The sequence below is a fragment of the Pipistrellus kuhlii genome, unplaced genomic scaffold (genome assembly GCF_014108245.1).
Source record: "Pipistrellus kuhlii isolate mPipKuh1 unplaced genomic scaffold, mPipKuh1.p scaffold_m20_p_1, whole genome shotgun sequence".
Lineage (NCBI taxonomy): Eukaryota > Metazoa > Chordata > Mammalia > Chiroptera > Vespertilionidae > Pipistrellus > Pipistrellus kuhlii.
Window position 1 is genome coordinate 159,228,275 of NW_023425404.1, and position 144,179 is coordinate 159,372,453.

At 34.5% G+C, this 144,179-nt stretch overlaps 3 protein-coding genes and 4 long non-coding RNA genes across 8 annotated transcripts in view; 3 read left to right on the plus strand and 4 right to left on the minus strand.

Moving 5' to 3' along the window:
- The window catches only part of LOC118709544, a 4,235-nt gene extending 2,443 nt beyond the window's left edge, over positions 1-1,792 (minus strand). Inside the window, exons 1-2 of the long non-coding RNA XR_006741460.1 lie at positions 1,753-1,792; positions 1,231-1,293 (exon numbers count right to left, since the gene is read on the minus strand). This is a non-coding gene — a long non-coding RNA (uncharacterized LOC118709544). The remainder of the gene's footprint in view (positions 1-1,230; positions 1,294-1,752) is intronic.
- A 17,774-nt stretch (positions 1,793-19,566) lies between these two features.
- Positions 19,567-22,540, minus strand: LOC118712934. The gene is made up of 3 exons (XR_004986188.2): positions 22,447-22,540; positions 20,239-20,302; positions 19,567-19,607 (listed from the first exon to the last, which is right to left on the minus strand). It is a non-coding gene; the product is annotated as an uncharacterized LOC118712934 (long non-coding RNA).
- Positions 22,541-34,483: 11,943 nt separating this feature from the next.
- LOC123651023 lies at positions 34,484-35,876 on the plus strand. The gene is made up of 3 exons (XR_006741481.1): positions 34,484-34,512; positions 34,779-34,802; positions 35,853-35,876. It is a non-coding gene; the product is annotated as an uncharacterized LOC123651023 (long non-coding RNA).
- A 1,806-nt stretch (positions 35,877-37,682) lies between these two features.
- On the plus strand, positions 37,683-38,434 carry LOC123651043 (beta-casein-like). The gene has a single exon (XM_045580986.1). It carries the CDS (start codon positions 37,751-37,753, stop codon positions 38,348-38,350), a length of 600 nt encoding a protein of 199 aa, XP_045436942.1. The 5' UTR covers positions 37,683-37,750; the 3' UTR covers positions 38,351-38,434.
- A 4,318-nt stretch (positions 38,435-42,752) lies between these two features.
- LOC123652250 lies at positions 42,753-45,483 on the minus strand. Its single transcript, XR_006741491.1, has 2 exons — positions 45,419-45,483; positions 42,753-42,950 (listed from the first exon to the last, which is right to left on the minus strand). It is a non-coding gene; the product is annotated as an uncharacterized LOC123652250 (long non-coding RNA).
- Positions 45,484-59,376: 13,893 nt separating this feature from the next.
- CSN2 (casein beta) lies at positions 59,377-97,461 on the plus strand. Of its 2 annotated transcripts, XM_036421938.2 has the most exons (9): positions 59,377-59,422; positions 61,255-61,317; positions 61,992-62,018; positions 62,330-62,356; positions 63,614-63,637; positions 65,743-65,784; positions 67,101-67,628; positions 68,281-68,322; positions 69,040-70,101. In XM_036421938.2, the coding sequence occupies exons 2-8, from the start codon at positions 61,267-61,269 to the stop codon at positions 68,284-68,286; spliced, it is 705 nt and encodes a 234-aa protein (XP_036277831.1). In that variant the 5' UTR covers positions 59,377-59,422; positions 61,255-61,266; the 3' UTR covers positions 68,287-68,322; positions 69,040-70,101. The 2 variants fall into 2 exon arrangements, with proteins under 2 accessions (XP_036277831.1, XP_036277761.1); XM_036421868.1 differs by lacking the exons at positions 67,101-67,628; positions 68,281-68,322; positions 69,040-70,101 and adding an exon at positions 96,642-97,461.
- A 38,507-nt stretch (positions 97,462-135,968) lies between these two features.
- LOC123651144 (regenerating islet-derived protein 4-like) lies at positions 135,969-137,687 on the minus strand. The gene is made up of 3 exons (XM_045571123.1): positions 137,538-137,687; positions 137,253-137,384; positions 135,969-136,091 (listed from the first exon to the last, which is right to left on the minus strand). The coding sequence occupies exons 1-3, from the start codon at positions 137,685-137,687 to the stop codon at positions 135,969-135,971; spliced, it is 405 nt and encodes a 134-aa protein (XP_045427079.1).
- Positions 137,688-144,179: the final 6,492 nt, after the last annotated feature.

The following is a 144,179-nucleotide window of genomic DNA, read 5'->3' on the forward strand; positions in this document are numbered from 1 at the left end:
TTTTGCTCTTTCAAAGATATTCTAGTTATGTCTTATATAATGCTATATATGGTTTATAATGTGTTATATATAGTTATATATTTCACCCTTTTAGGAAGTAATTATTGGAGTGAAAATAGTACCCTAGTAAATTTAAACAGACATGGAAGGAACTGTATGCCTTTTAACTTACAACTAAAATCTCCTCAAACTTACAAAGAAAATACTTTGTAATAAGAAGTCTTTCCACCAAAACCGGTTTGGCTCAGTGGTAGAGCATTGGTCTGCGGACTGAAAGGTCCCAGGTTAGATTCCGGTCAAGGGCATGTGCCTTGGTTGCGGGCACATCCCCGGTAGGGGCTGTGCAAGAGGCAGCTGGTTGATGTTTCTCTCTCATCAACGTTTCTAGCTCTCTATCCCTCTTTCCTCCTCTCTGTAAAAAATCAATAAAATATATTAAAAAAAAAGAAGTCTTTCCATGTGATATCTTACATAAGGCAGGGCCAATGCTACATTTAATTACAGTTTTTAAAGACCTACACACTTAGTGTCTATTCCTTGCTGCCTATTCATCTGCATAAAAGAATCACTCTTCTTATTCATCTAATAAAAGAGAAACATGCAAATTGACCATACCTCCACTATGCCCAGAAGCCATGCCTACAAGCCAATCAGGAGCAAGTTTGCAAATTAACCCAACAAATATGGTAGCAATCACAGAGCTGGAGCAAGCAGGAAGCTTGGATTGGCCCCAGCAATGGAAGAAGCTAAGCTTCCTGTCTGCCTCCACTCAAGGCTACAAAGTTTCAATTATAGAAGATAAATAAATCCCAATAAAAATGGCTGTGGCCATGGAGCTGGAGAGAGTAGGAGGCTTTGGTTGCCCCTGGCAATGGAGAAAGTCAAGCTTCCCGCCTGCCCTGGCCTGCCCTGGTCTCCACTGAAGGCTACAAAGTTTCAATTATGGAAGATAAATAAATCCCAGATACCAGGGCCTCCGCTTGGGTCACCGAGTGTGTGTGTGGTCTGCAAACCACCACAGGCCCCTCACCCAGGCTGCCCCACACCCTAAGGCAGGGAGGCAGAGGGGTTAGGGGCGATCAGGCAGGCAGAGTGTTTAGGGGCAATCAGGCAGGCAGGCAGAGGGATTAGGGGTATCACACAGGGAGCCTCCCCAGGCAAGACTTTCATGCATTGGGCCTCTAGAACTTAAATAAAAATAGACACTTATAAAGGTCTCCTTCTACTTACATGCTTTGCAAGAGCAACAGCCAAAAGGCAAGTAAAAATGAAGAACTTCATGTTTACTTTGTCCTGTAAAACAGATAAATAGCAAATCAGTACTGGTTTTACTCTCCTCAAAATTACATATTTAGTCATTACTTATGTATTAATTTAACTTTGCTTTGGATACTTGGGGAAGGGAAATGAAGACCGATAATATCAGATTCATTGATAAGTATATGGATATGGCTATTCAAGTTTATGTGGAGAAATTTTATTAATAGACCATAATGTAAATTCTGTAAATCTAATTAAAAAATAAAATAAAAAGAAAAGAACATAATGTAAGTTCTTAGTTTCTAAAATGTAGAAGTTTCTTCTGTCATAGAAAGTTATGATTATTGGTCTTATGTATAAGTAATTTAGCTATTGGTTATAAGAAAACTTCTCAAATGTCTTATGGTACACAGATACTAGTTTCTTTTAAAAATATTTTAGAGCAATGTTATAAGGCATCTAGAACAACAAAAGGATAAATAAAAGCATTACCTTGTTTCCTAGGTGGAAGACAAGAAGGCCAGGCAGTGGGAGATCTGTGACAGGTGATCGATCACAGCACTATTTAAACCCTGCACCTCCATGATATGGTAATTCTGTGGTTTAAAATACCTAAAATAAATTTTAATTCTAAGAAGTCCTGATGATTAGAAATTGATTTTCCATCTAAAGTTTGTACCATGTATGCCAAGGAATGCTTTCCCTCAGGTTGATTTAGAACATAACAGGAAATGAGAATCTTATAATGTGCAGTGACTATCTATATTCCACATCTGTATAGCTTGCTTCTGCCAAATACTCACTGTGTGGTTCAGGATAAGTTTTGATATTTCTCCTAGAGGTACCTTAATGTAATTTCTAGTCCAAAAATCTTGAATAAATATTAATATTTAAAATGACATTTTGGATATGTTAATTGCAGTGTCATTAATGTATTAAAAATATCCTCACCATATTCAGTACTCACAATTTGCCAACACTTAAAAATATGGTTATCATATGCAAGTTTCCGTGATTATAATGGGAAACCCAGCCCTCTTATTAATGAGCACTAACTTTCATAAGCATATACTTTCTTAACTTCTCTCAGTAATTTCTGAAACTGTAAAGTAATAATAGTGATATTTAATCTCATTTATAAGACTGTAAAGAGAATTAGTATCTATGCTTTACAGAAGTCACAAAATAAAATGGCTATAGTGACCAGGCAGGTAAATTAGTGCCTAATATAGATCCAGATTTAAGAAAATAAGATATGGGGTCTGTAGGTCTTCTGAGAATTCAAGCCTGGTATGAAGGGAAAGGTTAATATTCAGCTCCAGTTAATTTTGACATGTAATATACAGGCCCCATTGTTGTCACATTTTCCAATATTTTAGGATAAGCTGTTTTATTATATATTCATAATGTGTTTGAATATTGATTGTCAATTAATTAAAACTACTAGTATTTTAAAATGTTGTTTTTGCTGACAGAACTCAAGCACAAAAATTTTTGCCCAAATGCTGCCAATTTGAGACTTCTGAAGAAAATGCTAATTTCTAGGTGCATGCAAGTATTAGAAAATGAACCATTTTGAAAAAACAAACAAACAAAAAAAGTCCTCTGTTTAGTTGAAGCATTAATGTTTAAACATCAAGATGTTAAAATTCCTAATAATTTTGATAGTAAAATTTACCACACATGTGACTACATTCTTAACACTAAAGAAGACCAATTATAATGCACAAGGTATTTAACAGTTTAAAGCTGCTTCTCCCATGGGATTATGTGTCATGGAACTGCTATTTTTTAATGTTTCTAATTTTTATCTCCTTTGCTGCTGCCTCACAGCCATCTGTCTTTTTAAATATATTTTATTAATTTTTTTACAGAGAGAAAGGGAAAGGGATAGAGAGAAACATTGATGAGAGAGAAACATTGATCAGCTGCTCCCTGCACACATCCTACTGGAGATGTGCCTGCAACCGAGGTACATCCCCTTGACTGTAATCGAACTTGGGACCCTTGAGTCCACAGACCAATGCTCTATCCACTGAGCCAAACCAGTTAGGGCAAGAAAGTAAAACTTGAATATAGTTCAAGAACTAATCTGCAAAGGTCCTGGTATATGAGTGTGCTTGGCAAGTCTGAGAAATATTGACTGGATTAGTGTGGTTGGAAAATACTGAATTTAGTGGAACTGAGTTCACACAGGCAAACGTGGCCACTGCTGCAGGGTGTTATTGGGCATTGAAAGGACATCAAGAAAACAATTATGCCGACTGTTATTGTAATATATAACTTCAGGTTATCTGTTAAAAAGAAAACTGAAGCGATGGAGAGAAAAAATATGTTCCATTTGGAAGCATCTGTGGTGAGAATGATAAGTTGCCATATTACAGATATATTCTGAAAGTTAAAAACATATATATTAATAATTAAATAGATTATAAATGAAGTGGGAGAAAAAGATAAAGGTCACTAATTACTCCATATTTTTTGCATAATCACCTGCAATAACATAGCTACCATTTACTGAGATGGAAAAGATTGAGAAAAGAGTTGGTTTTGGGGGAAAAAAACCTTAGAAATTTAATTTTTTTAAAGTTAAGTTTTAAGTGGCAATTAGAAATCTAAGTTGGAATAGAGTAAACAGTGTGCAGTTAACTACCTAATGGGATTGATGAAAATATTAAAGGATAGACTAAAGATAAAGCCCTTATCAGTGTTTACTGCCATCATGATTTTAGTCTTTCCTGATACTATTGATGTACAGCCAAAATGAGAATAGAAAGAAAATGAATCTTTTACCCTCAGTTAGATTTAAAAGGCCTAGAATAGAGAAACTCAGAATACAAATAGAAAGTCCTATAACATAGGAAGTCCTGTATTATTTCAATGGTGTATGCAAATGCTTGTTGTAATATACATATTTAATTCCTTGCAATGATTATAGTTAATCAAGACACTTAGTTATATACAGAAATGTCCTTATATTTAAGAAGCAGGTAGTGCAGAAAGAAAATAACATATGGGGGAGTTGTGCACAGTTGGGGGAATTGAGAGATATGTTCTAAGGAACCAAATAAAAAGTCAAAGGTCCTCTAAGAATGGAAACAAAATGTGAACATGGGCTCATAAGACCTAGAAATAATTCAAGAAATGTCAAGTACCATTAAGAATATTAGTAATTAAATTAGTGAATATTGATTCATTGGAAATAATTTGGAATCTTTCATTAATTTCTGAGTCTGAGGGGAAGTGATCTATAGTAGAAAAACATTAAATTAATATGAAGAATTATTTATGAGAAATATGTGTATTTTTCTTTCTATAATGAAAATTTAATTCAATACACATTTTTATATGCTTTAAAAATATGTGAATGAAATCTTACACAAAATCAAGACATGCAGTTACTCCGAATTTTAAAATCATGTTACTTTAATATACAGAAAAAATATTTTTAAGCTAGAGAGATATTGTCCCTCGTAATAGCTATGTGCATGTGTAGTACAAATACTGTGTAATATCTTGAAGGCATACACACTAATTTCAGAATCATGACTACTCCTGAGGAGCTATGGTTGGGAATGAAGCTGAGTAGGAAGAACAAAGTTTCAATTGATTTGTAAATACTTTTTATTTTCATGAAGGGCTTTAAAAATAATTAAGATATTATTTATGTGTGGTGAAATCAACATATTTTAAATGTGTAAGTTGATCAGTTAATAGGGTCAAGGTATGTAACATTTTCATCACTCTAGAAAGTTCCTTCCTATCCTTTTCCATTGATACCCCTCTCAGAAATAATCACTCATCTGAATCAATCAATAATTAGATTTTCCCTTGTTAGAAAATTATTTGCATGTGATCACAGAGCATATAGTCTGGGGTGTTCAGCCTTTTTCATAAGGCAAAATGTTTTTGAGATTTATCTGCATTGTTGTAACTATGGTGAATAATGTATTGTAAAAATCTCCACATTTTTTAATCCATCTTCTATTGAAGGATATCTTGGCTATTTCTAGTTTGAGATTATCATGAATTAACATGCTGTATTATTTGTACAAGGATTTTAAAATCATAAAACATATGTATTTATCTCTCCTGGGTAAGACAGGAATGATATTGCTGGATAATATGATAGATGCATAGTTAATATTTTCATAAACAGTTTTCTAGGGTAGCATTTTGGGATCAGTCAGCATCACCTCTAACAATAGGTGAGATTTCCTATTGTTCTATTTCTTAATGACTAAAGACTTTGAGAGCAATAACTGCTACATCTTCTAGAATTAATTTCTTAAAATTCTCTGATGCTTTAATTATACTATTATTGGAAAAATTGTTTAGTGTACTTATTATTCATTTTTTTATCAATTAATAAGAAGAAATTTTTGAAGTCCTGGTATATTTCTACTTCATACTAAAGTGTTATAGTATATCTATTATAAATCACATGTCCTTGGAAAAAAGTTATAATAAATGAAATTTAGAAATAATTTATTGCATTATGCTATGTCATTTATTAGTCAATTTAAATTATTACCATTTAAAAATACATGCTATAATATAGTATCACAAATGTCATTAGAATCCTGACTACTAATTAGAATCCTAAATTAAGCATGTACCATATTTAATAATATAAGAAGCTGAGAGTTTCTTCAGATTAACCCATTTATTTTCCAGATGAAACTGGCAAATGAGGATAAATGGTACTCAAAGATGGAATTTTGATGCATGTTGATTTTGAAAATAAAATAAATGCTAAGAGAAAAATATCTTTAGGCAATACAAGCTTATATATTCCATTTTTCTCAGAGAAGGGTAATAGGTTCCACTATAATAGGTTCCGCAATACTGTTGAAACAAAGTAGGAACATTTGAAAAATAGAGTATGAATAGTTCATGTAGATAAATATGTCTCATCTTTCTAGATGAATCATTACTTTACAGGAGAGAGAGAAAGAAAAAAAATATATATATATATATATATATATATATATATAGAGAGAGAGAGAGAGAGAGAGAGACTATATTAATTTTATAACATGATTGAAAGTAAAATTACAACCGATCCTGTGCCACTATTATGATTAAAGAATTGCTGCAGATCATTGGGTAATTTTTATACCAACCTACCCATTTCTATTTAAAGATGTAATGTAAAACTAGTAGTGAACATAGATTAAAAATAAAGTTGTTTCCACACCTTATAAGGTGGCAAACTATCGTTTATAATACCTTATTGTTTTAAATTCATATGTAATTTGAAGCTTGGAGTAGGGCATATGCTAGTATTTGGAGTATTGCCACTAATTATGCATAACTTTCTTAGTTGCTAGGTAGAAGGAATACCCAAGGCAGCAATTATGCATAACTTTCCTAGTAACTAGATACAAGGAATATCTAAAGTGGAAGTTCCTCTAAAGTTACCAGAAAAGGAAAAGAGGTCCAAGGATGTCTTGTGATGGGTCTAGGATGTATCAATTGACCTTTCATACTACCATTGTATCAGGAAAGAGTGACTTTCAGTCCAGTGATTTTTCCATCTAACAGCACTCTGTCACCTTATTTCTTTAGTAGGTAATCTTTCACAATTTTTATTTTGAGTCAAGTACATCTCAGTGTGTGTGTGAAAGTATATTTTATTATTTCAAGGAAATTTTGTAAGCTAATTTTAGAAAAATTCTGCATAAAATTATAATTTAATAAACAATATATAGTATAGGTAAATAGAAACATAATTTAGAACACACATATATTAGATACTATTAATGTAACTAATGAGAATTTATCCTCTAAAATTTTTTTATGTACTTATAAACATGCAATCACCAGAACAAGAATAAAGTTAATGAATATAATTTGATTTTGAGTTCTGATAAAGTATTATAGTAACTTGTTAAATACTTTGTCAAATATGTACCAGTCACCCTCATCAGGGCACATACCCAGGTTTTGGGTTTGAACTCCAGTGGGGGCACATGCAGGAGGCAACTGATCTCTCTCTCTCTCTCTCTCTCTCTCTTTCTCTCTCTCTCTCTCTCTCTCTCTCTCTCTCTCTCTCTCTCTCTCTCTCTCTCTCTCTCACCAATTTAAAAGAAAAAAAAATTTTTTTAAAGTTCTGATCATTGTATGTTTTATAGCATTGTGGCACCTAGAAAAATATTAAGATTAATGTCCCTGATTCAAGGAGCTTACTTTCTGATAATATCCCTACAAACCCCCTTGCACATGTCTCTAGGTGGCCTAATCACTTATTTCTGTTGTATGTCTCAACTAGCAAGATCAACCCTACCCATGGAATTTAATCCAGTCTTGGATCATGTCCTTCTGACATTTCTTGCTTTGTCTATTTCTGAGTTTCCTACATATCATAGTTAGGCCTTAATCTGATGTATCAATTGACCTTTCATACTACCACTGTATCATACTCATTAATTCTAAACCAGTGCTGAGGAAATATCTTTATAAATTTGTTTATCCTTTTAAAAATAAAGCTAAGGACATTTGAGTCAGTATCTATTTTTCAGTTTTCAAGTCTCTCATTTAGTGGGACTCATGAGAAGCAATATGGTAATATGGTTGTTGTCCCTTCAACTGTCTGACCACAGGAGCTGCTGTGATGTGCACTGGCCATTTACAAAGAAATGACATGGTGGAACTGATGCCCACAAAGCAACACTCAGCTTCCCCCAGTGGGACACAGGTCCCTCCATCATCCTGGAGTGACAGCACACCAAATTGCAGCCAACACTGCCAAGATCCTATGGCGCAAAATTCAGTCCACAGCCCAGCCCAGCCCAGAAATGCTGGCTATGGGCACTGGGTAATGATGTAATGTAGCAACAACCAGCTTCCTCTGCCTAGTGCCTAGCCTCCTTGCAGTTTCTTCAGCTCAGGAACACGACTTGCTTTATAGCCAAGTGCAAACATTTTACACTTTAATCAAATATTTGTGAAGCATTTTTACTGCCTCATCTCATTTGATACTCACAGAAGTCCTGGAGTAGGCAGATAGGAGACTCAGTAGAATCCTTTTTTTTTTTTTTTTTTTTTTTTGTCATTAGTCTGACACCAGAGATTTAGAAAGCTTAGAAACTTGACTCAATTGAAAAGAAATGGTGGACCTTGAAAACTACTTCAGGTTTTCTCACTGCACAGAATATAGTCAAACACTGTTGCAGTTAAATATTTTACACTTTGTTCTCCCTGTGTGATCGAAATAATAATCTGCTTTATGTTGATATTTACTACTATGTTGCCAACAATTACCTGAAAGAGAAGTTGGGGCATTTCACCGGGCTGGAAAACGTTTATCTAAATCAGAAATCAGGTCTAATTAAGAAAGTTTATCTATCTATCTATCTATCTATCTATCTATCTATCTATATAAAGCTCTCACTGGCGCCAATCACACGTGTGTGTTTTCATCTGTTGTTGTCTACCATGAATTTGGTTGACACTTCTATTATAGAGAAAGTGCAATGGGCCACTAGTATAAAATAAATGAGTACCAGAAAATTCCTATTCAGAAAATATAACTGCAACCCAGATCTTATTTATATAAATCATATTATTATTTTTCTCATATAAGGTTGTCTAGCAAAGTTGCCTGATCCCTCTCCATTATCAGGAAAACCAAACTAAAGACAAGAATGAAGCTGTCCTGTCTAATCAGTTTCCAACTCACATATATGTGCAGTGTAGCCTCAGTAGTGGTGTGTCAGAGGAAGGGCTGGACATCTGGGTCTGGGCTGGAATCATGGAAATTTATTTAAACTCTCTGTGCATTGCTTGTACCATCTATACATTAATAATGTTAACCACACAGATTTATGTAAGGATGAAACTAGGCAATATAAAAAAGAGTGGATAACTGTGGTTGAGAGATTTAAAGCACTCAGTAGATATCAGCTATTAGTATTGGATTTGCCATTGTATATTTTGTCATGGTGGCCTTTTATGCTTATATTTTACTCATACATAAGGTTTGGACCAACAATTTAAATTAGGAGAAATAGGCTGAGAATAGATTCTCCCACAATTTCTCCTTAGAGAAACAAAACATTCTTATGATGATTCTGAACTTCCTACACAACTGATCAGTATGGCTATCTGTACTTGTGCAGATTTCTGCTCAGTGATCTATATTTCTGATTGCATATATCCTCATACACAGTGGATATTTTCTATAGTTTATTTTATAAGTATTTACAAAAACCATACACACGCTAATTATACAGATAACTGACTTGTGAATCAACATTCATGTAGCAACATTTTAAATATTTATAATCCAAACTATAATTAACATATAATTTAACTAGATTATTTAAATATGGTTTTTGTTGTATTCTTAACTGAAGTTTCCATTTAAATTATTTCTTAATGTCCAGGCTTTTAGGCATTTACTGAAGTTTAAGTAGCAGCAGTTAATTAAAGAATTTAAAGATATCAATAAAAGAAATGTTGATGTATTTTAATTAATAGACAAAGAATTCTGGTAATCTACAGAGGGTTTCCCTTAATTTTCCTCTGAGGTTTGACTTACAAATAATGTGAGGGGATCCAATGAGATCAAAGACAGAACATTAAAAAGGAGCAGATTGTATGATCCCTGAATCTCAAACAGAGTTGAGAATAAATCATGTTACCACAGCCAGAGTGGAAAAAGCTTGTCATCCACATGGTTTGTTAGACTGCATTACCAGTTGGTTAAATTTCACTTTAAATAAAATGGTAGTCTGCCCTGGACTGCATGTCTATAATGTGCAAAATTGCTTACAAGTAACTTCAGTTTGAGCAGAAAATAAGTCAATAATACATCAAAAATTTGTAAAAAGGCCTATCATTCTAGAAAGAGTGAAATCAAAATGTATGCCATCTAATAAAAAGTATCAGGCATGGAAGGAAAGAAAACAGAAGGAAAGAAGGAAAACAGAACTTACACTGGAGAGAATTATAAATCAATATAAACAGATTCAGAAGTGACAGAAATGATAGAATTAGCAAATAAGGATATTAAAATGCTTACTGTAAATATATTTTATATGTTTAATTAAAGAAGAACATGAATATGTTTGCAAAATAGAGTGACTGGGATAAACACACAAAATGTAATCTTATCTAATAAAAGAGTAATATGCAAATTGATCATCACTCCAACACACAAGATGGCTGCTCCCATGTGGTCAAAGATGGCCATCAGGGGAGGACAGTTGGGAGAAATCAGACTTGCAAAGGAGGGCAGTTGGAGGCAATCAGGTTGGCTGAAGAGAGCAATTGGGGGCAACCAGGCCTTCAGGAGAGGGTGACCGGGCCAGCAGGGGAGGGCAGTGGGAGTGACCAGGCCTGCAGGGGAGGACAGTTAAAGGTGGCCAGGCCTTCAGGGGAGGGAAGTTAGAAGTGACCAGCTGGCATGGGAGGACAGTTAGGCAGTGATCAGGCTGGCAGGCAGGCAGGCAAGCAGATGAGAGCCAGAAGTCCTGGATTATGTGAGGGATCCCAGATTGAAGAGGTTGCAGGCTAGGCTGAGGGACATCCTCCTTCACCCCAGTGCATGAATTTTGTGCACCAGGCAACTAGTTAATAGTATATTTAGAAAAATGGATCAAGAAAATGTGACCCATACATAAAATAAGATATTCACCTGCAAACAGAAGGAAATCTGCTCTTTGGAACAACATGGATGGTGTGAGAATAAACAAGTCATCTTTTCTGCCAAAGAACAGTTTAGACAGCTGCCATTTTGGACTATGTGACTTGGCAGCTGCCATGTTGGCCACATGGCTTGCAGCTTCCCTGGGGGCTGCCACCTTTGAAATAGGAAAGGCCATCCTTTTCCTTTGAATTAGCCAATCATGAAAGACTATACACCTGAGCTCCAATCAAGAGCAAAGGACAGGTTATGTGCGTAAGAGATTATAAACCTGAGCACCCAGATGCTTGGTGCATGCTCTTCCAGACCATGTGTGCACACCCTTCTACATTGAAGTAAAGAGGTCGATCTTGCTCCTATCTCCTGAGTATATTTTGTATTCTACAAGGACCCCTTGGGGGGGCTCGCCTTATTTCTAACTGATGGACATGAGAATATTATGCTAATTGAAATAAGCCAAACATAGAAAGCAAAATGTAATACTCATTGTGGTCACAAATAGTGACATAAGGTGCTAATCTATAAGATTAAAGCATAATATGCTAATTAGATCAGATGACCTTCCAGATGACTTTCCAGACAATGGGAGTGCGAGGGAAGCCCAGGTCCTGGGTGCCAGAGGGAAGCTGGTGCTAGCAGCCAGGGGAAGGAAGGCCTAGTCCCACACAAATTTTGAACATTGGGCCTCTAGTCAAATAAATATTTATATCAACTACGGTGTTTCCCCGAAAATAAGACATCCTCTGAAAATAAGACCTAAGCGCATGGAAAGATAAGACATCCCCTGAAAATAAAACCTAGCGCAACTTTGGGAGAAAAAATTAATATAAGACACTGTCTTATTTTGGGGGAAACAGGGTACATCCATATATTAATATTAGAAGCAGAGGCTATTGAGGGCAGAGGGGAAAACTACACACATGATTATTGTGTGAAATGCAGGGCAAAATTAACTGAGACTGGAAGAAGTCACAACACAGTTCCATTTGGGATTTGTTAAATTTTAGCTGCCCTTAAATGTCACAATGTGTGTACTGGAGAGTCAGAAGGCAGCTCAGGAGAGAGCACACAAAATATGTAACTTGACACTCTACCAACTTTTCTTACTCTCACATTCTTATCTCAGCATCAGACTCTTGGGAATCTGCACTGTTCCTTGCCATATCTGTTGTTCCACAATTGCTCTCTCTGCTCTGTGAACCCGCTGTGGAATGGAGATTGGCCTTTAGTTTTGACTGATTTTCTCAGGGAGAGAAGCCCTGTTTTCATGACTTTTGTTGACTAAAACTTTCAATCTCATAAAAGTTGTAATACACTGTAATGTGTAGATTTTAGCTGCAAATATTTACAACCATTGCATAGCTGAGATTTTTCTTTCCAGCCACCTGCTAAAAGTGAAATAGCTTTCCTTACAAATATGATTAAGGACAATATTTTGCTTAGTATTCTAGTGATTTTATGTAAACTGCATACTCTAGACTTCCTTTTAATACAGATTATTTCACAATTACAATGGGATTGTCTAGATGATTTCCTTGTTATTTGAAAAGCTATTTGGCTCTATATCATCTGCTTTCTTCCATAATCATTATCCCAGAAGATTATAAATAAACACTGTATTTTTTATGTAAAAATATTGAGAGACTAAAAAATATTGTGTGTTGGCATATAATAGTTGCAAAAACTGTTAATGAGAATCCAAAATATTCTGGGTGCTATGTGTTCAGTTGCATCCTTCCCCAAAGATACATTGAAGTTTTAACTCCCTATATTTCAGAAATTGAACTTCCTTGTATATATGAGTAATTGTAGATGTAATTAGTTAAGACAAGGTTATCCAGGAACAAGATGTGTGTCCTTAGTTTCATATGACTGTCTTTATAAGAAGAGACAAAGAAGGAGAGAGTTTTGTGACAACAGAGGCAAAGATTGCTGTGATGTGTTTACAAACCAGGGAATGTCAGGATTGCCAATAAATGCCAGAAACTAGGAAGAGGCAAAGATGAATGATATGCTAGAGCTGTCACAAAAAGCAAGGCTCTGCTGTTGCTTCTTAGCGACCAGTTATGGCAGAGCTAGGAAATAAATACAATGGGATATCCAACATATGCTTCATAGATCAATTTATTGTGCATGGAGGGTGTTTTTTTTTTTTAATTTTATGAAACTTCAGCATACAGAACAAAACAGGAAACAATCAAATAGTCCAGAGAATATCATTACTACTGTGTTACAACTATTGATCATCGATCTCAAGTGTGTGTTGTTCATGTAATACTATTTGACTTTTTTTTAGGCTGAAATTTGTACAAACATTATTTACGGGCTTGTTTGTATTTAAATTCCAATCTAATGCATGAGAGAATACAATTACTTTCTACTTTTTAAATTGTTTGATAAAATATTCTTTCTGGAGCACTTTGTATGTTATTTATTATAAGCAGGTTAATATGTTGCTAGCTGTGTCAAAGGATTTTTGTGTAAGAAAAATTATCATGAGAAGAGAGCAGAGAAGACTTCTCATCAAGCCTGTAGATAAAAGAGAAAACATTCCTGTCATTAAACAACAAAGTCATTGCAAATATCATTATGCTTTTCTGATTTGGAATTATATCCATATCTATTGCTTTATGTTTCATCAAGTGTTGTCAATTGCCCCTTTGTTATCCCCTACTTGGACTCTACCAAATGATAGCCAGGCTACTCTGAGCCCTGAATTCTGCTGTCCTCAAAAGTGGAAACTGGCCATGACCGGTTTGGCTCAGTGGATAGAGTGTTAGCCTGCGGACTGAAAGGTTCCAGGTTCAATTCCAGCCAAGGGTATGTACCTTGGTTGAGGGCACATCCCCATTAGGATGTTTGCAGGAGGCAGCTATTCAATGTTTTTCTCTCATCGATGTTTCTAACTCTCTGTCTCTCTCTGTAAAAAAAAATTAAAAAAAATATATATATATATTTTCAAAAGTGGAAACCCTGAGAATAGGCTGACCAGTGTGGATACTTTTTCCTCCTGGTCATTTCCTCATGCTGGCTCACCTTCCCCTTAAAGGTTAACATCTTGCTGAAACCGGTTTGGCTCACTGGATAGAGTATCCACCTGTAGACTGATAGGTCTTGGGTTCGATTCTGGTCAAGGGCACGTACCTTGGTTGCGGGCACATCCCCAGTGGGAGGTGTGCAAGAGGCAGCTGGTCAATGTTTCTCTCTCATCGACGTTTCTAACTCTCTATCCCTCTCAATTCCTCTCTGTGTAAAATCAATAAAAATATTTAAAATATTTTTTAAAAAAACATCTTAACTTACCTATTTCTTAAGTTAACATCTTAACTTACCTATCTCTACCCTGTATGAAGAAAAAAAAAAACCTTTTCTGTTCAAAATTGTGACACTTGCATATTTCTGAGAGTTGAGCATTCTCCCCAGGCCTTGTCTAAAATTTGATAAGTTTTTACCTGACATGACAAATGTTCCTTAACCCAAAACAATGCCTTGGTTAAAATTACTCACATAAAAAGCTTTATTAAAATTATTCCAAAGTAATTATATCGTCTGATTCCAATTTGGAGTAAATTACTGCTATCTCTACTATGTCTTTCTTAGTTCTAGCTCTTGGTCCCCATCTTAAATTACTGTGCTAGTTCCCCTGTGAACTTGTGTATGGTCTGTCAATACTCTCCTCATCCTACAGGCCATACTGCAGCTTGAGCAATAGACCTCAGTAATACATCCAGTCACATCACTACTTTGTCAAAAGCTATTCTGGCTGGCTGTATATCAATCTTCATGACTAGATAATAAGCTGTTTACTGCAGAGTCTCTGCTTAAAGATAGTTGTATCCTAATGCTATCTCACTGCATGCTCACCATGTGGTCCACACATATCTGATGACTAAATGAATGCAAATTTCAGCTACATTCCTGTTTCCTAAAATAGTATCACAAGGAACAGCATTTATTTCCAATTGTTCCTTTCAAGTCTTCCAAATGATTCCTTTTTTCCATGTCTTTAAATCTCCTGGCCAAACTAATTTTATATGAACTTATGCCTTTTTCATGTGTTTCAGGGTCTTACAAAACATTGAACAAGAATTGAAAAATCTATTGAATAAATTTATATGGTCCTTTTCCCCATTTGTCACTTCTCACCTAAAGTTTATTCTGCATGTTAACCACTCGACCTTGAATTTCAGTGCTATTCACTTTCAAAATTAAAATAACCAAATGATCTTCTTTAACCTTGTCTACATAAACCAAGCAAAACAGAGGCACAAAACAAAGTTCCTTGAAACAAGCAAAACAAAACAAAACAAAACAAAACAACTTTCTCACCCCAGACAACAGAGACAATACCAGAGAATTATTTTTTTACTGAAAGGCTTATTTGTTAAGCACTTTTATGTGCTAACTCAGGGCTGAGAACTTGCATCCATTTCTTTTTCATCCCCTTCTCTAGTTTCATTTTGCATTCAATCTATTGAGGTTTCTTCCTTAGGCTTCCTTCTCCTATTTTTTTTTTTTTTTAAGTTTTTCTATCACCAGCATCTCAGTTTGCCTGCCCCTTCTCTTAAATAAAGTGAACTCATTTCATCCATAGTTGTCTCTCTCAAATAGTATTTTTAATATACCTGTACTTGATCAATTATATTCAACCATTAGTAATGCCTATGGATAAGTTCAAACTCCTAGCTGCATCAATAATTGGAATTCAATTTGAACAAATTATCACTCTGCATTTAATGATAACTGATATCTGTGGTAATTATTTTAACTCTGAGTTGCAGAACTCCTTTATTTTTCAGTGTAATATTCAATATTTCATGAAATTTGTAACAATCGTATTAGATATAAAATTGACTTTTAAAAAATAAGTTGGGCTGAAACCGGTTTGGCTCAATGGGTAGAAAGTCGGCTTGGGGACTGAAGGGTCCCGGGTTCGATTCTGGTCAAGGGCATGTACCTTGGTTGCGAGCATATTCCCATTAGGGGGTGTGCAAGAGGCAGCTGATCGATGACTCTCTCTCATCGATGTTTCTAATTCTCTATCTCTCTCCCTTCCTCCTGTACAAAATCAATAAAATATATTTAAAAAAAAATAAGTTGGTAATATTCTCTCATCTTCTTGTTAAAATTATCCAACCATGGGTCCTTATCCTAATTGCTCATCAGAGTCCCAAGGCAAAGTTTCTCAAAGTTTATTATGTTATGAATCAAATAGGGATCCTATTAAAATCCAAATTCTGATTGAATAAGTCATGGTGGGGCTTCAGAGTCTAAGTTTAAAAAAAGTTCCCAAATAAAGAATGTGTGCCTCCTTCAAATATTACATTTTAAAAGGACATGTTTTAAATAATATGCAGGACAGATTTAATGCTGGGCATGGTATAGTCATAATCATATACAATTTTAATCATGGGCATTGTTGGAATGTGTCTTTCAATAGTCTCACCAATTCTATGAATTAGGTACATCCTATATAATAAAAGAGTAATATGCAAATTAACCATCACTCTGCTACACCTACAAGCCATGCCCACCAGCCACGCCTACCAGCCAATCAGAGTGAGTATGCAAATTAACCCCAACCAAGATGGCTGTGGCCATGGAGTGAGTAGGAGGGAGGCATGGATTTTCCTGGCAAGGGAGAAAGCTATATTTTCCTGTGTATAAGATGACTTTTGAAAAGAAAAAAAGTCAACCGAAAATCGAGGGCAAAAAACCAAAACTGAACAAAAATTACCTGCAGATCTTGACTGCAAAGTAAGTCTTTTCTTTGAAGTGGAGGGTAGTCTTATACAGGGAATATAGGCCTAAACTTATGTTTTAACTGCAAAATTAGGGGGTCGTCTTATACGCAGGAAAATACGGTAAGCTTTTCACACACCCTAGCGGGCCCAGGCCTCCTCTCAAGGGTACAAAGTTTCAATTATAGAAGGTAAATAAATTCCAACAGAAATGGTGGCAGCCACGGAGCTGCAGAGAGTAGGAGGCTAGGGTTGCCCCTGCAATGGAGGAAGCCAAGTTTCTGTAGCCCTGGCCATCCCAGGCCTCCACTCAAGGCTACAAAGTTTCAATTATAGAAAATAAATAAACCCCAGATACCAGGGTCTCTGCTTGGGTAGCCCAGGGCATAGCTAGCCTGAAAAACACCACAGGCCCCTCACCCCATGTCCCAAGGGAACCCCCACCCTGATCTGGGACACCCTTCAGGGCAAACCAACTGGCCCCCACCCATGCACCAGGCCTCTATACTATCTAATAGAAGAGTAATGCAGATTGACCATCACTCCAACACAGATGATGGCTGCCCCCATGTGGTCAAAGATCCTGCCCTCATGTGGATACAAGATGGCCACCACAATATGGCCAGCAGGAGAGGAAAGTTGAGAGTGACCAGGCTTTCAAGGGAGGACAGATGTGAGTGATCAGGCCTGTAGGGGAGAGCAGTTGGAGGGACCTGGCCTGCAGGGGAGGGCGGTTAGGGCAAACAAGCTGGCAGAGGAGCAGTTAGGCATCAATCAGGCTGGCAGGGTAGTGGTTAGGGGGTGATCAGGCTGGCAGGCAGAAGTGGTTAGGGGCACTCAGGAAGGCAAGCAGGCGAGCAGTTGGGAGCCAGCAGTCCTGGATTGTGAGAGGGATGTTCAACTGGTGGGTTCAGGCCTAAATAGGCAGTTGACCATCTCCCGAAAGGGTCCCAGATTGGAGAGGGTGCAGGCTGGACTGAGGGACATGTTTCTCCCCCACTCTCCCATACACAAATTTTGTGCACAGGGTCTCTATTATAAAACCTGTTTGTCCATGGGAAAATTGAAGTTTAAAAATATTAGCAATTGTTCAAGTTCATGAACCTAGTAGTTGTCAAACCAGGTTCCCCATAAAAATAAAGCCTGCCTCTAATCACACCAGCACAGAATTTTAATTTAAGAAATATTTAGATAAATAAATGCACTTTAGGAAAACTCCACCCAGCTATATTACTTATACTCATCTGGTTTGGTTTGATGGATTCATTTTATTTATTCCTGTTTTAATTCTCACAGCTGAAATCTCTAGAGAACAAAAAATGTAACTGGATGCAGCTTACCTCTGTCATCTGTTCTGTGCTTATTACTTTCCTGCATATGGATATGGATATGGCTGTGGATATGGCTGTGGATATACTTGTGGGTAACTGGGTGGATACTGTTGATATGGATAATATCCTCCCTGAAAAGATAAAATTGCAGAAAATTGAGATAATGACAGTATAGATATTTCATAATACTTTCCATTAAAAACTTTGTTAAAATTGGTAGGAAGGTAGAGCTGATTATAGCCATCCCCTCACAGAAGTTTTAATATTCCTTAAAATATTACCAAGCTCCTTATTTGTCCATCCTTGAATTTTCCAAGGAGAAGGAATTAGCTAATTCCAGGTTAGGTAGAATTTTTCTGTCTCAATCTCTACTTATAATGAACTTACTATCTCTTCAAACTTCTACTTTCTTTAATATTCAATCCCATTAAATTCAATATCTTTCATCCCTCCTTCTTTATATTTTAATTTGATGTTAAAATTCATCTATTCAATATACTAATATTAGAAAGAATTTTGAGACCTTATCATGTTGAGATGGGAAATAAAAAAATACATTTCATTAAAAAAGAATACACTTCACTACAGAATGTCAAATTAATGAAATTTTCTCTTATTTAATAAGATCAATTTAACTTAATCTAGTGACTTTATCATCTTCCACAAGAATCAAAAGGTGAAAACTTACCACATTACCTGTGTCATTAGCAGCCTCTATGTTCTATTATGCATACATTATCCTTAAATAGCTATAGAATTTCAACTATTCTTTAGACAACTAGTTAACAAACAAAGATACTTGCCTTCTGTAAAAAATAAATTGGCTTTTTCAGGATAGTGTTATGAGTTTCTACCAAAATGCTACCAGTATATAACCTTTATGTCCTTTTCCACTAACTATATATATAAAAGCTTAAGCGACCATCACAACCAAATGGACAACAGAGCAGGCTGTGTTGGGGCAACTAGGCCAACAGGGGGGTTAGAGAGGGGCGACTAAATGACTGAACAGCAGGCTGCATGGGGCCACCAGGCCTGAAAGGGGGGCAGTAAAAGGCAAGTAGGCCAATGGGGGGGGGGCAGTTGGGGGCTACCAGGCCAGCATGGGGGCAGTAAGGGGAAACTAGACCAATGGGGGGGCAGTTGGGGGTGACAAGGCCTGCAGGGGGGTCAATTAGGGGCAATCAAGCAGGCAGGAAGGTGAGGCAGTTAGGAGCCAGTGGTCCTGGATTGTGAGAGAGGTGTCCAACCCTGAGGGGTGCCGGATAGGAAAGGGTGCAAGCTGGGCTGAAGGGATCCCCCCACCCAACTCCCTGTACATGAATTTCATGCACTGGGCCTCTAGTATCATAATAAATAAACTCAATGTCTCCATTAGCTATTTACTATATGGACATGTTTCAGAGATAAGGAGTGATTCTTCTAATAGAATAATTACTTAGACAGGAGAATTAATTTTATTATACCATGTTATCTGGGCAATACTTACAGGATATCTGTTTCTATAGTAACGATGTTTCTGTTAAAATAAAGAACAAATTAAAATTATTATCCATGTTTACCTATCAAGTTTCTAAGTATGTGATAATGTCTTACCTCTTCAGATGAAGAAGAATCAGCACTCTTGAAAAAAAAAAAAAAGAGAAAAGAATGAACATCTCAATTGTATAATTCTAGATTGAGTGTCAAATGCGCTTGGCTTCCACAGTTATGATTAAACAAAATGGAGGCAAAGCCTTAAGTAACTGATGCACAAAGTTGGCTGCTTCATGTTAGTGACAAAATGAAGACTAGGCTTAGGCTATAATTAATTCATTACATTCCAATATCAACTCACTTGGATCCAAATTTATTTTTTCTGATAAGGAAGAAAATCTACCACTCTGACCAGGAGAGTGAAAATTAAAAATTAAAATGTGGATTAGCTTAAGACCATGTATGTTCTCAGTTGCTGAAAAACTATGTACATTTACATATTGATTGTACAGGTACAGACTGGTGTTATGCTTATGGTTTTCTGTTCTTCCTTGGATTTTTATTTTGTTTGCACTTGCACTTCTGTGTGTGCTTAGTGTCTGTCTGTGTGTACTCAAGCTTTATTCTAAATCCTTAATGTACTGATGTAGGTTTCCTCAAGAAAAATGTGAACACAAAATCATGTTTGTGTGATAAAACTGGCCCACAACACAAGAAATGAGACAATCTCTGAATAACTCCTAAGAACATATTCTTCAAAATGTTCTGATATACTTACAATCATGGCAACCAGGAGAGCCATGATGAAGGTGAAGACAAAGATCTTCATGTTTGGCTGAGTCCTGTGAAAACATACATGACAGATCAATAACACACTCATTCCTGCACTTGAAAATCATTTGTAGAATCCACAGCTTTGGGAAACACTAGAAGTACAGAGAGAGAATTAAAGCACATCACCTGATGTCATAAAACTCAGTCACTAGTAGGGGACATTGATAAGTAAAGATAAGTGCTGTAGTTTAGAAATAATATAAGCAGGCAAAATAGATATCTTAGAAGAAGAAAAGGAGGGTGGGAAAAAATAAAGCAAAGGTAAACTTGTATTAGATAATATATTATACACAAAGAGATGTTTGGAAGAACAAAAACGAGAGAAAGGATAGGATATAGGAAATGAAATAGTTCACCAGATAAGAACAAAAATGTAGACTGGCTGACCATTTAGAATTTTGTGACATTATAGGGGCCCCACATGTTGACATATTGGGTAATAAGTAAGATATGGTTTAAAGAAATGTTTAGAAGTCAGAATTCAAGCAACAGAGACAGGTTTTATAATAGAGGTAGATAAAATCAGTTAGGTCTTATGCTTGAGGATAGTAGAGGTGGTGTAACCCTAGTGATAAAAATTTAATGATAATATAAAAAAGTCAAACTAAAGAGGTTTCAGGGGAAATAATTATAGATACATTGAGCAATTGGGTTGGTAAAAGTTATTTAATTTCCAAGTAGTGTTATTCAATGAAATTACCCTAATCTGGGAATTTTATATATGATTTTATAATTCAATATATACAAGTAGATTCAGTTCTGTTGCTGTTGTATAGGAAATAAGTCAGGTTATTTATTTCTTAGTTACAGACCTCTACATAAAAACATATTGTAAACTTTAAGGTAAATAGTGAGTATAAGTTTTTCCCCCTGATCAATTTTGGTCCTCAGTTTTGATAGAATAATAGAGTAATATTTTTCCCCCTGATTATAAAAGAAACTATTCTTCGGCCTAATAATTCTAAATCTCTAATATATGAAGCACAAATTGTGATTGATGCTATTTCCCTTGTTCCTTATCTGCTGGTTTTGTTCATTATTTTAAACTCAGGACTGTGTCATTGGAAAAACAAAAAATTATACATTTCTTGATGAAGTTTTTAAAATCATCTATTACTTATCAAATATTTAGTCATGTGATGATACAAATAAGGATGCAACTTCTAGTGTTGTTCATATTTCAAACTTTATTAAAAGTAGAGGATTAAAGAAAATTTAAAGAAACTGGTCTTCTATAGATAGATAGATAGATAGATAGATAACCAGATAGGTAACTAAGATATTTGAAAGAATATTATCTAAAGAACACAGTGATAAATGTTTGACATAGCATAAAAGTTTTTTCAACCAAATCACTAATGAATTAGTATGTTACATAAAATTAATAAAACAAAAAATCCATTATTCAGTGGTAATTATTCAGAAAATTATAAACTTTTTTATGATTAAAAAAACAAAAATGTAATGGAAATGAACTTGTGATAGTCATACAGTAACTATGGTAAAATTTGAAATAATACACATGCATGCAGAAATAGAGCTTATACTAATCAAGAGGTAATTTTCTTATAAAAGATGACCTTGACTTTTCAGTTAAAGGTAAAACCAAACATTAACAAAGTGGATATTATGTATTGAGTTAAGAAAATAAAAAAGATCCCTGACTAGTTTGGATCAGTGGATACAGCGTTGGTCTGCAGACTGAAAGGTCTCAGGTTCAATTCTGGCTAAGGGTTTGTACATTGGTTGCAGGCACATCCCAAGTAGGGAGTGTGCAGGAGGCAGCTGATAGATGTTTCTCTCTCATCGATGTTTCTAACTCTCTATCTCTCTCCCTTCATCTCTGAAAAAATATGTATATATATTTAAAAAAATAGAAAAAAAAAATAAAAAGACATCTAGGATATCCCCTCTACATAAGCACATCTCCTTCTTGTTCCACATTTCTTTGGTACAATGCTTGTTGTAAATGTAAATACATTGCGATTCTTTCCTCAACTTCAAATCCTGACATAAAGTATCACTTCTATAAATTGTTTCTTTATGTGAAATTACCAATAAATAGAGTACATTTTACAAATGGTGTACAACTTACTCTAATAAACAAAAATCAAAATAAGACATTATATCAGATTTCCCATGAATATATTACCTTTTACCCACGATGAGAGTTCAAGAAGCTGAAATTGCAAGTCCTGAAAGATAGTGTGCCTTTCTAGAGAACTGATGTATTTATATACCCTTATGAGATCATAATATTGAACTAAAAATAATGCCCCAAATCTGTCCCCACAGATACTAAGAATAGACTTAAATTTTACAATAAAAGACTGTGTAGCGGAGTAACCAGGAAACAACTGTGCCCATCACTTGTTAATCTCAGTATTTGTCTAGATATGCATGAATAAGCCTCAGAGATATGTAAGCTACAGAAAGGAAGTGTGGAAATGAATTGAAATGGTAAAAGTATTTCTGCAGAACATCATCTGTTCTATTTGCACAAACATGTCCAAGATGGACAAACTCCCTTCCAAAACGACACTACCTTGCCAAAATTTTTTTAAATATATATTTTATTGATTTTTTACAGAGAGGAAGGGAGAGAAAGAGGGACAGAGACCTACCCTGTTTCCCTGAAAATAAGACAGTGTCTTATATTAATTTTTGCTCCCAAAGATGCACTAGGTCTTATTTTCAGGGATGTCTTATTTTTTCCATGAAGAAGAATATGGTACACATTTATTGTTAAATGAAAATAAAGGAAATTTATTACCTGTATACGGTACGGTAGTACGGTAGTTGTCAACACAAACCAGACAAACTGTGAATCCTATAGTATAAAGAATTTACTCATTTATTCAATGACAATCATGTCATCATCTTCTAGAACATCATCATAACAATCCAATTCCTGAATTTCCTGGTGAATTTCTTGTGACTCCATTTCTTTCAGAATCAGTGGACCAAATCTCTCATGTTTAGCCTAGGGGGGGCCTTATTTTCGGGGGGATGCCTTATATTTCACTCAGAAGAAAACCTGTAAATAGGTCTTATTTTCGGAGGATGTCTTATTTTTGGGGAAATATGGTAGAAACATCGACCAGCTGCCTTCTGCACAACCCTACCGGGGATGTGCCCGCAACCAATGTATGTGCCCTTGACCAGAATCGAACCCAGGACCTTTCAGTCCTCAGACCGATGCTCTATCCACTGAGCCAAACCGGTTTCAGCCCTTGCCAAAATTTTGCTGGTTTTCTAATATATGGTGGCAACTTATAATACAATTAGAATCATTATTTATTCAAATATATCTCCTACAAGTTGTTATAATGTTCCTTTATTTCTATGGACTTTGAAGTATTTTAAATCTTATGGTATATTCAACAGTGTGTCAAAATGCACTAAACCAATAAAGTATTAGATAATAAAGACAATTCTTAGTATTAAAGTCCAATGACCACAGAAGCTCAGTTCTCTTATGTCTCACATAGTAACTGGATACTTGTTTGTGTATTGAATTTCTTTTTTTCAGTCCTTAGGGGCTCATGACCCTCCCTGGGAACCATGTTTAACATAATTCCACTAAATAGAAGGGAAAATTAGTTTTCACTAAGTCCCCAGGCAAATTTGTATAAAAATTCAGCTTGTTGCCATTGTTTGAATAATTAAATGTACTCAGAATTAAATACACAAAAAGTCATTTTTAAGTTTTAGGTATATTTGGTGTCTAGTCCACTATTACTCAAAATGTTGTTAATGTGACCACCAGTCAGCATCACCTGGGAGCTTGATGTGATAGAAAAGCAAATTCATAGGTCCTCTTCCCAGGCATGTTGAATCAGAATCTAGGAGTAACAATCTCACATTCTTAGTTTCTCCAGGTGATTCTTTGTTGAACATAAATTTTAAGAAACCACATAATTGACTCATTATGTGTCTATAAACCGGACCCTATAAATAGAATTTAAAGTTTCATTTTTTATCAGGTGGTTTAAGGAAATATTTGCTAGGTGAATCTTCTCTGCTATATTTGAACAACCACATTAGATGTTGTTATTTTCTAGGAGGTAAACAAAATATTATTAGTGATTTATTAAGGCAAATAAAATCCAACTCAATTAAAATAATAATAATTTTTTATTGATATCTACAACTTGTAGATAGTCAATTTTCAATGCAAAACGAATTCAAGGTCTAGTGTATTCTCAATAGATAAAAGTTATACAAGGTTTGAGAGTATAAAAATCAATATGATTTAAAAAATATATCCTGCTTTATTTAAGGAATATCAAATGATTTTCTTTCTTTCTTTCTTTCTTTCTTTCTTTCTTTCTTTCTTTCTTTCTTTCTTTCTTTCTTTCTTTCTTTCTTTCTTTCTTTCTTCCTTCCTTCCTTCCTTCCTTCCTTCCTTCCTTCCTTCCTTCCTTCCTTCCTTCCTTCCTTTTTTTTTCTTTTTCTTTTTTCTTTTCTTTTTTTTATTTTTTTTATCTCTCTCTTACTTATCTCACCTCCTTTCTTCCCTGATCTATTTCTGCAGTGATTTTTCTTGGGTCATGTTACTAGGCACTATTCTAGTAGATTTTTTGATATTCACTACTTCTGAAGAACGTGTAAAACAGTGATCCAAAGGCACTATTGGATCCAAATTGCAACAGTAGTTAAAGAAATAAACATCATGGAAAAAATGCCAGGAAATAAAAATTGACAGATGCTAATACACAAAATTAAAACCTACAATTAACTTTCCTATACTTTAGGTAGGTAAACCAAAATATGGGCATTGTTTCACACCTCATTTTCTGTTTCAAACAATAGGAAGTGTGGGGATTATGTGTGATAGGAGGAAACAAAGACAGTGGACTTTACACATAGGAACTGCCTTGTGTGCTACTTATGGGTTCATTCTCCCTGAACAGTAGATCATTTTAGAATATCGATGGACCAGAACTTATTCTGTTTTTTTAAATAATGAAGTAAAACTGGTATTATATAAACTACAACTAAACACAATACAGTTTGAAAATGTCAATGTCTTTCATACAAGGGAAAAAGCAATAAAGAGTGACTGCTATGTCACAAGTGTGGCATTTAATTAATGGCATAAAGATGCAATCTCTAAATGGGTATTTGTGATGATATTTATGCTGGATTTCCCTTCTTCTCTTCCTTTCCTTTTTTTTTTTCTTCTTCTTTCTCCTCTATCCCTCCTCCTTTTTCTCCTCTCCCTCTTTTTATTTCTTTTACAATGAACATATGCTATACAGTCTATGACAAAATCCATGATGTTTATTTACGTAGCTAGAAAAACAGTTTGTGTTATATTTGTGGCAATGACAACTGAGAATAACCACAGTCCTTTCTAATTGGGACTATAAATTGGCATTATTTCATTTTTTGTCTTCATGGCTTCTGCCTTGCTCAATATGAACATGGTTCAAGAGTAAATATTAGCTGAATAGTTGAAATGGGCTATAGACATTGGTTTTCTAAGCAATAAAACACTAGAGGCCCGGTGCATGAAATTTGTGCATGGAGGGGGTGTGTGTCCCTCAGCCCAGCCTGCACCCTCTCCAATCTGGGACCCCTGGAGGGATGTCTGATTGCCCGATGGGATCAGGCCTAACTGGGCAGTTGGACTTCCCTATCAAAATCCAGGACTGCTGACTCCTAACTGCTCGCCTGCCTGCCTTCCTGATTGCCCCCAACTGCTTCTGCCTGCCAGCCTGATCACTCCCTAACTACTCCCCTGCCAGCCTGATTGATGTCTAACTGCTCCCGGCCAGCCTGCTTGCTCCCAACATCCTTCTTCTGTTAGCCTAGTCACCCCTAACTGCCCTCCCTTGCAAACCTGGTCCCTCTCAACTGACCTTCCTTGCAGGCCTGGTCCCTCCCAACTGCTTTTCCCTGCTGACCATCTTGTGGTGGCCATTTTGTGTTCACATGGGGGCAAGATCTTTGACCACATGGGGGCAGCCATCTTGTGTGTTGGAGTAAAAATCAATCTGCATATTATTCTTTTATTAGATAGAATAGAAGCCTGGTGCATGGGTGGGGGCCAACTGGTTTGTTCTAAAGGGTGTCCCAGATCAGGGTGGGGGTTCCCTTGAGGCATGAGGTGGCCTGGGGGAGGGGCCTGTGGTGGTTTTCAGGTTGGCCACCCTCCCCAGCAATCCAAGCAGAGGCCCTGGTATTTGGAATTTATTTTATCTTCTACAATTGAAACGTTGTAGCCTGGAGTGAAGGCCTGAGCCAGCCAGGGCTGCAGAAGCTTGGCTTCCTCTATCGCAGGGGCAACTCTAGCCTCCTGCTCTTCCAGCTTCATGGCTGCCACCATTTCTGTTAGAATTTATTTACCTTCTATAATTGAAATTTTGTATCCTTGAGTTGAGGCTCTGGCTGGCCAGGGTGTGCTGAAAGCTTGGGCTTCCTCCATTGCCAGGAAAACCCAAGTTTCCCTCCTGCTTTGTATGGCTACAGCCATCTTGGTTGGGGTTAATTTGCATACTTGCTCTGATTGGCTGGTGGCCATTCAATATTCATGTTTACTTATCTTCTGCATACTGCATGTATGACTACTCTTTGGATTGTAACTTCATCTAGAAAGTCTCCTTTTTCTGATGTTGAAATTCCATCTGGAAAAAAACTCTAATCTGTACTTCCCGACATTGCTTACTCCCATTAGGCCTGGTTCCTTCTGTTGGGTGTAGCAAAGTTCTTGGCTGTTGGGTGTAGCAAAGTGATGGTTAAATTGCATATTACTCTTTTATTAGATAGGATAGGATAATTAACAATTAGAAGTGTTCCCTTCCCTCAAACAAATAGCATGATATAAATGCAAGTGATATTATGAAGGAAAATGATTATGCAAATACTTTAATTAAACTGGCATTTACCCATGATTAAGTCCTGAATGTATCTATTATGAACAGTGAATTGAAAAAAAGAAAATTGTAAAATTGAGCAGTGTCAAACACAACCAACCAGTTACATTTGTGAACATCAGTCATTAGAAAACCAAAAATATTTGAAGATTACTTTTGTAAATAGGCACATACTAAGTACTTTGGATGCCTGCTTCAGATATAATTGTGGGCTTTGGGCAAGATCCTGTTCCACTCTGGGCTTTAGATTCCTTTATGCTTACTAATTTCCTGTCCTTCCATGAACATTTGCTAATAAAAATTCATTCACTGGCCGAAACCGGTTTGGCTCAGTGGTAGAGCATTGGTCTGCGGACTGAAAGGTCCTGGGTTCGATTCCGGTCAAGGGCATGTACCTTGGTTGTGGGCACATCCCCGGTGGGGGGGTGTGCAAGAGGCAGCTGGTCGATGTTTCTCTCTCATCGACATTTCTGGCTCTCTGTCTCTCTACTTTCCTCTCTGAAAAAATCAATAAAATATATATATTTTTTAAAAATTCACTCACTGCAAAAAATATGAGCTCAAACCTGAGAAATCTCATTTTAATACAACCCACCCCCCCCACCCACCATCTACAGAATAAAATTCATGTTCCTAAGGAGCTCAGCATGCTTTGCTCATCACTATTGGGCTACTTCCTCTCTCTCTGTTAACATCTCCATCTACTCCCTTCATTATATTTGATGACTTTAATTCACTACTTGATTTAACTGTGGTTACTGGTTTCTAATATCCAAGACTCTATTCTTTTTTTTCCTTCTTTTTCTTTTTAGCTTAAATTCTCTCACCTCCTGAGGTCAAACCTTTCATCTGGCTTCAAGATCCTACTCAGGACTCATGACTTCATGAAGATCCCCTTTGCCTCTCATATCCATTTGCTAAAATAAACCAGGCATTTCCTTGTGCTATTGCAACTTATTACAGCTTTCTTAAAATGTTTGTTACATTTCATAACAAGTAGGCTTCACGTTAGCTTACTCTAAAGGCTTTAATGTTCTTGAGGACAAGAATTTTGTCTTTTTTATTACTGCATTCTTGGCAACTTGCAAAATCCTGGTAAACAAAGACATTTAATATAGAATGTATTTCACTATAAACCTTCAATATTCATGTTTACTTATCTTCTGCATACTGCATGTATGACTACTCTTTGGATCGTAACTTCATCTAGAAAGTCTCCTTTTTCTGATGTTGAAATTCCATCTGGAAAAAAACTCTAATCTGTACTTCCCGACATTGCTTACTCCCATTAGGCCTGGTTCCTTCCTCCCTTCCTCCCTCCCTCCTTTCCTTTCTTCTTTCCTTTCTTCCTTTATCTCTCTCTTCTGCTTTACACTCTATTTTTTCCTACTTCCCTTTGCTGTACCAGCCTCAGAATAATAACTCAATAATATTGAATTCTATTCTTAGAAAACTTCTCTTTTTCCTTGCCACTTTTTCTGTAGGGAAGTTTATGTATTCCTTTGTAAGAAAAAAATCATTTCTACAGATGTACATATGACTCCTTTGAGCATCATATTTAATTCACAGTACATCTTAGACACCTTCAATCATCTTATGTATAAGTCTTAACTGAGTGCCCTCTTTCTGATTTCAGGTTGGTTTCTATTTCAGGTTATAAAATGGATAAATTTCAATTACCCTGGCATATTCTGTTCATTCATTTATCTGACTTCTCATATTTCTCTTATTTTAATGAGAAGTTTGCTTCCCATTGCCTATGATACTCAGCACCATTTCCATGAGGCCATCATAATGTTTACCCTCAACTACTATAATAACATGTTATAACAATCCCTCTTACTATATAGATTGCCTGAAATATTGTCATAAAGGCCTATATTCCAAGAAATTTTGCAATCCTTATTTCTTTCCATTTTTTAATATATTTCTTATTTTTAGTGAATTATGTATACATATTTGAAATTCAAAAATACATATCTGAAATTCAGAAGCATTCTTGATTTTACTCTATCCCCTCTAACATTCACTTATGTTCTATATCCTGTTTCCTGAACTACAGAATCCATCAAATGTGGTTTATTACTGTTCAACCACTTATACTTTTTTCAGCAAAAATTATTTATTCCCCTCGCTGGTTTGGCTCAGTGGATAGAGGGTCAGCCTGTGGACCAAAGCGTCCTGGGTTCATTTCCTGTCAAGGCTTTGTACCTCCCCAGCCTGAGCCCTGGTCGGGGCTCATGCAGGAGGCAAGCAATCGATGTGTTTCTCTCACATGGATATTTCTCTCTGTCTTTCCTTCTCTTTCCCTTCCTCTAAAAATCCTCAGGTGAGGATTAAAAATAAATAAATAAATAAAAATAATTTATTGCTATGTAATTATGACTCAAAATTGCACTTATTTGCCCAGCTGGTGTGGCTCAGGGCTTGAGCATCAACCTATACAATGGGCGGTTTGATTCCTGGTCAGGACACATGGCCAGGTTTTGGGCCTGATCCCCAGTAGGGGATATGCAGAAGGTAGCCAATCAATGGTTCTCTTTCATCATTGATGTTTTTATCTTTTTCTCCCTCTTCCTTCCTCTCAGAACTCACTAAAAATATTAAAAATAATTGTTCTCAAAGATTCTTTAAGTTCCAACTGTAATAACAACTCTTTAAAAACCTGTTTCTCATGCACACACTCAGAAAAAATGCCCATACTTCCAATCCAGGCATAACAAATAATGAACATATAAGCCAAAATGCTACAATGATAACTAAATCTTATTTAAAAATCTCAGGGGGTTAATGCATGGACTTTGCATATCATCAAATAGAAACACAAGTACTCATACAGATCTGATTTTAAATGTTATCTTTGGAATGATCAAATAGTATGGATTTTAAAAATTACTTAATCTTTTGGTGTCTCAATTTCTTCATCCAAAATATGGATGGGAAAACTATCTCATGATGTTTTTGTTACCATCATATAAAGTAAGTATGTAAATGGAATAATACCTAGGATAGAGTTGATACTAAGTAAAAATAATAATAATAATAAAGCTTCTATAGTTCTTATGCTTGAATAGAGAGAGATAGCCAATACTCGTCAGGTAAATAAGTCTCTATGACATTTTATAGAACATTTACCAAACATTTTTGCCTATGCAAGCCATTCAAATTCCTTTTCTTGGATGTTCCTTTACAGAGATGAAGCTACCATCATGGATTTGTTATCTTGTCATTTTTCTCCATTGTGGCATAAAGCACTAACAACTGCTCCAGGTAGCATGACAATGTGGCCTTCTCAAGGATTCTGAGTATCTCTGGTACTCATATAACATTCCCCTACAGCTGAGATCTTAAGGACTCAGCAGGTGCTAAAGGCTTAATTGTGTCCTCAATAACTTGGGCCCTGAGCCAGAAGGTCACTGTCTTCTAAGAATTGTCTTTAGTTATTAGATACTAGTAATTGCATTTCCTGGACTGATTTCCTTTACAGATGTGAATTGCTCCCTTGTTAAATTGCTCCTGGGCATTTCTGGGGACAGATGTTAGGCAGAAATTATTTTCTAATCATGTCAATTTCTTAGAATTGAAACTCACTATTGATTTTTTTTTCGAACCACAAAATTAGCATGCCATTACATACACTGTATAAATAGCCATGAAAACAGGCAGAACAGCATTCACTTGCCCCTTTCTTCACTTCTTGACCTCCACTTCGGAGAAAAGGTAAGAATTTAAGATATAAATTTTATTTACACCCTTTTTGTTTTATTTAAAATATATAAAGAAAAAAATTTAAATATAGTGTTTGAAATGAAAGTATTTAAATAGTGCTGACATTATTTTCAAAATTTATGTTAAAAAATAAAAGTGCCTATAAAGATTTGGTAAAAATTATAATGACCACATAAACTTTAAGAGTTCAAGAAAATGTAGTAATGATGATTAATATTATTTTAGAACAAAGCTAGTTAAGAGGCCATATTAAAATATCTATTTTCAGACCTTGGCTGGGAGCTCAGTTGGTTAGAGTGTGGTCATGAGACTCCAAGGCTGAGGGTTCTATCTTAGGTCAAGGGCACCTACAAAAATCAAATCAATAAATGTATAAATTAATGGAACAACAAACTGATGTTTCTCTCTACATCTCTTTCTTTCTCTCAATTTAATCAATAAAAAATTGAAAAGAAAATTTTAAAAGATGTTTTCTGAATTAAATGTTGCTGATTTTATTAAGCATTATTACAGTTATAAAATAAAATATATTTAAATTATTGTAAGGAAATAGGAATAACTGTAGGACAAGCTTTATTCACCAGGTAGGTATAGAGGTGGCATTTGAATTAAGATATTATGGGAGCTCTTTGGGAACATGCACTACTTGAGTGCTTATGAATAATTTTTTTTAGATGAGTGTATGCATCAAACTTGTTTACAACATACAACACCCCACTTAATTATTCAATTTATAATATTTCAAAATACTAAAATAGACACATGAAACAGAATTTAGTTAAAAAGAAATAAAAATTTAACTTTGTAAGAAAATTCTGAAAGATGTAGAAATGTCTTGAAAACAAAAACAAAAGAAAGAGATTTGGAAGAAAGAGTACCTTAGAATATATTAGTCAATAATGAAATTCTGCCTGAAAATTGTATATAAAGTATTATTTATAAAATTTGGAAAATGTAATAAGGTCTTTCCTAAATTACCAAATCATCTCTAATAATATTTTTTGAAATTTGAAAATAAAAAAATTTGGAAACTTATGTAGGTCTTAAGCAAAGTAAAATTAATATTGCTATTTGTGAGAATATGGATAGATCCTGAAAATATTAAGTAACATCAGTCAGACAGAAAAATTCAAGAACCATGTAATTTCACTCATATGTGGGATATAAAACTGAAAGTACTAGAGAAAATAAGCGGGATAATCCAACAAAAATTCATAAGCACAGACAATAGTATGCTGGTCACCATAGGGAAAGGGGTATGGGAGGGAAATAAAGGGTAAAAGGGATAAAAAATATTATATGGTATTTGAAGAAATTTGACATTGGCTGGTAAATGAACAATGCAATATGCAGATGATGCATTTTAGAATTGTGCACTTGAAACATAATTTTCTTAACAAGTATTACCCCAATCAATTTAATTAAAATAATTATGTATCACCCAGGGTGTATTGGTAGCACAAACATTATGTTTTACAAGAAATAATAGAGATGGAACAAGATCAAATGTTTAGTACATTTCAGTTAAAAATGTTAACAAATAGTATATGTTATGCTACAAAAGGGAGTGGATTGCAGTAGGGACTGGACAATTGAATCCAATCCTTTGGCAAATCATTAAGAGATCAGAATAATAAGAGAATACATAGTGTGCAATCTCTAAAGTTATATGTCACAAAGGAGAAGAGACATCAGTACATGTGTGAGGATGAAGACTGAGTAGTGGGTACACATGGAGGAAAAAACAAACTATTCAGTCCAGGAAAACATCTGGATAAGTGGAAATAATAATGATATGCTCAAACGAAGATCTCAGCCTTGTTAGAAATAAGGACATATAATTAAGCAAAATATTCATGGAAACTGTTTAGTTTAGGAAAGGTAAAAACAAAATATAAATTTCTAAGTATATATTTTCTTTGATCAGTCTGTTCCCAATAGATATGAGGACTCATCAGGGCTGAGACCTTAATATTTTGTTTTTTACTTTAAATCAAGACCCTAGACAAGCCGAAACTGGTTTGGCTCAGTGGATAGAGCGTCAGCCTGAGAAATGAAGGTTCCCAGGTTCGATTCTGGTCAAGGGCATATACCTTGATTACGGGCACATCCCCAGTGGAGGGTGTGCAGGAGGCAGCTGATAGATGATTCTCTCACATCGATGTTTCTGACTCTCTATCCCTCTCTCTTCCTCTCTGTAAAAAAATCAATAAAATATATTTAAAAAAAGAAGACTCTAGACTGCATCAGGCAATTAAGGATGTGAAATAAATATTACTCATTTTGAATAAATAAAGCAATTGATAAAGCTTTATATAAACATGTAAATCTTTTTTTTCTGTCATAAAAAAAACACACTGTACTGTAAATAAGATTTAAAAGAGTGAAGTAGGTTATAGCTGATAACTGAAAAAATGTGAATGGCTGGTATTGAACTATAAAATTGATATGTAAGACCGAGTTGTCATTGTAGATTTTGTCTTTGGTGTATGATAAAATTTCCATTAGTAATGTTTTCTAAAATGCAGACATTTTACTTTTACATTGTTTTGGTTTCTTTAAAAAAAATAATTCTACCTAAATAAGAGATTAGATTGACAACTATACTACCATTTCCTATTTTCCCTTTCACAGAACTTGAGCCATGAAGGTCCTCATCCTTGCCTGCCTCGTGGCTCTTGCTCTTGCATGGGAGGTAAGAAAAGCTCTAAATGATTAACGTGCAGTGAAATATTATCCCATGTGTAGAGAACAACATTAGCAACATTTTAAATGCACATAGAAAGCTGAATTTCAACAGACTTTTTGTTTACTTCTAAGAAAATCACTTATATTCACCGATTATTTCAGTAGAGTTCTGTAGGACCATAAATCTTGGTTAAATGTTTTCTACACTACTGGGAAACCAGTCCCTTAAAACACACACACACACACACACACACACACACACACACACATAAAACAAACAAAAACAAAAAGAAGACAAATAAGCATCAGGTAAAAGAAGGAGAAACACATAGACAAATCACACACACACACAAAAAAGAATAATATTGCACAAATACAATTGCATGCATGTCCAACCTAGATAAATGTATCAGTGATGAAACTGATGTACCTCTTGCCCTGGGGCATTGGACCAAATCCTACCTGGGTCTACTCAAAGAAATCCAGAGGGTGGAGCATAAGGCAATAGGCATAATCATAAGCACATTTGTAACCATAATGGAAATTGTTTGATACAAATTCAAATAACACCCCTTTTTTTGTTACCCATCAAAAGTTGTCCTTCGTTTATTTTAGTGAACATAATACAACAAGCAGAATTTACTAGATCCTAATTTTCCCTCTAATTATATTCTCTTCCTAAGACAAATAGGAAAATAAAATAGGTAAAATAAAATTATACCATTAGAGTTATCAAATATACAAGACATAAAACACAAATGCTTTTCAAGGATCTCAAAAGATATATAACATTTTTTATTTCTAAATTTTGTGAAGGAGATAGCTCTGCATAAAGAAAGAAAAATGAGTTAGCTATGGAAATTTAATGGTGTCTTTTTTTTTTCTCCTTACAGAAGAAAGAAGTCAGTGTATCCAGTGAGGTAAGATATTTTATTCAGAGAATATTTTTCCAACCATGCATAGTAACATTCTGCCCTGGCTGGTTTTCTTGATGTGGTTGGAGGCTCACCCATGCAGCACAAAGTTCTGGGTTTGATCCCTGGTCATGATAAATGGGAGGCAACTTCTACATGTTTCCCCCCCACATCAATGTTTCTCTCAATCTCAAATCAATAATAAAAAAAATCCAAAAAAGTAACAGTCTTTGATGATCCAGTAGTTGATTTTGCATTTTTTTTCTTTACAGACTGTAGAAAGCATTTCTAGTGAGGTAAGACAATGTTCATTCTGATGCAATGTTCCATTTGGATTGTAGAATGCTAAAAACTCTTTATATTGTGTTACTTTAGGGCACTTAAGTCAATGCAGCTAGTTCTGACCTAAGTTCTGATGTAAATTTCCATTACATGCTTAAGGACAAAATAAATGGCTGCAGAATTCCCTATTCTCTATGCTACTTTTAACGCTAGCTGCTAACTGGACCTTTGCCACTTGCCCCACCCCCTTCTTTAACTCAATGCTATGCTCCTTTTGTATGACTGGAGCTCTCTCCACACTGACCCCATTCACTTTTTCACATTCATTGAGCACCTTCTGTGGATCAGTCATCGACTAGGAGCTATGGTACAAACTGAAAAGCAGATGCCCATAGGAAAGAATGGCAATATAGGGGGTGGGCAGGCATGCAAATGGCCATATTTTGTCATTACAGGAGTCACTTTAGTAAATAATATGCAGTAAGACTTAGTTTTAGTCTTAAGTCTGTCTGGGAAGTTCAGGTAGATATTTACACTTGCACCACTTTTGGGGGTTTGTCACCTACTAAATGGTACTTAACTTATTTTATCTCTTCATAAAGGTTATCAGATCTTAGGGAAAGTATTTTACTTCTTTTAATTGATTTTAAGCCTAAACACAACAAATGAACTAAGGATAATGAACAGAATGTATTAATAATTGTTATAATTTTTTATTAATGAATTTTGTTATTTAGAATCCGATGGCATCTTAGAGATCACTTGTTGTCATAGGAAGGGAACATAGTGAGAAGGAAAATTAGTGTCTGTTAAATGCTTCTTGTTGTACTATGTTCACTAACTTTCTGTTCTTTCTTGACTGTATTCATTTACCTTGTTTATAGATCAGACTTGTGCAGAACAGTGTAGCATATGTTTCAGTGATTATGCTTTTATTTAAAAAAAATATATTATCCAGCAAGGTGTCAACCTATTAAATTCCTTTATATTCTGATACATATTGGCAAATTAAAATTTTCCATGAAAACTTAACCTATTATACTTTTATTTTTATTTTTCTGAAGGAATCCATTACCCACATCAATAAGGTAAAGCTATTTATTTAATTATTTATTATTTATTTATTTGGTTAATAAGATCATATAGACATCAAATTCCTATGATCTGTTTATAGCATTGTGTGCCATCACCCGAAGTCCAATAATTTTCTATCATTATATATTTAAGCCCATTATCCTTTACTACCCTCCAACCCTCTTCTCTCTGGTAACCACCTTACTATTGTGTGTGTGTGTCTGTATGAATTTCAGTTGTATATCACACATAAAGGGGGAGACACAATTAAATATACATATTTTTAAAAATTTCTACATTTAATTTTCACAGATTATTCCATTTCTATTTGTGTTATTTTTTTTAGCAGAAACCGAAACTGTTTGAAAATGAGAAACAGCAACAGAAAGAGGTAATTTGTTCATAATGAGTATATTTTTAAAAATTGTTATAAAATATAATCCATACAAAAGATGAGCATATTCAGTCTAAAGAATTGTAATAAAATACTGCCATTATAGGAAATATAATGTTATCAATATATTTTAAAGATATAAATGCATTTTTAATCTCATAATCCACTTGCAGAATATAGACTAAATACTTTAGAATAAGTATTGATTTGCTCAATTTATGTTTTCCATAATGAACACAAGTAGATAGATTTTCAGATTAGAAACAGGTTTCTTATTCTCAAGATAGGTGACAAAAGAAATGGGAAGAAAATATGTCATAAATCTGAATCTGATAATTGACTAGCTATTTAACCTTGACCCCAAGTTTCTTTGTACTTCCATTTCTTCAACTGTGAATGGAGGCTACTAATTACCCCCTATAGTTGGTGAATATTTTATTATATTATTTAATATTAATTACCCAGGGTTAATATTCAGTGATTTACATGAAATTTTTATGTTTTATATTAACATTGATAAATATGTGTATTTCATAAAAGGCTGCATTACAAGAGAGACATGAGACACAGAACAACCGAGTACACAGTTGTGCAACACAGTTATTAAGTAGCAGAGTTTACTTAAAAAATATAGGTCTTAGGGGTGTCGAACTCAATCAGAGAAGGGGCCAAAATCTAAAATCCAGCCTAAATCTCGGGCCGAATGGTTTACTGAATAGTCATAAACTGTCATTGTGATGGAAACGCAGCGGAGTGCAGTGATGACAGCGCGGTGCGGGCCACATTGCAAGGCCTGGCGGGACGGATTTGGCCCGCGGGCCTTGTGTTTGACACATGTGTCTTAGACAATAAAGAATTATTTAATTGAATTACAAGTGTTGTAATATCTACTTGGAACATTTCAGCTTCTTGTTTTGTCAATGGCTTGGGTTTTGAATATTACAAGAAATATTTTTCTAAATAAAAACAAATTTACATAATGATGCTTTAAAGACTTACAATAATGATTATCTATCGATACTAAAGAATCTAGTGCTCGAAGTTAGCTAGTGTTGAGTAACTCCTTCAATTAAATCACAAATTAAGATTCGCTCTTCATTAAAACATACAGAAGCAAATCTTGGAAATAATCCTCTAAATCTTTTTAAAATTAACCTTCATTATATGAAAAAATCTGGTTTACTTTTACAACACCATGTTGAGAAATTCATGCCCTCTGAGTACCAAACCCTCCAGCCAACCACAGTATTCAAGGCAATTCAGAAAGGAGAAACAAGCTTGAAATCTGGAAACATTTAACTTCAGTTTGATCTGAGTCCGCCTAAGAAAGGAGTGGGTTAATGAGAAATAATTCAATGAGTATTTAAGCATCTTCACATGACCCCAAATAATTGATTAACTAGCATAGGTAAATAGTTTTCCTTCTCTCTTTCACTCAGGATTCCTCAATCGAGAGGAGGTTCATTCATCATGAATGACAATGATAGCTGAATCATGGACTCAAAGATTCTTTTTCTTTTTTTCCAGGATGAACGCCAGGACAAAATGAACCCTCTTGTCCAGCCACAGCCTTTTTTCTATCCTAATGCTGAGCCCATCCCTTACACTGTTCTCCCACAAAACATCCTGCCCCTTGCTCAGCCCGCTATGATGCTGCCTCTCCTTCAGCCTGAAGTGATGGAAGTCCCCAATACTAAGGAGACCATCATTCCTAAGCCCAATGTGATGCAGTTGCCTAAATCTCTAGTAATGCCATTTCTTCAGCGCCAGATCCCAAACCTCAATGATTTCAAAGCACAGCTCCCTCTGCCTCTGCTCCAGCCCTGGATGCCCCAGATCCCCCAGCCTGTTTTTCAGACTCCCATGCTTCCCACTCAGCCCCTGGTCACCCTTCCTCAGACCAAAGTCCTGCCTCTTCCCCAGCAAGTGCTGGCCCACCCCCAGAAAGCTATGCCTGCCCAAGCCCTTATGCTGAACCAAGAGCTTCTGGTTGACCCTACCCAGGCATTCTATCCCATGACTCAACCTATTGTCCCAGCTTACAACTTCCAACAAGTAAGTCCTACTTTATTAACTCTGTTGTTTCATTCATGATGTGTATATGATAGTAGAAGATGTGAGAGATCCAGAATAAAAGAATAAATGAATATTTAATGGACATCCTAATGCACATAGTTGACCTCAAGTATTATCAACACTAGCTATGAAATAAAATAACTTAGAAAACTTGTTTTCCCCCAAATCCCAAGCTTAGGTCTACTCACTGAGGTTTAGAAACAAATCTTCTGATTTTCTATGTAAATACTGAGTATTTAGAAGAAATTATTTCAAAGATTCTGATTTATTCAATGTCTAGAGAATAAAGATAAAGAGGATTAAAACATACCAAATACAGAAGTAAATTTGAAAATCTGAATGTCAAAATGAGGTTAATTATTTTCTTGTGTACACCTATTCTCTACATGCTTTAATGCACATCCTGTTTGTGATATTTGTACATGTGAAGGCAAATAATTGAGATGCTAATTTTATTACTCACTAAATTTGTATTTATTGGTTAAGTTTAAAATCTAATTTAATTAAAATTTTCATCAGCATTTATCCCCCTTTACCCTCTTTCAATTCCACCCACTCTACAACCATTGAATTTTTAGAAGTATTCTTGGCAAAATTTAATTATATATTTATTTATTTCTCTCTCTTTTTTTTTTAAGGTTTAAGAGAATTGCAATGTCAATGTTTGCATCTCACTTTTGGTAAGCTTGGGGAGATGGTGATTAGATTGTTAATACATTCTTACATTACATTGTTGTGAATAAGACCAAGATAGTGACAAACTCCATCAATATACAAAATTATTTATTAATTATCAGTGTGTCATGGACATCAACATAGTTGACTACTATGTACTCTTCTGGAGTTGTGTATCTTTTATTTCATCAATGATAGTTGTGTTATGACAGATTTGAATGGTTTATCTTTAAGTGCCTATGTCCTTATGCTTGATTATCATAATTTTAGAGAAAACTAAAAACAGCTTTTTCTACTTTTATGTAAATATTTATGAGCTTTTAAAAAAAATCAACTTGCATTCTCATTTCTATCTTAGGCTTCTTAAAATGTAATAATTTTTGAAAAAACCACTTTTAAAATTTACATATTATCTTCTAATTCATGGGTCAAAATAAACTTAGTCCCAGTCTGAGGTTTAAAAAGAGGAGCGAATATAACTTTGAGATTCTTAAGATACCAATTTTTAACCTATTATGTTAAAGTAGACATTTCACTAAAACATTTCTAAGTGAGATGCTAGTTGTTCTTAGGAGATTTTTATTTGCAAGATAGGGCACAAAATGCTACATTGGTAATAAAGTTCCCCTAATGAATTAGTCATCCCAAAATTGTAAATGGAGAAAGATGTATGGTTATATCATAAAACATAACTAATTCTTTTTAATGTTTGTTTTCTATTCTATAGAATTGACTGCAACTGGAAATGTGGCATCTTTTCAAACTTTGCATCATGCAATCAAAATAATTAATAATGTATAAATTATTCTACATGGAAAAAATGTATTTCTTTTTTATTTTATGTATTATATATCATTTATCTTAATTTGAATTGGACTCATAACTTCTATTTTCACTATTTTAATTTTTAAAAAGTACCAACAATTTCAATTTTGTGTTGGAAGTACCATAGCACTATCAATAATATGTATCCAAATCATTTCTGAAATTATGCTTATTGATACTATTTCCTAAACAGTCATTTCAATAAACTTATCCTTTATGCATATTTATTTTTCCTGTATTTATTATAATCTTAAACTTAATTGGCCTCTTTAATATTAACTGTAGATTATTACTGTTATTAAAAATAGTCATGAAAGATTAAAATTAAATGGAATGCTTTGAATATTAAAAGATATCAAAAAGTAGAGGAAAAGATAATCATATGCTGTTTGATCTAAAAATACTTCATTTACATCTAAAATCCCAGTTAAAGCATTATACCTGTGCTTTATACCTTCCAAGTACCTAGCATCAGATGTCAGATTCTATGGTCACCCTTGAAAAAAAAAGATTCAAATGTAAAATCAGATTCACAACTCCGCAACATAGCAGCTAAGTTGTGCTTTGAAAGTTATCTAATTTTTTCTGGAGCTTCAATTTCCACATCTATAGGAACCAATTCAAAGGGTTTTATTGAAGTCTGAATGTGATCAGTGGACTGCACAGTATATGATTAGTGTTCCTCGTTACTTCATATTGCTGACTTGACATATATCAGAGCAGCAAGAACCAATACCACAAGCAGTAAGATCTGGATTATTGTTATTTTTGCCAGTAATGCCCAAGAATCAAAAACTTATAGAAAGCTCTGATATTCATTGTCACTGTCTGTGGAGTAATTGTTTCATTGTGTACCAACGCATGCACTGCACATTCAAGTCCATCCATTTGAGTTTACACAAACATTCATCTCTAGTAATTATTCCCTCTTTGCTGGGTTCTAAACATTTTCCTAACCTTTACAATCAAAAGTACAAATGAAACATATGTTATTTTGTCATCAACCTGTTCCCATAAAATTTTATCCTTACTGAAACCACTTGTTTTTCCAAGGTCACCAACAACATTCATCTTGCTAAACTGTGCTCATTTTACCCATCCTCTCAGTGCTATTTGGTAGACTTGATCATCCCTTCTTTTTTGAAATATCATACTTCTTTCTTAACTTGAAATCCGAAAGCTGTCAAATCCTTGGATTCTCTCTTAACTCTCCAGCCATTTATTTGCAATATCCCTTCTGAATAGCTGATATTTTCTTTCTAGCTACCTGCTATCAGTGAAATAGTTTCCCATACAAATATGACTAAAGGCAATTTTTGCTTAGTATTCTAGTCATTTTTAGGTAAACTGCATGGATTAGACTTTCTTCTAGTAAAGAACATTTTACAATTAAAATGAGATTGCCACCTGATCGGCATGGTTCAGTGGTTGAGTGTTGATGTATGAACCAGGAGGTCATGGTTCAATTCCTGGTCAGGACATAGGCTCTGGTTGCAGAGTAGACCTCCAGAGTGGGTCATGCAGGAGGCAGTTGATCAATGATTCTCTCTCATCATTGATGTTTCTCTCTCTCCCTCTCTAAAATAAATAAAAATATATTTAAAATACATAAAATGAGATTGCCTAGATGATTTTCTTGCCCTTTGAATAGCCATCCAGTTATGTCATGACCTACTTTCTTCCATAATCATTGTCCCAGAAGATTATAAAATAATACTGAATGGCTTTAGTTAAAAATATTGACAGTGAAAAATTAAATGGTTGTTGCCATATGATAGTTGTATAAAATGAGAATAAAAATAGATATGGGTGCTATGTGTCCCTCCCCAAAGATATGCTGACATCCTAACTCAACATTTTTCAATTTTTTCCCCAATTTTAATACAAACCATTTCTTAAAAATTAAATATATATGAAAATAAAACTGTAATGAATTCTTTTTTTTTACTTTTTTAATTTTTAAAATATATATTTTTTATTGAAAGTGCTATATATAATATGTTCTCTTTCCCCCCTCACTGACCTCTTCTAACCCACCCTCAATCCTTATCTCATCCCAACCCTTATCCCTAGCAGGTTTGGCTCAATGAATAAAGCCCTGGCCAGTGGCTGAAGAGTCCTGGGTTTAATTCCTGTAAAACACACATTCCTTGTTTGCAGACTTAATTCCAGGACATGTTTGGGGCGCATGTGGGAGGCAACCAATTGATCAATTGATGTATGTCTCTCTCACATTGATGTTTCTCTCCCTATGTCTCTGTTTCTCCCTTCCACTCTCTAAAAATCAGTGGGGAAATATCCTTGGGTGAAGATTAACAACAAAGACGAAGAAAAATATATCTCAGAAATTGATCTTATTTGGAAATATTGGTAATTGTAGATATAATTAGTTAAGGCAATGTTATCTAAGAGTAAGGTGTGTGTCCTTAATTTCATATGACTGTTGTCTTTATAAGAAGAGACAAAGAAGGAGAAGATGGCTTTGTGGTAACAGAGACAGAGATTGCAGTGATGCATTTACAGATCAAGGAATGTCAGGATTGCCAATAAATGCCAGGAACTAGGAAGAGGCAAAGATGAATTGTATGCTAGAGCTGTCACAAAGCACAAAGCTCAGCTGTTGCTTCTTAGCCACCAGTTTTGGTCTTTTGTTTCGGCAGAGCTAGGAAATAAATACAATAGGATATCCAACACATGCTTCATAGGTCAATTTATTATGCATGGAAAGTTTTTTTTTTTTTTAATTTTATGATATTTAACACAGAGAATAAGTTAGAAAACAAATAGTCCAGAGAATATCATTCTATCATTATTATTATGTTATAACTATTGATCATTGTGTTATATGATTACTACAGTGTTACAACTATTGATCTCAGGTATGTATTGTACACAGGCACAATATTTATAGTTTGATTTGTTTTTAAATTCCAACCTAATGCCTGAGAGAATACAAATAATGCTTTGCTTTTTGAATTGTTTGATAAAATATGCTTTTTGAAGCACTTTGGATGTATTTATTGTAAGCAGGCTGGTAATACGTTGCTAGATGTGTCAAAGGATTTTTGAGTCAGAAGAATCGTCATGAGGAGAGAGCAAAGAAGACGTCTCACCAAGCCTGTAGATAAAAGAGAAAAGGCTCTTTATTAAACTATAGACTAAGTCATTGCTAATTCCATTATGCTTGCCTGTTTTTGAATTATATGCAAAACTATTCATTTGTGTCTGATCAACTGTACATAATTGCCACTATATTACCCCCTGCTTAGTCTCCACCAAGTGGTACTAGTCCTAAAGCTAGAACAAGCATTAAAAAATGGAACATGCCCCATTGCTTATCCTGAGAGTCGGCTGACAACAGTGGACATTTTTTCCTACTGGTCCTTTCCCCATGTTGGCTCGCCTTCCCTTTAATCTTTGCTTACCTCTCTATACCCTATAGGTGGTGATGGTGGTGGTGGGGATGTCTTTTTCTGTTCCATAGTGTAAAACTTGCAGATTTCTGAGATTTGAGCATTCTCTCCAGGACTTGTCCAAGTTTTGATAAGTTTTTATTTGAGGTGACAAAGGTTGCTTGACCCCAAATCATGTGTTGGTGAAAAAAGCTTTACTAAAATTATTCTGAAGTAGTTATATCATCAGATTCCAATTTAGAATAAATTTCTATAATCTCTACTACCGGTACTTCTTCCTTATTCCTAGCTTTTATTTCTCAACTTAAATTACTGTGCTAGTTACCCTGTGAACTTGTTTATGGTCTTTCAATACTCCCCTTACCTTACTGGCCATACTCTGGCTTGTGCAATAGGCCTCAGTAACACATCCAGTCACATCACTGCCTTGTCAAATGCTGTTCTGACTGATGATGGCTGGCTTTATACCCATCTTCATGACTAGACAATAAGCAAAGACTACAGAGACTCTGGCTTAAAGGTATTGGTGTTCCTGTGCTCTGCATGCTCACTGTGGTCCACAAGTACCTGATGACTGAATACAAATTTCAGCTACATCCCTTTTTCTTAAAATGATATCACAAGGAAGAGCATTTATTTCCAATTGTTTCTTTCAAGGCTTCCAAACAATCCCTTACTTCCATGTCTTTCAATCTCCTGACCAAACTAATTACTTGCACCTAGCTATGATTTTTCCTTTTACGTGTTTCAGTGTTTTAAGAAACATTGAACAAAGAATGAAAAATGGTCACTTTTCACTTGAGATTCAGTTCTTCACATGAATGCAAGTGGCTTTTTAATTTGAATGCTATTCGCTTTCAAAATTAATGTAGCCAAATGATCTTCTTTAACCTCCTCTACATAAACCAAGCAAAACAGAGGCACAAAACAAACAAAACAACTTTCTCACCTCAACTAACAGAGACAACAGGAGAGCATTGTTTCTGTTCTGAAAGACATATTTGCTAAGCACTTTTATGTGGAATTCAGAACTGAGAACTTGCATCCATTTCTTTTTTTTAATCCTCTTTTCTAGTTTCATTTTGCATTCAATCCATCATAAAATTTACTGATTTTTTTCCCCTTAGGGGTCCCTTCTATTTCTTTTAAGTTTATCACCAGCTAATCTCATTTTGCCTATCCCTTCTCTTAAATATAGTGAACATATTTCATTCATATTTGTCTCTCAAATAGTTTTTTAATACATCCTTCCTTGATCAATTATATTCAGTTATTAGCAATGCCTGAGGCAGTAAGTTCAAACTCTTTGCCTTGTCAATAATTAGAGTTTAATTTTCATAAATTATCTATGTACGTTTAAAAATAACTGACATTTATTGGAATTATTTTAATTCTGAATTACAGAACTGATTCATTTTATAGCATAATATTTAATTTTTCATGGAATTTATAATACTTAATGTTATTTTATATAAAATTGACTTTTTAAAAATAAGTTTGTAATGTGTCCTTATCTTCTTATTAGTATTATCAGACCACAGGTCCCTATCCTAATTGCTCATCAGAGTCCCCAGGCAAAGTTTCTCAAACTTCATTATGTTATGAATCAAATTAGGGACCTTATTAAAATCCAGATTTTGATTGAATAGGTCTGGGTGGGGCTTCAGACTCTTAAATTTCTAAAAAGTTCCCAAATGGAGTTTGGGTGCCTGCTTCAAAGATTACATTTTGGAAGGTCATTTTTAAGCAATATGCAGCACAGATTTAATGCTGGGCATGGTATAGTCACAATCATATACAACTTTAATTATGGGCATTGATGGAATATATTTTTCAATAGTCTCATCAATTCTATGCATTGGGTACATATTATAATACTGGGTTGTCTATGAAAAAATTGAAGTTTAAAAAAGATTAGTAGTTTAAGGTCATGAAACTGGTAGTTGTCCCAAATAGGATACAATCACCAGGGTTCCCATCCTATAAGCCCACCTCAAACCACACCAGCACAGAACTTTTCTTTTAGGAACATTTAGAGGAACAAATGCACTTTAGAAAAGCTTCACCTCGCTATCTTACTAAAACTGGTCTGCTTTTGGTTTGATAGCTTCGTTTTACTTATTCTTGTTTTAATTAAGGTGGAGAACAAAACATGTAACTGGATGTGGCTTACCTCTGTCATCTGTCCAGTGATTACCACCTTCCTTCATATCCATACCTGGGTGGGTACTGTGGGTATGGGTAATATCCTCCCTGGCAAGATAAAGTTACAGAGAATTGAGACAATGATAGTGCAAATATTTCACAATAATTTCCATTAGAAACTTAATTTGTTAAAGTTGGTAGGAACATGTAGATCAATTAGTGTTTGATTTTTCAAAATTTTAGATAGGTTTACACTTTTTTTTAAAGAAAAATATTTAAGAGAAAAATAGAAAAACATTTGCAGTTATACTGTTCGTTGACAATGTTGTTGTTTTGTAATACAGGTGGAGCCAACCACTCACAGAAGTCTAAATATTCCTTAAATTATTGCTTCCAAATTCCTGCTTTTTCCATCCTTGAGTTTTTAGGGAGAAGGAATTTGCTAATTCCAGGTTAGGTGGAATTACTATGTCTCATTCTTGACATATAATGACCTCAGTGTTTCTTCAAATTCCTACTTTCTCTAATATTCACTCCTGTTAAATTCAATATTTTTTATCTCTCCTTTATCCTTTAATTTGTTAAATTTTATTAATTTAATTTATAAATGAATTTAATTTATAAATGAATTTATTTTTATTAATTTAATTTATAAATTAAAATTAATTTTTAATTTGCCATGTTAAAATTAATCTATTTAATATATTCATAAGAATTTCTGAGGCATATTTATATGACATGAAAATAATTTGAGATATCAAGAATATTGAACAAATTACCTTTTCTATTTTATTTAACAGATCCATTTAACTTAATTACTTCATCATCTTCCACAAGAATCAAAAGGTTAAAATTTACCACATCACCTGTCATATAATTTATATATTTCAATTTTTAACTATTCTTTAGGCCAATGCAATTACTTACCAAACAATGATACACTCTGAAAAAATAGTTGGCTTCTTCAGGGTAGCATTATATGTTTCTATCTAAGTGCTAACCAATACATAAGCTTTGGTTCTTTACCAGTATATCACAAGTAAATAAACTCAATGTCCATTTTAGGCATTCATTATATAGATATGTTTCAGAGATAAGGATTGATTCTTCTAATAGAATAAATAGTCAGACAAGGGAATATGTTTTACTATACCGCATTATCTGGGCAATACTTACATGGTATTTCTTCTTATAACGATGTTTCTGTTAAAATAAAGAACAAGTTAACATTGTTATCTATGTTTAATTACCAAGTTTCTTAGTGCGCGAATGTGTCTTACCTCATGAGATGAAGAATCAGCACCCTTGAAAAAAGAAAAGAAAAGAATGAACATCTCAATTGCATAATTCTAGATTAGTGTCAAATGCACTTGGCTTCCACAGTTATAATTAAACAAAATGGAGGCAAAGCCTTAGATAACTGATGCACTAAACTAGCTATTTCATGTTAGTGACAAAATGAAGACTAGGCTTAGGCTATAATTAATTTGCTACATTCCAATACCAACTCACTTGGATCCAAATTTGTTTTCTGTAATAAGGAAGAACATTTATCACTGTGACCAGGAGAGTGAAAATGAAAAGTTAAAATGTGGATTAGCTCAAGACCAATGTATGTTCTAAGTTGCTGAAAAACTATGTACACTTACATATTGATTGTTGGGTGTTATGATTATGTTTTTCTCTGTTGTTCTTGAATGTTTATTTATTTATTTTTTCACTTCCACTTCTGTGTAGACTTAGTATCTCATGTGTCCTTGACATTTATTCTAAGTCCTTGATGTACTGATGTAGGCTAATTTAAGGAAAATGCCCATACAAAACCATGTTTGGGCAATGCAACTGTGGTCCATAACACAAGAAACAAGACAATCTTTGAATAATTCCCGAGAATAAGTTCTTCAAAATTGTCAGATATACTTACAATCATGGCAACCAGGAGAGCCATGATAAATGTGAAGACAAAGATCTTCATATTTGGCTGAGTCCTGTGAAAACATACATGACAGATCAGTAACACACTCATTCTTACACTTGCAAATCACTTAGTGATCATAGTAGGAGCCATAGCTTTGGGAGACAGATTGGATTTACAAAGTGAATTAAAGCACATTGCCTAATATCATGAAACTTAGAGACTAATACGGAATATTGATATATAAAGATAAGTGCTGTGGTATAAAAATAATATCTTATATAATAAAAGGCTAATATGCAAACCTGACAAAAGGCAGAATGACTGGTTGCTATGACATGCACTGACCACCAGAGGACAGATGTCAGTGTAGGAGCTTTCCCCTTGGTAGTCAATGTTCTCCCACAGGGCAAGCACCACTCAGCCAGAAGCTGGCTTACAGCTGGCAAATGCAGTGGCAGTGGCAGTGGCGGGAGCCTCTCCTGCCTCCATGACAGTGTGGAGAGCGGGCCTAAGCCATCAGTTGGACATCCCCCAAAGACTCTCAGATTGTGAGAATGTGCAGGATGGGCTAGGGATCCACTCAAGTGCACAAATTGCATGCACCAGGGTCCTAGTAGTATTATAAAAACATACAAAATGGACATCTTAAACAGACCAAAAGAGGGAAGGTGGTATTAAAGTAAAGGTAAAGCTTGTGTTATATTATATAGAATAAGCAAAGAGAGATTTGGAGAAACAAAAATGAGAGAGGATAGGGCATAAGAAATGGAATACTGCTGAAACCAGTTTGGCTCAGTGGATAGAGCGTCAGAAGGGTCCCAGGTTCAATTCCAGTCAGGGGCATGTGCATTGCTTGTGGGCACATCCCCGGTGGGGGGTGTGCAGGAGGTGGCTGTTGATGTTTCTCTCGCATCAATGTTTCTAGCTTTCTATCCCTCTCCCTTCCTCTCTGTTAAAAATCAATAAAATATATTTTTTAAAAAGAAATAAAGAAATGGAATATTATAGTTCACCAGGTAAGAAAAACAAAAATGGAAACAGGCTGATCATTTAGATTGTTGTGACATTATAGGGACCTTATATAATGACATATGGTGTAATAATTAAGCTACGGTTTAAAGAAATGTTTAGAAGTTAGAATTCAAGCAACAGAAACAGTTTTTATAATAGAGGTAGAAAAAGTCAGTCAGGTTTCTAGCTTGAGAATTGTGAAGGTGGTATTATCCTAGTATTAGAAAATTTATGACAATGGAAAAAGAGAAGTCAAATAAAAAAAGTTTCAGGGAAAATAATTATATCGGGTCTAGTAATAATAATAAATACATTGAGAAACTGGTTTGGTAAAAATGATTTAATCTCCAAAACTATTATTCAAAAAAAGTACTTTAATCCGGGACTCTGATAGGCTTTTGTAATCCAATATATACAAGTGAACTCATTTCTATTGCTGTTATATGAGAAAAGTCCAATTAATTATTTCTCAGTTATGAACTTATAAATAAAAACATATTACAAACTATAAGGTAAATAGTGAGTAAACATTTTTGGCCCTCACTTTTGATAGAACAATAGAATAACATTTTTCTTTCTGATTATAGAAGAAAATATTTTGTCTAATAATTCTAAATCTCTAACATATGAAGCACAATTTGTGATTGATGGTATTTCTCTTGTTCATTATATGCCGATTTTACCTTATTGGTTTAAACTTAGAACTGTATCATTGGAAAAACTAAGAAAATTATGTTTCTTGATGAATTTTTCTTTTCCTCTACTACTTACCAAAGATTTAGTCATCTGAGAATACATATAAAGATGCAGCTTTTATATAGTATTGTTCATACCTCAAATTTTATTGAAAGTAGAGAATTAAGGAAAAATTCAAAGAAACTAATTATAGTTACCCAGATAGATAATTTAGGATTTTTGAAGAAATATTATCCAAAGAGCACAATGATAAAACTTTGACATAGTATAAATTTCAACCAAATCACAATGAAATAAAAATATATTACATAAAATGAATCAATAAAATAAAATAGTCTGTTATATAGTATATAATGCTAATTAGGCACAAAATCAGAAACTATTTTTATAATAAAAAAGCAATGAAAATGTAATGGAAAATGAACTAGTGATAGTAATACAGTAACTTTGGTGATGGTTAATTAAACTTTTGAATTAATACACACATGTGAAAAAAATAAAACTTATGCTATTAAAGAGATCATTTTCATATAAAAGATGATCTTAACCTTTAAGTTAAAGGTAAAACTAAATATTAACACAGTGGTTGTTATTAATTGAGTCAAGAAAAATAAAAAGACATGTAAGTTATTCCATCTATGGATAACATGAGCACATCTCCCCTTTGTTCCACATCATTCCCTTGGTACAATGCTTGCTGTAAATTTAGGATCATTGTGATCCTGTCCTTAACTTCAGATTCTGACATAGGATCATTACTTCTTTCAATCATTTCTTTCTGGGAAATTACCAATAAACAGTGCACATTTTAAAAATAGTTTATAACTTATTCTGCCAAAAAAACAAAAACCAGAATAAGACATCATATTAGATTTTCCAAAAATACATTACCTTTTACCCAAGAGTTCAAGACACTGATATTGTGAAGCCCTAAGAGAGGATGTGCCTTTCTAGAGGACTGATGTATTTATATACCCTGAAACCCTCTTTTTGTTTTTCTAAATCATGTCAACTATGAGATGATATTATTCAACTAAAAATAATGCCCCAAATCTGTCCCCAAATAATCAAAGATACTAAAAATAGACTTAAAGTTTACAAAAGGAAATTGTGAAGTAGAGTGACCAGGAAATATATATAATTGTGCTCATAATGTGTTAATCCCAGTGTTTGTCTAGTTATACATGAACAAGCCTCAGAGAAATGTATGCTACAGTAAAGCAAGCATGAAAATGAATTAAAATGGTAAAAGGATGTTTGTGGAACACCATCTGCTCAATTTGAACCAATGCATGTCTAAGATGGGAAAACTCCATGTCCACAATACTATTTTATCAAAATTTTACTGGTTTTCTAATATATGGTGGCAACTTGTATAATAATAAAATTGGAGTCACCATTTATTTCAAATGTGTCTACTACAAATTATTACAATGTACCTCTATTTTACAGACTTTGGAATATTTTAAGTCCTAAAGTATACTCAAATGTCAAAATGCAGTAACATCCTATCTAATAAAAGAGTAATATGCAAATTAACCATCAGTCCATGACAAAATGGCTGCCTCCATAGCCACAAGAAGGCTGCGCCCAGTTCTCTCAGCCCCTCCTGAATCCCTCCAGAGGGCTGCTGCTGAGCCTGCAGAGTAAGTAGCCTGGCAGAATGCTGCCCAGAGGCCCTCCTGATGCTTTATAGAAAACAAAAACAAATTCATTCCCCACACCTGATCCCCTGCCAGCAGCAGCAGCAGCCTGGAATCTCAGCCTGGCAGGGGCATGCACCCTCATGGTGTGATCCCCTTGTAGTGGAGGCAGCCTGGGATCTCAACCACTGAATCACACCAGCCAGGCAGATATGGAGGAATCTTAAATGTTTATTTTTAAAAATATATATTTTATTGATTTTTTACAGAGGAAGGGAAAGGGGACAGAGATGTAGAAACATCTATGAGAGAGAAACATCTATCAGCTGCCTCCTGCACAGTGCCCACTGGGTATGTGTCCCCAACCAAGGTACATGCCCTTGACAAAAATTGAACCTGGACCCTTGAGTCTGCAGGCTGATGCTCCATCTTCAGAGCCAAACCAGTTAGGGCTGTCTAATGTGTTAAAGAAAAAACCCTATTTAATAAAGAGGAAATATGAAGGGGAGGGCATTTGAGGGTGACCAGGTCGTCAGGGAAGGGCAGTTGGGGACAATTAGGCTGACAGGGCAGCAGTTAGGCATCAATCAGGCTGGCAGGGAGTAGTTAGGGGGTTATCAGACTGGTAGGCAGAAGCAGTTAGGGACAATCAGGCAGGCAAGTAGGTGAGTAGCTGGCAGCAAGCAGTCCTGGATTGTGAAAGGGATGTCCAACTTCCTGTTTAGGACTGATCCCACAGGGAGTCAGACATCCCCCAAGGGGTCCCATATTGGAGAGGGTGCAGGTGGGGCTGAGGAACACCTTTCTGCATCGGGCCTCCAGTGTTGAGTATCCTATACAATAAAGTAATATGCAAATTGACCATACTTTTGCTATACCCATAAGCCATGCCCACCAACCTATCAGGAGCAAATACGCAAATAAACTCAACCAAAATGGCTGTGGCCACAGAGAGCAGGAGGGAGGTTTGAGTTGCCCTGAAGATGGAGGAAGCCAAGCTTTCTGTCTGCTCTGGCTGGCCCAGGACTCCACGCCAGGTACAAAGTTTCAATGATAGAAGATAAATAAATACCAACAAAAATGGCAGCAGCTATGGAGCTGGAGAAAGCAAGAGGCTTGAGTTGCCCCCAGAGATGGAGGAAGCCAAGCTTTCCCACACCCTGGCCTGCTTAGGCCTCCACTCAAGGTTACAAAGTTTCAATTATAGAAGATAAATAAATTCCAACAAAAATGGCTGTAGCCAGAGAGCAAGCAAGAGGCTTAGCTCCACTCAAGGCTACAAAGTTTCAATTATAAAAGATAAGTAAATCCCAGATACCTGGGCCTCTACTTGCTGTGTTGCTGGGGGGCATGGCCGGCCTGCAAACCACTGCAGATTCCTTGCCCAAGTCACCCCACACCCCAGGGGAACCCCCACCCTGATCTGGGACACCCTTCAGGGCAAATGAGCTGGCCCCCACCCATGCACCAGGCCTCTATCCTATCTAATAAAAGAATAATATGCAAATTGACCATCACTCCAACATACAATATGGCTGCTCCCATGTGGTCAAAGATGACTGCCCCAATGTAAACACAAGATGGTCGCCACAAGATGGCCATCAGGGGAGGGCAGTTGGGAGGGACTGGGCCAGCAGGGGAGGGCAATTAGGGGTGACCAGACCAGCAGAGAAGGAAAATTGGGGGTGACCAGGCCTGCAGGGAAAGGCAGTTGGGGGGGACCCAGTCCTGCAGGGGAGAGTAGTTGAGGGAAACAGGCCTGCAGGGGAGGGTAGTTAGGGGTGACTGAGCCAGCAGTGAAGAGCAGTTAGAGGCAAACAGGATGGCAGGGGAGCAATTAGGCATCAATCAGTCTGGCAGGGGAGTGGTTAGGGGGTGATCAAGCAGGCAGGCAGAAGTGGTTAGGGGCAATCAGGAAGGCAGGAAGGTGAGCAGTTGGGAGCCAGCAGTCCTGGATTGTGAGAGGGATGTCCCAGATTGAAGAGAGTTCAGGCTGGACTGAAGGACACCCTCCCCCCACCACTGTGCACACATTTCGTGCACTGGGCCTCTAGTAAGATAATAAAACAAATCTTAGCATTAAATTTCAATGACCACAGAGGGTATTGCATTTACTTTCTTTGAGTCTCTAGGGGCTCATGTTCCTACTGTAAGTGATGTTTTAACATGATCCCCCATAGTTAGGAGGAAAAAAATAATTTTTTTTAAAGTTTGTAGATAAATTTTTATTAAAATTTAGCTCTTTGCAGCTGGTTGCATAAAATAATGTATTCAGTTCTGAGTATATTATTTCTGAATACACAGAAAGTCAGTTTTAAGCTTTAGGTATATTTGCTGTCCAAGTCCATTGTTACTCACAATGTGGTTCATGACCACCACAGTCAGCATCACCTGAGAACTTGTTGCAAATGGAAATTTATAGGCCCTCTTCCAGGCATGTTGAATCCAAATCCAGGAGGTACAGTAACAATCTCGTGTTATTAATATCTCCAGGTGATTCCTTGTTTACAATAAATTTTGAGAACCCACATAATCGACTCATAAGTGCATTGTGTTCTGTAGATCTGACCCTATAAATAGAATGTAAGGTTTCATTTTTTATCAAGTGCTTTAAAAGATAATATTTGTTAGGTGAATCTTCTATGCTATTTTCAAACAATAGCATTACATATTATTATTTTCAGGTGGTAAACAAAACATTATTAATGTTTTATTAAAGCAAATAAAGTCCAATTCAATTTAAATAATTTGCACTCTACTCCTTGTAGATATTTAGTTGATTCTCAGTTCAAAACAAATCAAATGTCTAGTTATTTTCAATGGATAAAAGTTATACAAGGTTCAATAAGTATAAAAATAATTATGATCTTTTAAAAAGTACATCTTGCTTTATTTGTTTGGGGATTGCCAAGTGATTTTCTTTTTTTCCTTTCTCATTTTTTCTCCATCTTTCTTGCTTATTTGCCTCACATCCTTTTTCCCTTCATTTATCTCAGCAGTGATTTCTCTTAAACCAGTGGTCGGAAAACTCATTAGTCAACAGAGCCAAATATCAACAGTAAAACTTAAACTATATAGGTAGGTACATTGTTATTAACTTAATTAGGGTATTCCTAAGCTGGCCTTTGCTAAAAACTCAAGGGGCCAAAGAGCTGTATGTGGTTTGTGAGCCACATTTTGCCAAACACTGTCTTAATCATGCTACTAGACACTATCTTAATGGATCTACAATATTCTCAACCTACTGAAGAAAGTATAAACTGGTGATCCAAAGACACTACCAAACTACGACATGAGGGATAAAAACACACCAGTAAAACTCTAGGTAATAAAAATTGTCAGTTGCTCATACACACAGTTAAAACCTACAGTTAACCTAACTCACCCATATTTTGGGCAAGGACACTCATATGTAGGCATTATTTCATACATCATTTTCTGCTTCAAGGTGATAGGAAGTGTGGGGATTATGTTATGACAGAAGAAAACATGAACAGTGGAATTTACACATAGGACTAGCTTTGTGTGTTACTTATGGATTCATCCTCCATGAACAGTATGCCATTTTAGACTATTGATGGACCAGAACTTGTCTTGTTATTTTATAATAAAACAGGTATCATATAAACTGCAACCAAGCACCATAATGTTTGAAAATGTCAGTGTCTTTCATAGAAGGGAAAAAATAATAAAGAGTGACTACTATGTGGCATAAAGATGCAATCTCTAAATTTGTATTTATGATCATATTTATGCTGTATTTCTCTTTTCTTCTTATCCTCTTTTTTATTTCTTTTTCTTCTTTCTCACAGTCCCCCTTTCTCCTCTTTCTCCTCTCCCTCCTTTACTTCTCTCACAATGAATGTATGTTCTACAGTCTATGACAAATCCCATAAAGTTTATTTAACTAAAAAAACAGTTTGTATTATATTGCTGTGAATCAGAGTGAGCAAAGGCCAGGATTCTGATAACAACAAGGAAATGTCAGAGAACATTTGAGAAGTTCATGAAAATTTCCTAGAATGAAAAGAACAGCAGAAGAGATGACCATTTCCTGGCAATTTTTGAATTGCGGAAGCCAAGAAGGTGAAAATTCAAGAAGGAAGCATAATGGACAAATGTTGCAATGACCTTGCAGAGTGCTTAACCTCCATAAACTATAATCTTCTTATCTTGAATATGTAATAAAGTGGGATCTGGATTAAAGCAGAAAATATATAAATTGTATCTCAGATATAAATTATTTAAATATAATCATTAGCCCTAGTGGTTTAGCTAAGTTGATTGAGCATTGGCCTATGGGCTGAGGGGGATCTTGGGTTCCATTCCAGTAAAGGGCAATTGCCTGGGTTGAGGGCTCCATCCCCAATGGGGAGCATACAGGAGGCAGCCAATCAATGATTCTCTCTCATCATTGATGTTTCTAGCTCTCTACCTCCCTTGCCTCTCTGACATCAATAAAAATATATTTATTGATAAATATAAATATTAAGTATAATTTTAAATATATAAATATTAAGAATAATTTTAAAATACATTTTTATTGATTTCAGAGTGAGTAAAGATGAGGGAGAAAGAGATAGAAACATCAATGATGAGAGAGAATCATTGTTCAGTTGCCTTCTCCATGTCCCCCTTCTCCCCCACTTCTGCTCTGACCAAAAGTCAAACAGTGACCTTGTGGTTACTGAGTCAAGCATCAAACACTGAGCAACACCAGCCAGACAAATATAGTATTTATGCACTGTCAAAATGTTCATTGGAAAGAGAAACCGAATTTAAATAAACTCACTCAGGATTATTCAGGAAATAAAAACCAAATCACAGTGATAAAACATAAAACATATCAACATATCTAGAAATTATGTTTCCCCTGAAACTTTATGACTGGAGGGAGAAAGTTAAAGATATGATCAGACAGTCAATTTATAGAAGAGTGAGGGTGGCAATCTGAAGTCAGTTATGACAAATAGATGCAATTTTCTCTATAGAACAGGTTATTTTTTTCCTGTAATTTTGAGTTATATGTTTCAAAAATTAATGCTATTTTTGAGTAGTTTGTTCAAGGAAAAGAATTAGAGGTATGTGGCGAAAAGCAAGAAAAATATTTTGTGAGCAATGTTGTAGTCTATGTATAGGAACCTAAATGGAACCTTTTTTTCTATAGCTTTGAGTGTCCTTAGTAGGACAACAGTGTAAGTAAATTTAAGGTATTTCTAGGATTCAGATTTTAACAAGTAGGGCTATTTAAAGCCATAGTTTCAAAGAAGTCATTAAAGTTATTGCGAATATGTACTAAGTGATAAACTTGACATTCTATATTTAAAAAAAAGAAATAAAATTGGAAGTGAGCAGAGAAAATGCATGTATGTGGAAAGATAGAGGCTTCTGTATGGTCAAAGTAAGGAAGGTAGTATTGCTTCAATCCCAGGCATGAACAGATCAACCCAAGACAGTTGGCATCTGTGGTATGGGAGAATGGCTCAGCACAGGGATCCTGGCAGCTGTCCCTTCAGCTCTCTACCCACAGCCACACATCCCAGTCTCTCCTCAAGTGACTCTAGCCCACTTCGCCCGACCTCCACTGTAGCCCAGGGTGAATGACTGCAAACAAAATTGTGTGCATTGGCTCTTTAAGATGGTACCTGTGACTCTTGCAAACCCCCATCTCTCCCTGGCAGACAGAAAACCTGCAGCTTTCACAGGCAGATGTTACAGTGGGGGCCTCTTCATGGCTCTGGTGCTCCTGGCTAGAGATCCTGGCTTGGGTTTTAGACTGCAGACTTTTCTGTGGCAAACATATTTAATGTGAACTATATTTCGCTATTGACCTTCAACAACCTTCATATTTACTCACCTCTACCCTAAGATATCCCTCCAGAACCTTATCTTTCTGTGGGAAAGGAGCCAGCTCTTTCTATCCATCTCAATGTGATTTCTGTAAATCCTTGGTTATAGGACTTCTCTTCAGCTAGTCTTCAGTCAGTTATTCAGGATGATTGTTTTATAATTTAGTTGAAATTTCAGTTTGGACCTGGGAAGAGGTGAATGTAGCTTGCACCTACTCCACCACCATTTTGGGTCATAAAGAAATAACTTTGAAATATAATCTTTTGTGTATAGTGTTCATTTCAATTTTTCATATTGATAGGCTTAGATGCCATAATCATTCCTTTAACCAATTCCTTTTCTCAGTTTGGCTAATACTGACTCAACTTTATATGAGAGTTTCTATGAGGTCAACTAATTCTAATCTATTTCATCATATTTCATGGCCTATATTTTTGAGCAATTCTAACATTTCTCTAATTTTTTCCTGGTTCCATTAGACACAGTTCCTATTCTCAACCTTCTCCAGGATCCTCATATTTTTCAGTAAGTCCATAGAAGCTAGAAGATAACACCTAGTTTTACTCCATAGCAATAAGCAAGCAAAAACCTCCTCCTGAGGTCAAACCCTTCATCTGGCTTCAAGAGCCTATTCATGACTCCTGTCTTCAAGAAGACCCTCTTTGCCTCTCCTATTCAACAGCTAGCATAAACTAGGCATTTCCCTTGTGTTTATTGCATATTATTATAGCTTTATTAAAATTTTGTTACAGCCCTAGCCGGTTTTGCTCAGTGGACAGAGCATTAGCCTGTGTACTTAAGAATCTCAGGTTAGATTCTAGTCAAGGGCATATTCCCGGGTTGCTGGCTCCATCACTAGTCAGGGTCATGCAAGAGGAAGCAGATCAATGATTCTCTTTCATCATTGATGTTTCAATCTCTCTCTTCCTCTCTGAAATCAATAAAAAATATACAAAATATATTTTAAAATGTTTGTTATATTTTGTAACATTTCAGCTTTATATTATTGATAATTTATCATAAATGTTTTGATGTCCTTGGGGAGAAGAATTTTGCCTTTTTATTGTTGTTACATTCTTGGGAACTAACAAAATTCTGGCAAACATATTTAATGTGAACTATATTTCGCTATTGACCTTCAACAACCTTCATATTTACTTGTCTTCAATACTGCATATTTGAATATCTTTGGATCTAGTCATTATCCAGAAAGTCTCTTTCTGGCTTTCTTTCCTCCTCCTTCTTTTTCTCCTCCTCCTCCTCCTCCTCCTCCTTCTTTCTTTCTTTCTAGAGTGGAAGAGGAGAAAAAGAAACAGAGAAACATGAATGTGAGAGGGACACATTACATGGTTTCCTGCTGCATTCACCTTAACTAGGCCCTGGGATTGAACCCACAACCCAGGTATGAACCCTTGACCAGAAAATGGACCTGGGACATTTTCGTGTGTGGGTTGAAGCTCTAACCACTGAGGATACCAGTCAGATCCAGAGAGTCTGTTCTTTTTGATGCTGAAATTCTCACCTAGTCAAAAACTGTAATCTTTACTTTGTAACATTGCTCACTCTTATAAGGACTTGTTTTTACCTTTTATCCCCCATTTCTATCTTCCAGCCCATATGAGAGTTCTGGTTTACTACTCAACTACTGCCATCTCCTCTTTCGTAGCTCCACCACTTCATGATTAGTAATTTTAATACAGACACATTCACTTGATCTTTTGATATTGTAATGCAATCATCTTGGTATAAATCAACTTGGGTAAAAAAAAAAAAAAAAAAAAAAAAAAAAAAAAAAAAAAAAAAAAAAAAGCGATTGCAACTCTCATTCACCATTACTGCCGAGGAAATTTTCATTCTTTTTTATTTTCACAGGAACCAAAAATGCTCCCTCTTTTCAATATATATTTTATTGATTTTCTACAGAGAGGAAGAGAGAGGGATAGAGTTAGAAACATCAATGAGAGAGAATCATCAATCAGCTGCCTCTTGCACACCCCCTACTGGGGATGCTCCCACAATCAATGTACATGCCCTTGAATGGAATAGAACCTGGGACCTTTCAGTCCGCGGACCGACGCTCTATCCACTGAGCCAAACTGGTTTCGGCTGCTCCCTCTTTTAAATATCACAAACTCATCACCACTTGCCTCACTGTCAGTTGAAAACTCAATCATTCACCTCAGTTGGGAAAATAAGATAATTTAATTTCAATTTTTCTACCTTACATTTCAAAGTATTTATTATGTTTATTCATCTGCTCTTTTTGTTTATACCAGCCATCTATATTCCTTTTCTCAGATGTTTCTTTGCAAAGAAAGGCTTATCCTCTTGTGTATAAGGCAATGGTTTTAAGCAATGATTTTTCATTCCCAGATTAAGTGTCCCTGAAGTGAGTAGTTTTTCTTACATGACGAAGCTACCATCATGGACTTATCATTTTTCCCCCCCATATGGCATAAAGCACTAACAACTGCTCTGGTTACAACTTGTGGCCTTTGTGAAGCCCCTGTGCACCACTGGTTCTCATATAACATTCCTCCATAATTGAGATCTTGACGACCCACCAAGTGCTAGAAACCTGTGTCTCATAACTTGGGCTCTGAGCCAGAAGGTCACTGTCCTCTAAGAATTGTCTTTAGTTATTAGATACTAGTAATTGCACTTCCTGGACTGATTCCCTTCACAGATGTGAATCGCTCCCTTGTTAAAATGCTCCTGGGCATTTCTGGGGACAGATATTAGGCATAAATCATTTTCTGATCATGCCAATTTCTTGGAATTGAAATTCACTATTAATTTTTTCAAACCATAAAATTAGCATACCATTAAATATAGTATATAAGTAGCCACAAAAGCAGACAGACCATCATTGGCTAAGCTCGTTCTTCACTTCTTGTTCTCCACTTGAAGAAAGGTAATAATTTAATATATAAATTTGATGTGTCCTCTTTTTGCTTTGTTTTAAATTCAGCAAATTAAAAAATATATATATACAAAATGTGTGTGTATGTATATATATATATACTTTTTAAAATATAGTATTTGAAATAAAAGTATTTATGCAGTACTGAAATTATTTTAAAAATAGTAAAAATGATTATAAAGATTTGGTAAAAATTATAATGACTACATAAGCTTAATGAATTCAAGAAAATATAATAATGGTGATTAAATTTTTTTTTATATAAGATTAGTTAACAGTTTCTATTAACAGATGAATTTTAGGCTCTGATTGGGATGAGCTCAGTTGGTTATAGTGTTGTACCAATATACCAAGGTTGAGGGTTCTATTTTTGGTTAGGGTACATACAAGAATAAACCAATAAATGCATTAATAAATGGAAAAACATATCAATGTCTCTGAGATTGATAAATTTGGCAAGGCTTGACGGGGGCCATGGCCTCTGCTTGGCAGGGCTTGACTGGGACCTGAGGCTGCACCTCCTGCCCAGCACTGGGCCAGGGGATCTGAGGCTGCACCCCCTGCCTGGAGAGGCTTGGTGGGGGTGGGGCTGGCCAGGTCCTGCCTCACCCAGTGAGGGAGGGCAGACGGGTCTGGGTCTCCTGCATTTTCAAAGTGCTTGCAGGTGGTGGGAGGGGGTTTGACTCTAGGTCCTGCAGTGCACCTCAGGCTCTGACAGAAAGGAGATTTTATATACATTTTACTAATTTTCTTTCATCTCTGACACTTCTATTATAGAGAAAGGGCAAGTAGCAATATTAAAATATTTCTTCTAATTAATTCCTTCTTAATGTGCATAAATTTCATGCACTGAGCCACTAGTTTAGTTTATAAATCTGTTTATAAGTTGAAGATTATATGTCAAGGTGTATTGATAGAACAAATAATATTTTTTACAAGAAATTATAGAGGTGAAACAAAGTCAGCATTGGATACATTTTGCTCAAAAATGTTAACAAATAGTTTATGTTATGACACAAGAAGGAATGGTCTACAATAGGGACTGGGCAACAGAATCTGATCCTTTGCTAAATCATCAAATGATTACAGAAAAAAGAAAAGAAATGGTATATGATCTATAAAGTTATATGTCACAAAGGAGAAAAGACATCATTAGGAATATGAGGATGAAGACTGTGTAGTGGGTACACATGGAGAAAAAAATTCAGTCCAAGAAACATCTGGATAGTGGAGAAAATAATGAAAGACTCAAACAAAGATCTCAGTCTTGCTAGAAATAAAGATATATGATTAAACAAAATATTCCTAGAAAGGTAAAAACAAATATGATCTTCTATGTATATACTTTCTTTAATCAGCATTTTCTCAATAGATATTAGGTGGAGACCCTAATATTTTGTTCCATTACTTTAAATCAAGATCCCAGACAGCATCAGGCATTTAAGGATGTGAAATAAATATTACTCATTTTGAATAAATGAACCAATTAATAAAGTTTTATATAATAATTTAAATCATTCTATTTTTCAAAACACCACAATTGTAAAGGAGACAAAAAAAGAGTGATGTAGGGTACAACTTATAGTTTTAAAAAAAATCTGAATGGTTGGTATTAAATTATAAAACTGATATGTAAGACCAAGTAACTATTGTAGATTTTGCCTTTGATGTATGATAAAACTTTTATTAGTATTTTTTCTAAAATGAAAATATTTTACTCTTACTTTGTTTTTATTTTCTTTAAATAAAAGTAATTTTACCTAAACAAGGAAATATGTTAGATTAACAATTATACTATCATTTTCTCATTTTCCCTTTCACAGGACTTGAGAGCCATGAAGGTCCTCATCCTCGCCTGCCTCGTGGCCCTTGCTCTTGCATGGGAGGTAAGAAAAACTCTAAATGATTAACATTAAATGCACATAGAAAGCTGAATTTCAATCGATTTTTTTTTGTTAACTTCTGGGAAATCACCTACATTCACCCATTTTTTCAATAGAGTCCTTTTAGAGCCATAAAGCTTGGTTAAATGTTTTCTACATCACGGGTTTTAGGAAACCAGTTCCTAAAAAACAGACCAACCAATAAGTATCAGCAAAAGAAAGAACCAAGAAAAAAGAGTAATATTGCACAAATACAATTGCATGAATGTGCAAAGTAGACAAACATATCAGTGATGAAACTGATGTACCTCTTACCCTGGAGCATTGGGCCAAATCCTACCTGGGTCTACTCAAAGAAATCCAGTGAAGCATAAGGCAACAGTTATATTCATAAACATATTTTTAACCGTAGTGAAAAGTGTTTGATACAAATTCAAATAATTCCCTTTCTGTTACTCATGAAAAATTGTTCTTCACTCAGGTACAATAAAATTATACCATTGAAGTTATTAAGAATAAAAGACATAAAATACGATTGCATTTCAAGGATTTTAGGAGACATACATTTTTTATTTCTTAAGTTTGTGAAGGACATAGCTCTGCATAAAGAAGGTAAAAAGTAAGCAAGAAAATGAGTTTGCTATGGAAACTAAATGGTGTTTTTTTCTTCTTTACAGAAGAAAGAAGTCAGTGTATCCAGTGAGGTAAAATATTTTACTTAGAGAAAAAATTTACCACCTATGAATAGTAACATTCTGCCCTGGGTATTGTGGCTCAGTTAATTGGAGGGTTGTCCCATATACCAAAAGGTTGTGGGTTCAACCCTTGGTTTTGTGGACAAAAGACAACTTATATATGTTTCTCTCCTCTCTCTCTCTCTCTCTCTCTCTCTCTCTCTCTCTCTCTCTCTCTCTCTCTCTCTCTCTCTCTCCTCCTTTCTCTCTCAAATTGAAAAAGAAAAAAAAATTAATATTCTTTGATGATCCAATTGTTGATTTTGTATTTTTCTTTACAGACTGTAGAAACCATTTCCAGCAGTGAGGTGAGACGATGTTCATTCTGTGGCTATTTTCCATTCAGGAAGAGTAAATTGCTAGATACTCTTAAAGGGGTGGGGAACAATTCAGGCAATATAAGGCCTGAAAAGTCATTTGGCCTGGCCCTGCCAAGGCATTAGGGGTGAGTTATTCTAATGTTTTACCACATATGGCAGGCTATTTTTTAAGTTGGTAATTTTCCATGGCCCCCAAACGATGATGTAAATATCCAAATTCTCATTGTCAGAAAAAAGGTTCCCCATCCCTGGTTATATTGTGTTACTTTAGGTCATTTAAGTCATGGCAGCTAGTTCTGACATATGAATTCTAATGTAAATGTCCATGAAATATTTAAGATCAAAGTAAAATGCCTGCAGAATTCATGGTTCAAGCACTTTCTATGCTAGCTGCTATGTGTATTGTCACCCTTTCTTTTAGTGAACTCTACAGTTCTTTGTGTGTGTGTGTGTGTGTGTGTGTGTGTGTCTTGACCTCGCTCCACCCTGACCTCATTCACTGTTTTGACATTTTAGAGCATCTTCTGTGGATTAAACATTGAGTAGGAGCTGTGCTACAAATTGAAAAGCATTCTTTATAGGAAAGAATGCCAATATAGGGGTGGGCAGATTTACAAATGAACATATTTTTGTCATTACAAGAGTCACTTTAATGAATAAGAAGCAGTGAGACTCAGTTTTAGTCTTAAGTCTGTCTGGGAGAATCAGCAGATATGTACACTTGCACCACTTTGGGGGTCTGTCACCTGCTAAATGGTACTTGCGTTATTTTGTCTCTTCACAAAGGCTATCGGATCCTTAGGGAAAGTATTTTACTTCTTATAATTTATTGGAAGCCTAAACATAACAAATGAAATAAGAATAATGAACAGAATGTATTAATAATTGTTATAATTTCTTATTAATGAATTTTATTCTTTAGAATCCGATGGTGTCTTAGAGATCATTTGTTGTCATAGGAAGGGAACATAGTGAGAGGGAAAATTTGTGTCTATTAAATGCTTCTTGTTGTACTATGTTCACTTTTCTGTTCTTTCTTGGTTGCATTCATTTGTCTTGTTTATGGAACAGGCTTGTGCAGACTAGTGTAACATATAAGTTTCAGTAATTACGCTGATTTTAAAATTATATTATTCAGCAAGTTGTCAGCATTAACCCATTAAATGCCTTCATATTCTGATTCACACTGGCAAATTAAAATTTTCCATGAAAAGTTAACCTACTTTTATTTTTATTTTTCTGAAGGAATTCATTACCCACATCAATAAGGTAAAGCTATTGATTATTTATTTATTTGGTTAATAAGATCATATAGACATCAAATATACTTTCCTATGATCTGTTTATAGCATTGTGTGCCCATCACTCAAAGTCCAATAATTTTCCATCACTATATATTTAGGCCCATTATCCTTTACTACCCTCCAACCCTCTTCTCTCATACAGACACACACACACTTTACTATTGTGTGTGTGTCTTTATGAATTTCAGTTGTATGTCACACATAAAAGGGGAGACACATAATTAAATGTTCATATTTAAAAAATTTTCAACATTTAATTTTCACAGATTATTCCATTTCTATTCATGTTATATATTTTTTTTAGCAGAAACCTAAACACTTTGAAAATGAGAAACAGCAACAAAAAGAGGTAATTTGTTCATAATGAGTGTATTTTTAAAAATTGTTATAAACTATAATCCATACAAAAGATGAGCATATTCAGTCTAAAGAACTGTAATAAAATACTGCTAGCATAGGAAATATAAAACTATCAATATATTTTAAAGATATAAGTGCATTTTTAATCTCATAAACCACTTGCAGGATATAGACTAATACTTTAGAAAAATTATTGATTTGCTCAATTTATGTTTTCTACAATGAACACTAGTAGATACATTTTCAGGTTAGAAACAGGTTTATTATTCTCAAGATACATGGATGACAAAAGAAATGGGAAAAAAATATATCATAAATCTGGATCTGATAATTGACTAGTTATTTAACCTTGACCCCAAGTTTCTTTGTACTTCCATTTCTTCAACTGGGAATGGAGGCTACTAATTACCCTATATGGTTGATGAGCTTACCCAGGGCGAATATTTAATGATTTACATGAAATTTTTATGTTTTATATTAACATTGATGAATAAGTGTATTTCATAAAAGACTGCATTACATAAAGGAGAGAAGTGAGATACAGAACAACTGAGTACACAGTTGTGCAACAATATCACACAGTTATTAAGCAGCAGAACTTACTTAAAATTATAGGTCTTAGACAACAAAGAATTATTTAATTGAATTATACATTTTGTAACATCTACTTGGAATATTTCAGCTTCATGTTTTGTTAATGTCTTGGGATTGAAACATACAAGAAATATTTTTCTAAATAAAAATGAATTTACATAATGATGCTTCTTTAAAGACTTACAATAATGACTACCTACTAAAGAATCTAGTGCTAGAAGTTAGCTGGTACCTGGATTACTTTATCTCTTCCTAAAGGTTATCAGATCCTTAGGGAAAGTATTTTAGTTCTTACAATTCATTTGAAGACTGAACATAACAAATAAACTAAGAATAATGAACAGAATATATGAACACTTATTATAATTTCTTACTAATGAATTTTATTCTGTTAGAATCAGATTCTGTCTTAGAGGTCATTTGTTGTCATGGGAAGGGAAAATAGTGAGAGGGAAACATTGGCGTCTATAAAATGCCTCTTATTGTATTATGTTTGCTAATTTCCTTTTCTTTCTTGACTGCTTTCATCTTTTTTTTTTTAAATAGAATAGGCTTGTGCAAAATAGTGAAACATATAAGTTTCAGTAATTATGCTATGTTTTAAATGACATTATCAAGCAAGATGTCCATATTAATTTCTTCATTTTCTTATTCATATTGGCAAAAAAAAGTTCCATTGTAATTTAATCTACTTCTATTTTTATTTTTCTGAAGGAATTCATTACCCACACCAACAAGGTAAAACTATTTATTTATTTACTTATTTTTATTAAATATATTGGAGTGACATTGGTTAATAAGATTATATAGGTTTCAAATGTACATTTCTAAGATACATGATCAGTATACAGCATTGTGTGCCCATCACCTTAAGTCAAGTCATCTTCAATCACCATTTTTGACCCTATTTATCCTTTACTCCCAACCCTCTTTTTTCTGGTAACCAGCACACTATTGTGTCTATGAATTTCAGTTGTATATCCCACATAAGGTGTATGTGGGGGGGGGGGGGAGGGAAAGATAAAACATTTATTTAAATATACATATTTTCAATATTTCCTACATTTAACTTTTACAGATTATACCATTTATTTTCATGTTATTTGTTTTTAGCAGAAATCTAAGCAGTTTGAAAATGAGAAACAACAACGAAGAAAGGTAATTTGTTCATGATGTGTATATTTCAAAAATTATTATAAAATATAATCCATACAAAAGAGGTGCATTATTCAGTCTATAGAATTGTAATAAAATGATACCAGCATAAGAAATAAAATATTATAAATATTTTAAAAGACAAAAGTGAATTTTTAACCTCATAATCCACTTACAGATTACAGACTAAATATCTAAGAATAATTACTGATTTTGCTCACTTTACTGGGTACACCTGTTTTCCATAAATGTACACTATTGGATATGGATATATGTTCAGGTTGGGAACTAGGTTCCCTTATTTTCCCAAGATAGATAAGCTGATGAAAGAAATGGGAAGAAAATATGGGACAAATCCAAATCTGATCATTGATCATCTGTATAACTGTGACCCCAAGTTTCTCTGCACTTCCATTTCTTCAACTATAAACTGAGAATATTAATAATCCCCTAGGGTTGATGAGCTGGCATACAGTAAACACTCAATGATTAACTTTAAAATTGTCTATATATATTATATTAACATTGATGAACACAGTTCATAAAAGACTTTGCATTACACAGGGGAGAGAAGTGAGATTCGGAACAACTGAATACACAATTGTCTGACAATATCACAAGGTTGTTAAATATCAGAGCTTGCTTAAAAATTAGGCTTTCTTAGACAACAAAGAATTATTTAACTGAATTACATGTGTGGTAACATAGTTGTCAGAATATAATATTTCAGTTTTCTTGTTTTATTGATGGCTATAGTTTGTTTGGAACATACACCAAATATTTCTGTAACTAAAAATGAATTTACAAAAAGATGGCTCTTTAAAAACACAGTAATGACCCATCAGCCAATGAAAGTGCTAGAAGTTAGCTCTTTCAATTAAGCCACAAATTAAGATTTACTTTTCATTAAAACATATAAAAGCAAACCTTAAAAGCATTCCTCTAAGCCTTTTTAAAAAATTAATTTTCATTATATGAAAACAACTTGGTTTAATATTATTCCCCCATGTTGAAAAGTTCATGCTCCCTGACTACCAAATTATGTAGTTAGCCACAACATTGAAGGCAACTCAGAAAGGAGAAACAACCTTGAAATCCTGAAACACTGATTTCAGTTTGATCTGGGTCCCCCAAAAAGGAGTGGGTAAATAAGAAATCATTCAATGATTATTTAAATCATTTTCACATGATTTACCAACACAGCTAAAAGTTTTTCTTTCTCTCTTTCACTCAGGATTCTTCAATAGAGAGGAGGTTAATTCATCATGAATGACAATTATAGCTGAATCTGGGACTTAAAGATTTTTCCTTTTTTTCAGGATGAACGCCAGGACAAAATCCACGCCTTTGTTCAGCCACAGCCTCTTTTCTATCCTAATGCTGAGCCCATCCCTTACACTGTCCTTCCACAAAACATCCTGCCCCTTGCTCAGCCCGCTATGATGCTGCCTCTCCTTCAGCCTGAAGTGATGGAAGTCCCCAATACTAAGGAGACCATCATTCCTAAGCGCAATATGATGCAATTGCCTAAATCTCCAGTAATGCCATTTCTTCAGCTCCAGATCCCAAACCTCAATGATCTCAAAGCACAGCTCCCTCTGCCTCTGCTCCAGCCCTGGATGCCCCAGATCCCCCAGCCTGTTTTTCAGACTCCCATGCTTCCCACTCAGCGCCTGGTCACCCTTCCTCAGACCAAAGTCCTGCCTCTTCCCCAGCAAGTGCTGGCCCACCCCCAGAAAGCTATGCCTGCCCAAGCCTTTATGCTGAACCAAGAGCTTCTGGTTGACCCTACCCAGGCATTCTATCCCATGACTCAACCTATTGTCCCAGCTTACAACTTCCAACAAGTAAGTCCTACTTTATTAACTCTGTTGTTTCATTCATGATGTGTATATGATAGTAGAAGATGTAAGAGATCCAGAATAAATAAATATTTAATGGCCATTTTAATGCACATAGTTGACATCAGGGATTCTCAATTCTAGTTACACATACAAAATAAAAAGTAATCTAGAAAACTTGATTCCCCCCAATACCAATGTCTAAGAATAGTCACAGATGTTTAAAAAGAATTGTTCTGATTATCTATGTAGAGGACACTGAATATTTAGAAGAAATTATTTCAGACATTCTGATGTAACTGAAGTGTAGAGAATATAGCTAAAGAGGATTGAAATGTCCTAAAGACAGAATTGAATCTGAGAATTTGAGTGTAGAATAGAGAAGTTCTATCCTTTTCAACAGTTTTGACGTTTTCCTTTTACACATCTATTCTCTACATGCTTTAATGCACATCGTGTTATATATGTACATGAGAGGACACATGTGTGAGATTTTTATTTCAGTTTTCACCAAATTTTTAGGTTTCTAATTATAATTTTATCAATTATCCCCCCATTTCCCTCTTCTACCTCCACCCACTCCCACATTGATTGAATTTTTAGAATTGTTCTAGCCAAGAAGTTAATTATATATTTATTTATTTCTCTCTTCTTTAAGGTTTAAGAGGATTTCAAAGTTAATGTTTGCCCCTCATATTTGGTAAGTTCTTAGTGTTGGTGATTACACTGATTATAGTTAACACATTTTTACATTACATTGTCCTGAATAAGCCCAAGATAGTGATAAATACCATCAATATGCAAAGTTAATTATCTATTATCAATGTATCATGTACATCCAAATAGTTGAGTATTATGTATTCATCTGCAATTATGCATCATTCAATATAATTGCATTACTGGCATATATGAATAGTTTGTTTATAAGTGCCTATGTCCTTATGCTTGATTAACATAATTTCCACAGTAACACAGAAAATTATTTCTTCTACATTTATGTAAATAAGTATGACTTTTAAAACAGTCTACTTGCATTCTCATTTCTACCTTAGGCTTCTTAAAATTCAATGTTTTTATTTTATCACATTTAAAATTTACATGTTGTCCTTTAATTCATGGGTCAAATAAAATTATTGAGTTCCAGTGTGAGGATTAAAAAAAGGAGAGAATATAACTGAGATTCTTGAGGCACCAATTTTTACTTATTATGGTATACTAGATATTTCACCAAAACAAGTCCATGTGAGATGCTCTTTGGTCTTAGAAGGCTTTTATATGCAAGATAGGGCACAACATGGTGCATTGGTAATAAAGTGCCTCTAATGAGTTAGTCACCCCAAAATTATAAATGGAGAGGCATGTACAGTTATATAATAATAAAACATAACTAATTCTATATTTATTCTCTATTCCATAGAATTGACTGCGACTGGAAATGTGGCATCTTTTCAATCTTTGTATACTGCTATCTAAAAAATTAACATTTTCAATGACTTGACATGCAAAATGCATAACCCTATCAATAATATGTATTCAAGTCATTTCTGGAATTGTACTAATTATTACTATTTCCTAAACATTCATTTCAATAAATTAGTTCTTTATGCATATTAAGCTTTCCTGTCTTTATTATAAATTTTTAAACATAATTGGTTTAATGTTAACTTTAGATTATTACTGTTAAAAATAGCCATGGAAGATTGAAATTAAATGTAACGGTTTGAAGTAAGTATTAAAATATGTTAAAAACTAGAGGGAAAAGATAATCATATGCTGGGTTTGCTCTAAAAAGACTTGGTTATTCCCATAGTCACTGTTTAACTACTACACCTGTGCCTTTCATCCTTCACAGTACTCAACATGAGTTGTCAGATTCTATGGTCACCCTAGAAAAAAAGATTCAAATGTGAAATCTGATTCACAGCTCTGCAACATAGCAGCTAAGTTGTGCTTTGAAAGTTACTTGATCTTTTAGAGCTTCAATTTCCACATCTACATAAGAGCCAATTCAAAGGATTTTTTTGAAGTTTGAATGTGATTAGTGGACTGCACTATACATGATAAGTGTATCTTGTTGCTCCATATTGCTGATTTGACTTATATCAGAGCAGCAATGGCTAATACCACAATCAGTAAGAGGTGGGTTATGTGATTTTTGCCAGTAATGTAAGAACCAAAAATGTACAGAAAGCTCAGATATTCATCCTCACTGAGTGTGTAGTAATTGTTTCATTGTAATGAATTATTCCTCTACCAACTCCTTCACTGCACACTCAGGTCTGTCCACTTGAGTGTACACAATGATTCATCTCTAGCAATCATTCCCTCTTTGCTTCATCCTCAATGTTTTCCTAGCCTTCAAGATCAAATGCAAACCAAACATGTATTCTCTCCATCAAGTGTCTGCCCTTACTGAAACCACTTATTTTTTTCAAGATCTCCAACAACTTTATTTTTTCATTGTGTTTACTGTAATTGATTTCTAACTTTATGACATTGTGATCTGAGATGATGCTTGATATGATTTCTATCTTCTTGGATTTGAAGAGACTTTGTCTGTGTCCCAATATGTGGTCTATCTTTGAAAATGACCCATGTGCACTTGAGAAGAATGTATAATCTGTGGCTTTCAGGTGAAATGTTCTGAAGATGTCAATTAATTCCATCTGATCTAGTGAGTCATTTAAGATTGATGTTTCTTTGTTGATTTTTTGTGTTGCTCAGTACATATAGGTAGGCCTGTGCAACAAAGGCCTACCTATAGGCCTTTTTGATTTTTGATTCACCTCTTTGATTCCAGGTGAATCAAAAAACCCAAAAGATTCCATCAAAAACTATTAGACTTAATAAATGAATTTAGTAATGTAGCTGGATACAAAATTAACACCAAGAAATCTATGGCAATTCTATACACCAATAATGAACTTACAGAAACAGAGACTAAAAAATCAATCCCATTTACCAACACATGCAAAAAATTAAGAATAAATTTAATTAAGGAGGTAAAAAAGCTATATGCGGAAAAAAAGAGACAGAGGAAGATGTAAACAGATGGAAAAACATACCATGTTCATGGATTGGTACAATCAACATTATTAAAATGTCCATACTACCCAAATCAATCTATAGATTCAATGCACTCTCTATTAAAATACCAATGGCATATTTCACAGAACTAGAAAAAACTCTCCAAAAATTAATCTGGAGTAAAAAAAGACCTGAAATAGCCACAGCAATCCTGAGAAAGAAGAACAAAGCAGGTAGACTCTCAATACCAGATTTCAAGCTGTATTACAAAGCCACTGTTTTCAAAACAGCCTAGAACTAGCACAAGAACAGACATATAGACCAGTGGAATAGAATAGAAAACCCAGATATCAACCCAAACCACTATGCTCAATTAATATTTGACAAAGGAGACATGAGCATACAATGGAGTCAAGACAGTCTCTTCAATACATGGTGTTGGGAAAATTGGACATATACATGCAAAAAAAAAATGGAACCAGACCAATTTACACCATACACAAAAATAAAGTCAAAATGGATAAAGGACTTAAAAATAAGATGGGAAATCATAAAAATACTAGAGGAATCCACAGACAGAAAAAGCTCAGACATATGCCAAAGCAATTTCTTTACTGATACCATTCCTAGGGTAATGGAAACTAAAGAGAAAATAAACAAATAGGACTACATCAAATAAAAAGCTTTTGTAAAGCAAAAGAAATCATCAACAAAACACAAGAAAGCCCACTTATGGGAGAACATATTTGCAAATCTTATCACTGATAAAGGTTTAATCTCCAACATCTACAGGAAACTTATACAACTTAATAAAAGAAAGATAAATGATCCAATAAAAAAGTGGGTAACAGACCTAAATAGAATATTTTCAAAAGAAGACAAAAGGAAGGCCAAGAGATATATGAAAATATGATAGGATATTTAAAAACTCACACTTACATCTAGCCTCTTCCAAGAGAAAACCACAAAGCAAAGTCATTTGTCAAAGCCTAATTTCATGAATAATGACTAATTAACATCTATATGAAATCTGCCTTTTAAAAACATACATATTTTGGCCCTAGCTGGGTTTGCTTAGTGTATAAAGCAACAGCCTACAGACTGAAGAGTCCTGGATTTGATTCTGGTCAAGAGCACATGCCCTGGTTACAGACTCAATCTCCAGTAGGGGGCATGCAGGAGGTAGCTGATCAGTGATTCTTTCTCATCATTTGTATTTCTATCTCTCACTCTCCCTTCCTCTCTAAAACCAATAAAAATATATTAAAAAATAAAAATGTACATACTTTGAAACCATGTTGTACTTGAACTTGAACTTCTTTATAAACAAAACTCATTGTGATAACAAATAGTGAGCTGAGAAGTTAATCAATATATATATATAATATATATATACTAAACAACTATTTGATTGTTTATATTAGAGGCAGGGCCAATTGAAGGACAGAGGAGTAAAAAAAAACCACCACAATTATTCTTCTTATGTTTTGAAAATGTGAAATGCAGGGCAGAATTAACTGAGACAGGATGAGGTGTACAACACAGAGTTCCATCTTGGGTTTGTTAAATTTCAAGTGCCTTTTACATGCAAAGTGTGTTAACTGGAGGGTCATAAAGGCAGTACAGGAGACAGCACACAGGACATGTAACTCTGCATTCTACCAACCTCTCTTCATTCTCACATTCTTGCCTAGCATCAGAGTCTTGGTACTGTCCCGCTATTCCTTTCCAGTGTCTTTAGTTACAGAAGTTGCTCTCTCTCTTCTGAAGAATAGAGATTGGCCTTTATTTTAGCTGCTTTTCTAAAAAAGAGTAAAGATCTGTTTTCATGAATTTTGGTGATAAATCTTTCAATCTCATGAAAGTTATAAATGACTGTAATTTGTAGATTTTCACTGCCAATATTTATAACCATTGCATAAATGAGATTTTCTTTCTCGCTACCTGTGAAATGTGAATTAGCTTTTCTTACAAATATGACTAAAGACAACATTTTGGTTATTACTTTAGTGATTTTATGTAAACTGCATGCATTAAACTTTCTTTTAGTACAGAATATTTCACAATTACAATGTCATTGCCTAGATGATTTACTTGTTCTTCGAGTAGCTCTTCAGCTCTATTATGATCTGCTTTCTTCCATAATCATTGCCCCTGAAGATTATAAAATAGCATTGTATGTCTTTGGTTAAAAATATTGACAGACTGGAAAATATTGTTAATGTTAGTTTATAATAGTTGTAAAAATGTTAGTGAGAATAAACATAAATATGGGTCTGTACATTCAGTTGTGTCCCTCCCCCAAGATAATGTTGAAATCTTAACTCCCCATACCTCAAAAATTGACCTTATTTGGAAACACAGGTGATAGCAGATGTAATTAATTAAGACAAGGTTATCCAGGGGGTAAGGTGTGTGTCATGAGTTTAATATGACTGTTGTTATTACAGAAAAAGATAAAGAGGGAGAAGCCAGTTTTGTGACAACAGAGACAGAGATTGCAGTGATGCATTTACAAACCAAGAAATGTCAGGATTTCCAATAAATGTCAGGAAGGAGGAGCAGCAAAGATGAATTGTATAGCTGCCACAAAGAGCAAAGCTCTGCTGTTGTTTCTTAGCCACCAGTTATGATACTTTGTTTTGGCAGAGCTAGGAAATAAAAACAACGGGATATCCGACATGTGCGTCATAGATCAATTTATTGTGTATGCATTTTTTTAAATTTTATGATCTTTTAATAAGAGAAAAAATTAGAAAACAATCAAATAGTCCAGAGAATATCATTACTACTGTGTTACAACTGTTGATTCAATTGGTCTCAGATTTGTGTTGTGCATGTAACACTATTACTTGGTTGACTTTCCCTTTAGTTGTTGATATATTTTGCTTGTGGGTTTTTGGTTTTTTTTTAAGCTGAAATTTGTAGACAGAAACATTACTTTTGGGTCAAATTATTTTTAAATTCCAATATAATGCATTGGGTAATACAAATAATACCCTAAACTTTGAATTGTCCAATTAAATATGCCTTTTGAGGCACTTTGGATGTATTTGTTGTAAACAGGCTGATAATATGTTACTAGGTATATGAAAGGGTTTTTTAGTAAGAAGAATCATCATGAGGAGAGAGCAAAGAAGACTTCTCACCAAGCCTGTAGATAAAAAGAAAATAGAAAACGTTTTTTTTTTTATTAAACAACAGACCAAGTTATTGCTAATTCCAGTATGCTTTCCAGTTTTTGAATTATATCTATATCTATTTCTTTGTGTCTAACCAACTATTCATAGTTGTGCTTTTGTTACCCCCTACTAGTTCACAGATGAACTTTGTTACCCCTACCAAATGACAGGCTGCTCTAACCTTCTGCTTGTCCCAAAACTTGAACAAGCACTGAAAAATGAATTACACCCCTTTATCAGTTTATCCTGAAGGTCTGCTGACTATAGTGGACACTTTTTCCTACTGGTTATTTCCCTATGCTAGTTCACTTTCCCCTTAAAAGCTTATCCTAATCTTTGCTTACTTCTCTCTACCATGTAGGAAAAAGAAAAATGCCCTTTTCTGTTTCATTTTGAGACACTTGCAGATATCTGAGATTCAAGGGACCTCCTCATGGCAAAGATCTTTGTTTAGAATAAAGTATTTCCTTGTCTATGTTTTGAAAAGTTTTTACTTGACACAATAAAGGTTGCTTGACCCAAAACCGTGCCTTGGTTAAAATTATTCTGATAAAAAATCTTTATTAAAATTATTCTGAATTAGTTATATCATCAGATTCCAATTTGGAATAAATTACTGCTATCTCTGCTATATCTTTCATAGTTCTAGCTCTTATTCTCCATCTTAAATTACTGTACTAGTTCCCCAGTGAATTGTTTATGGTCTATCAGTACTCCCCTTATCCTGCTGGCCATACTGTGGCTTATGCAATAGGTCTCAATAACACATCCAGTCACATCACTGCCTTTCAAATGGTATTCTGACTGTTGATAGCTGGCCTTATATCCATCTTCATGACTAGACAATAAGCTGTCCAATGCAGAGACTCTGCTTAAAGGTATTTGTGTTCCAGTGGTATCTCTCTGCATGTTCACCATACGGTACACAAATATCTGATGACTAAATGAATGCAAATTTCAGCTGCTTCCCTAATTTCCAAAATAGTATCACAAGAACCAGGATTTATTTCCAGTTGTGTCTTTCAAAGAATTCCTTATTTCCAGGTCTTTAAATCTTGTGGCCAAACTAATTACAGTGTATGCACCAACGTATGATGTTTTCTTTTACATATTTAAGTGTTTTAAGAAACATTGAACAAAGAATGAAAAAATTATTGTGTAAGCTTTTATGGTCGTTTTTCCTCACTTGTCATTTCTCACGTGAGGTTCAGTTCTGCAAGTGAGTGCACGTGGCTTTTGAATTCGAATGCTATTCACTTTCAAAATTAACTAAGCCAAATGAATGTCTTTAACCTCCCCTACATAAACCAAGCAAAACATAGGTGCAAAAGTCTCTGAAAATCCAAACCAAGACAAGGGAGGGACAATAGAAGAAAATTGTCTCTTTTCTGAAAGGCATATTTACTCAGCATTTTTATGTGCTAAATGGAACTTGCATCCATTTCTCCTTTTCCCCTTGCCTAGTTTCATTTTTTACTCAATCCATTCTGAAATCTACTAATTTTTTTTCTGAGTTTTCTTTCTCCTATTTATTTTAAGTCTTTCTATCACCAGCCTATCTCAGTTTGCCTGCCCTTCTCTTGAATAGTGAACACAATTTATCCATATTTGTCTCTCCAAAAAGTATATATATAAACTTTTTAATATTCACTTAGATATGTGCTCTGACTGAAAATTGAACCCTTGATCATTTGGTGCAGAGGGCACAAATCATCTTTTTAATCAATTATATTCAGTTATTGCAGCCTAGCGAGTAAGCTCAGACTCTGTGTCCTGTCAGTAATTGGAGCTTGACTTGAATAAATTATGCATGTGTATTTAAAAATAATTGAAATCTCTTGGAGTTTTTTCAGCTTCAAATTGTAGAACTGCTTTATTTTGTAAAGAAATATTTAATCTTCTATGGAATTTGTAATACTTAATGTTGTTTGAGATAAAATGGACTCTTTAAGAGTAAATTTATAATATTTCCTCATCTTCTCATTGTAACTATAGTAGAGCTCCATCCTAATTGCTCATCAGAATCCCAATGTTAAGTTTCTCAGACTTTACTGTATTATGAATCAATAAGAACCCTTTTAAAATACAGATTCTGATTGAATAGGTTTAAGGGGGGCTTCACACTCTAACTTTCTAACAAGTTCCTGATTATATTTGTGCCCCTGCTCCAAAGATTACATTGTTGAAAGTCATGTTTTACACAGCAGCACAGATTTAATGCAGGGCATGATCTAGTCACAATCACATACAACTTTAATCATGGGTATTGATGGAATATGTCTTTAAATTCTCTCACCAATTCTATAAAGTGGGCACATACTACAATACCTGGTATTCCATAGAAAAGATTAGAAATAGTTCAAGATCATGAAACTGGTAGTTGTCCCAAACAGGATACAATCACCAGGGTTCCCAATCCTAAAAGCCCACCTCAAACCACACCAGCACAGAACTTTTCTTTTAGAAATATTTAGAGGAATAAAGGCAGTTTTGGAAAACTATACCTTCTATAATGCTCAAACTGGTCTGTTCAGGATTTGATGGCTACATTTTATTTATTTTAATTTTAATTCTGGAGAGCAAAATATGTCACTAGATGCAACTTACCTCTGTCATCTGTCCTGTGCTTACTACTTTTCTTCATTTGGATATGGATATGGATAAATGGGTGGATTCTGTGGATAATTGGGTGGATACTCTGGATAATTGGATGGATACTCTGGATAATTGGGTGGATTCTGTGGGTAATTGGGTGGATTCTGTGGGTAATTGGGTGGAAACCTTGGATAATTGGGTCGATTTGGGTAATATCCTCCCTAAAACAATAAAATTACAAAGAATTAAGACAATGGCAGTATAAATATATTTCACAATAATTTCTTTTTTCTATAATTCTTTATTGTTGAAAGTATTAGAGTTGACTCCTTTCCCCCCCATTGACTCCTTCTAGCCTAAACTCCCCAGCCTACCCCAGGTTCTCACCTCATTATTGTATATGTCTATGGGTAATGCATATAAGTTCTTTGTTTAATCTCTTCCTGCCAACCCACCTATCCTCTGCTTCCCTCTGAGATTCCACAGGCTGTTCCATGCTTCTATGTCTCTGAATCTATTTTGTTCATCAGGTTATTTAGACACAATAATTGCCATTAGAAACAGAGATGTTACAGTTGGTAGGGACATTTATATCATCTACATGTTTGATTTTTCAAATTTTTAGATAAGTTTTCACCTTTTAAGTTATAATTTTGTAAAAGAAGAGAAAAGTAAGAAAACATTTAGAGTTATACACGTTGTTGACAATCTAGATTAGGGGTGTCGAACTCAATCAGAGAAGGGGCCAAAATCTAAAATCCAGCCTAAATCGTGGGCTGAATGGTTTACTGAACAGTCATAAACTGTCATTGTGATGGAAACGCAGCAGAGTGCAGTGATGACAGCGCGGTGCGGGCCACATTGCAAGGCCTGGCGGGACGGATTTGGCCAGTGGGCCTTGTGTTTGACACATGTGATCTAGATTTATAGTACAGTGGAGCTGTTGACTATAGCCAACCACTCACAGAAGTTTTAAATATTCTTAAACTATTATCTCCACACTCCTACATTGTCTGTCTTTTAATTTAGAAGGAATTTGTTAATTCCATGTTAGGTGGAATTATTACATCTCAATCTCTACTTATAATGACCTTAATACTATCTCTTAAAACTCCTATTTTCTTTAATATTCACTCCCATTAAATTCAATATCCTTCATCCTTCCATCTTTTAATTTGGTGCCATAGTATAATTCATCTATTTAATATATTAGTAATAATTTTTGAGGCATTATCATATTGGTATGAAATATGAAAATAATTTGAGATATTAAGAATGCATTTGATTACAGAATGCCAAGTAAATGAATTTTTATCTTATTTAACAAGAACAATTTAACTCAACCTAGTGACTTCATCATCCTCCACAAGAATCAAAAGGTGAAAACTTACCACATCTCCTGTGTCATTAGCAGCTTTTATGCTTCATTACATTTATTATATTTAACAGATTTTGAATTTCAACTATTCTTAAGGCAGAGGCAAATACTTACCAAACAAATATACTTATATTCTGTGAATTTAATTGGATTCTTGAGGGTAGCATTATATGTTTCTATGTAAATGCTACCAGTACATAAGCTTTGGATCCTCTACCAGTTTATCATAAATAAATAAACTCAATGTCTACATTAGGTATTCATTATATGGATATGTTTAAGAGATAAGGATTGATTCTTCTAATAGAATAAATACGCAGAGGAGAAAATGGGCTTTATTATACTGGATTACCTGGACAATACTTACATTGTATCTTTTTTTATAGAAACGATGTCTCTGTTAAAATAAAGAACAAGTTAAATTTGTTATCCATGTTTAATTACAAGTTTCTCAGTATATAAATGTGTCTTACCTCTTCAGAAGAATCAGCACTCTTGAAAAAAGAAAAAAAGAAATAATGAACATTTCGATTGTATAATTCTAGATTGAGTATCAAAATGCACTTAACTGCCACAATTATCATTGAACAAAATGGAAGCAAATCTTAGGAAACTGATGCACTAGCTAGCTGTTTCATATTAGTGACAGAATGGATACTAGGCTTAGGCTATACTTAATTTGTACACTCTGATATCAATGCACTTGAGTCCAAAATGCATGATAAGGAAGGAAGTCAATCATTGGGATCAAGAGAGTAAAAATGAAAATTTTAAATGTGGATTAGCTCCAGACCATGTATGTTCTAAGTTGCTGAAAAACTATATATATTTACATATTGATTGTACAGGTACAGACTAGTGATATTATTATGGTTTTCTCTCTTCTTCCAGGATTTTTTTTTGAACTTGCACTTCTGTGCGTGCTTAGTGTTTGTCTGTGTACTTGAGATTTATTCTAAGTCCTTAATGTACTGACTTTAGTTAATTCAAGGAAAATGTCCACATAAAATCATGTTCACATGATACAACTGTGGCCCACAACACAAGAAATAAGGAACAATCTCTGAATAACTTCTGAGAACATATTCTTCAAAATATTCTGATATACTTACAATCATGGCAACCAGGAGAGCCATGATGAAGGTGAAGACAAAGATCTTCATGTTTGGCTGAGTCCTGTATAAACATACATAACAGATAAGTAATACACTCATTCTTGCACTTGCAAATCACTTATTGATCAAAGTAGGAAATTATTTTAATCTGGGACTCCGTGATACATTTTTGTAAATTAATATATACAATTGAACTCAATTCTGTTGCTGTTGTATAGGAAATAAAGCAGATCATTTATTTCTCAGTTATACACTTCTAAATAAAACATATTGCAAACTATAAAGTAAATAGTGAGTGAAAGTTTTTTTCCCCTGATAATTTTTCGCCTTCCGTTTTGACAGAATAATAAAGTAGTACCTTTTAGTCAATGATTGGAGAAACTGTTCTGCCTGATAACTCTAAATCTCTAATTTAAGAAGCACAATTTGTGACTAATGGTATTTCCCTTGTTTCTTAATCTGCTACTTTTATCTCATTGGTTTAAACTCAGGAATGTGTAATTTGACAAACTGAGAAAATTATATATTTCTTGAAGAAGTTGTTTTTTATTATAATGTTCTTATCAAATATTCAGTCATGTTATGATATAAACAAGAGTGCTGCATTAGTGTTGTTAAAATCTCCGATTTTATTAAAACTAGAGGATTAATGGAAATTCATGTAAAACTGGTCTTCTACAGATACCTAGATGGATAATTTGCAATCTTTAAAAAATATTATCCAAAAAACACAATGGTATAAGTGATGTAGTATAAAAACTTGCTTCTCCAACCAAATCACACATTAAATAAAAATATGTTAAATAAAAGGAATTCATAAAACAAAAGTCTCTTATACAATGCTAACTCTGCTGATTCATATTTATGATGAAAAGAACAATGTGCTGAAACCAGTTTGGCTCAGTGGATAGAGCGTTGGTCTGCGGACTAAAAGGTCCCAGGTTTGATTCCGGTCGAGGGCATGTACATTGGTTGCAAGCATATCCCTGGTAGGAGGTACGCAGGAGGCAGCTGGTCCATGTTTCTCTCTCATAGATGTTTCTAGCTCTCTATCCCTCTCCCTTCCTCTCTGTGGAAAATCAATTATATATATATATATATATTTTAAAGAACAATGAAAAGATAATGGAAAATGAACTAGTGATGGTAACACAGTAACTGTGATGAAGGCTAATTAAATCTTTGAAGTAATACATGCACATGCAAAAATAGAGTTTATGCTATTCAAGAGATCATCTATACATATAAAACTCTAATATGTAAACCAAAATAGCAGAACAAATGAACAATTGAACTATTGCTCCCTGTGACCACCAGGGGATGCTCGCAGAACATGGCGGCAGAGGGTAAAACATGGCAGGTATCGGGCTGCAGTGGGATGGTGAAGCAGGTAAGCAGGGGCACCAGACCAAGATGGGCACCAATTGCTGTCATTAGGGAGAGCCTCTGGTAGTTACTGAAAATTATTTGCTCCTGCACACAGAGGTCCCAACTGGCGCCCGCACCTGCTACTGGTGCCCACCCTGCTCACACCCACAGCTGGTGCCTAAAATGCAGCTCGCATCTCCTGCCTGTCCTCAGAGCTGGTCCAGATTGCTCGATGCCATCAGTGGGTGTGAGCAGCAGCTGCTGGCCCTAATCCTCATGCTTGCTGTCACCTTAGGAAAGCCAATCTGTCCTACTTACGGGTCCTGACATAGAATCATTTTTTCTTTAAACTGTTTTTTTTTTATGAGAGAGAATATCAATAAATAATATACACTTTAAAATGGCTTACAGCTTATTCTAGCAATAAAAAAAAATCACAATAAGACATCAGATTGGATTTCCATGAATATATTACCTTAAATCCAGACACTATGCAAGAGTTCAAGAAGCTGAAACTGTGAAGTCCTAAGAGATGGTGTGTCTTTCTAGAGGACTGATGTATTTATATACCCTGAACTCCTCCATTTGCTTTTCTAAATCATGTCAACTATGAGATCATGTTATAGAACCAAAAATAATGCCCAAAATCTGTAGGTCATTTTAGAATATTAACGGACCAGAACTTGTCCTGTTATTTTATAATTAAGTAAATCAGAGGTCATATCAGCTATACCTAAACACCATAATGTTTGAAAATGCCAGTGCTTTCAGACAAGGGAAAACTCAATAAAGAGTGATTGCTATGTCACAAATGTGGCATTAAATTGATGGCATAAAGATGCAACCTCTAAATGGGTATTTATGATAATATTTATTCTGGATTTCCTTCTTCTTCTCTTCCTGACCGTTTGTTTTTCTTTCTCCTCCTCCCTTTCTCCTCCACTTTCTCCTCTCATTCTTTTATTTCTCCTATAATGAAAGTATGCCCTATAATCTACAACAAAACCCATGATGTTATTTATTTAACTAAAAAAAAAAAGTTTGTGTTTTATTTCTGTGTGAATTGCTAAAAGGAAAAATACTGCCCTGACAAATTCAGAACAACATATGACTGCCTATGTGTAACATAAAACTTGTAGGACATTGGAAGTTCAAAGTGACAATATGTTACTTCTGCCCTGAAGAGGTTTGTTTACCTTAAGTTATGATCCAGGTGTTGACATCCTTCCACACTCTTGCCAATTTATATGTTGAAGCCTACCTACCAATGTGTTGTATTAGGAGGTGGGGCCTTTGGATGTTAGGTTAATTGAGGTCATGAGCTTGGATCCTCATTATGAGATTAAGTGACCTCATAGGGAAAAGTGACACCAGAGCTTTCTCATTTTATCTTGTAAGATACTGGGAAAAGCTACCCCAGGAAGGAGGCCAGCACAAACAATCCAACCATGCTGGAACCCTGATTCAGAATGTCCCAGCCTCCAGAAATATGATAAAAAAAAGTGTCTATTGTTTAAGCCACCCACTCAATGGTATTTTGTTATACTAGACTGAAGTCACCAAGACATCATATAATTTATAAAAGAGAGAAACTTAAAGACAATTTCAGAGAGAAAAGTCCAGGGGAGGGTTGAATATGTGACTTTGACTTAGGAGAAAAAGGTCCAGACTGAAACTGAATGTTTAGGAGTAATTAACTTATTGATTATAACGAAATTTGAAGAGATCATATGGAAGAAATTGTGCAGAAACAGAAAAGAAGTTGACTAAGGATACAATCCTTGAGCCAATAAAAAAGCAATGTGCAAGAGAAAATGGAGAAGTTCATGAAAATCTCCTAGAAGGACAAAAAAAAAAAAATAGCTGAAGAGAGGACCATTTCCAAACAATATGTGAATTTTGGAGGCCAAGGTGATAAAATGTCAGGAAGGAAGATTAATTATCCATGAACAAATGTCACAATTATTTGGAGATTGCTTAAGCTCTTTAAAACTATATTTTTTCTTATCTAGAAATAGATATAATAAAGGTGAAAAGGCTTATAAATCACATTGCAGATAGAAATTATCCAAATATAAATATAAAGCATTGTTTTTATATATAGCATCATAATCTTCATAAGGAAGAACACTGTAATTAAAAAAAATCACTCAGTGCCTGGTTGGTGTTGCTCAGTGGTTGGGCACTGGCTTATGCACCAAGAGGTTGAAGGTTTGATTCTTGATCAGGACAAGTGCCTGGGTTGCAGGCTCAATCCCCCAAAAAGGGGCATGCAGGAGGCAGCCAATCCATGTGATGTTTCTCTATCTCCCTCTCTCTTCCTTTCTCTCTAAAAATCAGTAAAAACATGTTTTAGAAAAAAAATCACTCAAGAGCAAGCAGAAAATGAAAACCAAAGCAGTGATAAAATATCTTTAGAAATCATGTGTCATTTGAATCATTTTAACTGGAGGGAGAAAGTTAGAAATCTAATCAGATGTGAATCCATTTATAGAAGAGTAAGGGTGGATATTTGAAGGTAGATATGCCAAATGGAAGCAAATTTCTCTACAAAATAGGTAACTGTTTTCTATAATTCACTAGTGGGCATGATGAGTTAGAAGCTTCACAAATTAATGCTATTTTTTGTATGACTTATCGAAGGGAAAGATTTAGAGTTATATGGCATAGTTATGTATAGTATATAATACTCAATAATGATAATAAACAACTATACTATGGCTTATCTATTGATTGCATCATTTTATATTATGCTTGATTTAATCTCATGTTGTTTTGTACAGTAATATGCAGTACAGGCTTGGAGCAACAGGCTATATCATATAATCCAGGTATGTAATAGGTTATACCATCCAGGTTCCTGTAAATATACTCTGTGACATTTACACAATGACGAATTGCCAAACTATGCATTTTTTTAGACTGCATCCTCCTCATTAAGTGGAGCATATATGTAAAGTAAAAGTAATTAGGATTAAGTATGTGTTTTATAAATCAATTCCTTGGCATTATGCTTCCATGAATTCTGCCTGCTTAGAGAACATTTTTCTTATTCAATGATCTTTGATTAACTTTGTAAATTAATTTTAATAACAACAGTTCATATATGTTATTTTTTACATTTGAATAATATCATGAAAAGAATTAAAATGCGCCATCTATACAAATAATGCAAATATATCTAATAATTTATCTTTAATAATTTGTCAGAGTTAATCAATTATATGTTATCTTGTTCATAAACCTGGATCACGATACAATACTGGAGACCACCACATAGCAGCATTGGCATGAAAACGCAACAAGGAACTTGGAAGGCTGTGGACCTTGGGCGTCAGCAGGCATTGTTCTTGCTGAGATTGTTCTTGCTGAGATTGAGTGGTCTTGGAGCAATTTCCTGACCTTACAGTCTTTGATAAATGTTTACTGAGCTTTACTGACCTTTACTGACCTTTGATACTATCTGCTTACTACGTGCTCTGTCTACATGCTTTGTTAAGGGCAAATGTGTAACCAAGTTGAATAAAAACAGGCAAGGCAAAGACTTGTGGTTCTTCTTCCCAAAGGAGGTTCCACCTGGCCCCCATGCTTAAAACTTATTTCTTGTGTAGTGTCTTCATTGTGCATCATCCCACCAACAGGTCCTCCTGAACCCACTGTGCAGGTCATAGCAATACAAATCCACATTATTTGTCCTGTTTACTTTCTTCCCTATCCCTCCTCATGTTTTGGAAGTTATTAAAAAGTGCCTTGCCCTAACCGGTTTGGCTCAATGGATAGAGTGTCGGATTGCGGACTGAAGGGTCCCAGATTCGATTCCAGTCAAGGGTATGTACTTTGGTTGCGGGCACATCCCCAGTGGGGAGTGTGCAGGAAACAGCTGATCAATGTTTCTCTCTCATCTATGTTTCTAACTCTCCCTCCCTCTCTCTTCCTCTCTGTAAAAAATAAATAAGATATATATATATTTTAAAGTGCCTCGAACATTACTCAAAAGACTGAGGTTTTTAGTACCAGCTCTATCTCTAAATAGTTGTAGTATCTTCAGCAAATAATGCACACCCTCACACCCTCACACCCTCACACCCTCAATGTTTTCATCCCTAAATAATCTTGAACACACCACATGGAAAATATGTAGGGTCTCTTACATTTCCTTCTATGGAACATTTTGGAACCTTTCTTGTACTCTTGATCCTGCTTTTCTATCTGCTTTCTTTCCTGAAGGTATTTTCTATATAGCTTCAGCTCTTCCCTTTGTGTTTTGCCCAAACATTTCAGAGCCATTATCCAGTAGGAAAAAGAGCTTTGGCTGAACAAGTTCTGTTTATGGCACATTGTCCCAGAACATCTTGCTGTTGGTAGCAGCACCTCTCACGGACGCTGAGTCAGAGGGAGAGGGCTCTCCCCAACCTCAATTCTTGTCTTTTCATATAAATGAATTTAAATGAGAAAACTCCAGATGATTGCATGGTGATAAAGCCAGTTTTATTAAAGCAATTAAAGCATGCACCTTTATTAAAGAAACAAGGCAAGCGAATCTAAACATCTGGCTTATGAAGCACAGACAGGCTGGGCTCTCAGCTAATGTGAGGGGTTAAAGGCATTATATACCTTCCTGACTATAAGTTTCAAAAATTCTTCTGCTTTATATTTTGGTACAAATTAGTTCAAAAGGTTCCTTTTTGCTTTGTTTGGCCTCCCGAGAATGCATGAGAAGAACCTGGCAATTTTGTCTTGTCAAGCCGTGGGTCTGCTGGCTTTTCTGCTTAGAGAGTAAAAATAATAAACCTGCCCTTTCTCCTTTCCCCTTCCATAAAACAGCTGGTTTCTTTGTTTAATGGGTGAGAAAGACTCCTCCCCACCTCTCTCTCCCTTTCCTGCATCCTCTCATTAGGGAGGCTTTGAACAGTTTGATCTCAAGTGTCCTTGGCTGGGGAAGATAATGGCCCTGCTGCAAATTGCCCATACTGCTTGGCCTTGTTTTAACTTCCCTGTCTCAGTTTCCCTATCCCTCCTGTCCCAGAATTTTCCTATAAAACTTTGATTATATCTTGTTCCTGATGTAGAATTGTCTTATAAAGTTTCAATGGATGAAATGTATGTATGATGGTCTGAAACGGCACCCCAAGTTATGCACTGGGAAATCTTGTGTTGCTCACCCAGTACTTTATTTTTTTACTTATCATTGTGTTCTGATGTTTATATCTAACCATTAGCACCTCCTGTTATCTTAAACCTCTAGCTTTTCAATTTATTTCATTTTTCTTTGGATAAGCCTTTTTGTTAGTTTAAGAATCATGATTTCCTTTGACATGCATACTTTTCTGGCCCATTTGAGTCCAAACCTATAATGATTCATGTAATTCAAAATAGAGAGAGGAACAATAAAATGCTGTATTTATTGCACAATATGCAAAGCATTTGCTGAGAAAATGGAAAGGAAATGTTGAGTGTTTGTTTCATTTCTTAGAAATCACTTTTTTTTTTTTCCGTAAGCTTTGGCAACAGAGAGCTAAAACATAGGGTAACTTGGCAGCCATAGTCTTTTCTTATTGGATCTATAACATTGGGATCATTTCATCATTTCTTTCATGGTTTTCTCTGAGATCAATAGGAACATGGTCTTAAAATAAATATAAGCTGAATAGTTCAAATAGACTGTGGACACTGACTTAATTTTTCTAAGCAATATAAAACATATATGAGAATTAGAAGTTTTCACCCCCTCATACATGATTCTAGCAAGATATGAATAGAAATTATACTATGAAGGAAAATGATTAATTATGCCAATGGTTTATTTACTTACTTTAGAAGGGATGCTAAAGTCCTGAATGTATCTATTACCTCCAATGCTCAGAGAGAAGAACATTGTAAAATTGAACAGTTTCACACACAATCAGCCAATTACATACATGAACATCAATCACTAAAGAGACAGAGAAACTTAAAGACTCCGATTGTAAATAGACACATTAAGTACTTTGAATCCTGCTTCAGACTGTATTGTGGACTGAGCAAGACTCTTCTCCTCCCGAGGGTTTCATTTCCTTTTTTAAAAATCTGCTGTAGTTCCATAAACATTAGCTGATAATAATTTACTCTCCTACAAACAATATGAGCTCATTTCTGAAATTTATCTTTATTGTTGAAAGTATTTCCCCCCAGTGACCCCATCCTCTCCAGTTCCTTCCCCTCCCCAGGCCTTCCCCTCACTATGATTTGTCCATGGGTTAATAGATACTATATGCACTGAGTGGCCAGATTATTATGATCTCTGAATGCATAGTAATCTGGCCACTCAGTGTATTTGTATCTCAAATAGGTACCAAAAGTATCCTAGACTTTTGCTGGAGATCAACCACCTATTTGCCCTGAGCTTTCTATCAGCCAGTGCTGATCAGGTGCACAATCTGTAGTATCTTTGATATATAATAAATGAGGTACTCAAGAGACGTACACTGAGTGGCCAGATTATTATGCATTCAGAGATCATAATAATCTGGCCACTCAGTGTGTGTGTGTGTGTGTGCGTGTGTGTGCATTTAAGTTCATTGGTTAATCTCTACTATTTTTAATTTTTTGTGGAAATTCCATACTGTTTTCCATAGTGGTGTACCAAATCTGCATTGTACTAGGGTTCTTTTTTCTCTACATCCTCATGGGAACTTGTTGTTTGTTGATTTATTGGTGGAAGTGCACTTGAGAAGAATGTATATTCTGCAACTTTGTGGTGGAATGTTCTGTAAATGTCTATTAAATTCATCTGGTCTCTTGTTTCTTTTAAAGTCTCTGTTTCCTTGTTGATATTTTGTCTGGAAGATCTATTCAGTGAAGTCAGTGGGATGTTAACCTCCCTTACTATGACTGTACTGTTGTCACTGTCTTTCTTAAACTCCTCTGAAAGCTTTTTATATATTTAAGTGCTCTTATATTGAGTGCATATATGTTTACCAGGGTTAGACTTTCTTGTATCAATTCCTTTAGTATTATGTAGTGGCCTTCATTATCTCTTGTCAGGGCCTTCATTTTGAAGTCTATTTTGTTAGTTACAAGTATTGCTACCCCTGATTTTTTTTCTTTTTCTTTTTTATTTGCATGAAAAAAAATTTTTTTTATCTTTCCACTTTAAGTCTGTGTGAATCTTTTGTTCTGAGATTGGTCTCATAGACTGCATATATACAGTATATGGGTCATGTTTTCTTATCTATTCAGGTACCCTATGTCTCAGTCTTTTGATTGGAGCATATTTTTGTTCGAACACCAATATTTCCTTCAGCCAAAATAAATTATTCCCATTTAGCAGTGTCTCAAAACTGTACTCATTCTTTTTAAATTTCAACTAGAATAGTACCTCTTTAAAGACTAGCTGCTTCTGCTCACATTCAACAAAAGTGTCCATTCCTCCAATCCAGGCATAACAAATGATGAACATTTATTTTTTTAAAAATCTTTATTGTTGGAAGTATTACATATGTTCCCCCCCCCCCTTATCTCCTTCTACCTCATCCCCATCCCCTGCCCCAGGCCTTTACCACCCTATTGTCTGTGTCCATGGGTTATGCATATATGCATACAAGTTCTTTGGTTGACCTCTTCCCACCCACCCACCTGACTTCCCTCTGAGATTTGACAGTCTGTTCATGCTTCTGTGTCTCTGGATCTAGTCTGTTCATCAGTTTATTGTGTACATTAGATTCCACAGAAAAGTGAGATCATGTGTTATCCGTCTTTCTCTGATTGGCTTGTTTTGCTTAGCATAATACTCTCCAGGTCCCTCCATGGTTTCTCACAGGTTAAGAGAGCCCTCATTTTTACTGTGGCATAGTATTCCACTGTGTAGATGTACCACAGCTTTCTTATCCATTCATCTACTGATGTGCACTTGGGCTGTTTCCAGATCTTAGCTATTGTAAATTGCACTGCTATGAACATAGAAGTGCATACATTCTTTCTGATTGGTGTTTTAGATTTCTTAGGATATATTCCTAGAGGTGGGGTCAAATGTTGCAGCGATTATGAAAAACAATATGGAGTTTCCTCAAATTATGAACATTTAAGCTCAAATGCTACACTGTGACTCAATCTTCTTAAAAAATCTCAGGGGGTTAAGACACAGCATTGCATATCCTATCTAATAAAGTGGGAATATACTTACTTACCCTCATGCTGTTGCAAAGGTGGTTGTGACCACAGTCAATAAGGAGGGAATATGCACATTGACTTCCCTGCCCTCAAAGATGGCAGTGCCCACAGCCACAAGATGGCAATGCCCAGTGCCACCCAAGGCTCAGGTGACTAAGGCCAGTGGAGGCTTGCACTGCCGGCAGTGGCAGCACCAGAGGTGTGATGAGGCATTGCCTTCCCCTGATGGCTGGGTTGCCTCTGTCCCCTGAAACCTCCCAGACTCTGAGAGGGGGAAGGCCTGTCTAAGGGACCCCCCTCCTCCAGTGCATAAATTTTCATGCACTGGGCCTCTAGGAATCAAATAAAAACGCAAGTAGTCAGATCTGGTTTTAACTAGTATCTCTGCAATTAACAAATGATATGGATTTTGCAAGTTACTTAACCTTTTGGTGTCTCTATATCTTCATTGAAAATATGGAGAGGAAAGTTATCTCATGATATTTTTGTTACAATCATACAAGATAAGTCTGTAAAGGGCACAATGCCTGGCATAGGGTTGGCTCTAAGGAAGAAAGAAAGAAAGAAAGAAAGAAAGAGAGAGAGAGAGAGAGAGAGAGAGAGAGAGAGAGAGAGAGAGAGAGAGAAAGAAAGAAAGAAAGAAAGAAAGAAAGAAAGAAAGAAAGAAAGAAAGAAAGAAAGAAAGAAAAAGAAAGAAAGAAAGGAAATTGTTATCATTTGCATGCTTGAATAGAGACAGGTAACCAATATTTATCAGGTAAATAAGTCTCTATGACATTTTATAAAACCACCCAAATTCCTTTTCTGAAATATTCCATTACAGAGGAAGGATTATTCCTCTTGCACACAAGATGTCAGTTTTGCCTGGCCACTGTGACTCACTTGATTGGAGCATTGTCCAAACACACCTAAAGGTAGCAGTCCAATTCTTATCAGAGCACATACCTAGTTTGCAGGTACTATGCCTGGTCAGGGTATATATAATCTACCAATGTTTCTCTCTCCCTCTCTAATAATAATAATAATAATAATAATAATAATAAAAACATATTTTCAGGTGAAGATTAAAATATTTTTTAATATATTGGTTTTAAGTTAATTATTTGTTTTTCCAAATCAATAAATCAAATGACCCTGGGAGCCAATAAATTTGACTTATAAATAAGCTAGCACCATGGATTTTTTTATTTGTTATTTTTCTCTATTGTAGCATAAAACATTAACAACTGTTCAGTTTAGCATGAAATAGTGGCCTTTGTGAAACCCCCTGAATTTCTGTGGTTCCCATCTAGCATTCCCCCACAAATGAGACTTGAGATCCACCAAATACTGGAGACCTCATTGTATCCTCATACCTTGGATTTTGAGCCAGAGGGTCACTGTCCTCTGATGATTATCTTTAGTTACTAAACAATTGCATTTCCTGGACAGATTTCCTTTATCAGGAAGTGAATTGCTCTCTTGTTAAAATGTGCATTTCTTGGGACAGATATTAGGCAGAAAACTCTTTCTAATCATATAGACTTCTTGGAATTGGAAAATACTATTGAATTTTTTTCAAACCACAAAATTAACATGCCATTGAATACAGTATATAAACAGTCACAAAAATAGACAGTCCATCATCCACTTAGCTCCTCTTTCACTTCTTGTCCTCCACTTTGGAAAAAAAAGGTAAGACTTACAGATATACAGTTGCTGTATCTTCTCTTTAGTTTATTTCAACTCAATTGAGATATAAGAAGAAAGTAATTTTTTAAGTGTAGTCTTTGAAATAAAGTATTTGAAGTAATAGTGACAATATTTTCAACACTTAGGTTATAAAAAGTAGAAATGCCTATACACATTTGTTAGAAATGTTAATGACTATATAAGCTTTTATATGGACAAAAAAAAGTAGAAATCGTGGTTAATATGTATATATTTTTAGTGTAAGGCTAGTTAGCAAGCTATATTAAAATATCTGATTCCTAAATTAAATAAGACTTCTAATTAGATTAAACATATTACAGTCATAAAAGCAATATATAAATTATTATAAGGGAATATGAATAATTATTAGGAAAGCTTTATTTACTACATGGTATATTGAGTCAGGATATTGTGGGAGTTCTTTTGGAACATGTACTACTTGAAATGCTTATGAATAATTTTTTTTAGTATATTCACCAAATTGTTACAAGATGCAACATCCTACTTTATTTTTCAAATTATGTTTCAAAATAATATTAAAATAGACACATGAAATTAAGTAAAAAGTAAATTTAGCTAAAAAGAAACTTTTACTTTGTAAGAAAAATTCTGCAATTGCTAGAAATAACTTGAAAACAAAAAAGTAATTTTAAAAGAGTACCTTAGATTATTATTCAATAGTAAAGTTCTGGTTTAAAAATTTTAATTATAAAATATAGAAAAGGCATTGGATCTTCCCTACTCATAATAATCTCTAATTTAGTTGAATATACATTGAGACCTGACAATAAAAAATTAATTATAGACACATGGAGCTCTTAAACAGAGTAAAATTAATAAATAAATAGTATCCATAAGAAATCTAGAAAACATATTTTCCTAATAAAGTGAAATATTTTGTTTTAAAAATTACAAAGGATATTTTACAGATAAAGTAGGAATGTTTTTAATTAATTATTTGTAGTTGAGAAATTTAGTTTATAAATCTAGTATTGAAGATTGTATGTCAAAGTATATTGGTGGCACGAACATTTTTTACAAGAAATTATAAAGATGGAACAAAATCAAGCATTTAGTACATTTCAGTCAAAAATGTTAACTTATATGTTATGATACGCTATGATAAGAAGTAGCCTGCAGTGAGGACTAGGCAAGAGAACCTGATCCTTTGGTACGTCATCAAGAGATCAGTGTAAAAAGAAGAGGCATAGTGTATGATCTCTAACGTTATATGGAGTAAAAGAGAAGAGACATCATTAGGTGTGTGGGGATGAAGACTGTGTAGTGAGTACACATGAAGAAAAACGGTTGTGTCAAAAATGTGGTTAAATGGGGCAAATAATGAAATGCTAAAAAAAAAAAAAAAAAAAAAAATTCCAGTCTCATAAGAAACTAGAAGCTCAGTGCACAAAATTTGTGCATTCAGGGCAGTCCCTAAGCCCAGCCTGTACCCTCTCAGAGTTCAGGAGCTCTTGGAGGATGTCTGACTGATGGCTTAGGCCCACTCCCCTAAGCCATCAATTGGACATCCTTAGCTTCTGCCACCACCACTGTGATCGCCAGCCATGAGCTCTGCTCAGGGTTTCTGGCTGAATGGCTATCCCCTGTGGGAGCACACTAACCACCAGGGGGAAGCTCCTGCATTAAGCGTCTGCCCCTGGTGGTCAAAGTGCATCATAGTGACCAGTCATTCTGTCTTGGTTGATTTGCATATTAGCCTTTTAAATATATAGGATAAGAAACTAAGATTAAATCAAATATTCATGAAAACTGTTTAGTAAAAAAAAATGGTAAAATAAAATGATCTTCTATCAGTCTTTAACAAGTCTGTTCCAAATAAGTCTGAAGATACATCAGTTTGGAGACTTTAATATTTAGTTTACTGCTATAAACCCACACCCTGGGCAGCATCAGTCAATAAAGGGTGCTAAATAAATATTATCATTTTTAAATAAGTGAATCAATTAATAAAATTCATATAAATATTTAAAACTGCCTTCAGAAAAAAACACACCAATATATGGTACTGTGAATAAGAAAAGGATTGAGGTAGGGCAGAGGTGATAGCTGAAAAGTCTGAATGGCTGGAACTGAAATATAAAATTGATACATAAGACTAAAAAGCAGTAGAAGATATTGACTTCGGTTATATAATAAGCTTCTATTATTATTTTTTCTAAAATTAAGACATTTAATTATCTTTGTTTCCTTAAAAAAAAGTAACCCTACCGAATTAAGAAAATATTTTAGATTGACAACCATAATATCGTTTTCTCACTCACAGGACTTGAGAGCCATGAAGGTCCTCATCCTTGCCTGCCTCGTGGCCTTTGCTCTTGCAAAGGAGGTGAGAAAATCTATGAATGATTAACATACAGTGAATTCTTTTTTATGTGTTGATAACATCACCAATATTTTAATTTTACAAATAAAGCAGAATTTCAACAGTTGTTTTCTATACTTTTAAGAAAATCATCTATATTCCCTCACTATTTCAATAGTGTCTTATAGGGTTGCAAATTGCGTTAAATACCAATACTTTCCCACCAGAAAAACAAACAAACAAACAAACAAACAAGCCACAGACAAAACAAGACACAAACATCAAATCAAAAAGAGTAATATTGCACAAAATTTATCTTGCTTGCATGTGCAACCTAGATAAATATATGTTATTACAGTGATGAAACTGATGAGGAAAATTAGGGCATGGGCAAAATCCTACCTGTGTCTACCCAAAGAAATCCAGAGGCTGGAAAACAAGGCAATAATAATCATCATAATCATAAATGTATTTGCAATCAGAATAAAAAGTGATACAAATTCAAATAACTCTCATTCTGTTACCCATCAAAAATTGTTCTTCATTTAGGTAAAATAATAATATACAATTAGAATTATCAAACATAAAAGACATAAAACACAATTACCTTTTAAGGCTCTCAAAAGACATACATTTTTTCCCCCTTAAATTTGTGAAGGAGATAGTTCTGTATAAAGAAGGTAAAAAGTAAGTAGGAAAAATAAGATAGCTCTAGAAACTAAATGGTGATTTTTTTTTTCTTTACAGAAGGAACAAATCAGTGTAACCAAAGAGGTAAGATGTTTTATTCAGAGAACATTTTTTTCTAACCAGCATTAGTAATATTCTGCCCTTGCTGGTGTGGCTTAGTTGGTTGCAGCTTCCTATACACCAAAAGGTTACAGGTTCGATCCCTGGTGGCAGTAGGCAAAGACAACCAATAGATGCTTCTCTCTCACCTCTCTCTCCTCTCTTGCTCCCTCTGTATCTGAAATCAATAAAAGCCTGGCCAGTTTGGGTCAGTGGATAAAGCAGTGACCTGTGGACCAAAGGGTCCTGGGTTTGATTCCCGTCAATGGCACATACCTCAGTTGCAGGCTTCTCCCCAGCCTGGGCACTGGTCAGAGTGTGTGCAGGAGGCAACCAAACAATGTGTCTCTCTCACATCGATGTTTCTCTCTGTCGTTCCCTCTCTCTAAAAATAACTGGAAAAATATCCTCGGGTGATGGTTAATAATAATAATATCAATAAGAGATTTCTTTAAAAAAAAGTAACAGTCTTTGATGACCCAGTTGTTGATTTTGTATTTTTATTTACAGACTGTAGAAAGCAGTTCTAGCAGTGAGGTAAGACAATGTTCATTCGGAGGGAATTTTCCATTTTGGACAGTAAGATGCTAGAAACTCTTTATATTGTGGGTTGTAGTTTTTTGTTTTTTGGTTGTTGTTTTTTAGGACACAAGTCAATGCAGCTAGTTCTGACCTAAGTTCTGATGTAAATTTCCATTATATGTTTAAGGACAAAATAAATGGCTGCAGAATTCCCTGTTCTCTATGCTACTTTTAATGCTAGCTGCTAACTGTACCTTTGCCACTTGCCCCACCCTCTTCTTTAACTGAATGCTATGCTCCTTGTTTATGACTGGAGCTCTCTCCACACTGATCCCATTCACTTTTTGACATTCACTGAACACCTTCTGTGGATCAGACATCGACTAGGAGCTATGGCACAAACTGAAAAGCAGATGCCCATAGGAGAGAATCGCAATATAGGGGGTGGGCAGACATACAAATGGCCATATTTTGTCATTACAGGAGTCACTTTAGTACATAAGATGCAGTGAGACTTACTTTTAGTCTTAAATATGCCTGGGAGGTTCAGGCAGATATTTACACTTGCAACACTCTTGGGGACTGTCACCTGCTAAATGGTACTTGGGTTGTTGTTTTTTTATCTCTTCACAAAGGTTATCATAGGGAAAGTATTTAGTTCTTATAATTCATTTGAAACTGAACATAACAAATGAACGAAGAATAATGAACAGAATGTATTAATAGTTATAATAATTTCTTATTATTGAATTTTATTCTTTTAGAATCAGATGGCATTTAAGAGATCATTTGTTATAGGAAGGAAACATGGTATGAGGGAAGATTAGAGTCTATTAAATGCTTCTTGTACTATGTTCACTAACTTTCTGTTTGTTCTTGACTACATTCATCTGTCTTGTTTGTAGAACAGGCTTGTGCAGAATAGAGCAACATATAAGTTTCATTAATTCTGCTGTGTTTTTAATGATGTTCACAGCAAGAAGTGCACATTAAACTTTTAAATGCCTTAATTTTTAATTCATATTGGCAAATAAAAATTTTCTAAGAAAACTTAACCTATGTTTACTTTTATTTTCCTGAAGGAGTTCATTGCCCACATCAACAAGGTAAAGACATTTTATTTATTTATTTATTTATTTATTTATTTACTTACTTACTTATTATTTATATGAAATGTTTGGAGTGTCATTGGTTAATAAGATCATAGAGGTTTCAAATGTACATTTCTATGACACATGATCTGTATACAGCATTGTTTGCCCAACACCTGAAGTCAGATCATCTTCTTTCACCATATATTTGGCCTCATTTGTCTTTATTACCCTCCAACCATTTTCCCTCTGATAATGGGTTTCAGTTTTACATCCCAAAAAGGGGAGAGGGTAAACCTTTATATTTAAATGTATATGTTTTCTACCTTTGATTTTCATAGATTTTACTACTTTTTTCATGTTTTTCTAACAGAATGCTGAGAAGTTAGAAAATTACAAACAGCAGCAAAAAGAGGTAAGTTGTTCATGATGAGAATATTGTAAAAATCAGTATAAAATATAATAATAAGATTATTATAAAATATTTATAACTATTTTTAAAAATATTAAAAATATAATACATATAAAATATGTGCATATTCAGTCTATAGAATTATAATAAAATAAATATCAATCTAAGAAACAAAAATTTGACAATATATTGCTAAGACATAAGTACATTTTTAAGCTCATAATCCACTTGAATAGACTAAATACTTAAGAATAATTATTGACTTGCTCACTTTACTAATGGAGAGTACCTGTTTCCATAAATACATGCTAGTAGATATATTTCCAGGCTGGGAACTAGGTTCACTTATTCTCAATATAGAAAGGTGATAAAAGAAATGGTAAACAAATATGGTAATCCTATTTTGATAATTGATTAGCTGTATATCCTTGGCCCCAAGTTTTTCTGCCCTTTAATTTTTTCATCTATAAACTGAGACTATTAATAACCTCTTAGGTTGATGAGCAAGCACACAGTAAGTACTCAATCATTTACATTAAAATTTGATGTTTATATGAACACTGATGAATACAAGCACTTCATAAAAGAATTTCTATTATACAGATGAGAGAAGTGAGATACAGAACACCGAATACACAATTATGTGACAATATCACAGAATTATTAGGTAGTAGAGCTTGATTAAAAATAAGATTTTCTTATACTACAGAAAATTCTTTATTTAATTAAATTACATATATGGTAACATATTTATGTAATTTTAATATTTAGCTTCTCCATTGTATTGATGGCTTGGGTTTGTTTGGAACTTATACCAAAATGAATTTACAAAATGATTCCTCTTTAAATACTTATAATAATGACTACTAAGGAAAGTAGTACAGAAGTTAGCTAGTGTTGGGTAACTCCTTCAATTAGACCACACATTAATATTTCCTTTCCATTCATACACATAGAAGAAAACCTTAGAAATGTTCCTCTAAGTGTTTTTAAAATTAACCTTCGTTGTACTAGTATGAACACAATTGGGTTTACTATTATCACATTATGTCGAAAAGTTCATGACTGCTGAGTACTAAACTGTACAGCTAGCTGTGGTATTGAAGGCAATTCAGATAGGAGAAACAACCTTGAAATACCCAAACATTTTATTGCAGTTTGATCTGGGTCCACCTATGAAGGAAGTGGGTTAGTGAGAAATCCCTCAGTGAGTATTTAACTCATCTTCACATGACCCCAAATAACTTCTTAATCAGGGCAAGTAAAATATTTTCTTTCTCTGTTTCACTCAGGATTCTTCAATAGAGAGGAGGTTAATTCATCATGAATGACAATTATAGCTGAATCTGGGACTTAAAGATTTTTCTTTTTTTCCAGGATGAACGCCAGGACAAAATCCACGCCTTTGTCCAGCCACAGCCTCTTTTCTATCCTAATGCTGAGCCCATCCCTTACACTGTCCTTCCACAAAACATCCTGCCCCTTGCTCAGCCCGCTATGATGCTGCCTCTCCTTCAGCCTGAAGTGATGGAAGTCCCCAATACTAAGGAGACCATCATTCCTAAGCGCAATGTGATGCAATTGCCTAAATCTCCAGTAATGCCATTTCTTCAGCGCCAGATCCCAAACCTCAATGATCTCAAAGCACAGCTCCCTCTGCCTCTGCTCCAGCCCTGGATGCCCCAGATCCCCCAGCCTGTTTTTCAGACTCCCATGCTTCCCACTCAGCCCCTGGTCACCCTTCCTCAGACCAAAGTCCTGCCTCTTCCCCAGCAAGTGCTGGCCCACCCCCAGAAAGCTATGCCTGCCCAAGCCTTTATGCTGAACCAAGAGCTTCTGGTTGACCCTACCCAGGCATTCTATCCCATGACTCAACCTATTGTCCCAGCTTACAACTTCCAACAAGTAAGTCCTACTTTATTAACTCTGTTGTTTCATTCATGATGTGTATATGATAGTAGAAGATGTGAGAGATCCAGAATAAAAGAATAAATGACTATTCAATGGATCCAAAAATACATATAGTTTAGATCAGGGATTCTCAATGCTAGTTACACAGTAAAATAACCTAGAAAACATGTTTCCCCCTAAATATCAATGTGTAGGATTAAATGCAGATGTTCAGAAATAATTGTTCTGATTTTCTAAGTAGAAGACAGTGAGTACTGAGAAGAAATAATTTCAGAGTGTGTGATTTAATCAATCTCTTGACAATGGAGACAAAGGGAATTAAGGCTTACTAAAGTCAGAATTAAATTTGGTAATCTGGATGTGTATTCAAAAAGATTTATTCTTTTATAAGAGTCTTGAAGTTTCCTTGTGAACATCTATTCTCTACATGCTTTTATTCTCATCTTGTTTTTTATGCATGTACATAAGAGAGCAAATAATTGAGATGATTATTTCATTACTTAGAATTTTTAGAAGGCATGTACTTGTCAAAGAGTGAATTAAATTTATTTATCATGTGTGTTTTGTTTTGTTTTTAAGGCTTAAGAGGATTTCAAAATTAATGTTTACCCCTGACTTTTGGTAAGTTTTGGGAGTTTGGAGATTACACTGATTATGTTTATATTTAACACATTTTTATGTCATTGTCCTGGATAAGCCAAAGGTAGTGAGAAATTCCATCAATATATGAAATTCCATCAATATATTAATTCCATTAATTATCAATGTGTCATGGATACCTAAACAGTTGACTACTATGTACTCACCTGAAACTATGTATGTTTTGTATTTTAATTCATTTAAATTTTAATTATTGACTGATTGACTGATTTGAATGGTTTAATTTCAAGTGCCTATGTTCTTATGCTTATCATCATTTTTAGAAGAAAACTAAAAGTTTCTTCTACTTTACTATAAGTATGTTTGATCTCTTTTTAAAAATCAACTTGTGTTCTTATTTATATATGTTAAGCTCCATAAATTTTAATTGTTTATCACATACAAAAATGTACATATTGTCTTTTAACTCATGTGTCAAAATAAAATTAAGAGTCTCACTGTGAGGATTAAAAGGGGGAAATATTCTTAAAATACAAATTTTTAGCAATTATTGTAGACTAGATATTAAAACAATTGCAAGTTAAATGTTATTTGGTCCTTAGAAATTTTATATACAAGATAGAGCACATGGTGCATTTGTAATAAAATTTCTCTAATGAATTAGTTAATCCAAAATTATAAATAGAGAGATACGTATGGTTATTTACATAACATAGCTAATCCTATATTTGTTCTCTATTCCACAGAATTGACTGTGACTGGAAATGTGGCATCTTTTCAATCTTTGTTTCATACTATAAAAAAGTAATAATTTTTAATGATTCTACATGGAAAAATGAAAATGTATTTCTTTATTTTATGTATTACATAGGATTTGTCCTAATTTGATTTTGACTCATAACCTCTATTTTCCAAATTTTAACTTGAAAAGTACCACAGAATTTTAATTTTGAGTTGGAAATGCCATATTTATATCTAAAATATGTGTAAAATAGTTCTTGGAATTGTGCTTATTATTACCGTTTCCTAACCAGTCATTTCAATAAATTAATATTAGATGCATATTTAAGTGTTTCTGTCTTTATTATAATTTTTTAAAACCTAATTACCTCTTTAATGTTAACTTCAGATAATTATTGTTAAAAATAGCCTTGGAAGAATTGAAAATAAATAGAATGTGCTGAATTGAATATAAAAGATATCAAAAAATGGAGGAAAAGATAATCATACCCTATGTTTGCTTTAGAAAATCTTGGTTCACACCCATAGTCCCAGTTTAAATTATTACACCTATTCCTTTCACCTCAAAAGTACCCAGCATCAAATGTCAAATTTTGTGGTCATCCTGGCGAAAAAAAAGGTTCAAATGTGAAATCTGATAGGTCTCCAACATAGCAACTAGGTCTTGCTTTAAAAGTCACTTGCTCTTTTGGAGCTTCAACTTCCACATCTATATAAAAGCCATTCCAAGGTTTTCACTGAAGTTTTAATGTGATTAGTGCACTGCACAGTTCGTTAATGCACTGCAACAGGAAACACTCCTGCACCATATTAGTGACTTGACTTATATCAGAGCAGCAAGAACCAGCACCACAAGCAGAATGAACTGGGTTATGTGGTTTTAGCCAGTAATGCCCAAGAATCAAAGACCTACAGGAAGTTACCTGGTTGGTGTGGTGTGACTCAGTTGGTTGGCATTGTCCTATACACCAGAAGATGTCCTATTTGATACCCAGTCAGGGGATATGCCCAGGCTGCGGGCTTGATCCCAGAGGGGTGGGGCGGTAGAGCGGGGACAAGCAGGAGGCAGTAGATTTGATGTTTCTCTCTCATGGATTTTTACATTCCCTTCTCCCTTCCTCTAAAATTTAGAGTCTAAATCAATAGTAATAATAATAATAATAAGACCTATAAGAAAGTCTTATACTCATTGGCTCTGACTGTGGAGTAATCATTTTATTGTGATGAATTATTTCCCTACCAACTCCTGTACTGTACACTTAAGTCCATTCACTTGAGTTCACACAATGATTCACCACTAGCAAATACTCCCTCTTTGCTGCATTCTCAATGTTTTTCCTAACCTCCAGGATCAAGTGCAAACCAAATTTATGATATCCTAACTTTCATCTTTAATCAAAACGCTTTCTCCCTTTAACAGTACACCTCCAAACCCCTATCATAGAAGTATTTATACTGCCTTTTCGCATATCTCTTATGTTATTCTCTCATCAGACTGTTCCCATCAAATTTTATTCTTACTGAAATCACTTATTTTTCCAAAGTCACCAACAATGTTCATCTTATAAATTGTGTTCATGGTAACCATCCTCTCAGTGCTATTTAGGAGACTTGATCATCCATTCTTTTTTGAAATATACTTCTCTTTATTTAAAATCCTAAACCTGTCAAACCCTTGGTTTCTCTATTAACTCACTAGCCATTTGTTTTCAGTATTCCTTCTGATATTTCCTTTTCCAAACCTTTTAGGGATGGAGTACCCAAGGAGTTAGCCTTAGTCTGGATGATATTATTTACTTTTATGGCTTTAATCTATCCATAGTCTGAGAGCATCTCTATCTATCTATCTATCTATCTATCTATCTATCTATCTATCTATCTATCATATATCTAAATCTTTAAACTTACGTCTATCCTCATCTCCCAACTCATATATTCCACTTGCCTTCTTGCCCTCCATGCTTGAGTAATTAATATAACAAACCTGGCATGGCCAAGCATAACTCTTCACCTGGATCCAGTTTCTAACTTGTTTGAATTTAATTGAGAATATTTCTGTAGGAAAAACAACTGATATAATAGTATATAGGGAATAGATTCAATTGAATGGGCACTTCACAAAAAGAGAATACATTAATGACACAATCATCAGAATGACTAAAATGGAAAAAAAAAAAAAAAAGCCAGACCAAGTGTTTCCAAATACAAACAAAAGGAATATTAAGAAATTCTGATGTAAGTGTAATGGGCAATAGCACTTTGAAAACCAGTGTCAGTCTTTGTCCAAGATAAACATTTGCCTATTTCATAACTAGTGGTTCCACTAGGGTATATAACAAATAGAAATTTATATATATATATATATATATATATATATATATATACACACACACACACACACACACACACATATATATATATATATATATATATATATATGCACTTAATATATGTACCCAATGTTCTTAGCTGTATTAGTCTTAATATTTTAAACTAAAATCAACACTAATGGGAATCCACAGTATTTCGTATAAATAAATTATACAGTGGGGTGGAGAATTACACTGCCACACAAACATGAATGACAGTAACCAGGCACAAAATATAACAGAATTCACAACCCCATAAATAGACTTATTGGAATTTATCAAATATTAATTTCTGTAGAAATAAGTTAGATGGGTTTGGGATTTCTCTGAGGGTAGATAGATCTTGATAAGGAACATGAGGGGGTGCAATCAGGTGCTAGTGATAAGATATTATTGCCGTGAATCTGGATGATGAATACTTTGTAATAATTTATTTTGATATGTGAGTTTTTCTCAATGCATGTTTGTTACTTTAAATAAAATGTAAATGTATATTACATTTGAAATCATGTTCTTTTTTCTGTAGTGTCATGTCTACCTGCTTGTTCTTCCCTGTGAGGCCACACCAATGCAGAATCACTGCTTCACTTTTGAACTTGAATACAATTCACTCATAGGACATAGGACCTGATTTCCTCAGTAGCTGTGAAATGGCTGGATAATGCTATTGCAAAATGCATGGTTTCAGCCTTTTGGGGGTGAATATGAAAAATAAGAAGTAAGATATAGGAAAAAAACTTGCAGCTTAATTCTGCTTCATTTTCTTCTCTTTATATTCAGAGGTACAGTTTTTTTGTGCAGCCTGTGTTAATTTTAAAATTATCTTTACATTTTTGATTGCTGAAAGGATTCAGAGGACTCAAACGCTGTTGGAGCCACTTTATTGCAGACAATGAACAGAGTACAGCAACATCAGAAGATGTATAAGATTTAATTTTTTATTTCTACAGTTACTTAATACTAGAAGCCCAGTGCACAACAATTTTGCACGGGGGGGGCGGGGGGGAGAGGAGGGGGCAGTAGGGAGTTTTCTCTCAGTCCAGCCTGCACTCTTTCAAATCTGGGAACCCTTGAGGAATGTTAGACCTTCCATTTAGGCCCGATTCTGGTGGGATCAGGCCTAAATGAGCAGTCGGACATGCCTCTCCCAATCCAGGACTCCTGGCTCCCAACCATTCAACTGCCTCTGCTTCTAATCGCTTCTGCCTGATCACCCCCTAACCATTCCCCTGCCAGCCTGGTCGACACCTAAGTGCTCCCCAAATGGCCCAATTGCCCCTAACTGCCCTCCCTGCTAGCCTAATTGCCCACAACTGCTCTCTTCGGAAGGCCTGGTCTCTCCCAACTGTCCTATACTACAAGCCTGGGTCCCCTTCCTCCCCCCCCCACCCCCAACTGTCCTCCATTGCAGGCCTGGACCCAACCCACTGTCCTCCACTGCAGGCCTGGTTCCCCCAATTGTACTCCACTGCAAGCCTGGGTCCCCCCCCCCCCCCAACTGCCCTCCCCTGATGGCCTGACCACCCCTAACTGCCCTCCCTGCTTGCCTGATCACCCACAACTGCCCTCCCCTGCAGTCCTTGTCCCCCCTCAACTGCCCTCCCTTGCTGTTCTGGTCTCTCCCAACTGCCCTCCTATGTTGGCCTGGACACCCCTAACTGCTCACAACTGCCCTCCCCTGCAGGCCATCTTGTGGCAGCCATCTTGTGTCCACAGGGGGGCAGCCATCTTTGACCACATGGGGTGGCCATCTTGTGTCTTGGAGTGACAGTCTATTTGCATATTACTCTTTTATTAGATAGGATATCTTAATATCTAAGAAGAAAAGTTTAATGACTCTTGGATGAAGAATTGAGTATTTGTTGCAGTCTAGGAATATCATGCTACCACAATCCCTTATCCAAAGTGAGAGGTCCTTGATCTAATTATAGCCAATTAGCATTCTTCTCTTGATTCTCTGGGATTAGGTCCAATAAATTCCTTTCTTGTCACACTTTATATAAGATGTATTTATGTCACTTGGTACCATGAGATTCCTAATATGATAGTATCAATTCCATGGTCTGTGCTAGTGGATCTCTCATTGCTTATGTTAATAGACTTCACTTTTTGCAAAGAAAATTTATTTGGGCGATATTGTCTAATAAGATCATGTTAAGTCTCAAGTGTACTGTCTCTGATGCTCTTTGAAGTGGAAAACATCCAAGATGGAGTGATTGAATTACACAAGTACTTGTCTTTGTCAGTTCAGGCTTCCATAACAAACTACCATGACTTAAAAGACAAACGTTTATTCATCACAGTTTTGGTGGCTGGGAGTCTGATGTCTAATAAAGGCTATCTCTCTGTGGCGTGCAGCTCAGCACGGCAGTCTTCTTACTGGAGCCTCACTTGGCAGAGAGACACTAATCCCACTCATGAAAGTTCCATCCTTATAACCTAATGGCCTCCAAAGATCCCCTCTTCTGAATACCATCCCATTTAACATATAAATTTATAGGGAGACAAATGTTCAATCTATAGCAATTAAAATGACATAATTTGGTAGGTCTCATGAAATTTAGGAAAGTACCATCCCAATTATTGTAAAAATTAAAATAATTTAGAAGATATGGAACATTTTAATATTTTGTTTCATTAAATGGATTGAAAGTGTCATAAGTAATTTAATAAAAACAGAATGCTACATATATAAAGACTCATAAAAGGATTATATAAATACTGCTTAATAGAGTAATGACAGGAAATATGGATTGTGCCTTAAGATGTAATTTATTGAAGAGGAAAAAAAATTGTCATTGCACACAATTATTTGAAATGATTGCCCATAAAGAAGAAGCAATTCAAAGACTTTTTAAACAAAATTTCAATAGTAGAAACTTAATAAAGACTTCAATAACCTCTGATTCAGTGGCCTTCATGCTGTCATAATACAACTGAAATTTAGACAATAAACTCTTAAGAAAATTTAGCTTAAAGAAAATAAGGACATGCTATTTATAAACAGTAGAGAACTCAAGAAGAAAAGTTACCCTCAATTTGGGAGTGTCCTATTCTAAAATAACAGTCAAAGCAAGGTATATTGGTAGGGATGCATTACAGCGTAGACAGGAGAAATTTAGAGAATGACATTTTCAGTCGCATCTGTAAGCAGACAAATAAATATGTGGTTAGTTATAGTACAATACATACTAGAGGCCCAATACACAAAATTCATGCAATAGGAGGCCTTCCTTTCCCCAGCTGCTGGCACCGACTTCCCTCCAGCACCAGGGACTCAAGCTTCCCTCACAGCCCTGGCTTCATCCAGACGGTTGTCCGGAAGGACATTCAGAAGGACATCTGATCTAATGAGCATATTGTGCTTTTATTATTACAGATTATTGAGAGGATATGATTATATGATATATTTAATAGTCATTTTCTCTTCATGTCAAGATGAAGTTCACAATGTTATATGTGCTTTGCTGTTAAATATCCACCATTCTTGATCAGTTTTAGAGAGATTTTTTTTCTTACTAGATAAGTATTTTTATAGTAAGGCAATTAGAAGGAAAAGCTTCTACAATACATAGTTTAGAGTTTGATCTGTTCAAAGGGAAGTTTTCACCATTGGAGAGAAACACACACACACACACACACACACACACACATGCACATGTGCAAGAATGCACACTTAGAAGCTTTTATACAGGGAATGAAGATAATGAAAACAAATCTGTAGATATTTCAGGCTATTTTCCTGTATCAGACAGACATTTGGCTTCACTATGTGACTAGCTCATAATTTTATTGCAGTGATTATAAAGAACAGAAACCCACTGTTGGGTTCATCAGAGTCTCAAAGTCACATATTCATGGAAAATTAATTTCATCCACACTCCTGTACTTGTATAGGAGTTTCCCTGTTATAAATTATATTAGTTAAAATTATGTAATTTTAAGTTGCTATTTAATAAGATTATGAAACAAAAATTTGTAAATGTGCAAGCCAATTTAATTATTATCTAAATGCTAATGTATTTAGCCATAGATAAACTTCAGGAAACAAAACTGAGCAAAAACTATACAATCTACAATCATATTTGTCCTTATTACTATCAAGGAATAAGGATCAAATTCCAAACTTACCAAGAGCCATAATTGTGGAGATCCTGAGGACTTACTTAATTTTTCTGAAGGAACAAAAATTGTTTAAATGATGTGGTGTAAGTAGTCAGCAATAAAATTTTGCCAGATTAAAAAAAAAAAACATTACAACTACATATTATTTCTATTTTCCCAGCACTGAACTTAACAACAAAAATAATATTTACTCACCTTCAGAGTTATAAAAAGTAAACATAATTATATTATTACAAGTAAGAAAAGGACCGGAATTTAAATGTATGACATCTAGATGTAAAATCTGTGCTCTATTCCCCATACTACATTCTTATGGCTATCATTCACATAACCAAAAGGAAGGCATTTAAAGACCAGTAAAAATGCAAGGACCATAAAGTTGAATTATATATTAGAACTCTTTACATTTTTAGTTTGGGAAGAAGTTTTTTTTCCTTAGCCTTATCAGAATAAATTTTACTTATGGAATAAGTAACACTGCTCTACATGTTCCAGAGGAATGGATTCACATTAGTCATAAATGCCAGAAAGTATTAGCAATGTCCATTTCAGAAAATTCTAATATGAGGCACTAAGCATTGATTTGTCCTGTTTATTCTAAATATGTTTTTATGGTATGTTCTGTAAGTGATTTTCTTATTTCCTTTGGTAAAACATCAGTTTGTAGTAATTGAAATAAACTTACCACCACTCCGGCATGACAGTTTTTTCAGGATTCCCAGAAGCAATGGGATGAGTGAAGCCATGGAATGGTGAGAACAGAACATACTGCATGGTTTGTGGGGGGTGATACCAAGCAGCATAGGGATAAGCACCGAGCTGTTGGACAGGCTAGAAGAGAAGACAATTGGAAAGCAACAGTGTATGAGCAATAACTGCTTTAAATCTCTGAAAATGAATCATTTCATTCATTTCTGACATGGCTGTTTTAGCATCACAAGACAAGATTGCTCTGCGATGAAAAAGAAGGATTTAAACTCTTCACTACAGTGTTTCCCCGAAAATAAGAAATCCTCCGAAAATAAGACCTATTTACAGGTTTCCTTCTGAGTGAAATATAAGGCATCCCCCCAAAAATAAGCCCCCCCCCCCTAGGCTAAACAAGAGAGATTTGGTCCACTGATTCTGAAAGAAATGGAGTCACAAGAAATTCTCCAGGAAATTCAGGAATTGGATTGTGATGATGATGTTCCAGAAGATAATGACATGATTGTCATTGAATAAATGAGTAAATTCTTGAAACTGTAGGATTCACAGTTTGTCTGGTTTGTGTTGACAACTACCGTACTACCGTACCGTATACAGGTAATACATTTCCTTTATTTTCATTTAACAATAAATGTGTACCGTATTCTTCTTCATGGAAAAATAAGACATCCCCTGAAAATAAGACCTAGAGCATCTTTGGGAGCAAAAATTAATATAAGACACTGTCTTATTTTCGGGGAAACAGGGTAGAGATACATTGAAGTAGAGAGGGCAGGGCAGGGTGAGGATAAACTCCAGAATCCACTGTGGGGCAGGGCGGAGTTATTCTCCATTTTGTGTAATTGGACCCTAGCCCTCACCCAACCAATCAGGGTCAGCCAAAGCAGTGACATCACCACCAGTGTAAAACCCCTGGGCTTGTCGAAATTCGCGCTCTCTTCCGCCATGCTGTCGGCGTGAGTGGGACAGAGCCCATGCTAGCATGGAAGAGGCTCTTTGGTTTATTGCATCGGACTCAGCTCCCTGGTGGTCCTTGAGGATCACGAAGTCTGGGTGTAACAGCAGTAATGAAGCTCTCTGATAGGGGTCTTTTAGGGAACCAGAGGAGCAATGAATAAAGCATTTTTTAAGGTCACCCGTTAGTACTGAACTCCAAGAAGCTTTATTACTAACACAGGTTCAATTACCAGAACCCAAAGAAAGCAGTGGCGTGACTTTAATTAAATTATTACAAAATGCATAAACTCATGAGCTTTTGGACTGGAAAGAATAATTGTTGCCACTTAGCTTTGTAATTTAATTTTTGAGGAAGATACTGAGTTCAAAGGAAGAGCCCCTCATCCAATACAGCTGGCTTTCAGAAACACCAGAAACAGAAAATAATGATCTAACTCCTCGCCCACTTCTAAACACTCCTTCTAAACACTAGACTTGTAGTGCTAGAATATTTTCTTCTCTAAAATTTTGGAATAGTTATCTCTGTTGATCTAGCATGCCATATCCTTGTTTCTATAAATTAATATAATTACTTTTATTTTTATGTAGAACATATGTATTTTCTGCTAAATTTTTAAAAAAGCATTTCCAGGTGTGCTGTGGTTACCTGACTATGTAAGTATTAAAAAAAATGTGCTATCAGAGATTTTATCTTTATTAAATTATTTAGATTTTAAAATAAGCACAATAAAATCAATTTACCTCAAGGTAAAAGTAAGCTTGCTTTTTAAAAGATGGGAAAAATAATTTTGTGACTAAAATTCATCTGAATATAATGACAGAGTAAATTATTACTACCAAATATTGCCAGGAAGAAAAATATGTATATTGTTATTGCATTCTTTTTTATATAATTACATGAAAGTTGAGGCCAGTGTACTCCTTGGAACTCAAATGAGTTGAATAATTGCCTTTATTTTCCTCTTATTTTGGCCAATGAGTAATTAGAGAATTTGAGAAGAAGTTGAGGGTAAATTCTGATGTGTAGTAAGGAACCATTACCATAAAATTGATTGATAACCTCAATGTTTTAGATCTTGAAGAAAGAGTGTTATTTCTTTCTTTCTTTATTTCTTACAGAGAGAGCTTCATGATTTTTTTAATGCTTCATTTCACTTAGTGTAGTATGTAAGTTGAACCATTAATAGATAAAAGCCATTTAATTCAATGCACAGTTACTGCCTTTAAAAGTGAAGACGCACACACACACAAAAAGGGAACTGCAAAAATCAGAATATAAAAGTTTGTGGAGAGAATAAATTGATAGGTATATATTAAGTTTTCACAAATGAGAAAGCAGAGCTCAAAATCATATAAGAGTTGTTTAAGGTCATAAGATTAGAAGGTGTCAGACCTGAAATTTAAAAACTCAGGTTCTTTCCACTACACCGCATGGAATAATAAAAGGTCAGATTTTGACATGAGTAGACAGTTAGAATTTTCAGGACTTAAAAGTTTGCCTTAAACTATCTTTATTTAGGGGTAGCCATAGAATTATTTGTTCATTTTCTTTTGGCACCTAGATCTGATCTTCCACAGCTGTGTTATAACTAGCACTGCAGAGTCTAATAGTGGGCAACAGCTAAGAAATATTAGCACAGCATTAGTTCATGATGCAACTAGTACAATAGTTTCTCACAAAAATAGTGACTGATGATAGTATTTTGAGCAGTATTAAAATACACACACACACAAACACACAAACACACATGCACACATGCACTACATTTTCACACACACATACACTTACATGCATACACACACTCGCACAGACACACACACTGATTTACCTGATTCATTATAGGATTTCTCTGAGGGGAAAAAAGAGAATCAGAGTTACCTTTTAAAACTTCAAAGATGGAATAAGCAACCTATTTAAAATACTTTTCATGTTAGAGATTTTGGAACTGGCACTAATTTTGCCATTTATATTACCTGGAGACAATTTCTTCTCAGACATAGGGAGCAATCTCAACTAACTTTACCAGATTCACTAAATGGCAAGTAGTGGTTGGAGGACTCAGTGGCTTGTATGGAACTAGCCTCACTATTCACAAGAATCAGAATTGTTTTGGCAGCACAAATTGCATTTTCCTACTGGCTATTGCAAAAAAAAAAAAAAAAAATCAGAAACACTGTGGAGTCAACAGAATGTAGGGCAGTACTGATAAACTCATTTCACAGATTAAGGGATCACAAAGAGCCAGCGAGTGTTTTGACAAAGACATTTAGTAACTTTCCAGATGGTTTCTTCAAAAGAAAAGTATCAGCTCATAAATTTCCAATTTCCTTCACTTAAGGGAGTATAATTATAACTGAGTCTGATATTTTTGTATTCATTGGTTTTGTGAAGTTAAGCCTGCATAAAAGGAAATGCATCCTAAATTGTTTAGACAACAAGAAGTACAACATCATCCATGAAGTTTATGATAAACTATATTCTATGTGATATGGGAAATATCAACAACCCTTTTTATTATCTAACTTTAGAAAACATATTCAATGAAAGGCTAAGCTAGTATAGTTTAGAAAAATGAAGAATTTGTAAGGTTCATATTCTGGAGAAAAATAACCTACCAGTTTTCTAGGACTATGTACTAGTATTGTCTGCTCATGGCTATTTATTAATTATTTATGTTTTATCTTGGAATAACTTTTAAATAAAATGTTACCAGATATGAGTAGTACAACCATTCCTGCATTGGAATATATTTCTGTTTAAAAAAAAAGAGAAACACATGTTATAAAATCATAGTATATATAGAAAATAATAAAATATTCTAGGTTTAATCAATTATCTTACCTGGACCTGGAAAGCTTCCTAAAAAAGAGAAAACATTTTATTTTACTGTATTAATTTTATTCATTTATGAATAAACAGCATTTACTAGGTACTTTTATTCATTCAGGGTCTATGCTAAATGCTGGGAACACAACTATGAACACAATGAGTAAGGCCAATACAGTATAGTTCTAACACTTACAGAGGTTACAGCATACCCATATTATAGCTAAGGTAATAAAATATAAAGTGTTCCCCCAAAAAATGTGTACACAATCTGAATGATTATAAAGTCAGTGGTTGTTAATATATAGTTCTTTTTCAAAATTTAAAAGAATGTATACATTTTGGAACACCCGCCTTATATAATAGTCAGGTAATTTCTAGGTCAGTAATAATGAATTCTAGTGGGATACTGATATACTTAAATTTATTTGGACTTGAAGCACAAGTAACTTGGAAACAAAGATAAGAGTAACAATTGAGGTCCAAATTTAATTCATTATCGACTTTCCTCTTCCTACACTGATAATAGAAGAAAATGTGAAATGTTATTTTATTAAATTAGGACAAAACCTTTTCCTTAAAAATCCTAATTAATTCAAATTTATTTACTGTAACTAAAAGAAGGTTTTTTTTTGTTGTTGTTGCTTTGTTTGGTTCTCTGAACAAAACTAAATAGTGATAAAAGGGTTATGCTGATTGGTATGTTTTAATCCATCTATACCCTCAGCATATAAAGAATTTAAATAGGTTATATTCAGATACTAATGAAAGACCTTCATAATTTTAGAAGTTTAAAGATAGCAAATTTTATAGAGATCATATGTGACTGCAGGCAAAGAAGGAATGAACATTTTACTTAATTTGTACCAAGCCAGACTTCAGGCTAGCTGAGTAGCAGACTACTCATTCAGTATTCAAAATAACACTAGAAAATGGGTATAACTATGTTTTTACTTCACAACATTAGCTTGGATATAAATTTGACAGTAAATATATAGACAATTATATGAATAATTTTTCAATTATTGTTAATCATCTAAGCTAGAATATATCATTTCTTGAGAAAAATGAAAACATATTTAGAAGTAGGCCCAATTAAAAGTTAATGTCTTTTAATCTTCAGAATATGATTTTGTTTAATAATAAATAAAATATTACCAGCTGCAATTGGTTGTATTTGTTCAACTGTTCCTGTTAAAAAGGGAAAATATCCTTAGTTACTTGGATGTCATTCAGTCCAACCCCATCACTTTCAGGTATTGAATCTAGAATCCTACAATGTCCTTTTCTAAGAGTAAAGAATGAGAAACTAATAATCCTACTTTAGTGTTATTTCTGCCACAAATAATTTGGAATAGTTTAAGAACATTAGAAAAACAACTTTCTTTAACTTATATTTAACTTTAAATTGCAATGCAGATATAAATGAGCATTCAGATAACTTTATGTACAGTGTATCTTATGTCAGAATTATTAAGAAAATTGAAAATAGTTTTTGCTTTCTGACTATGAAAATTTAACTTTGGTTAAATTAAATCAGAGTACTAGATGAAGTTAGCAAAAAATTATGAAGTTCTGCTACTTGCCACATTTATTGAGCATTTACTTTATGATATGAATTGAATTAATTATTGTAATTCATTTAATACTTAGCATTATCTTTGTTATTTTATAATGTAAGTTATAGACTTATAGCAGATAAGTAAAATGTCTAACATCATATTCTGAGAAGAGGCAGGGCTTAGAGTCAAATTCAAGTCTGCCCAAATGCATAGACTGACATTTAAATGCTTTGCTACTAAGATCCAAAAGCAGTCTATAAAATACAAATATTCAACTGAAGGCATAAATTAAATGCCTGAGATTAAAAAAACATAGTTTTATTTTCAGAGAGGAATCAATAAACAGAATTTGTTAGATTGCTTACTGTAGATTAAAGTTTAGCAGATATTGAGAGAAATAAATAATTTATCAATACGACATTCTTATTCATTTCTTGGTACATTTGTCTTTGATTAAATGTTAATGAAATTTTACCAGATAGTGTTGGTTGATCACATCTTCTCTTGGAATTTGCTCCTAATAAAAAGATATAAACATAAAAGTTATTTAAATAGATTGTAACATGTCCTGGATAATATTAATATATTTTAAATTTAGCATATATATCTCACCTCAGTGCTGGTGGGAACTTCCTTTAAAAAAATTTAAAAATACACAATTTTAATTTTATGGCAGTAATTAAGGTAAGAATGTTAAGTCACCAGATTCTATTGCTAAAAACTGTGGTAATGTGATCTTAGCAACAAATTCCTACATACCTGAGACAAGGTGAATTATTTGAGGTATGTGTTATATTCAAGGATATCTTTTCTCTTCTCACTGCTTTCACCAGGGAAGTTATTTAGAATGTTGAAGGAGGGTGTGAAATATTTGCCTCTCCTGAATTCACAGAAACTCCACACCATAGGTATGGATTTACTTTGTAACCTGGAGGAGGGTCTACTCCTAAAGTTACATGAAGGACCCTATCATCTTCTAAGCCTATCATTCCCCCTCCCCCACCTTTAACAAGGAGCAAAGGATTCCAGAATCTCATCAATCATACAGAATGATTGATTTCTGTACAGTATGCAACATACTTACATCATTGCTTTAGAAACAGAGACATTATTGCAACTTTTAGTGACATGATTAAATTCTACCAAACTCTGAGAAGGGCAAAATAATTAGGAAAAAACAAATGGCTGGGGCATAACAGATGTGGCCAAGTAAGATGGTGTTCCCTGAAACCAGATAGGATGTTGTTTCCAGAAAAAAATCTGTAATTTTTGTCTCTGAGAATAGTTACTTTCTTGTATCTGTTGGGTCTATATTTGTGTGTCTAAATTAGGAAAGAACTACAAATATTGTGCCTTGTATGAAGGGACTTTATAGAGTATATGGCCTCCATAGCACAACAAGCTTTCATAAACATTTTCTAATTGATATATTAACTAACATCAAAATCATTTACCTCACTTGATGAACTGCTGCTAGATATCTTTTGCTAAAAAGAGGAGGTGGGCTAGAAATAAGTGTTAATGACCCTGAGATTTCAGAATTGAAAGAAAACTAGTTCCATACTTTCATACTGGTCTGCCAACTCCTAGTTTCAGAATTGAAAGAAGTGGCATGAAAAGATTCAGAGCCAAAATAATAAATCATGTCTTGGAGTGTCAATTCCATTTAAAATATATTAGAGGGAGAAGTATAATAATGTATTTGGAAACTTGAAAAAAGTTTTTATTAAAACAAAGCCAAATGTGTTATTGAGTAGAATGCAAATTGTAAATAGATTTTTGTGGGGGAAAAAATGAAACCTTGAAGGAAGAGCCCTGTTGAACTGGGCCCCCCAGAACCCTGCATTGTGTTGATTTTCACCTACCACTTGGGGTTACTTTGATGTGAATAAACTGTGTTAAAATACAGCAACCAATTTCAGTATCAAGTTAAAATTACATTAGTTTTGAAAACATGCACCCTTTGAAACATTTAGTTTTTCTTCTGTCGTGCATGTTCATAATTACATATCAATATAATTTTAGTTCCTAAGTACATATTTTAAAAGATTGATTGTAATCAACAGAACATTCATCTCTTGGGATGTTTTTTCCATACTTCCAGGTGAGGTAGCATAGCCCACTGATCCTCAGTAATTGCTGCAATAGATTCTTTTCTGCACAAGGACTACCCTGAACATAGAAGAAAGAGGCCTCATACCTTGGGATGGAAAAAGTTAGATTTTGTTGGAGTTTTAAATATTCATGCACCTATTTATTTTTACTCTTTATTTTAATAAATAATATCTTCACTGGGTATCATTTTAAATGGCAAATCCCCTCTTCCAATTTTTACATTTTCTGGCACAACATTGTACATTCTTGGGTATAATAGATGCTCATTTTGAGGAAATAAAGCATGCAGCACAACATATACTATGTATGATATATAAGTGTAGAAGTGGTATGGAAAGATTCAGAGCCAATATAATGTATTTTATTAAAATAAAGGTGTCTTACTTCAGAGTCATTTATGGTGTGTTCCTACAGGAAAGAAAATATCATTTATTTTATTTTCATGACAAATATTCAAATGTAAAATTATGAATACCAATTAAAATAGATGCCAGAGAAAATAGAAAACTGAGACAAAATGATGAGGAAAACAGAAAGGCTTGACTCCTTGGACCCGAGTTTACCAAAGAATTTACCTTTTTAATCTGCATTTCATAGTTTGATAAAAATTATTTTTATTCTTATATGTTGTGGTAAATCAGTATAAATAATCTTACATTTTCCCTTAACTACTCTAATGCATTTTCACTCTTTTTTTATTTACTTTTTATTCATTTCAGAGAGGAAGGGAGAGGAAGAGAGTGGTAGAAACATCAATGATGAGAATCACGTATCTGTTACCTCCTGCATGCCCCCTACTGGAGATTGATCCAGCGACCTGAGCATGTGTTCTAATTGGGAATCTGATTAATGGGTCCACTCTCAAACACAGCCATGCCTGCCAGGCTTTTTTACTCTTAACCTGGCTTTTGGATGTTGAACAGGAGCATTGGATTGAAAATCATGTGGCAAATGAAAGTGTTCGAAGTATTGATTCATGGCAAAAAATACTTAAGCAAATAGATTTCTTCCATTTAATATGTGGTATTCTGTTTTCATGACCACAGCAAAAGAGAGGGTAGTGACATTATCCATGGAACTTAAACTCAAAAAATTAGTGTTGGTTATTCAGTTAATTCTGTCCAACACATGATAAGTTTTATCTTAATGTTTCTTAGAATTAGAGAAATCTGCCCTAGCGAGTTTTGCTCAGTGGATAAAAGTGTTGGCCTGTGGACTGAAGAGTCCTAGTTTTTTAATTCTGGTCAAGGGCATGTACCTTGGTTGCAAGCACATCCCAAGTAGGGGGTGTGCAGGAGGCAGCAGATCAATCTTTCTCTCTCATCGATGTTTCTAAATCTCTATCCTTCTCTCTTCCTCTCATAAAAAATCAATAAAATATATTTTTTAAAAGAATTAGAGAAATCTATCATAGTTTTGACTTATGTATTCAGTTTGGATAAGGTATTTAAATATGCTTTTACTTCTTTTCTTTATATTAGATTTATTAGTTTTAAAACAAAAGTTCTTACTTTATTTTATTCATTCTTAGTATACTACCAAGAAAAGGATAATTCAGGTATCAAGGATAGTTAAGAAAATATGTTTTTATCTAATAAATTTTGAGTACCTATAAGGTTTCTTAAATCTATTAAAAATCTAGTAGGCAACCCAGGTCCAAAAAGTCATTTTTAAAGAAAGTAGATAACCAATTGTGGCTTTGTTAAACATTCTTGGAGCAGATATTTTGCTTTATATAATATTCTTAGTAAGTATAATATTTCTTCAGCTTTGGTGATAAGTGCAAACAACTGACCAGTCCATAACTGCAAACATTCATGCATTGATCCATCCATCCATCCATCCTAATGCTTTGTCTAATTATATTGAAATCAATAAAGTCATTATTCTTTAGAATTTTCAATATAATTTATTAGTCATTTTGAATGTCTAACTGAAAAGTTCAAGTATAAATGTTATGGGGATTTTTTTTTCTAAATTAAAACACTTTTTCTACTGTAAGAATGCTTGTTTTTGTTTTGCCACACTATTTTAAGAAAAATTTTGATACCTTAAGTTCATCATTTTGTTTTTCTCTCAGAAGTTCTTTCTGCTGAAACCAATAAAGGATAACTTATAAAATACATTTTTAAAAGGACAAACTTTTCAAATAATTTAAATATCATCTATGTTCCTTACCCTGTTCATTTCATTGATGTGTTCCTTACAAATAAAAAAAAGAGCAAAAACATTAGTGGCGAGGGACATAAATAAATGAAAATGTATATGAAAGTATACCTCACCTTTTGCTGCTGCAAATTATTTTAAATAGTAAATATTCTTTTCATAAATGTAATAATATTTCTTACTATGTCATGTCTAATATTATGTCTCTTTGCTAAGCTTTCTTTGCCTAAGCTGTCAATATATAAATGCGCACTTAAACATATTTTACAATACTTTCTACTAAAATTGTTGTTATTATTGTATTTCACCTTGTTTTAGCACAGTTCAGTTGGAATCATCTATCTGGTTCAATAAAACTAGTGTTTATTTCCATAAAAAGGCAATAAAGAATTAGTACAACACTAACTGGGTAGAACAACTCGCTTCTCTTTGCTAATTCTACAGTATATCCTGTAGAGACTTTCTTACCTTTCTGAGCTCTCTTTGTATAAGTTCCTGGTCAGCAAACTGCGGCTCATGAGCCACATGTGGCTCTTTGGCCCCTTGAGTATGGCTCTTCAACAAAATATCACTGTCTGGGCGAGTCTATTTTGAAGAAGTGGTGTTAGAAGAAGTTTAAGTTTAAAAAATGTGGCTCTCAAAATAAATTTCAAATGTTGTATTGTTGATATTTGGCTTTGTTTACTAATGAGTTTGCCAACCACTGGCATAGGTTATAAATTAAGAAAAAAAGTTACTTTAAAAGTCATTCTGACAAAGTTGGGTTGTTAATAAAATATTTTAAATGGTATCTTTAAAGTAAAAAATTCTAGTTGTGGTCTATTTTACAACTAATTTTCAAAATTATAGAAAACACAACATATACCAGGTTTTATTTAGAGAAAGAAAACATTCTATTGTTATTAGCATATTAATTGTAAAGTTTTTCATAGGCTATGCAAAGAAAAGCATAACTTTTGCAAAGAGGCAAATGTATAGGTACAAATTAAGGTTTAAAGCAGCTCTTTAAGATTTGCATATCTGGTTTCAATATTCTTTATGGGTGCTTAGGTGACTAAAAAAGAAATGGTTTGATCAACTCAAGTGAAAAAAAACATATTTATAAACTAAAATTTAATAAAATCTCCCAGAAAAAAACATGTTTATCTTTTAAGAAAAGTAAGTAGATAAATCTTCTTACAGTAAACTTGACTTTCTTTGTGCACTTTCTGTAGAAATTAAATTATGAATTATAAAAATGAAAAACACACCCCAAAATGAGCATGTTTTCAACTCTCTTAGGTAGAAGAAAATATAATTAATTTTAGCTTTATGATTTAATTTTAAGATCTTAAGAAAGCACCCTTTTGGTTCCTTTCTTACCAGGTCCAAGTGAAGGAAAAGGAGAAATTTAATAGGGATTTAATCCAAAAAGAGACTTGAAAGCATAATCCAAGTAAAGGTATATAACAATTGGAATGGAAAAAAAAAAAAACAGCATTCATCATAGCTAATTGAAAGAGAAAGAGTAATTTGGGTTGCAGGTGAGGAGAAGTGAGAAAGAACCTTACCTTTGAGCTGTCTGGTTCATTCTGCAAAGAGTAATAATAATAATAACAAAAAGCAGGTATTAGTTCAAATAGTGAACAGAAAGAAGGATTATTGGTTGTTGAAGAAAGATGTGGTAGAGTTATATCTAATTCAAGATTAAGACTAAAATGAAACCAAATTATAAATCATATCTTTGAATATAAGAGAGAGAAAAAGAAGTAAGAATGCATTAAAATAAACTATATTATATTTTGTTTAACTACTCCTCATGAATAATATGGTTTTGATTAACCATCCTATCTGATAAAAAGGTAATATGCAAATTGACCATCACTCCAATACACAAGATGGCTTTCCCCGTGTGGTCCAAGATGGCTGGCTCCATGTGGACACAAGATGACCACCACTAGATGCCCAGCAAGGGAGTGCAGTTGTGAGTAATCAGACCTTCAGGGGAGGGCATTTAGGGGTGATCAGTCCTACAAGAGAGGGAAGTTGGAGGAAACCAGGCCTGCAGGGGAGGGCAATTGGGGGTGACCAACCTACAGGGGAGGGGAGGTGGGGTTGACCGGGCTGGCACAGGAGAGTAGTTAGGGGCAACCAGAATGGCAAGGGAGGGAAGTTAGGGGTGACTTGGCTAACAGGGAAAGGCAGTTAGAGGTGACCAGGCTGGCAGGGGAGGGCAGTTAGGGACAATCAGGATGGCAGGGGAGCAGTTAGGCATCGATAAGGTTGTCAAGGGAGTGGTTCGGTGATGTTCAGGTTGGTAGTCAGAAGAGGTTAGGGGCAATCAGGCAGGCAGGCAAGTGGTTGGGAGCCAGCAGTCCTAGATTGCGAGAGTGATGTCCGACTGCATATGTAGATCGGGCCTAAACGGCCAGTCAGATATCCCTTGAGGCGTCCCAGATTGGAGAGTGTGCAGGTTGGGCTGAGGAACACCCGCCTCCATGCATGAATTTCATGCACTGGACTTCTAGTCTATATATATAAAGAGGCAATGTGCAAATTTTTCCAGGACGCCTTTACAGTCACAACAGGCTCAAAACTATAACAGTCACACCCACTTCCCAGCGGACACACACAGGGGTGAGGGCCTGCTCTCAGCGGCCACAGCATGGCTCAGAGCTCGCACTCAGTGGGTGGCAGTGGCAGCAGGAGTGAAGCAGCCCCAGTACCAGATGCCTGGCAGCAGCTGGAGTGAAGCAGGCCAGGTACAAGGTGCCTGGCAGTGCCAGGAACTGAGCAGCCTAGGTCCTGGGTGCCAGAAGGAAGCCAGTGCCAGCAGCCGGGGGAAGGAAGGCCTATTCTTGCACAAATCTTCTTGCATTGGGCCTCTAGTATTACTATAAATTTAGGTTCCCTCCTCTCTAAAAAGGTTTGTGAGAACAAATCAATATTTGTCAGTTCATGAACTGAAGTTATACTACCTCAGTGAATGTAAAACTGGCTGTTTTATAGAGCAGGGCTGAACAAGTCTGGAGTCTATGTGCTACCAAAACGTCATCAATTAAGTTCCACAAAAAGAACGAGTTTTGTTCTTTATTTTTCATAAAATAGAATACTCACTTGAATGAGTTCTGGGTATCTTAGAGGAAATATCTATAAAAAACAATGCAAAAGTTATAAAAATAAAAATAAAGTAATGAAAATACAATAACAATACCACAATACACATATAATCTGTGAATTTTAACACTGCTATTTAAGAAAAAGATTTGTATCTTACCATCTAAATTTGAGACCAAATTTCTTTGGGAGCAAATTTTAAAAAGAGAAAGGGAGAACTATAATTGTTTTATTGACAAATATAAAAAAAAAGATTAAATCTGTCCCCTTTTTAGAATGGGAAGGAATTAAGAAAATATGTGAAAAGACTAAAAAGAATTTTAGTTACTTTAAATTGATCCAGAATGGTAAAGAAGTTTAATATGCTGAACTATTTATATTACATGGTAGTTCTAATGGTGATTTAAACCATTATAAATTTTTGGAGCCAATGTATACTTTCCTAATTAAATATTGTTTGTCTGGATTTTATTTTTATCATCAATTAAATCATATAAAAATGTACCTCAATCTGAATTTTAACTTTGGAGACAAGACTTAGGGTTTTTAAATAATGGCATTTAAATAAACAAACACAAAAACACAAGTGATATCTTCTTTGGAATAAAGGTGGGGAATCTGTTTTCTGGGGAAACTTTACCCATTTTATTTGTAAAAAGAATAAGATAATAAGGGCTCCAATGACATTTCTGAGGAACTTGGATCATTTTTGTAACTTGACGTCAGAGGTTTCCTTCTATTGGTTCTTAGAGTGTATCATAAACATAACGCTATTGAGTAAGAAGTTGAATTATTTGTGATTCTATATTATCCAGAAGGGGATCTGGAGAATAAGAGTCTCATTCAAACAATAGAATATCTCAGCATTTCAGAAGCTTTGGTTCTGTATGAAGTAGTTTCAATGTCCAAATTTCCTATATCATTATTTTACCTGAATTATTTTATTGTTGGGTGATCCCTGTTTACAATTTCCTCTCACCTTCATTAACCACACATTACAAGGGAACAGGAAAACTTTTTTGTTTCACATAACTGTTTCAGTGTTTGTTTGTCTGTTTGACGAGAGGGAAATTTATTTAATTTACATTGTCTAGTTTAATTGCCTACAGCAAGCATGTCAAACCAGCAGCCCAATAAATATTTTTGTGGCCCAGACAATAGAATGTATGTAAAAAAATGTTTTATTAAAAATGTCATAACTTAATTTTTCAATATCCTGTTATACATAATCTATAATAATAAAAGCATAATATGAAAATCAATCAAACGACCAAACAGCAGAAAGACCGTCCAGACCACCTTCTTCTGGACAGCCATGCTATAACATGCACTGGCACCAGGCCAGCCAAGGCAGGTGTGATGCAATTGGTTGGAGAGGGGGGTGGGGACCGTATCCCACGATCGATCACCTTAAAGAGGGAGGCAAAGGCCACTGGCCAGTGATGCTGTGATGGGTATGTGGGGCCGGCCAGTGATTGCCCTGTAGAGGGAGACCCAGACTAGCCAAGTGATCACATGCTTGTTGCCCACAGAGAGGGGTGACTGGTGGCAGGGGAGGGGGCCAGTGTCACTCAGATGGCAAGCAGTGGCAGCATCAGGGGCGGGGCCAGCTGCCAACAGCTGGGAGAAGGAGAGCCCCGATAGGCCCTGATTGCCAGCCAGGCCTAGGAACCCTACTTGAGGGGTCCCGATTATAAGAGGGCGCAGGTCGGGCTGAGGAACACCACACCCCATGCATGAATTTTGTGTTATTGATCTTTACAACCAAAATGTTCACTAATGACTGATTACTATCATTGTGTTGCATTCATTTCCCTTACACATTTTACACAGAGGTGCACCATTTCTCTCCACTAATACTAGCAGTGAATATTTTAGCAGCCGATTGCCACGTCATTAGTGTTAGACTGACTTGTTTGGTGTGTCCAACGGGAAATATTTCTCTTTCAAAGAACAAGAAAAATAGGTTTATTTGCGTTATGCTTAACATCTGCAGTTATTCAGTGTTTGGTAAGTTAATGTTCAGAAAAAATATTAATTTTTATTAAAATGTTTTATTATTTTATGTTAGTGATTTCTCATTTATTTTAGCCCTTTGTATTCAGCATGTCTCTATTCAAATAAACCTACATTTCTATGAAAATTGAAGCTTTTGTGTTTTGCATGCTCACATAAATTTAAATCTGGTTTATTTGGCCAGTGTTAGCCTGAGTTTGGCATGCATTGTCTACAGTGATGATAATGACTTGATCTCTGAATCAGCAGAATCTGCCCAGTTTTCTGTACCTTGGGGGGAAAAAATTGGCTGACACAAGCTATCATGAATAAGATAGATTTGACTTTGGTTCCTAAAGCAGGATACAATGGAACATGTGCTTTGATGTTATATTTAGTTAGAAAATATTGGACACCTCTTCTATGTCTATAGATATGCTAATTGTATAATAGACCAGGGGAAAGAGCCTATCCTATATAATAAAGAGATAATATAATAATCCTACATAATAAAGAGGTAATATGCAAATTGACCAACACTACAACATACAAGATGGCTGCTGTCATGTGGTCAAAGATGGCTGCCCTCATGTGGGCACAAGATGGCCACCACTAGATGGTTGGCAGTAGGAGAGGGCAGTTGTGGACAATCAGGCCAGCAGGGGATGGCAGATGGGAAGAATCAAGTTTGCAGGGGAGGGCAATTGGGGGGGAACAGGCCTGAAAGGGAGGGCAGCTGGGAGTGATTAGGCCTGCAGAGGAGAACAGTTGGGGGTGACCAGGCTTGCAGGGGAGGGCAGTTAAGGACAACCAAGCTGGCAAGGGAAATCAATTAGGGGTGACTAGGTCAGCAAGAGAGGGCAATTGGGGGCAACCAGGACTGCAGAAGAGGATGGTTAGGGGTGACCAGGCCAGCAGGGGAGGACAGTTAGAGGCAATCAGGCTAACAGGGGAACAGTTAGGGGTGATCAGACTGGCAGGCAGAAGAAGTTAGGGGCAATCAGGCAGACAGGCAGGTGAGTGGTTGGGAGCCAGCAATCCTAGATTGTGAGAAAGATGTCTGACTGCCCATTTAGGCCTGATCCTCAAGGGGTCCCAGATTGAAGAGGGTGCTGGATGGTTGTGGAACACCCTCCCCCTATGCACAATTTAGTGCACTGATCTAGTTTAGTATAAAATGCTATACCTTCTTTTTTCATTTTTTTACTTTTCATTTTAATTTTATTGTAATATACTTATTTTTTCAAGTAAGACATTTTAATTGGAGTTAAGACTTTGAGTGGACTACAGAATGATGTTTGAAATGTGAAGCATTACAACAGTTTTGATATTAATACTCCAATAGCCAATTAGAGATCATCTGCTGCTTTAAGATATTCTCAGTAACTTGTGTTTGATGAGATATCAGGTCATTCTAAAAAGAATCTAACACCTTTTAAATGTATACTGTACTCACAGGCTTGGCAAGAGCAACAGCCATGAGGCAGGTAAAGATGAGAAGCTTCATGGTGGTCAAGGCCTATATTAGAAGACAAAATAAAGGTTAGGTTTTATAATTTAAGGTATATCATCAACATTTTTATTTTCTAACAGAAAAACAATATTATTATAAAATAGTTTTAATTAAAAAATAGTATTTTTATTAAATTAAGTTTTTCAATTTTGCTACTCAATATAATGCTTCTTATTCTAGTTATCTTGCTAAATGTTGCAGTATTTAGAAATGCCAATTTCTTACTACTATTTTCACTTACTCACACTCTAAAATAAGGCACTTATTTCATAAAGTACTAATCTGGTTTAATATGGTTTTGTCAATGAAATAGAAAAGCATAAATATTCAAGTACAATTAATTTTTTTTCTCTTGTATCATCAGATTGTTAAAGTATGTAATAAAATAAAATCTAATAAGAACTGCCATTTAATTTTATTTGAAATTGACTTTCTCCTTTAAATCTATTTGAAGGTATCCTGCTTTCTCAGAGTTTTCATGAAAAATGCTGTCGGTACATTAAGTAGAAAATTTTAACCTCCAATAATTACTTTTTAAAAGCATCTAGTTTAATCTATATCTAGCTACATTTTATATATGTATACATGACATGACTATATAAAGATATTTAAACTGGACAGAATCATAAGATTCAAATGTCTTATCATGTTTGATTCCTAGAATTCAATCAACTTGCAAGAATCTAGAAATACTGACATATATGCAGGAAATTGGTTTCCAGAGAAATTACCTTAGTCAATAAACTAATACTGACATATTGCATATATACTGATTCAATTTGCAACCTGTAGAATCTAAATACATTGGTTAAATAAAAGGCATATTTGTAAATCCAAAATGAGTTTACTTACCTTTATCTATTTGTATCCTTCCAAATATCACAAAAAAAAGTCATACAAATCGAAGTGTATATCCCTTTATGAAATTAATTTTGTTAGCCAAATAAGACAGAATAAAACTGGCCTTAAAAATATTCTATCAGAAATTATCTTCCATTTAGTAATTAGAAAGATTTGAAGTAATTTTGCATAACTGTTTTTCCATAGAATTGGGCAAAAATAATTCAAATTACCTTATCACAATTTTCTATTTAAATTATTTGTCTCTTTTTCAATATATGAGATAGATTTCAGTTACCAAATCTTTAAAACATAAGTTGCTCTATATAAAACTGTATATATTTTCCACTTAAAGCTGTGCGGTGGTGCCTGACTGGATGGCTCAGTGGCAGAACCACACCGCGAACCCAGAGGTCTCAGGCCGGGTTCCCTGCCAGGGCACACGTCGCAGGGGTGTGGCGGAGGCAGCTGTACAATGTTTCTTATTAATGTTTTTATCTCTCTATTCCTCTCCCTTCCTCTCTACAAAATCAATAAAAACATATCTTTTTTAAAAGCTGTGAGACTGTATTAAATTAGAAGATATTTTTTTTAAGCTACCAGTATATCATACAAAGGTATCAATATATAAAAACACATAGAAACACAAATACATCTTAATAGAGAGTGAAAAAAAAGATTAGACAATGTGAAATCATAATAATTTTGCCTTATTTAAATACAACACCTTGTACCCAAGCCTGGGGAGAAGAAACCAGCTGTGTTGAAGATCAAGGTGATGGCAAGTCTTTTTTTCCTCACAGCTATTTAAACATAACGATTAGTAAAATGCTAATTTTGTGGTTTCAGTGCAACAGATAGGCATATTCAAATTCCAAGAATACACCTAAGCAGGAAATTAGTTTTCTGTTCAATTCTTTCCCAGGAATTTCTAAGGAGAATTTTCAACAAAAGAGTGATTCATGCTACAATGCAAGTTAATCAGGAAATGGAATAGCATAGGCATAACTAAAATAAATTTTTGTAGCTTTATCATTATTATGAGAACATAATTTTATGTTTAGTGGACAATTGGAAAGACTAATATATCAGTAGAATTGCCTTTATATCTTTTTTTAAAAATATATATTTTATTGATTTTTTACAGAGAGGAAAGGAGAGAGATAGACCAGCTGCCTCTTGCACACACCCTACCGGAGATGTGCCCCAAGGTACTTGCCCCTGACCTGAATCTAACCTGGGACCTTTCAGTCTGCAGACCTAAGCTCTACCACTGAGCCAAACCGGTTTCGGCTGCCTTTATATCTTTTGAAAATTTATTGCCTATGAAGAAAATTCTTGGTACAAAATGGGGTATTTTTTTTTTATTAACTTACTAGACCAAGAGAAGATTTTATCACTTATTTCACATTTTAAAACTTAATATGTCCTCTATTATTTGGTTATTTACTTTATTGTATGTGCTCAGATTTTTTTTTCCCCCAAAAAAGAAGTGTTATTTTTCTATACATTTTGCTGGTATTTTAACTACATCATGTAATTTTTTGTTTGCTTTTTTGGGGGAATACTATTGTGCAAGCATGCATTAATTTAGCTATTAGATTGTTGAATTAAAAATAATAATTTACTCAAAAATTACAAATTTAAATGTTGGAAAAATTAACTGCATTTCTTTGATTTTCCATATTTTAAAGTAAATGAATGAAAAAAAAATGAATATCCCTCTCTCCAATCCCAGTTAGACTCCTGGAAATAAATGTTATTGTACATATCATAGAAAACATTGTATATGCTTAAAAAATATCCATACATAACGTTTTACAAATCATTGGTGTTGATTGTGACTGTGTTTTTACAAAAAGGCAATGGTACCACATATTTAAAAAATAACTATAATGATTTTTTACAACCCATTCACATTCATATGACAGAAACATTTTTCTGGATTACTGACATTCCAGAATGGTTCTGGCTGCCCACATTGGGGACCAGAAGAGATTGTAGTTTTCCATATTGAACGTCTCTTTAAACAGTGACTCCTGTTACTGACTGTGTCACATCAATTTCATCAACTCACTAGTGTTTCTTGTTTACTTCCATTCATTCAAAGGGATGAGGACAAACAACTTCAAGTGCATTACAATATCTTGCTTTTGTCTTTTCCAGGAGAATTGTCTTATTTTATTCCTAACTCAGAATCACACTATCTATGAAAATTTCCCTAATTTTTGAAAAGTTACTGTATCCTCATTTGTTTTTTCACTCTTTTATTTATTTATTCACAGAGGTGAATAACCTGAACAAGGTACAATGGATACAAAGGTGGAGCAATAAATAAATAAATATGTGTAGAGCAAAACCAAATCTCTGGTCTGGTACTATGGTGGATAATTAACACCAAAAAAGCAAATAAGTTTAATATGTTTAATTTTGACATTCTTGATAGTCCAAAAATAAAGATTTGATCAAGGCCACTGGAGTCCTATGAGCAACTGATACTAGGGATATACTAGACAAGGTTTCATAGATATATCTGATAATAATAAGGCTTGTTATCAAGGGAGAGCAATCAATATTTTTAAAGTGTCTAATTTGTGTCAAAAGACAAATCAGCTCTTTTTTAAATATATATTATCGATTTTTTTTACAGAGAGGAAAGGAGAGGGATAGAAAGCTAGAAACATGAATGGGAGAGGAACATCAATCAGCTGCCTCCTGCTCACTCCCTACAGGAGATGTGCCCTCAACCAAGTTACATGCCCTGACTGGAATTGAACCCAGGACTCTTCAGTCTACAGGCTGATGCTCTATCCACTGAGCCAAACCGGTCAAAGTCAAATCACCTCTTAATGAACTCAAATTTACTGTGAGGATTCTCAAAAACCCTAAATCTAAATTTATTCTCTATAATTCCCTTTAGAAAAGATTCAATTTATACTTTGTATGAATTAATTATTGAATATAGTTATGCGGTTCTTATTTTTTTTTACAATAAATGATTAACATTGTAAAATATAACTGTCTACTATAATTTGAAAAAACATGTTTTTATGTGTTTGTTGTGCAATGTCAAGTCATACAAAGTTTTAGCCTAAGTTTACTTGCTTTACCTTGATATTTTTCATTTGCTTTTTTCAGTTAAAGTTGTTCAATTTCAGATATTAAAATAAAACTCAATTTTGAAATACATATTTAGATGATTTTTTTATAGTCAGATATGTCTTTACCTTATGAGTAATGAAAAAATAGGCTTGTTATTTGATACCAATTTTCTGATGTAATGGAGTCATATGTAGAATGAATATATAATTAATCACCCAGCAATAAACATTCATTATAATTAAAGGGTCTGGTGGTCATAATTATAAAATAACAGCAATAATGGCCATGCTAGTGATATCACACAGCTGGTTTTAAAAATCCAACAATATCCCTAAATAAATGAAAGTGAAAATTGGTCAGATAAGTGAAAACTAGTAGAAAACTTCCTTGTTTTGTAGCATTTTGATATTAGAAAAATTATTTTTTTCTTGGATTATTTCTTTATTAGAAAACTAATTAGCACAAAAATAAGTAAAGAGGTAAACTTTACTATTCAAGGCTATGTATATTGTTACTATGTATTTTAGTCCACACTCAAGCCTCCTTTGGAGAATTTTTTTTTTTTGTATGAAACATTCAATGATTCAGAATATGAAGATTCAAAGCTAGTGTGTCATAGTTCTCCTAGGAACTTTGGGTGATGAATCTTCTCAGAAAGAGAAGATGTAACAGCTAACCTTCCAAAGGAAACTTACTGAGAAATGTAAATGACATTTTTGTTTTTCTTTAGAAACTCACACATCATTTGGACCCTAGGAGTGGATGCATAATGGATGCTTAGTAACTGCGTTGAGATATGTATTGATACCTGGGCATCAAAACTAAAAAAAGAGTTATTTTCAGAAAGTTGTTGTATAGAATGAATATAAAATAGTATAAAATAGCACTGGAAATATAGAACCTATGCTTAATTTCTCTTTGTCTTTTTTTAAATGTCCTTTTTAATTATTTGATCTGTCCAAGGGTGGGTCTCTAGAGATCTAAAATAAATATATTCAGAGCAAAGTGGTATAATGGAGTGATTTCAATTCAAAGCTTTGAAGTCAAATTGTAATCTTAAAATCTGGCTCTCATTAACCCACTGAGTTATTTGAATAAGTCACTGTGCTTCAATATTCCCATCATTTCAAGAACATCTACTTCCCATTTAGAGGAATGCTTGAAACAAAGTAAATGCTTATTTGAGATTATCCATTATTAGAACATAATTAAAAAAAAAACCTTCAACTAATTATTTTGTGCCTAAATTATCTTCCTACTTCATAGATTTGTAAGATTTTGTAAAGTTTTGAATTATACCTTTGTATTTGTACTAGTAGCCCACTAGTAGCCCACAGATTCATGCATATTGAGAGGAAATTAATTAGAAGAAATATTTTATTATAATATTGCTATTTGCCCGTTCTCTATAATAGAAGTGTCAGCCAAATAAACCAAAGACAGACAGGAGTATCTCTGACCTGAGCAATTAGAGTGACTGTAAGTTAGACCAAAAGTGGTCCTGACGTGAGTAGCTGGGAGAGCTATAAAGATAAGGCTTTCTCTGCCAGCACAACTGGGAGAAAACCACAAGGTAAGTCAGAAGTGACTCCAACCCAAACAGATAAGATGACCCAACGAGGACAAGTGCGGACATGAGCATCTGGGAGCTGATTACAGGGCTGAGGTCCCACGGATAAAATTGGGTCTCCAGCCTATCTAATGTCTGAAGTCAAAGAAAGTAGTGGTCACTCTTTTTAGGGGTCCCTCTGTCAGTCCAGGAGGGACAGAGTCTTAGGATTAGAATATAGAATTAAGGTTTTAGAGGTAGTGTTTGCTTGCAATAAAGTTTCTGTATTTTTTCAGCTACCATCTTTTGTCCTTGGCTTCATTCTTTGAATCCACCTGGGCAAGAACCCAGGAGAAAAAAAATCACCCTGCTCAGTAAAACAACTCAAATCATTGAATGTTTATAGACAGAAAAAGGTATAGACAGAGGAGGCTGTGGAGATGGAATGTCTCAGTAGAGAGACAACACTGATCTAAATGTGAAGAGGATATAGCAAGATGGAAATTTTTTTTTTTAACATTGCTGGTGAATTAAAGCCATGAAGGACTGCACAGCCAGCATGGCTCAGTGCTTGAGTGTTTATATATGAACCAGGAGGTCACAGTTCCATTCCTGATCAGGGCACATGACCGAGTTTTTAGTTCTATCCCTAGTATGGGGTGTGCAGGAGTCAGCTGCTCAGCGATTCTCTCTTATCATTGATGTTCTCTCTCCTTCTCTTTTCCTCTCTAAAGTCAATAAAAATATTTAAAAAATTAAAAAATGAAAGCAATGAAGGATGTAGTATAGTAGAAAAGATTTCACAGAGGAACATGAAAAGTCATCAAAAATTAAAATTAAGAAGTAGAAGTTATTTCAGGACTTAATTTCTAAGTAATTGATATAACTGAAGAACAAAAGAAACCCAAAAGACCCAATATGATGAGATGAGGTGGCCACTAATTAGAAGTGACTATTAATATTTGGGTAAGATTTGGCAAGTTGAGAAGAGAGAGGAGTATGATTACAGTTAGGGAAAGGCTAATGGCAAGTGTGTGGAGGCATAAAATTAAAACTCCAAAATAATTATGTTTGGGAAATGAGTCAATACATTAATTTTATATTTTGAAAGTGCTATAATTGTTGAGTAATACAAGAATTTTGAAGGCACAGAAGAGGACGCGTTATTATCAACATTGAAAGATTAGAAAAGGGATTTTGCAAGTAAAAGAGTGTGAGCTGAAGCAGTGTGAGAAGAGGAGAGGGGAAACAAACTTAGAGGTGACTTATGTCAGTGGTTTGAAGTGACTACATTGTGTTAATAAGGGAACGGTGGGTGATACAGCTGCAAAGGAAGGTAGCAAGCAGGACACAGAAGGCCATGGGGTACAAATTTTTATGAATTTGGACTTGATCTTCTGAATTGAAATGCTTGAGGAAGGCAGAAGCCTAAAAAGCTGACATGTTCACCTTGAGCCTTGAGGTGAAGCTGTTCACCCTGCCCCAGCTCTCCACTCCAGCTCTTTCTAAATGTCCTGACTTCCTCTCCTTTCAAGCCAGGATGGTCATGGATTACCTCAGCCCAGATGCCTCCAGGACCTTCTTCTTCCTGTGCCCAGAAGCTCTCTGAGAAGGATACAGGAGTTAGGTCCTTTTTCTGGTCCAACAATTCACTTGCTATATTTCTGGCCTCTAGGCTCCCTTGTTTCTAGGCACTCTTCTGAAGAGACAGGAAAGGGTATTCACTTCAATGCACCCTTTATTGTTGTGCCAATCCTCTAAGACAATCAGATTTTCCCAATAGTAGTGAGAGCTGACATTTGTTGGGCACTTTTAATATGCCAGGCATTCAGACAGGATGGTAGAACTTTCTAAAGACCTTCTCATTATAAGGATTTTTCGCATGACAACCCAAGGAAGTAAATAGGTTTTTTGTTTTTTTTCCCCAAGGTTAAGGATGAACTTTTATTTCAAGGTTAAGGATGAAGAAATGAAGACTTACAAGAATTAAACAATTTTCCCAGGTGAGGACACATATCAGCTAAGTTGGAATTTGACCAGACCATTTTATTCCACAGACCTTATACTTAAGCACTGTGCTCTATTTTTTTTTGTAATATACTCAAAAAGATTTTCTGTGCCCTAGGTAATAGCACAATTATTACATTTGTTTATATTACATTTCTATGTTTTATTATTAAATTTTCATAATCAAGTACATTATTGAAGCATTGAAATCAGTTTTATAAGTTTCTTAGATTTAATTATAAAGTGAGGTATAGGGCTTGAGCACATGCTTTCACCTATTGTAGAACAGTTGTAGATTGGGTCTAGTTATTATTTAAATTTTTAAAAAGTTTTTAAAATAAACGAGGAAAGAAATTTATTTATCAATCACCCAAAGATAACCAACCATTAGTAAAAATGTGTCTTTTGCTCTTATACATTTATGTTTATGAGTGTCTGTGTATAATACATTACATTTACTTTGTAGGCAGCATTTTTTTAAAACTTTTTGTTATGTCATCGTTTATTGCACTATCATTTTTAAAAATTAGTAATATATAACACATTTTAAGCAATTGACTCTGGTCTGCAATGCTCAAACTGTAAAATAGGTAAATGTCTACTTCTTTGGTCAGAATAGTTCCCCTTCTTATGGAATATTGCCCCTTTCCACTCCCTGGCTCTCTTTTAAGGCTCTAAGGGCCATGAATATAAAGCAAGCAAGCAAACAAATGAAACCCAGTTTTATGTAGTTTCATATAATGTCTCCACAATGTTTTCACTTATTGATAGGTTTCAATTTATTTAGCCACCCTTAAAGGATCATTCATATTATTTTCAGTTAGTTATTCATTTGCTTTCTGCTACTTTAGTGTACATTTGGCTGTAACATGTGCATGTGTACATAAATTTTACTTTGTACTCTCTAGCAATGGCCTCTGTGTACATTCCTAGAAGAGGACTTAGAAATTCTAAATACCATTTAAATAAAGCTTCCAATTTATTACATCATAATGAATGTTTGATAGTTCCTGTTTGGCCAGCAGTTTTATATAAAATATCATACAAAGGTATCAATATATAAAAACACATAGAAACACAAATACATCTAATTTTTTATTTTCTGTTTTTATTAATTTCATAATTTGATGGGAAAAAGTTGTATCTCATTAATATTGAACTACATTTCGCCAATTATAAGCAAGGTTAGCCATTTTTCAAATGCATATTGGCTATATCTATTGTTTGATTTTTTTTGTTTTGTTTTGTTTTCTTCTTGGAAAATGCTTTGATATTTTTGTAGATTTTTATTTAATCGTAAATATGTTGGTAGCAGCTGGAACAACAGCAAGTGTTAAACTGATAGGGTCAAACCAGACTGGGGTCAGCAACTTTGGTACCTTTCTTAGGAAAGATTTCAGAGCCAAGAAATTCTTTCTTAGGGAAGAATTCAGAGCCAAGACTCAAACTAAAAGAGAACATTTATTTAGAAAACCACAGAGGGCCAAAACCGGTTTGGCTCAGTGGATAGAGCGTTGGCCTGCAGTCTGAAAGGTCCCAGGTTCAATTCCGGTCAAAAACATGTACCTTGGTTGCAGTACATCCCCAGCAGGAGGCAGCTGATCGATGTTTCTCTCATCAATGTTTCTAACTCTATCCCTCTTCCTTCTCTCTGTAAAAAATCAATAAGATATATTTTTTTTAAAAGAAAGAAAAGAAAAAAGAAAACCACAGAGGTGCTATAGCCGGTTTGGCTCAGTGGATGGAGCTTTGGCCTGAGGATTAGGAGTCCTGGGTTTGATTCTGGTCATGAGCACATGCTTGGGTTTCAGGCTTGATCCCCAGTGAGGGGTAGGCAGGAGGCAGCCAATCAATGATTTCTCATTGATATTTCTCTCTCCCTCTCTTTTCCTCTCTAAAATAAATAAAAATGCACTATCATTAAAAAAAGAAAAGAAAAGAAAAGAAAAGAAAGGAAGGAAGGAAGGAAGGAAGGAAGGAAGGAAGGAAGGAAGGAAGGAAGGAAGGAAGGAAGGAAGAAAGAAAGAAAGAAAGAAAGAAAGAAAGAAAGAAAGAAAGAAAGAAAGAAAGAAAGAAAGAAAGAAAGAAAGAAAGAAAGAAAGGAAGAAAGAAAACCAAAGCATAAAATAAGTAACTCATAGGGGAAAAATGGGCTTAGGAAACAAGTTATAGAGGCGAAGGTATGGCCTGTGAAGTTTTGAAATTAGGAAGGTAGAGAAGATGCGCCGGGGGTGGGGGTGGGGGTGGGGCGAGGCAAGGGTGTTCTCCCGGGAGGGATAGTGTGCTGGCTCCTCTGTCCTGGTGGTTTTATGGCTAAAGACTTTAGGGGAAGATCCCAACAGAAGATTCAACAGCTTTCTAGGTGTGGCTTTGTAGGGTCATGGTCTCCACTGATTGGTCGGTGCCAGGGTAAGTGGTCATTATCCAATGCAGTTGGTCCTGAGGCAGTCATCTCAGTCACTCGTCTGGTTTTGCTGCTTTTCATGACCTAGAGCTGAAGTACAACTGAGGCCTCAATGTTATCTCTAGAGAGGAAAAGTCAGGGGGTCTAAACTGCATGGCCAGTGACATGCCAGGAGAGGAAAGATTACCCTAGAAGCACAGTCCCACCTACAATTGCCCACTTTTAGCCACAGAGAGTTTTCCACCTGGGTAACCTTTTCTACTTGGCCCATGTTCCTCCTGACTCTGCTCATATCTATCTAACTGCCTACTGCAAATATATTTCTTTTGTCATTCATTCATTTTATAGGCATGTTTTCAAAAATGCCGTTTGCCTTTTGCCTTCGAGAAGGTTTCAACATTTAGATCACCAAACTTCACAAAATTTCTTTGTATGCTTTCTTTTTTTCAGGATTTATTGTCTCTGAAATTTAAAAATAAATGTTTTATTATAATCCTATGTTTTATTATTCACCGAGTAAATACAAAGTAATACAGAACAGCACTGAAATGGATTTTAAAAACTTATATTTCTATAGCAAAATTATTTTTTCCAAAATCCCAGGGGAAATATCCTAAGCATCCAAACCTCAGAGACGTTATAGAGTGTCTTTTGGCCTCACAACCAGTTCTCACAACTAGCTTCATTATTTTTAAAATTTCTGCTTCTAATATCTACTTATTTTTCTTTGTTTTATTCTTAATATTTAATTCTGAGTTACTAATTTTTAAGACAAGACAGAAAGTCAAAATAATTAGCATTATCTCTATTTGAGGCAACACTAAAGATAGGGGTCAAGGACATTTCATTTGTCTTAAAGCTGTTGTATCATCTTGAATAGCATTAAGATAAGACACTCAAGATGAGTGAAGCACCCATCATCTGTAATAAATGCCTCTTCTGTAGTATATTCAATATCAGTCCTAAAAATGCCCTTGTCTCAATCAGAAAGGTTATAGTTTCCCAGAGTTCTTTGAAATAATGAATATTTAAAAGCTGAACAGTTTCTATTTTATGATATAAATTAGAATAGTGTTTTTTAACTCATAAAAGGAATAATAAATACATTTCTATATCACAGTATTTAATCTGATATAAATCAAATAATTTGGAGTATTCTTTATCTAAATTATAAATTATATACAACTTATCATATGTATAAAACTTTATATTGAAATTGTGACTGTATATGTTACTTAAACTTACTAAACAGTAATTTTTTTTAAGCACAGTACTTGTTTACAAAGGTTTATTTTAATGTTATATTCACAATTTGGGGAGAAAGTAATGTAGAATATAATCTTATAATACAAATATAAAGACAATAATTTTTTCATACACCTATTTTTCTTCTCTTAAAAAATAAAAGCAAACAAAGAAAAGCATCACTATTCCTTTATATTGTCTTTCTTCTTTTTAAACCTCATATTGTAGAAGAAGGTTGAGAACGAGTGCTATGTGCTTAACAAGCCACTACCTCTAAAAATCTTTATTAACCACTATTAAAATCCAGATTTTATTCAGGCAGAGAAAATATAAAGTTAAAAATAAGGACTAATTAAAAATAATGAAAAATCAGAATGTTTGGTTTAGAAATGGTTCCAAAAGCATTTGAACACCCTTTGAGAGACAGTTCCTCTAAGGAGCTCTTGCTTCCCTGCATGTCCTGCAAATAGAGAGACACTAGCTGTCTTGGTTCTGTACTACATTTTCAAAGGTGTTCTAATAGCAAACAACCTAGAAAGATAGAGATACTGTCTCCCTTCACAATAAAAACAGGCTTGTTTACTGCCCAGTTATAATAAAGGTTATGGCTTTCTCCATGATAAAGATCGGGTACGCTTACTGCTCATTATAAGAATATTGAGTTCCCTGAATTTGGAGTTCCTCCAGTATAAAACAACCTCCTGGGAGCATATGCAGATGTCCCCTGGTCTCCTTCACACAGCCCTGTAAAAGCTGTGCAAACGCTGAGACTGGGCTGTGATTGCTGTGGGTAAATCAGTCCTTTGTCCTGTGTTCAGGAGCCTCCTGCCTTCTATTGGTATCCCTGAAACTGTGGGAGGCTATCTCATTATCTCACTAGTAGGATAAAACCAAACATTCTTTAAAGTTTCTGAAACTAAGGTTCTGAGACATTTTAGAGTGCTTCAGGCATTCTTTCCAAGCAAGCTAAGTTTGAGAATCTATTTAAGCAAGCTAGGTTTGCAGATCTTGTTTTGGGCTCTTGATTTTAGGAAACAAGGAAATAAGGAACGAGGTGAATACCAGGGAACCCATCAGAAATGGTGTCAAGCTTTTCTGTGATGAATTATTCTGGGAAAAAAAAATAAACAAAAGGAAAATTATGAGAGAAATAGTAAAATCCTAGGCTGAAGGCACCATTTGAATAGAATACCAAATTTCTTTTTTATTGACTAAAGTAAATTTACCTTGGAGAATGATAATTATCATAGAAATAAATTTCTTAAGTGTTTATTAATATTATTGGTATCATAGCATCCAATAATACACTTGCATAAAGGGGTTTTAAAAATAAATATAACTGAAGAAAGTGTCAATTTCTTGGCAGCTGGAAACTAATATGGTGAATATGACAATGTAAAGATATTTTAAAATATGAAAGTACTTTACATAAAAAAGTTATCAAGTGTAATGATTCAAGATTTTCAATTTTATTCATAATTTTACCACATTTTAATCAGCTGCAAGTTAAGTTTATGGAGACCACAAACCATTTGGGTTTGATTATCTTGTGTACCAATATTAAGAGAAATAAGAAAGAATAATTCCAAAATGAAGTCTAGAAAGAGCGATTAGAGAAAAGACTGAAAGAAATATACAAAGGAGAATAAAAGAAGAAATAAAATGTGCCATGAACTTACATTTGTGGAAAGGGTTTCCTTTGTATTTTTATCTTCCTTACTTGTGTATTTTTCTCTCTTTCCCCAATCATATTTGGTTACCCTTTTGTCTTTATTTTTTTCATTACTTTCAGTTACTTTGCTTAATTTTGTGACTTTACTCTGATTCAGCAAAAATTCTGAATGATAGGGCCTGTAAATATAGAAATATTTACACTATTAAAATATTTAATATTCTCAAACTTATTATACAAATAAAGAGATATATATACTAAAAAACAATCACTATGTAGCTATATTTATGCGGTAAATAACAACGGACTTACCAAAAACACAATCTTTAAATCTTATATCTCCTTATATATATATAGAAATATAATAAGAAGTTTTCTGATTTTAGTTTTTTGAGTACTTCTTATATTACACAAGAATACTTTTACTATATTTAGCTTATTTAATTTGAAACTTGAAGTGCCCTGAAGGTATACTTGTTTTTCTGATCTTTTGGCTTTTAATCTCCTAAGAAACAATGCTCAGAACTGCTTTGATTTGAAAAAAATAAAATGTGGCTTCTCAAATCTATAAAAACAAATCACTAAAAGGGTATTTATGTACTGCCTTCACCAATAAATGCATTCTTATTCTTATAATTATGAGAATAATAGTTTAAGGTGAGGTTTTCTCCAAATTCCAAGAAAGTTTAATGAGATACTTACAAGGTTTGACAAAGGAAGGGCCTTCTTTCTTTGCAGTCAGTGTTATTCCACTTTAAGAATTCTGCATAAAATAGATTAAAACTGTGTGACAATTGGTGATTTTTCAAAAATCTTGAGGAAGTTATTTACATTTTTCTCTGCAATACTCAATTGGTAAATCTGAATCTGCATTTTGCAAATCAAATACTACCGTACAAAATGTTACCAAGTAAGGGTGAAAAAAATCTATGATTAAATATATTTGGTATTGTTTGAAGACCAAATATAGTTGGTGTTGTTCAAAGCTTTCTATCTTAAATTCAATAGTTTTCAGAGCTTTTAATTCACTATTCTGTCTTACAAATTTTGAAGATAAAGTTTATAAAATATAGTATTTCCAAAACACATTTGGTAAAGAAACCTTTCTTTTTTGACTTATCAATTATATCTCCGTGGAAATTTTGAGAAAAAAAAATGTCCAAATAATTAGGAAGATTTCTTTTTGTTAATTTTAGGTTATCACATGCTCTCACCTTCTGTTGCTATAAGTTCTACACAGACATTTTGCTTTACAATGACTTCCTGGTTCTTCAGTGGGTTATGTCCATTTCCAGGTTGGTGAATAATTTTCCACTGGATATTCTAAAATAAAATGATGAATCCCCAGTGAAAGAAAGAAAGAAAGAAAGAAAGAAAGAAAGAAAGAAAGAAAGAAAGAAAGAAAGAAAGGAAGAAAGAAAGAAAGAAAGAAAGAAAGAAAGGTATTAATTAACAAGTTGAGAGTTACCAAAACATAGAGTATTGCTTGGCTATATTATAATACAAATGTGGTATAGACCACAGAGCAAGGACTTTTAGAATTTGTAAGACATGATATGGAACTTTACCTTTCTAGGATATGGTATGATCTATTGGTTATATTACCTTATAGTTGAGAGAAATTATAATTCTGCTAATAAAAAATTAGTAACTATCGATAGCTAATAGATGTCAATTACTATGTGGATAGATTCAACTAATATATTATTTTTTAATGAATGAACATCTGACTAAAACAAACAAACAAACAAAAAAACAGTTAAAAACATAGAAATCTTAGTCCCTGAGAAAAGAATGGCAAAATATATTTATAATAAAATTGACAGTTTATAAAGATTTAATGTCCCATTACTCATCTTTAGATTTCTTAAGTTGAGTATTCTGAAGAATATTCTGGCTATAATATTACAATAGCAATAATTTTATATATTACTATCATAAAAATAGTATTATTCTACATTATATTTATATAATATAGCAATAAATTATGTTACATAAGCAAAAGAAATAGATTAGAGATTAATACACTTTATAGAACTTTCTTTAACTTTTAAAATAAAGCAGGTTTTCTGGCAAATTTTAAAAAGACGATGCTAATTCTCCTTACAGAAGTAGTATCCATAAACTCACAAAATACAAAACATTGTAGATTGATTGTACTTTTCTTAGAAAAAAATCTATAACCTAACAGACACATCTGGATTACTAAGATGCCAAGTTTTATAGAATAAGGAAATTCAGACTCTCCACAAATAGTGTTTATTAATTCTTTTTTAAAGTGGAAATTTAATATGGAAGCTAATAATTTTTCAATCTCTTGAAATTGGGAAATGTGAAAACCAAAAGACCAGACCAAGATGATATGTGTCTGTGTTGACTAACAGGCCCTACTAACTAATTTACAGATATATATATATATATATATATATATATATATATATATATATATATATTCCTTTTTTTAGAAAAATAATTTAACAATACCTGACTATGGTCTTCTAATTTAATCCAGATATTTTTCTTCTGTTGGTAGTTTTTTACCAAAGCAGCAATGGCAGAGACCTCACTAAAGTTTTGGATGGTGATAAGATGGAGCCCATGTTGTTGGCATACATCCTGGGAAATGAAAGGAAAGAAAAGTAATTCTGATGTTTTGTATGGTGCACATTTCTGCCTCCAAAATTTGCGCTGTTATGAGTAAGTGGTCTGAAAGAACCAGAGCAATGAGAGGAAGGACTTAAAATTATAAGTGAAAACATGAATACATACCTGTGCCTGAGACCAGTTCAGACTATGGTTAAAGTAGGTAAAGCAACTGGATAAGTCATCTAATGAGTCAGTAGGACACACAGAATCATTCTGAGGAAAACCAGAAGCCCTGCTGAAAAGCAGTAACAGAAAAACGAAAAATGCTCTCATCTTTGTTGCCTTCCTGAAAACCTGTGGGGGAAGGAAAAAAGCATGTGGTCAGAGATTTAAAATAATAATAATAATAAAAATAAATTAGTGAACATGTAAACCCACTTGTTTAAATAAAGTTAAAGTATATTGTTGCATTCATTATTTGATTTCTTATTTAAGGCGATTAATTAGGGTAGCTTGAAATCTTGGAGAGCAAATGATGGACCAAATCCTCCAATCTACTAGGGCTAAGACAGAACAGGTATTAATTCAAAGAGAGAACATTGCAATAGTGTCTAGACAATATACAGAATATTTAAAATTTGGAATCAAGGGAACAGAATGAATGCACTGGGATATGGGATGTTATGAATTAATAGATTATAGATCTAGGTTGGTGATTTGGGTACAATTGATGCATCTTCATTTTCTACACTGATCACTGAAACTTTTACATTTTGGTCCTTTGATCTTCCCAAGTTTCCACTTTGTTGGTTACATGGTACCTGATTAATTGTGAATTGAGTCCAAACATCTTAGTATTAAATTATTCACATAAGAAATAAGACCAAAATCAACTTTGCAATTAATTCTCACAATGTTCTCCTTAACATAACCTTTATTTCATTCAACTCACCTATTGTTATTTTTCAAACTCACCTTAGTTTTCTCCCCTCTCAGCCTTTGTGGTTCTCTTTCCCAAAATATTGAATATACTTACCTTTATGTGAGAGAAGTAACATAAAAAAAAAGACCTAGAATAAAATAAACCTCAGTTTACATCATGCTTCATATTAAGGCAAGATAGTAAAGTTGCTCTTAATATAAAATATAATGTGAACATTTTTTTCTTTCCTTCGTCACTGCTAAAAATGTGTTTAGTTTTGCAAAATCTTAGCAAAACATTGACTGGTAAAGTTCAAATGAAAGAAGTGTTGAACTGTGTGCATATCAAAATGATGTTAAAGAATATCTGTTAAAGGTGAGAAAAATATTAACTTGCTAGTTGGTTTTTAGTTTCTATTAGGAACTTTGAGACAAAGATGCTAAGACCTTACATCTAGCTAGGTACAGTTGGGTATGAGTAATCTACTTTCAAAGGAGGCCAAATGCAGCACATGACAGAAGATGTCTTCTGACTGTTGGGTTTTAGCTAATAAACATTAGGGCCGCATAATCATTTGGTTTCAGTGCTTTTTATTTTTATTCAGTGCTCCCCTTCTGATGTCATTAGTGGCAAGAATTTTGAACAAATTCAGCAGCCTTGTGTAAATGATATCTTGGGGAGCAAAGAAAGCATGTGTACATGCTTGGGGAAAAAAATAATATAGTAAAAAGAATTCAACATGAAGTTGTGATGCAATCACCATGATTGATACAAGGGGAAGAGGGGAAGAAAGCGTTCATTGGGGGGAAGGTGGAAGGGAACAAATGTAACACTTTCAATAATAAAAAAATTAAAAACAGAACAAAACAAACAGAAAAAGTGCCTGACTCATAGAACTTAGCCAATAAATAGATTTTTCTATAAAAGTTACATATTACACTGATATGCTGTACTTTATGGGGCTATCTTATTTTAAGAAACCTTTCTGACTTCTGCTACCAGTATTGATTAAAATTAGTTTTTTTATGTGCACAATTCAAGGGTACGTTAATTGTTTAATGATCTCTAAAAGTGTTTGGTATATGGACAGTTCTTTATAGAATTATAAATTTTAAAAAAATATTGAAACAAAGATAAATGATGATGAAATGGTTTATGTTCTTGACATATCCATCATAAATTTGAAATAATAAAAACAGCTAAAATGATGCACTGGGAAATTAAGATGTCACAGATAAAATACTTAGAAGAGAAAGACAATGAACTTCCTAGAAATGTTCTGAACTCCCTGGCAATTATTTAAAGGTAGACTTGGAACCAGGAAATTCTTTGCTAGCCATATTTCAGGGACACAAGGTCTCCAGTGTCAGTAGTGTCAGTATCTTTCTCCAGCCAAAATTAAATGTTTACATGAAAAAGAACAAACTATTTTTTGGACCTAAAATATAAATTAACTGTATTTTCATCTAAAAGAAAACTATAAATACCTCACATGTGCTCTTTACATTTCGAATCTCAAAATTTTGGAGATAGGAGAACTATAAAGTATCTAATAAAATCACATAGAATAGAATTCAATTCAATAGAAATCTAATAGAATTCAATTCTACTACAAATCCACTAATATTGTTAAACAAGCTCTTATATTAAAGAATATAATTTGGTAAGTTTTATTAATACTTATCTTTTCAGGACTTGAGGCCAAACTAAGCTAAGAAAGAAATTAATGATTTAACCTATGTCAAAGAAATAGAGGCACATGAAAATAGTTATCATAATAGAAATTTAATAATGATGTTATTAATAATTAAGAAAATTAATAATAATGTGATGCCCTTTTATATAGCACCAGCGGGGTCCCTCAGCCTGGCCTGTGGGGATCAGGATGAAACTGGCTCTCTGAAATCCCCTGAGGGGTCCCAGATTGCAAGAGGGCAGTTCTTGAGTGACCCACTCCAGAATCGGGCTCCCTCCTCTCTGGTTCCAGGTGCATCACCTGAGAACCACAGCTGCCAAGTCACCACAGCTCAGCAGCTCCTGTGTTGAGCGTCTGCTCCCTGGTGGTCATTGCTCATCACAGCTACTAGTAAAATGGTCAAACAATCAGACGGTTGGTCACTTAGGCTTTTATATATAGTTGGACATGAATTAATTAAGATAATGAAGAAAGCAGTCATGTCTGTTTCAAAAGTGTCATTCTAAAAGTAAAATCTAACTGTAATATTCATAAAACAAATACAGTTGGTAAATATAGTGGAAATTTGTAATTAGCAACCATAGATCATGGTTAACTAGTAAATGCCTGACAGAAAAACAGCAGTTATTGAGGTTGCTGTCAATCTCAATCAGAAATCAGTTTCACCAAGTTTTTGCTTTGAAACTTAGTTATTCCATCTAAAAATGTGTCATTTACTCATCTGTTCAAAAATATTTATTAATATTTCAGAATGCATAAAATATTATACTAGATAATACAGATTATGAAAAGACACTTTAAAATATAGGCCTTATTTTAGTCTACAGTATAGAAATGGAGATAAATAAGCACAATATCACCTATAATAAGAGTAGAAAAAGATTAGCATTCCAAGAGATATTGCCACTATATAGAAGATAGGGAATACATTTCCAGTTAGAATACCAAGAAAGCATTATGAACAGAGTATATTTAAGAACAGAGACTTGGTAGGTATATCTACCTACCTACCTGTGTAGGTAGATATATATTTGTGGAGTTATGTTGAAGAGGTAAAGCTTATCTTTCTATAATACTGTCAGTATTAGGCATTTGATTGAAATAATTTAGACTTATTTGTACCTATATGTATATGTTTACATGTCCTATATAATAAAGAGTTAATATGCACATTGACCATCACTCCAACACACAATATGGCTTCCCCCTTGTGGCCAAAGATAGCTGGCCCCACATGGAGACATGATGGCCACCACAAGATGGCCAGCAGAGGAGTAGAGTGGGGAGGGACCAGGCCTGCAAGGAATGGCAGTTGGAGGCAACCAGGCCTTCAGGGGAGGGCAGTTGGGGGTGACTAGGCCTGCAGGGGAGGGCAGTTAGGGGTGACCAGGCCAGCAGGGAAGGGCAGTTAGGGCCAATTGGGCTGGCAGGGGAGAAGTTAGACTGACAGCAGAGTGGTTAGGGGCAATCAGGCAAGCAAGTGGTTTGGAGCAAGCAGTCCTGGATTTTGAGAGGGATGTCTGACTACCCTGACAGTCGGACATTTCTTGAGGGGTCCCAGATTGGAGAGAGTGCAGGCTAGGGTGAGGGACACACATCCCTCCCCTTCTCATGCACAGATTTCATGTTGGACCTCTAGTATGTATATAATGTACATGTGTATATAATATTTATGACATATTTATGGTCTATATAAACATGGAGATTATATTGCTATTCATCACTGTCCTTTTGCATATATATAATTTCCATCAGAAATTTTATTAAGAAAATCTCCAAGATTTTATAATTTTTTGTATTCTCTTCCATGCACCCCCCAAAAAAAGCATTAGATGGTTTGATATAATAATCATGAATGTTTATTAAATGAAATTCCAAACACTTTTTATAAAATATGCTTTTAAATCTCTATAAACTTCCTATAAAATGATCTCTAGTTCACAGGTGTGGAGCCTGAGTATAAAAGAGGTTAAACTATTTGTCCATGGAAGGAAAGAAAATAGCAGAGCCAGGATTTGACCCAGATATTCAGCCTCGGTGCTAACACTACTATGATAAATAATGACTGTATTTGCAATAGCAACTTTCCTTTTTTTCTCAGAACCATCACAACTGCACTGGCCAAAAGCATACTTTAGTCATTTAGTTTGTTGATTTCGAGTCTAGAGCCTTCTTCTTAGAAATGAATAGCACCCCCCACCCATTCCTTTGAATTCCCAGGTAACTGCTGAAAACACAACAGAGTCTGAGGTGTCCTGGGGCCTAGCCTGTCAAACATTAATTATTTTAAATAAGAGGAATTACATCTCAATGTAACATGATATGGCCTGTTAAATAAATGGAAATTTAAGAAAATAAGGCAGGACTTTTTTCAGGATGTGTGTGTGTGTGTGTGTGTGTGTGTGTGTGTGTGTGTGTTTACCAGTTGGGTTAACAAAGCTGTAGCCTTTATAATACTATTCTTAAGAATAAATGTCATCAATAATAAGGGGTCTAGACCAAGGTGTCATCTTTGATTTGTCACTTTTCAGTAATCCCTATGTTCAATTAAATACAAGTTACATCAAATCTACCCTTGTAGTCATTTGCAAATCAACCTTTTTTCCATTCCCTTCAATAAACTTCACACCAACTCTGTCTCTCTCCATCTGTTGGTATAATCTCCTATTGGACTTTCTCATACTGCAATTTCAATGATGTTTCTAAAGCTTAAATATAAAAATGTCTCTCTCCTACTTAAACACACAAACCTTCCATGATCCCTAATGCTTCTTAGGTGACTCACCTCTGGATTCTCAGCCCAATGTGCCTTTTCTTATTTCAACACTTATCTCACTACACTGGTCACTTCTCATTTTTTTCCAGGACCTAAAGCTCTTGATAGGGAAGAACTGCACATGCCTAACATAACTAGCAGTACATAATTGTTGAATGAATACATATATAAGAGATAAAAGTTAGCAAATATGACACTTAAAACATCATATTAAATGATTTAAAGGTCAAGAAAATAAATCTATCATCACACTAGATTTGTTTTTAAAATTCCATTTATCACATGCTCTAAATATGATTTCAAGGAATGAAATGCTTCCTATGAAATGTATTATAATCCTCATTTTATCACAGTTGGAAAAGGGTGAACAAAAGTAGTTCTGAAGAAAACTATAAAGTAACATCTAATAAAAGAGTTTCTGAAATATAATTAGAACCTGGTTCTAACTTGAGATTAATTTTTATTGAATTTTACTTTAAAATTCTCAAACTGTGTTTTTTTTTATATTTTGGTTTTCTCATTCCCAGTAGGTGCTCAATGTTTAAAAAATTGAGAATACATAATTGAATATTTTGTAATGTTATGATATATTTTAAATATATAAAAGTATATATATTATTTTATTTTTGATTCACTTAAATAAACTTTTAATATTGAGATAATATCCCTGCAATAATGTGTTCAAACCTGGATTATCTCTCGGAGGAGATGTTGAGGAAGTATACTAGGCATACAAAAGATTGATGTAGAAGTCCTTTATAATTCCTCTTCAACCTGACTTTTTTGTGATTCAACCTGTATATTATAATCTTCAATAAGGCAGAATGTCAATTTCTCTCCAAATCATCTGTATTATAGAAAATTTCTACATACAAAACAGTAGACCCAAATAATTCTCTCTTTTTTTGCCATAACTCATTTATTGGATTTAACTACAATGTTGAAAATAAAGCTAATATAACAGGAACAAAATATACATAACATGAGAAGAATGATTTTGACCCATAATGCATTTTTTATCTTTATAGTGAATTTAAATGTCTATTTACGATTAACTTAAGTGTCTGTTAGAATACAACTGTATACTTGATCTAATTTTAGTAATTTTAAAAAAGGTAACATTATGAAAGAACACTTTTCTTTTGCTTTAAGATATTGAAGACTCACACATTGGTTTAAGTACATAGATTCCAATTCAACAGATAATCTACATTCCCATTTTCTCTTAATATATCTTTAGCATGTACTCCTAAGTAAGAACTATCTGAAATTCTAAAAATCTTTTGTATCTTAAGCTTCAAACAAGCAGTCTAAAATGATGCAAAATATTTTAATCCTTCCTAATGTACTTAATAATTGATGGTAAATTATAAATGCCACTATAATTTTTGTGAAAAAATAAGGTTTAGAAGCAGTGTCAAGATAGTAAGG

Coding starts and splice junctions, on each gene's coding strand:
- LOC123651043 (XM_045580986.1), top strand. CDS start 37,751: ATGGACTCAAAGATTCTTTTTCTTTTTTTCCAGGATGAACGCCAGGAC.
- CSN2 (XM_036421868.1), top strand. CDS start 61,267: ATGAAGGTCCTCATCCTCGCCTGCCTCGTGGCCCTTGCTCTTGCATGG. Junction 62,019..62,329: donor AAGTCAGTGTATCCAGTGAG/GTAAAATATTTT, acceptor TTTTCTTTACAG/ACTGTAGAAACCATTTCCAG. Junction 63,638..65,742: donor TCATTACCCACATCAATAAG/GTAAAGCTATTG, acceptor TGTTTTTAGCAG/AAATCTAAGCAGTTTGAAAA.
- LOC123651144 (XM_045571123.1), bottom strand. CDS start 137,687: ATGAGAGCATTTTTCGTTTTTCTGTTACTGCTTTTCAGCAGGGCTTCT. Junction 137,385..137,537: donor TGAACTGGTCTCAGGCACAG/GTATGTATTCAT, acceptor TTCATTTCCCAG/GATGTATGCCAACAACATGG. Junction 136,092..137,252: donor AATTAGAAGACCATAGTCAG/GTATTGTTAAAT, acceptor ATTTTATTTTAG/AATATCCAGTGGAAAATTAT.